At 51.6% G+C, this 112,575-nt stretch overlaps 4 protein-coding genes across 8 annotated transcripts; 3 read left to right on the forward strand and 1 right to left on the reverse strand.

The window, feature by feature from the left end:
• Positions 1-3,203: 3,203 nt before the first annotated feature.
• Positions 3,204-4,824, forward strand: LOC122365028 (the record flags this gene model as incomplete). The annotated part of the gene is made up of 3 exons (XM_043335911.1): positions 3,204-3,305; positions 3,654-3,755; positions 4,774-4,824. Coding segments are annotated over 3 exons (255 nt in total), but the record flags the coding sequence as incomplete, so codon positions are not given.
• Positions 4,825-69,713: 64,889 nt separating this feature from the next.
• Positions 69,714-95,994, reverse strand: LOC122365017 (protein tumorous imaginal discs, mitochondrial-like). Of its 3 annotated transcripts, none has more exons than XM_043335890.1 (11): positions 95,813-95,994; positions 93,262-93,479; positions 83,791-83,878; positions 83,096-83,271; positions 82,778-82,946; positions 82,319-82,450; positions 81,284-81,450; positions 80,388-80,522; positions 77,680-77,785; positions 71,261-71,367; positions 70,319-70,455 (listed from the first exon to the last, which is right to left on the reverse strand). In XM_043335890.1, the coding sequence occupies exons 1-10, from the start codon at positions 95,955-95,957 to the stop codon at positions 71,261-71,263; spliced, it is 1,443 nt and encodes a 480-aa protein (XP_043191825.1). In that variant the 5' UTR covers positions 95,958-95,994; the 3' UTR covers positions 70,319-70,455. The 3 variants fall into 3 exon arrangements, with proteins under 3 accessions (XP_043191824.1, XP_043191825.1, XP_043191826.1); XM_043335891.1 differs by lacking the exon at positions 70,319-70,455 and adding an exon at positions 70,563-70,607 and having other exon boundaries at positions 95,813-95,976; XM_043335889.1 differs by lacking the exon at positions 71,261-71,367 and having other exon boundaries at positions 69,714-70,455; positions 95,813-95,993.
• Positions 95,995-96,181: 187 nt separating this feature from the next.
• LOC122365021 (probable E3 ubiquitin-protein ligase XBOS34) lies at positions 96,182-103,931 on the forward strand. 3 transcript variants are annotated; one of them, XM_043335897.1, is made up of 6 exons: positions 96,182-96,206; positions 98,378-98,517; positions 98,777-98,927; positions 99,568-99,799; positions 102,184-102,291; positions 102,935-103,931. In XM_043335897.1, the coding sequence occupies exons 2-6, from the start codon at positions 98,388-98,390 to the stop codon at positions 103,238-103,240; spliced, it is 927 nt and encodes a 308-aa protein (XP_043191832.1). In that variant the 5' UTR covers positions 96,182-96,206; positions 98,378-98,387; the 3' UTR covers positions 103,241-103,931. The 3 variants fall into 3 exon arrangements, with proteins under 3 accessions (XP_043191832.1, XP_043191831.1, XP_043191833.1); XM_043335896.1 differs by lacking the exon at positions 96,182-96,206 and adding an exon at positions 96,212-96,536; XM_043335898.1 differs by lacking the exon at positions 96,182-96,206 and adding an exon at positions 97,507-97,563.
• Positions 103,932-104,443: 512 nt separating this feature from the next.
• On the forward strand, positions 104,444-112,319 carry LOC122365026 (allantoinase-like). The gene is made up of 8 exons (XM_043335909.1): positions 104,444-104,910; positions 106,004-106,155; positions 108,964-109,225; positions 109,682-109,818; positions 110,318-110,504; positions 110,769-110,907; positions 111,264-111,469; positions 111,697-112,319. The coding sequence occupies exons 1-8, from the start codon at positions 104,776-104,778 to the stop codon at positions 111,895-111,897; spliced, it is 1,419 nt and encodes a 472-aa protein (XP_043191844.1). The 5' UTR covers positions 104,444-104,775; the 3' UTR covers positions 111,898-112,319.
• The last annotated feature ends 256 nt before the right edge of the window (positions 112,320-112,575 follow it).

Consider the following 112,575-nt stretch of genomic DNA (forward strand, 5'->3'; position numbering starts at 1 on the left):
TGGATAACTGTGTTGTACAGTAGTCCTCCAATTTGGGGCATCGTCATTTGGTGCACTAATTGAGCCGTCCACGTGACGCGTTCACCCTTCGGCTCTGAAGTGGCCGACCGGCGCAGCTCCAGCTCGTGTATGGGTCGGCGGCCTCGTATGGGTCGGCCGCCCGCGTGCTCAGCCCCATGACCGCGCCCTGACCTATGGGTCGGCCGGCCGGGTACTCAGCTCTGACCGCACCCGAGCGCCCGATTCCACTCGGGGCCCGGCTTTGGCAGTCAGTCAGCCTGTCCGGCTAAAGCCAAAGTCCCTTCAACTGCGCCCCGGCAACAAACTACATAATCACCACGTGTTTCCTTCTTTCACTTGCGATTTGTGTTAAATTTAGTAACACATTTACCTTGTATTCTGCAAATATATTCACACAAGCCTTATGTGTTGAAGACACAATGATATTGTCTTTTAGGACACAACACGACTGGGTTAACACATTTGTAAATTGACACGTCTGCGACGGGTCAAAAAATGCATGATGCAGGGTACACAAGAAAGCCTAGATAACACGCTCTGCATGTGCGTTTTTAGTCGTTTTTTTTTGTGTCATTTTGTTTTCAGTGAATGACATTCAACTACTAACCTAATCCAGCACAAAGACAAAGTTTCGAGTCTGTTAGTGCGAGCTACTCATTAGCCAGGGACATTCAGAATGGGCTGTGCTAGAGTCAGATGCTCCATTACGAACTGCTTTCTTCGGACAAAAGTGGGAAAACACAGAATCACAGGAAGTGACGAAAGCCGTTTATTTCAGGTAGCAGCACTTTACTCGAGACAAAGTGGCCCGAGAGATGGGCGTCACGTATATGATGCAATGATGCATCACTGCATTACGCGTACTAGCCAATAGACCGACCGACTGGCCGAACTGACCGCTGGGCGCAGGTCAGACGGCTTGGCTCGGCCGGCCGCTCTCTCGGTGCGCGTGTGATGAGTCCGGTGAACAGACCGGAGGACGGCGGTGATGAATCGCCCGCGGACCTGTTGTGGTCACCCACCTATTCAGTGGCGAGGATCGGCGGTCAGCCGGCGCCGCTGGACGCCCAGACAATCATTGATTGTAGCGGCGGCGCTTATTGGAGCGGTGGGCGGTCCGCAGTCGTCAGCCGGCCGGCGGCACAGGCGACTCGCCGCCCCCGCCCCCGCCGACACGGGCTGGAGGCACCGGTGGCCGGCGGAGGAGTCGCCGCGGGGGCTCCCGGTCCGCCCCGGTCTGCCCGCTGGCCACCCGGCGGCGCCGCCCAGTCGCTCACTGCTCTTACAAAAACGGCCAAAAATCGCACACCAATTGAAAGATCACGAAATATGAGAGAGAAACGGAGAAAATGCGGCTGAATTGTAGGTAGGAAAGGGTGAGCGCCAGTCAAAAAACTGCTCCAGGAGCAGTGATGACAGAACCGGCGGAAACGGCGACGGGCCGCTCAAAAATAGAGGCGCCGACGCGACCCTGCCCGCACCAAGCTCCCCACACTGGCGCCGCCAACCCGGCCGCGGCGGGCCCCAGGTGGGTCGGCGAGAGCATCTCACTTGCAAACCACAATAATTAAATTGCCAACAGAGGCGGGCCACAGAACAATGGCACTTGAAAAGCAGGAAGCCGCATCGTGCCGAGAAACCCGAGACGGGAGGCGTGGCAATGGACCGCAATGGGCCGCGCGCGCGCCCGCCAGCAGCCCTTTATTAATAAGGACGAAATTGGATATGCTCTATAATGAAGCCCCATCGGCTGACAACGAGTGAGCATATCCGGCCAATTTTGCGCGGCGGGAGGGTCCGCTCCGGTTATATTACCTACTTATTACCCCCTTTCATAATCGAGTGTTGTATGAGAAGTGAACAAATGTGAGCGGGACGAGCCAGACTTCAGGGAAACGACCCTCAACCACAAACCACGAGAGCGACCCTGAACGGAAATCTAGGAGCAGACGCGTGGGGCGGGATAACTGTTGTCAGTGTCTCGGGCTCGGCTATACAGGATAAAATGCATACATGCTCAGCCTCTAGTCTGTCTGTCTAGCGGTTGATCTGGTCCTCCACTAGCTAACACCTTTAGACAAAACCCAAAACTGTCGTGACTGAGTACATGTCAGCGTGCTCGATATCGGTTCATACGGGAAGTAAGACAACCAGTCGCCGGTCATGTGACTTGAGAAGCGGAACACGTCATTTTGGCACGGCAGACTAGCCGTACCAGTCATGCATTATTGCATTATATTACTGGAACCATTCACATTGCGCACACGACATAAAAAGCTTCATGATATAAACAACATTAACAACGTCATTACTGCTACGTAACGTAGTTGCAAAATCATGCGTTAAAATTACAGGAAGGCGAGCACCGAAGTACCGTAAAATTACAGGAAGAGCGAAGCAGATGTTCGCATTCACTCTATTACCAAATGACAACGCCAGCAGTCGTCACCCGCGACATTTACGGCCATTCCGTGCGTAAAGGTATCACAATAAACGCACCATTCAGGGGATGGGAGTGTAAGTTCAGTGTTCGAGTCCAGGACATGTAGCTAAATTGGATAAAAACGAATTTATACATCCTTGTGGTTAAAATCTGTCCATTTCGTTGTCCCATCTGTCAACCGTTCGTTCGACCGGTTCCATCCATCTCTCCATCTATCCTATCCCGTCCCAGCCAGTCCATTCCGTCAGTCTGCCAGTCCATCTTTCCTATCCCGTCTGTCCCAACCAGTCCATTCCGTCAGTTCGTCTGTCCTATCCCGTCCGTCTATCCTATCCCGTCTGTTCCAGCCAGTCCATTCCGTCAGTTCGTCTGTCCTATCCCGTCCGTCCCAGCCAGTCCGTCTATCCTATCCCGTCTGTTCCAGCCAGTCCATTCCGTCAGTTCGTCTGTCCTATCCCGTCTGTTCCAGCCAGTCCATTCCGTCAGTTCGTCTGTCCTATCCCGTCCGTCCCCGCCAGTCTATTCCGTCAGTTCGTCTGTCCTATCCCGTCTGTTCCAGCCAGTCCATTCCGTCAGTTCGTCTGTCCTATCCCGTCCGTCCCAGCCAGTCCATTCCGTCAGTTCGTCTGTCCTATCCCGTCCGTCCCAGCCAGTCCATTCCGTCAGTTCGTCTGTCCTATCCCGTCTGTTCCAGCCAGTCGATTCCGTCAGTCCGTCTATCCTATCCCGTCTGTCCCAGCCAGTCCATTCCGTCAGTTCGTCTGTCCTATCCCGTCCGTCCCAATCAGTCCATTCCGTCAGTTCGTCTGTCCTATCCCGTCTGTTCCAGCCGGTCGATTCCGTCAGTTCGTCTGTCCTATCCCGTCTGTCCTAGCCAGTCGATTTCGTCAGTCCGTCTATCCTATCCCGTCTGTTCCAGCCAGTCCATTCCGTCAGTTCGTCTGTCCTATCCCGTCCGTCCCAATCAGTCCATTCCGTCAGTTCGTCTGTCCTATCCCGTCTGTTCCAGCCAGTCGATTCCGTCAGTTCGTCTGTCCTATCCCGTCTGTCCTAGCCAGTCGATTTCGTCAGTCCGTCTATCCTATCCCGTCTGTTCCAGCCAGTCCATTCCGTCAGTTCGTCTGTCCTATCCCGTCTGTCCCAGCCAGTCGATTCCGTCAGTCCGTCTATCCTATCCCGTCTGTTCCAGCCAGTCCATTCCGTCAGTTCGTCTGTCCTATCCCGTCTGTCCCAGCCAGTCGATTCCGTCAGTTCGTCTGTCCTATCCCGTCTGTTCCAGCCAGTCCATTCCGTCAGTTCGTCTGTCCTATCCCGTCCGTCCCAGCCAGTCCATTCCGTCAGTTCGTCTGTCCTATCCCGTCTGTTCCAGCCAGTCCATTCCGTCAGTTCGTCTGTCCTATCCCGTCCGTCCCAGCCAGTCCATTCCGTCAGTTCGTCTGTCCTATCCCGTCCGTCCCAGCCAGTCCATTCCGTCAGTTCGTCTGTCCTATCCCGTCTGTTCCAGGCAGTCGATTCCGTCAGTCCGTCTATCCTATCCCGTCTGTCCCAGCCAGTCCATTCCGTCAGTTCGTCTGTCCTATCCCGTCTGTCCCAATCAGTCCATTCCGTCAGTTCGTCTGTCCTATCCCGTCTGTTCCAGCCGGTCGATTCCGTCAGTTCGTCTGTCCTATCCCGTCTGTCCTAGCCAGTCGATTTCGTCAGTCCGTCTATCCTATCCCGTCTGTTCCAGCCAGTCCATGCCGTCAGTTCGTCTGTCCTATCCCGTCCGTCCCAATCAGTCCATTCCGTCAGTTCGTCTGTCCTATCCCGTCTGTTCCAGCCAGTCGATTCCGTCAGTTCGTCTGTCCTATCCCGTCTGTCCTAGCCAGTCGATGTCGTCAGTCCGTCTATCCTATCCCGTCTGTTCCAGCCAGTCCATTCCGTCAGTTCGTCTGTCCTATCCCGTCTGTCCCAGCCAGTCGATTCCGTCAGCCCGTCTATCCTATCCCGTCTGTTCCAGCCAGTCCATTCCGTCAGTTCGTCTGTTCCAGCCAGTCCATTCCGTCGGTTCGTCTGTCCTATCCCGTCTGTTCCAGCCAGTCCATTCCGTCAGTTCGTCTGTCCTATCCCGTCTGTCCCAGCCAGTCCATTTCGTCAGTCCATCTTTCCTACCCCGTCTGTCCCAGCCAGTCCATTCCGTCAGTTCGTCTGTCCTATCCCGTCCGTCCCAGCCAGTCCATTCCGTCAGTCTGTCAGTCCATCTTTCCTATCCCATCTGTCCCAGTCAGTCTATTCCGTCAGCCCGGCTGGGTCCATCTGTCTGTCAGCAGATTGTCTCGCCGTCCGGAGGCGACGTTCCATATATCGGAGGTCGCGGATGACGGACTACCTCCGACCGAGAGAGAGCGGACGATCGGCGACACCGACCCGCGGGACGGGACGGTGCCGTATTAATAACGGCGCCGTTCATCACACTTTTAATCTACGTGCTAATAAAGTGGGCTGACTTTGACGGCGGCGCAACCGATCGGTCAGCGGTCGGTCGGGAGAGAGGTGACTGATGGCCCGCCCACAGACTCACCATGAGAGCCCACACTGGGCGATAACCCACAGACACCTCAGCGAACCCCACATCCACCCACAGATTGGCCAGAGCCCACACTGGGCGGTATAACCCACCGACACCTCAGCGGCATCCCTTCTCCCGCCCACAGCTAACCAGGGCCCACACTAGACGACATAACCCACAGACACCTCAGCGAACCCCACCGGCGCCTCCACACCCACCCATGACAAACCAGAGCCCACACTGGGCGGTATAACCCACCGACACCTCAGCGGTATCCCTTCTCCCGCCCACAGCTAGCCAGGGCCCACACTAGGCGATATAACCCACCGACATCCTACCGGCGTCCCCATACCCACCGACAGTTTAACCAGGGGCCAGAGCCCCTACTAGGCGGCACAACTCACCGACACCTCAGCGAACCCCACCGGCGCCTCCACACCCACCCATGACAAACCAGAGCCCACACTGGGCGGTATAACCCACCGACACCTCACCAAGCCACGGACTCACCTGCAGGCTGCACCAATGCCCACTAACCTAACCACCGATCGCCTCACCGACCCACAGACATCCCAGCGGTGATGCAGACTCAACGGCGCCCACTCATCGACACGTAACGACCCACCGCAGACCCACCTACGTCCTACAATCCTCATCCCTCAGTCATCGACATCCTGCCAGCGTACCCACACACAGACACCCCAGTCAGTCCACAATCACCCCAATCCGCTGACATCTAAAGCACAGCACGACACTCGGCCATCAGCCAGTACTTCTTCATGCATCAGTGATCAGTCCTAGCAATATAAGCGAGCCATCGGTACCTGTAACGCGGCACATGCCGGTATCAGTGTATAACTCCAGTCCCGGGTGAGCTCTACTGTCTTACTGTCTTACTCCATCGTCTCACCATGAACACGGTGAGAGCGGTGAGAGCACACGGAGGCGGGCAGAGCCATGTAAGTGCCTCAGCGTGCCACCGCTGTGACCAGCCCATATCCATCATACCAGCGCGACTGCAGTAAATTGCGCTCGTGTTGAGACACTCGGCTAGTTGAATGAACTTCAACGAGCCGTCTGATGTCTTCCTGGCTTAGCGTAATCACCTCACCAGGGGCTTTGTAGATGTCGGAGAATTCTAAAACTCGCTGCGTGCCGCGACGAAGCTGAAAGTTGATGGTGATGATGTCCATCGTCAGTGCAAACTCGGCGCGGGGAGGGGGTGACCTTGGGGCGGGCGAGCACTCCCGGAGTTTGGACTTCCTGCCGTCTGGGGCGTCCTAATCTGGCGGTCACGTCGCCTATAACGCTGTGGCTTCGTAACCCGGTCGTTCGAAGGGGATCGCCAATCGGCGGACAGGCGCGTCGGTGGGACGGACGCCGCACGTCAGTCGTCAAACGTATGTAAGTACACACGGCGAAGGCCAAGGTCAGGTGGGCACATTGGGGACAGAAAGGGCTGTTGAGACCGTCTCCATTCGGTTAGGACTGTAGGAAATCACTGGCGACAGGCGAGCATGGAGGAAGCCAGGGCTGGGCGTCAGGGCTGGATGGATCCTAAAGATGGTCAGTGGAACCCCATCAAGACTGCCAGGAAGCCATTCACACACCAACACACCCCATTCCATTCCATTCCATTCCAACTGTTTATTGGTAATACAAATTAAACGCATAATATAGTGAAATAAGAGGAGGCACAAAAGCCAAAGGGCTTAAATCTCGGTGCCAACTCTTGTGATGCAGTGCACCGGAAATATGTATAATACAAGCGCAGACACACATACATGCATACTTACATACATACACATACATGCATGCATACACATACATACAAACATACTTACATACATACGTACACGCCTGAACACATTCATCATCTCTCATACTTCGAACATACGCTCAGTCAGAAGTTCGCCTGACCGCCGCCCCGTCGCCGGCCACCGCCCGCAGCCACCGCCCCCGCACGCCCCGCCAGGAGGCCGCGCCCGGCCAGGTCCCTGGATGAAGTTAGAAAACGCATGAGAATCTGTGAGTATCTTGTATAAATTTTTGGAAGTGGCGTGCCACCGCCCGACCGCCGACACCGTCGAGGCCTGAGCCGTGCAGGAGGATTTCCAGTTGGATGGTTTTAGGTTGAAGTGTAAAGTTGGATTGTAGGCTTCGGGATATATTTTGGTTCATTTCGTCTCTTTGTCGTGTGTATAATGGGCATGAGCAGATAAAGTGTGCTGTACTTTCTTGAGGGAAACCGCACAGACAAGCTGGAGAGTCGGTTTTTTGAATTTTGTATAAATGAGAATTTAACTGTGTCATGTTAGTCCTTAGTCTGGTGTGAAGAATGTTTAGATTTTTGCTTCCGTGTGAATAATATGTGGGTGGTTTGGATGCCGAATAATGTTTTTTGATCCACTTGTTGAAGTCTGAGAGGGGCAATTGCTTTGTGGTCTCTGGCAGTGTATTCCATTGTTTTCCTGTGAGAGTAAAGAAGGAGCGTTGATGTGTTGTTGTCCGGGTTCGAGCTAAAGTATGGTGTCTAGCGTTTCGAAGTGTCATGTTTATGTCATATTGTCGTGTACGTGGGATGATAGTTGTGATATAATTTGGAGTACTGTGGTTATCAGGTCTGCTTAATTTGTGATAGAGTGTCAATCGATGTGTTTGTCTTCTGGTTGTCAATTTGTCCCATCCTAATTCGGTGCGTAGTTTGTCAGATGGTGTTCTAAACAGGGTCCCAGTCGTCAGTCTCGCTATTCTGTTTTGTAACGTCTCCAGTCTAGAAATGTCTCTTAAAGTGATATGTCCGTCGTACACAGTGTCACAATAGTCAAAAATAGGTAAAATGTACGTTTTGTAAATTTGTTCTAGGATATGTCGAGGAAGATATTTTGCAATTGAATATAATGGGCTGGTATTTTTGTTTATTTTGCTTATAATTTCGTTTACATGTTCGTGGAATCGGAGATCGTGAGAAAACGTCAGTCCAAGATGTTTATGAGTCTCATCTTTCGGTATAGGAGTGTCAGCAAAATGAAGTGTCGGCTGTTGGTGTGACTTTATAAGTGAGAATGTTTGTTGACTAGTTTTTGCTGAATTGAATGAAATGGCCCAGTCTTGTCCGTATTTGTAAATTTCGTCTAAGTCTCTTTGTAAGGGTCGTTTGGGTGTTTTGTAGTGTGTCTGGTGAGTGGGAGGCATATAAAGAGGTGTCGTCTGCAAATAATAAAATGTCGTTGTTTGTGCGTTTTGATAGATCGTTTAGATAAATTAGTGCTAGAAGAGGTCCAAGTACCGATCCCTGGGGGCATCCTGCGTTAATTTTGCGTTGTTGAGAAAAGGAATTTCGAATTTGTACTCGTTGTAATCTGTTACTAAGGTAAGATTTTAGCCAGTGGAGAAGTGTTCCTGAAATTCCGAATTCATTTTCGCATTTATATAGTAATCCTTTATGCCAGATCTTGTCAAAATATTTCGAGATGTCTAGGTATATTGCCGTGAAGTCTTGTCCGGTATCTAAAGCCTTATATAGGTTGTGTGTTAAGTAATGAAGTTGAAGTTCGGTGCCATGTTTTTTGCGGTAGCCACTTTGTTTATCTGTCAAAAGGTCGTGTTCTGTAATGTGTCCGTAAATTTGCCTGTATACAATTTTTTTCGAAAATTTTAGAAATGGCCGATAATATGCTTATGGGCCGGTAGCAAGTTGGATCAGAAGGGGACCCTTTATTTTTGAAAATTGGTTTGATGTTCGCCTTTTTAGCTCGTCTGGATAAATGCCTATTGATAATGATTTGTTAAATAGTTGAGACAGTGGTTTTGCAATTAGGAGTGCTGTTAGTTTTAAGAACTTTACGGGAAGGCCGTCTGGTCCGGTAGATTTGTTGGTGTCTAGAGAGTTAAGTATTTGAAGTACTTCATGTTCGTCAGTCGTAATGTTGTCGAGGGCTGGTATCGGAGTCATGTTTGCGGTAGTTGTCGGTGGAAGTCGTGTGTCTGGTATGTCAAGTGTGGATTGTAGAGCAAAATGTTCGTTTAGTAATGTCGCCTTGTCTTGTTCGTCGTTTAGTATTGTGCCGTCACGTCCGAGGAGTGGTGGAATTGTATTATTTTGTTTTCTCCCTGTAATTGAGGCAAGTGTTTTATGATATTTGTGTAAGTTTTGTTTATCGTTCAATAACTTTTGCACCTCTCTTTGCATGTACTCGTTTTTTAACCGTCTGTTTATTGCTGTGACTAAGTTACGTTGACACCTCCATCTCGTCCAGTTACTTTCAGTTTGCGTATCCTTTGCTAGTTTAAACAGTCTATCCCTTTTACGTATGGTTCTTTTCAGCTCTGATGTTATCCAGTATTTGTCATTTTTCTTGCGTTTCAGTTTAATTTTTGGAATTGCTGCTGCCGCCGCGTTGTGTAAAGAAGTAATAAATTCTGATGTTGCGGTATTTATGTCCTTGTTCATGATGCTTTCCCAGTCAGTGTCAGTCAGTGTCCTAGTTAAAAGTGGTATGTCCATGTTTTGGTAGTCCCAAATAGTTACAACAGAATCGTCGTTGTCTAATGTCGGTCGTGCGAAGTCAAGTGTTACAAATGTTGGAAAATGATCTAGGTTTGCAAATGATGATAGTATTCCGCTTTGTTGAATTATTTCACTGTTGTTAGTAAATATAAGGTCTCTAAGGTTGTTTACGTTTGTCGTGATTCGGGTAGCCTGTTGAATAATTTGATAAAGGTTTAACGTCTGCGCAGTGTCTTTGAGTTTTTGGTCAAATAGAGTCGTTCCACTGTGCTGTGCGATAGGGTGGTCAAGATAAATGTTTCCCGCGTTAAAGTCTCCTAATGAAATTGTTGCCGTCGGTGTATGTGTTTGTGCCTTACATATAGTTTCAGAAAAATTGTCTAAGAAGGTTTGTAGTCGGTCGCTGGGAAGGTTAGGTGGGAGATAAATACTACTGACTATGAGTGTGAATTTGTGTGTTTTTATTTTGGCCCAGACCCATTCCTCATTCCCAGACTCGATATTTGACAATTTTTGAACCGGAAAAGATTTGTGTACATATAGTGCTACGCCTCCTCCATGTCGCGTTCTGTGTTTTGTAATGGGCGGGTGAAAGTCATCTAGTGTATGCTGGCTGTCAGCCACCGAATTGTCAAGTTTTGTCTCTGTTAGTGCTAGAATCTGTATGTCGTTTGTTTGTATGAATTGTTCAAGTTCAGCGATTTTGTTTTCTGAGGTAATGCTATTGATGTTGATATGCGCAATCGTGATCTGTTTCGTCTCTGTAGGGCCTGGATTGAGTTCAATGCCGTGCATGGTGAGCAACATTTGTATGTTCATGTAGGAGCCGAGTAGTGACCACTGTGAGTTAGTCAAAATAGGGCAAGGTAGGTCATGTCTGGTTGTGTGCACATTTGGTAAGGATAGGACTGGTCTTGGTCTGGTTGGGTACAAGTCGGTAGGTAATGCAGCAGCAGCAGTCCAAGACGGCGGCAGCGGCCGGTCGGCGGCCCGTAGCACACCGGCGGCCGAGAGAAGTCGCGGGCCCGGCCGGACGCGCCCCCCCAGCAGAACGACGGCGGCAGCAGCCGACAGGGTCGGACGAGCAACAGGCAGCGCCGGCGAGCGGACTGGGGACAATCGCGTGGGCTTGTTACGTACGGAACAGAAGTTACAGAAAATCAAGCAGAACACAAAGATTAAGCGTAACATAACAGCAGGCACACCTGAGGTGCAGTGTGCGGGAAGCACAAGTACTAAAAATAATCAAGTAAGGCAAATGAAGCGCGTAATGGTAAGTAAATACAGTGGTGCTACCTTAAAATATAATGTCTCGTCAACAAAAGAAACATACGTGCAATGGCAACTTAGTGACAAAAATAGCGCGTCAACAGAAGAAACGTACATAATATGGCAAATAAAGTAACAATATAATAGCGTCGACAGAGAGTCATACATTATGTGGCAAATAAAGTGGCTATACAAATATAATAGCGGTCAACAGACGAAACACATAATAAAGCAAACTCATCCCTTTAAACGACCACGCACACATGTTTACTACATACCCCACTGCGACCAAACCTCAGTTCCCCAACAGACCATCTATATCAGTGCCACCAAAGGTCAACTCACACCGGCCCACCGATGGCAGAGGTCACCCAGCTCCGACAGTTCCGCGAAGGCCGCCTCCCAGCGCGCCCCAGACACGATCGGCGCCCACTCCGCGCCGTCGGCAGGTAATGTGATATTTTCTTTATGTGCACGTCGCCGCTTGACAATGGCGGCGGCTATAGTTTGTGCTTAATCAGTCTGCGCATCTCTCATTAGGAAGTCACGGAGCGGCCATAGAGCGGCTGGAGGCCGGCTGCATTTCCATCTGGCCCTGTGGCCCTGGAGATCTCAGCAGTCAGCAGGGGAGGCAGGGACACTCCTTGGGGGAGAGTCCGAGTTCCATGTGACCATGGGGCTGTCAGCACTCAGCAGGGGAGGGATGACACTCCTAGAAGCTGTGCTTGAGTTCCATGTGACCGTGGGGCTGTCAACACTCCGCGGAGGAGGGCGGGGACACTCTTAGAGGATGCACGCTAGAGTTCCATGAGAGTGCCACCGTGAAGCTAACAGTACCTACTCAGCCAGAAAAGGGTTGGCCCTCCCCAGGTATGCTAATCGTGCAGATCTCAACAGTCCGCTGGAAAGGATACCCCATATTATGGTGCTGAGCATCCCTGTCCAACGCTCTTACAGTCCTTTACGGGAATATCTAGGTACATGTGCAACATTTCCCCTTTGCCCTAGCAGTAAACGTTACATTCGGTTTTTTAAACGTCTGTTGCTGCCGACACCACCTGAGCCAATGCTCAACACCGAGGGCTGATGCAGTAGGTTTCCAGATGATCCTTTGAGTGAAACCTGCAACTCGCAGATCAAGACGAGCCTGTGAGGTATCGCCCAGCTTTCACTGATGCAATGCTGCGCTAATGGCAGATGGAATAGATTGCCGTCATGGATGATCGGGTGCCTTCCTGGTAGGTAGCGGTCAGACAACAGAAAGAGACAGACAGACAGACAGAGCGCGAGAGAGAGAGAGAGAGAGAGAGAGAGAGAGAGAGAGAGAGAGAGAGAGAGACGCTGCTGTCGCCGATCTCGGCACCTCCATTCGGCCGCTCGTTTGGCGCTATCCCGCCGACTGTCACTGTTTATCTTGCTGAACTCTTTCAAAGCCCACTATCATCTGCCCGCTTTATACGGCCGATCTCTGCTAGTTAATAGGATTTTATGTGACCATTTGTCAGCGTCCAGTCGGGTACGGCTGTGACCTGCCTCCGGGGTCAGCCGCCGTGTCTCTGCAGTCGCAGCCGAGCGGACCGGCTAGTCGCAGAGTCGTCTGCAGTTGCAAACAGCAGTCGTATAGGGGCGCCTGCAGTACCAGTTACCGGGGCAGTTCGCAGTCAAAGTTGCAGTCGCATGGTAGCCCGCAGTCACAGTCGGCAGTCGCAGTCACGGGGTAGGTTTGCACTGCAGTTACAATCTTCGCGCAGTCCATGTGCATTGTGCACTGTGCAAGGCACTGGACAGTGGACACTGTTCTGCGCGGTCGGCTGCCTGGGCCAATGTGGCAACCTGCATATCCCTGGTGCGACCGTCGCAGGCAAGACTGAAAAACCGAGGGTACAACCCAAAAGGATCCAGGGTCGGAGCATGCCAGGGTCATCAACAAGACGCACCTGCCGACCTGAGCCCAGTCAGGTGACCTGTGCCATTCGTCCCATTGCAGGTCAGGCGACCCGCGCAGAAAGCTCGGCAGATGCCGGTGATATGCCGCACAGACATCAGCCGAGTAATTGCATCCTGCCAAAGTTATCCGCCGAGGCCGTCAGCTAATTATGGGCGCAGTGCGCTACAAGCTCGTATTAATTACATAAACGCTCTGTTTAGCCGCGCCAGCCGCCGGAGAGTTATTGTGGACCGGCCTCGAGCCGCGCCTGCAGCCGGCACCGTGTTATTAGTCTGCATAATATCGCGGTCGGCCGGCCGGAGCTCCGCACTCGGCGCTCCTCGTGACTACACACCGGCGCGGCGGCCGGCCCGGGCAGGACCTGACCTCGGCCCGGGTCAGCCGTGAGGTCAGACACAGGCCAGCCCTGCCAACGTCAGCCCTGGATCAGCCTGACGGTAAGGTCGGCTCTTCTGAACGGTGAGGTGAGCCGTCCGACGCGTCCTCAGTTACGAAATGACCGACAGAAGCTCGTTCGCTATCCTTGGCTTTGGACCTAAGTACCGAAAATGGCCCAGACACCGACCCTGACCACGTTCTAGGTGCCAGCGCCTTCTCATTTGGCTGATTTCTATCAGCCAGTCAATGGCAAATGTCTCACCTCTCACCATTGCAGTGTAGCGGGCCGTCAGCTGGCTCCTTCTAGCAGAACGATTGAGCCCTGCGCGGCCTCGATCAGACTTTTACTTCGCCGCAACCAATCACTCATCATTCCTTGGTCCCTCTCCATGGCTATTGCCAGTTATAATCCCGACCCTGAGCACTACGGTACCGGCCCCTGTCGCTACCCAGCCAGTCACTGGTTACTGGCGTTACCATCCCGTCTCTGACGGTCCGGCCGCCGTGACCAGCTCCGATCGGCGCGGACCACCGGCGGCCGGCCTCGATAGCCGGGTCGCCGCCGGGGCGGATACCGGCCGACCACGAACGCTGACGTCTCCATAATTCCTCGCCGCCCCGGGCGGACGTGCAACACGTCGTAAAGGCCGGCATCCGACAGTGCGTAATTAAATAACGCCGCAACTGTGATTAGCAAGTGTTAACCACACCTTGTCTATCATTATGTCTTCATTAGTTGCGCCGGTGCCAGTAAGGGCGAGTTTTGCAGCGTCGTTCCAGCGGACCGCGGCCATATTAGACGCCGATTTGCATGCTCTTTTCGTGACTGGCGGCGATTTTGCACGAGTTTTTGCACGGCCGGCGACCGGTGGTCCGTGCAGCCGCGGCGCCTCTTCCCGAGATCGCGTTCACCCCTGACGCCATTATGAATTATGAATATTACTTGGGCATCGGTTTAAAGGTGGCTCAATTTTTCGGCGGTTTGCCGGTCGGCGTTTATGACGAGTGTGCCGGGGGCGGCCGTCCGGCGCCGCCCACCGCGCTGCGCCCGCCGGCTCCCAGCCGGCTAACAGAGTCATCAGGGGAGCGACCGCCGCGCCGGCGATAAAACGCCGCCGCCGCGCCGCCAAGAAATTCCTAAATAAAACACTAAGTGGTGATGTTCCCACACTGCAAACGCAAACGAGGCCATTCGCAATTTGCAGCGGCATTCATCTTGGGTCGCGTTTACGGCTGTTAATTAGAGGGCACATCTCTCGGCTGAGCTCTGTTTCATTATTGAGAGACGGGTTCAGACGAGTGGATTAGAGCTTCAGAAGCAACAGCTGAGACACAGGGCTGTGTTGGGCAGGTCGCAATGTTTCCTGACGATGTTCCCAGTAGTTGGAGCAATCAGTGTTTGTTCACGCGCGGGTGAAATGTGAATAATAACAGTCACTGATGCTGAGGTCGATATCAAGCCCTGCGAGCTACTGCAGGGCAATGCTGACGGAGGGAGCTGACGACATTCCGACGGCGAGAAAAATGCGAAAGTGGCGCTCCGCTAACAAGGCAGGGCGCTCGCATAAGATCCTCTCTGATAGGGTAACTGCAGGTCGGTCCAATTTGCTCCCTCCGCTCCGCACCCATTTATCAAGGCCGGCTTTGAGCTGCTGACAGAGCCGGCCGATTTGCAGCCCCTTCCACCCGCACCAGTTCGCTGTAATTTACTCGTGACGCGCTCCCGGCACCCGTCGCGTCCCTACTTTGATCTGACAACATGCAGCGATTTCGAATTCCATAACGTCTTCAAATCGAGGTTGTGGTTCAGAGAAGATTTAATATGTTGAGCATTTGTCCCATTTCGCATGCATGGATGCGAGACCAAAGCTTTTTGGCGTGATTTTTCAGCTGTTTTATTGGATCTCGTAGTCCTGCCAGGAATCGTCTGGGACCTGCCACAACAAACCGACGCGGGCGGGAACCAGAGTGCGGAAACATCGTAATCCCGCAAATCTGTTTTGTCGGCTGAGCTAAGCTTCTCAGCGTTCGTCGGGCGGCGGCCAGTCAAAGGCCGGCTGTCTGGAGTCCCGCCGAGCCACTGAAGGAGCAGGCTTCAGAGGAGCGGACACCGACAGCGACAGGCCCGTGCAGAGCTGAGACAGCAGCGGGCCGCGGCTGTGAGAATGCAGGGAACAGGCACCGAACCCGGAACAAGGAACGAGCAGTAGCAGCAGTAGCATGGCCTTAGATAGACAACGAACGAAGAGCAGCAGCAGGCATCAGCGGCATGTAACAGAGAACAAGGAACGGATAGCAGTGGCAGACTTCGGGGGTAACGAACAGACAACAATAACAGCTGTAGTGGTCAACTATGCTGCAAAAGTTGGCGGCAAAGAGCCACTAAGCAGCAAGTCACACTGGAAAGACAAAGAGGGTTTTCTTAGGACGGCCCGAAAACAGAAGACTACCCCGGAGTGAATTCTGCGCATGTTCTCGAAGGGTTTGACGGCGTCTCCTTAGCATCTTCTGCCACCCTGAGGGCACTGCCGGAGTGTTCTGTGGCGCCCGCGGGTCGGCCGTGCCGCCGGGCGCGCGGCGCTGACCGGCAGGGCGGGCCTGCCCGGTCGCCGCCGCTCTAATGGCAGGGTGTCACGCGGCATATCGTCACCGGGGGCCGGGCCCGTGCCGGCGCCGCTCCGCCGGGGGTCACAAAAACGGCCCACCGACGGCACCGAGCAGCCGTTACACACGGCCCGCCCGCCGGCCGACCCTTGTGACCACGGACAAAATACACTCACCTCGAAAATACGGCCGGCGCTAAAAACGATAATTATATCAAACAAGGTAAACTAAAAACTCTGACATCGCTATTAGCATATATAATAAGAAAATCATACACATCTTCGCACATTGTAATGTCGCCTAATAAAATTTAAAGCTTTGGAGCATAAACAGTTTTATTAGGAAACCCAATACTTCAGTGAAGTAAAGATGGTCCTCAACATTCTGAAAGAAAAATACGGCTTCGTCAGCGCGCGACGGATTTCTAATTAATGTTCCACTAAAAGCATTACAAGACCAATGACCAGTCACTACACAGGTTTAGAATTGGCAAGATAAGGGAGATTGATATGTTTTCGTCCACAACAGCTATGCAAATGAGCGCGGCCGCGGATCGACAGCGGTAACTGGCGATCTGTCGGCCGACGTGTCGGTCTGTCACCGGCGTCACCGCCACGGCAGCGCCTATCTGATCCCGGCTCGGCGCTGATGAGCATAAAACCATCACAACATAGACAGCTGAGTGGTGAGCCTCCGCGACACGACACGGTGATAGCCGCCACACGGTGATAGCCTGCACGGCACGGCACACGCGGCGGAGAACGTGCGTGATCAGTACCGGGCCACTCGACAGTAAACAATGAACAAAGAGGATGCTGAGTTTGACCCCTATCATTCACTCCTTCCGGACATGGACACATTTATCCATTCCTCATCATTCTCTTCGGCACATACAACCATCCGTCGACTCTCCGCGCTCGGCAGTCTGGTTAGACCGAAGCTTCCCTCTAAGGACCTCGCCATCCTTCGGTCACTCCCCTCTTCAGGTCCCTACGGACCTCTCTTATGGACCCTTCGTCGGTCCAGGTCTCAGAATCCCTTCAGCTCGGCGCTCGCGGACACCTCGGCCACACGAGGCTGCCCTCCACTGACAGATAACGACTGAATAAGCTCGCCAAAAGCCCAGGGGCGACTTTTATCTTCGTTCCGCAACACTGTCGGAATGAAAATATTACTTAGCTGCTGAGGAGAAAACACGGTTAAGTTAAAGGCGCGCCGGCCGGCAGAAGGAGAAGAAACGACCCCCGGGGGACACCGGGCCGGCCAACTTGCACGCCGTGTTTTTTCCGCGATAGTTATTTTCTCTTTGATAATTAAGTTTATATTTATATCCGACTCCCTGTTGCCGCCGCCAATTTACCGCTAAAAGCGGCGGTCTGAGTTGGATGTCACCGCGCGAGCGGCGCCATTCTGCGGGACGGACGTCGCCTCAGCGGGCCTGCGGACCACCACAATGGAACTCCGGCGTACACTTCCGGCGACCGCTTCCGGTGGCGGTACAACTGGGACCGGGACGCGGCTCCGGATCAGATCGAAACGCAGACAGAGTTCAGACTATAAAACACTGACCCGAATCAGACCGAAACACAGTCACGGAGTATAGGGGTCAGTGTTCACTGTCCATATCACAACATAGTTAGCCCGGGATCAAGGCACAGCACTGTCCCAGATTAGAATGCTTGCAGCCGATCAGACCGAAACAGTCAATTAAAACACGATCCATATTCCATGTTGATTTTTCAAGCTGAACTCCAAAACTATCCGGACTAAACCACCGTTCTTTCCAGAAGAATACCTGACCCTGATTGGGACGAAACCTACATCAAAAAGGTCAATCAAGAAGAAAGGAGAACATCAGAAGAGGCCAATACAAAAAGTTCTTTTCGACCCCGAAAGAGGCTGAAACATGGCTTCCATTCAAACCACAATACCTAGGCTCAGTTCAGACCAAAGCGCAGCCAAGTTCCGGTCCAAACAACTCCAGCTCCGACCAGATTGCAACATTTTTCGGGCGAAATACCAGCCGTCTTCGCTGAAATGTACCGGAGCAGAGCAGCAAAGAGGTGGTAATCGTAGAAGGTCGAACGGCTTTACGGTAAGGTCGGCGAGCTACCACAGAGCCTTGGGCTGATGCCTGGGCGGCGGTGTGACCCGTTCGATGATTCTATGTTGCCGGGGGCCGGTCGGGGAGGGATCGGAGCTCGCGGTGGCTGTTTTTTGTGTCGCCACGACGACGGCCCGGCTGTGCCGTAACAGCACCCTGGGGAGACAGAGCAGCCATTACCGAGCGGCGGCCTCATCAGGGGCGCTGACACGGGCCGTGGAGAGTGGAGACGTCCGCACCAGGCCGTCCCACCATCACACTCACCTCCCTCCCCCCCCCCCCCGGCCAGCCACCCCCGCGCAGCGGCCGCCGGCGGTGGGGGCTGGGTGGCAATCATCGAATTGGCTGGAGTGTGCACGATGGCTAAGTGGATGCCTAACAAATGAATGCTACAATGCTGAGGAAAATAAACGATCCGGGATGTTTTGCGTTTGTTTCTGGACAAAGACAAAATGACAAAGGAAGTAAGGCCCATTGACATACGACTGCGAGAAAAGGATACTGCTTTTTAAGTAAAACGTTTTTTTTTTTACTTCGAGTTGAGCTCCAATCAGCATTCGCCATGAGTGATGAGTAGCCTCCCATTTGTAAGAGGATTGTTTGGGGTTTTCCAAATAAAACTTGCCGACAATACTTACTATTGCATAAATTTAATAAACAGATTACCAAAGGTTTTTCCTTTGTTTAAATTTCCAATGTTGAAATTTCAATCCACATTGGAAAAGACATGGAATTTAAAAAGGCCAAAAAGTCCTTCATACAAAATATTGGACGGACTTAAAAAGCATCTGAAAGGCATACATAGGTATTTGAAGGACAAGATACAGGGTCTGTTCCCGTGGCTAATCTAAAAAAGGAGAAAAATCAGAGGAGGTTGGATGAGCTTCGAGGAGAGCCATTTTAGAGCAGCCACGGGAACATTTCTGTGGGGAAATCAGCTGTTTGTGGGCTGGAACAATGGACGACTTCTGGCGCACGAACAGTGATTATGAGATAAACATTGCTTTCAAATAAATGCCGACGAATAAATATTGCAAATCACTATTCAAAAATGCCAATTATCCTCGTCAATCCCAGCAATTATTTCACGGCGATCAAATCTCATTTATGAACGTCATACGTTTGCATTACGTCATACGTGCGCCAATACCTATATGTCTACCAGGGCATTATCCAGAAATCCAACTCCCGTTTGGGATGAGGGAGGAGGACAACAGTGGTGGCGAGATGAGGAATCGGGGTGAGCTTAGAGGAGCTTGGAGGAGCGACGGAAACGATTTTTTTTTTAACGAGAGGTTAGAGGAGCTTAGAGGAAGTTGGAGCAACAACGGGAACAGACTCGCAGTGCCTATAATAATCATCAAATGTTATTCCTTTCCTCTCACTGTCACTATGCTGTAAAGCGAGCCCAGATTGCCTCAACAGACATGGTTCAGCAGCCCAGGAACACGAGACGTTCAGCGGCTCAACACCACTCGCCGTATGCCCCGTTCCTTTGACAGGGGGTTTCAGACCTAGACCTCTCTCCGAGAAAACCCCAGACTTAGCTCGGTATTGAGATGCATGTCGTCCCGTGGCATTTCCTCCTCAGATAATGCAATCAAAGAACACAGGAATGTATATCTTTGTGGTGCTCTTCATTGTTCAATAAAATATTGCATGTTTAAGTACCTAATATGTCATGCAAATTCACAGATGTCACTTAGAAAGTTCATTCATAAAAAAATAATGCTCCAGCAGAATTACCATACCTTCACGAAGTTAGTTTTGAGACCTTTTTAGTTTACCAACTTCTTGCACTAACAATGCAAATTCATCAGAGTTCGTGATAATCTTTCCGTCCTTCCTACACGAAGCGCTACTTTGCTATAGATAAGCTGATGGAAGGTGTGTTCCTACGACGCTACCTGCCTTTGATTGTATATTCCAGCGATACAGATCCTTCAGCAGGTACAGTTGTTGACGGCACTTCCCACGGAAAATAAAACACTCCTCGACAAAAATCGTCACGAAGCCTGCCAGTGACATCCAGCCAGGCATTTGTTGCAATCTGTGAGCGGCTTGAACATCAGCTATCTCGTATGCAAATGCCTGCGGCGCTGTCCAAATACTGTGACCGCCTGACGGGGAGTGGGGGACGTTTTCCTGTTTGGTGACACAGGGCCGAGGCATGCTGTCACCGTACGGTGCCCCACCTGGTGAGCGGCACATCCGACCGGGCAAATAACAGTACCTAGAGCAGCCCCGGCGCTTTATACACCCTACTGCCGCAGTCCTCAGATAACATCGAAATACAGCTCCTTTCATACATATTGCACAGTACACACGACACACCCAACCGACGCAATTCACAAAACAATTGATATCGAAACTCAAAACACTTCAGGAGATCGAAAACACACGCGGAACTATGATCAAGAAGGTACGCAATTATGCATGTCCTTGGTATGCAGCTGAACACTGCGTGTAATTATACATCCGACATGCCTCCTCCCATTACGAACTTCTCGCGCTTATACGGCTCGTTACCTTCATCAAAAGTTGGCAGTAAATACAGGGTCCAACACTTCCACAAATGTAGTGCGTTGCTCCAGCGTACGAACCCAGAAATAAAGACTTGTGAAGTGTTCATCGTCCACCGACCAGATACATACTAATCACTCAGAAGCAGCTGCTCCGTGCGGTTGTTCATGTTATGAAGGCATGGCTGCCCGGCCCGGAGACTGGAGCGCCGCGCTGCGCATAACACCAACCGTAGGTATATGTAATAACGCGAGTTCCTGTGGCGTTACACCCAGTGTAGTGCCACGTCAATGTAAGACCACATCCAGACCAGTCAGTCTCACCAGTCGTAAATGCAGTTGTGGCGATTAAAGCACCCCGCCCCAATCCATTGGACGGCCAAAATCGAGATACTAATCGCATCCAAATACTGGGCGCTGGAGCCCGTGTCTTGAGACCAAAAGTAACACAATAATAAGCTTTTATCAAACGGGACTTACAACTCAACAAAATGAAGCCAGGCACAGATGCGATGCATGATGTTTTTTTAAGCACTGCATGCCAATGTTAACAATCTTAAATCAATGTTAAAAAATCTTAACATTAATTCGAAGCGCACGATATGTTTTAACAAGTCATATTGAAATCAGTGTGTATAACTATATTATGTAACTACCTTACTGCAAAGCCAAACTTCTATAGGTGTGCTGCCATATTCACACCAGCTTGGTGTCATAACAGCTTCGACCCAATAAGCCTGTCTCGCGCGTATCTAAACTTCGTCAAACAAATATGCAAATGTATTTTGACGGTTAAATTCGCAATCAGCTTCCAAGCGACGCAGCAACACGCCGCGCCGCAGCACGTTTGAAACATGTTCTCACATTTACCAGTACCTTAAACTTTGACGTTTCCAATTTTCTTCTCTCGATGCAAGGCTGTGATCAGTTGCAGATGAACGACGCGAAGACGCCACAAGTTCTGCTCTTCACAGAGCTACACCGCTGAAGGCAATCTTCTCGAGGATTTCAACTTCGCGGCGCAAATACAAACACGACTGAGAAACTGATGCATGTAAAACGCGCCTACGGGATGTCATCATCAAACTGAACAGATGTCTATAAATAGATCTTTCGATACTGCCGGCACTGCGGTTGTCCTGTGCGTGTCGGTTCATCCGTACATCGAACCCGTACTTGTCTCTCCTCAATGTTACAGAACTGTCTTAGATCGTGCGAACGACTGTCCGTCCAACATTGGTCCCCAGCCGTGCTAGCATCGCCGAATACCTGCATGAGGTATGCAACGTCCAACTTTTTAATGAACGTTCCATAACTCCTAATGAAGGAAGGTCGGATTTTCGTCCGTGTTCTTTGTGAGTCATAACAATGCCACAAGTCGGCCGTGGGAACACAACACGTTTTTAAAGAACTTTGGCTTAGTTAGGAGGATGTGAGTTAAGCCAGCAAAAGACAGTAAACAGAGAGCCAGCAGTCGCATACATTTTCAGAAGAAAGACAGAGAGACAACAGGCGTCATCAAATGACCAAAATTATCAATAGTATTCAAATGGCCAGCAAAATGGTATACAATGCTGTACGAGGTAATCAACCACCAAAAGCAGCCAGATACCAGACGTGCGGAGGGAGGGGTAATACAGCGGTGACTCCTCCTTCCTCACTGTCATTACGAAGGTAATCGTACAGTGACCACGAGAGGGGTGCCAGGCGACAGACTGCACCTATGCCAGGCTATAGCGGGATATATGGCGCTATAGCTTGCCCCTACATCTTTCCCTGTCATTTCCCGACGCACGCTGTCAGGGAAATGGTCATTTTTCATTCAAATGGGCTAAATAAAGGCCGGCTTATTAACGGAAAATGTCCAACACGACTAAAACCTAATATAAGGTGATCATATTTTAGTACCAAAAGATAACGCAGCATTATATAGATGACCGTGTAACGCAACGACATCGACTGCAAATTACTGTCTAATTTGAGCCAGGGGAGGGAATTCAAGGTCTCACGAGGCCACATCCAATTAGTCAATGTAGTTTGTTTGGCCACATTCTGTCGTCTTTATCGACGCGGAGATAAATTAGTGATGGCTGCTGAGCTCGGCCGGATGGGCCAGTTTGACACCCTCTGATCTCAGCGGGCCTGTCAGCGCCCTGTTTGGGGTGGCACCGCTCCAGGCGGGGACGGCTGCCGGCCGGCTGAGCACGCAGACACGCAGCCCGGCGGCCGGTCATGCAGAGGGTGCCACATACCAAATGACATTCGAATTGTGACGGATGGAAATGTCTCGATTTGTACCCATAAGACGTCAAAAGACATCAGATTCCCAGGTACATTCCCGTAAGTCATCAGAAGCTTGCATCTTATTAGTTGCAGTCCAGTAAAATTGAAACAAAAACAGAATCTGAGCAGACAAATGAAAAGGCATAAGTCAAGTCGATAAGGCATGGGATAAACAATTATCCAAGGAACTCCACGACACATTACACTATTCAGGAGGCAATACAACTGGAACGTTCATGTTCTCTATGGCTTAAGATGCCTATTTTACCTAGCATGTTCGTCATTGCATACGCAGGGAGCTCCGTTTCATGAAGCTGGTCCGATTACTATGATGGCAGTCAACCGAATTAGGGACACGGACGGTTGAAATGCTGTTATCATGCTATACATCACATCCTTGAGCCTTTGGATCATCAGGCATATTCAGCTGCCATTGGGATTCTCCAGCTTATGTTCGCGAATAGCATTTCATTACGAATAATGTGTGTACCTGCATTGGGAAATAGGATTACATTGCAAAACTAATCTTACATGACAAGACCAAAGCTGTGATGTGATCGTATCTAAATTGCAATAAACCTGTCAATCCGCACCAAATCGTGGAGCAGAGCCGAGCTCGCTTCTGCTTAAACCATTCTATTGATGAGATCGACATACTTGGACGTGATTGTATCCTATTGCAAGGTCTTTCAGCACCTGGGATTGAGTTTCTAACGTTACCGACAAGTAGCGGCCGCTATCACGCCGCCTCTGAGACCGCCATTGAGTGTCGGTTTCTCATTAGAGTCAGATCCGTGTGCGGTAGTCCTGGTCGGTCCCTCGGGTCATCTCAGAGGTCACGCATCTTGTCGCGGTGACACGGCGAGTAACACAGCGCGGAGAACGGAAACAGCGGACCCTACATAACCGTACCCGTCGGCCGTCCTGGACTTTTGGAGTGTCAATTAACTATTGAGCTGAGCATCCTGTCTCGTTGAATGGAAATCGTGCCTCAACACCAGGAACTATACTATTGAAGCCATTCTATTTCAATACACTCCAGAAATAAAAACAAGAAAGACTAATTCATCAATCCTTACGAAACTACCACAAAATTTACCTAATTAACTTCACCAATGTCTTTTTGCAGTTAATCTAAAAAATGGATTTTGTAGCCGATTACTTTGCCAGCGTATTTTGATACTCCTCGGTTAATTGGACTCTACATCTTTTGGTAAATCACCAAGTCTGGATGTGAACTGTGAAAGCCTTTGCCGTTGTAGCGAGATTACGTGTTCGTTCTCACCAGAGAGGTTGAAACAGAAAGTTCTATCTAAATCACCACTCATCAGCCATCACACGGTCAACCGTTCAACCAGCGCTGACCCGGCGACCCGCCAGTTCAACCAGTCGGCTCAGCGGCAGAGCTGCGCGCAAGGCTCGGCACTGTCCGTCTGTTGATACGAGTGGCCGGCTTTTCGCAGGTCAACAACAGCTCAGTCGGCAGGCAGGGGCACTTGACGCACCCGTTCACAGCACCCGTCTAATGTCGACAGATGTCGGACGGTCGGACGGACGGACGGACGGTCGGACGAAGGGTTCGGCGGTCGGGTTCGCACTTTTTCCCCAACCCTTGGCGCCAGACAGGAAGGGTCCAAACACCTCGTGCGCCGCCTCCCCACGCAGAATAAACATTTTTTTATTTGACTTTTACGCCTAATTGGATTCCAGGCTCCATTTTATTGGAATGTGGCTCGGTCAATATGCGTTTTCACCTACGTGAGAAGAGTACCATGGCCGGCTCGGTGCTAGGGGAGCAGCGGGTAGAGGAACGGAAGAAGAGAGGGAGGGAGCCGCTGCCGATGGGAGCGGAGGGGGAAGGGTGTCCCGACAGATCAGTCTTGTCGCGATCGACGGGGATCAATCGAACACGGTGCTGGCAAACGCGGGGCTCGAGGAGCGGCGCGAGCGGGAACGAGCGGGGCGGTGCGGGCGGTGGGGAGGGGCGCAGCTGAGATAGGGAGAGCAGCATAGAAAACGAGAGGGTACAGCAACATGGCAATGAGGTAGGCAATAATAATGGGTAGGTGACATGTTTAATCTCTGCGCATGAACCAACCAAAGGTTTATAAAAATGTGATAGACAAGTTAGCACAACGCAACGCTCAACGTTAAAATTATTTTTTAACAAGCTCTTGTTAAAAAACATTTTAAAGGGACCCTCCCACCTTCAAAAAAGTTGATGAATTGGCATGAAAGTGATGTCGCTCGGTTCAGAAAGAGCGAAAACGAATATCTACCAAATTTCACCGAAAAATATTCACCGGTTTTCAAGATATTAGACTTTTACTTTTGTTTGCTTTTTTGGGATCTCCGCTGTTTCTAGGGTTTCTAGCAACTTTATTTTAGAAGTGCGGCGTTTGCGGCAGATGTTGCGCGCAAATAGCATATACCACCGCGTGCTACAAAACGTTTTAGTCAAACATTTAAAAATCGTTAGATATTTGCGCTGACGTCACACATTCAGAGGGGTATTCCTAAGCATTAGCCCCTCTGAATCAAAATGCTGCAATTTTAAAATTCAATATTTCCGATCTAAGGCATTTCTCGATGTTGTGAGTGCCGAAACCGGTAATTGTGAGCCAGGGACCCCATTTTGGCTATCTCAACTCAAATCTAATGTGAAGGTGGGAGGGTCCCTTTAATTTCACTTACATTTTAAAAAAAGGGGGCATGAAAAAGCTGTCAGTTTTATTAAGCATTCAAGCAATATGACGACTGCCACCTGTCTTATCCGGAGACTCGGCTGTTCCGATGCAGTGTCGTCCTTCAGTAACACGGCAATGCTCCTCAGATCGGCAGGCCGTCGACCTGTCATACCTGCCTCAGACGTCAGTACGAGTCGCGCAGCCGCGGCTGGCAGCGGCCCCGTCTGTCACATGTTACCTGTCAGCCGCTCTGTCACATATCACCTGTCATGTGAGCGGTCCGCCGCTGCCGCCGTCAGCGAGGCGCCCGGTACTGCCCACGCCGCCGGGCCCGCACACCAGTGTCAGAAGCGGCACGCTATCGGCCGTCAGGCGCCGCCGATCAGACGGGCCTTTTGTAAATTGAACACTGGCCAGTGTCCATGACCATACGAGGCAGCGCCGTCGGCACCGCTCGTACGATGAATAAACATGAACGCAAACATCAGCCACGTGCTGCCGCCAGCGGCCCCGTTTGAGTGGCTAAACCGGGCAGATACATCGTGCCAACCCTTTCACAGCTTATTGAAGGCATGTAAGTGCATTTATTGTAGTACCAATCTCAAACACAGCTGACTTGGACATGCTCTCAAATCAGGCCCCAAGTGAGCTCAAACTCTATCAAGGCTGCACGAAGTGATGGGCAGGGGAGCTCCCGATTTGCGTCTTAGGATTGAGCGGCACTGTGAGCACGAGTGTGCAAGCATTCCACCCCTAGTAACCCCGTATACTTACCAGACACAAGACGAGCACGGACCCCGTGCATCAGGAAGGAGCGCGGTGAACCGAGCCAAATCCACCGGCCGACCCGTGTCCCGCGAATTCCGACATCCCCTCAGTGCGGCCCGGTGCAGCCAGGAAAATAACAGTCGGCCGCACGCAAACACGGTCCAGGAGCCGGACGACAGCCGGTCGCTCTAATCCCGCCGCCAACGCCATCCGTGCCGCCGCCGACGTCATCCGTACCGTGAGGTCACCGGCTCGGCGGCTCACCAATGCTGTCCGCACCAGGAAATTAAACAGCGCTGGACAGCGGTGGGGCGAGGCAGCGTGGGGAATTTAGACGGGACGCGACGTGCATCGGGGACCACCAAAGACGGTGGGTGGGGCGCATACTGCATTCACTTTTGGGTGTACGGGACCCAGGACCGCCGGAACAGCGGATTACAAACAACCAATCCTGTGCCACATGTGGCTACCAGCGCGCTATTATCTCAGCAAGGTCTCTGCGAGTTAGGATGGTCCGGCACAGAATGCCGTCGTGCGAACCGCGCTGTCCACCGTCCGCCTCGCTGCACCGGGCGCTTCAAAACCGGTCCGTGGTCAGTTCACATTCCGACCACGAGGTGGCAGCACCGGACGACGGGACCGACCTCGCGTGCCGATCGTCGCCGATGTGCCAATATTTGGCCACTTTGTCTTCATCGGCGGCGCGCCGGGCGCCGGCAGCGACCTACCGTGTGTGTGTGACTGTCCGCCCCCGGCCGCACGCCAGCTCCTGGTGGGCCGCCGGCGACAGAGCGACTCGGCTCCTCTCGCATAAACACACACACTGAGTGAGCCTCCCCGTGCGGAGATCAGCTGGAGATGGAGCCAACAGTGCAGATGTTTGCTGCTCTTCCCGGCTCAACTGTTTAGATAATCGTCCTAGTTTCGCACTTTTTCTTAGTCGACGCAGTCAGAACGGCGGAGGGGTATGGATGGGGGTGGCGGTCCGCCCCTCCCCACCCCCAGCGTTTCCCATCCCTGGGCCGCACCCTTGGATAGCCACAGCATGGGCAGAGCCGGATAAGAGAAGTTCCTCTGATTGGCAGTCGACTCCTCCCCCGGCGAGTCATGCTTCCGTCACTCAGAGTCATGCCGCCATCACTCAGAGACCGCGCATGTGACGCACCCTCCATGAGTCACGGCCGCCCTCGGGGCTACGGCGGGGGCAGGGGCGGGGACGGCACTGACCAGTCGGCAGCCCCCGCCACCGCCGCCTCCGCCACAGCGAGCCGTGGGAGACAACAGTAGCGATATCTTCATTACGGACCAGTTATGACAATTACAAATGGCCGTGTCGGGTGATTTTTCTCCCGCTTTGATTGCTCTATTGACTGCGGTGCGACAGCGCCAGTAGACTCGATCGGAGCTCGGAAAAACGTCGGCCCGCCGTGCGCCGATCCGGTCCGGCGATAGGGGGTCTGCACGCCGCCTCTGCAGCGTCCAGATGGTGACGCAGACTGCCGCGATCCTGAGGTTTCCGCAGCGACCGCCGCTGCTGAGCGCGAGCGTGACAGGCCGGCAAAAATGGTCCCGATATTGACGACTCACTTAGCTATCGACAGGCCGGCGGCTTTTCCCGCACTGCCGGGATGTGAGAACTCGGCCGGTTCGAGTCTCCGGGCGGCGGAGACAATGCGGCCGGGCCCGGTCGGCCAGACTGCGGTCACATGCCGACGCAGGCCGGTCACAGGTGGGCCGGCGGCGGCTCTGCTGACCGTGGGAAGACTGACTGACGTGCCCCGAACGGCCGGCAATATCCGGGGTATGCTGACCGGTCCGTGCATCTGCATGGGCGTGAACACGACAGAAACGTCGGGTTCATTCTCTCGAGCCAGGTTTGTGCATTATGCAATTGCATATCCATATTGCCTTGGGTTCTTGCGGGGATTGACATGCTTCACGCTGTAAGAAAATGACTCGACCGCGAACAGGAAGGCTTTCTGGGTTCCTCAGGAGCCCACAGCAGCTGGCCCATCCCTCCAACAGACGGATATCGGAAGGGGAGGGGATTTTCTGTGATCACTGCCGGGACCGTGTAGGTCGGCCGTCTCGAGGGATCAGTGGGGGCGGACGACGGATGGGCTCAGCGATCCTCCGCAGGTGGAAAAATGACCGGAACCTCACTCTGTTGAACTGAAAGGTAAAAGTCCGCCAGACTGAGTGTGGGCCGAGATCAGCACTTATCACCGAACCACAAAAGACCGACGGAATTGTTGAAATAAGCCACTGCGAATCAATCGTTCGACATTTAAGCCTGGATAGAACCTGGCAACGTTATGAGCCAAGCACAACCGTCCAGTTATGTGTTTTAATCAATGCAGAGTGCTGAGAAGCGACCGCTCCACCCGCGGACCCGCTCCCACCGCCGTCCTGTTGTGTAGGTATCCCTCCCGTCTGTCGCCGGGTGGCGGTGGGCCGGCGCGGTGGAAACGGACGGGTACGACCGTCCTCTGCGCGGCGTCTCCGCGGCGGTAGGGCGACCGGAGCCGGTCCCTGGCCGCCGGCCGCGCGCCCCACACGCGCCGTGAATGCAGATCTCTTCATTACACCATGCAGGCCGGCCGGGCCGATCGGCGGCATATTTGGGCCGGTCGCGGTGGGGCGCGGGCGGCCGCCGGCGCGCGGTGTCATTAGGCCGCCGGTCGCCGGTGGTCTGCGCCGGTAACCGGCCTCAATAACAATGATTAGGTGGGTCGACAGCGCACGGCAGCCGGCCATTAGTGCCGACTTGGACCGGCCGCGGTCCCCGGTCCGCCGCGCCGCCGTGGTCCGGTCACGGCTCGGACCGGACCGGACCGGGGCGGACCGAGAGACTCCCCGCGGGGTGGAGGCACCCGGGTCACCCATTCCTTCCCCAATCCTCCGCCCTTTGGGCAGGCAATGGGTGGTCCTTAATGATCCTCACACAGACTATACTGTCACCAACAGCAGGGACAAAGCCACAACCTCATGATCTCTCTATATGTCACCATCCACCGAATGAGGTGCAATTTGATGCATACTGCACAGCCCACACTTTCACACGCTGCAGGCCCCACACAGCTCCACGCGGCCATCGAGCAGCACCACTCGCTTGCTCTCGGGACCGCTCCCATTAATTGGATAGTTTGGCCACGTCAGAGGCCACGGGACAATCTGATTACTGAGCTAATAAAGAGCGGCCCGGTCGGCGCGGGCGCGGCCGGCCGGCCAGGGAGGCGGTCGCTAACCACCAGACATACGAGACAGTAAGTGTTCTAATCGCGGCGCTATGAAAGCGGCCGATTGCAGGCGGTGCAATCGATGGCTCCGGTCGGACAGTTACCTTGGGGACGGACAGACCCGGCACATCGGGGCCCTTAGCAGTGGGGTGGGTGGCCGGTGGACCACGGGCCCTCGTAGTTGGGTTTGGATCTGGGTGACCAGACCTAGAAATCAGACTTCCCTCGCCGCTAAACTGGTAGCCGGCTGAACCCTTTATACCGTTGGGCTGTGTGAGCCTTCCCTCACCACCGGACTGGGCGGACCATGGTCCTTTCCCGCTGTGACGGGTGGCCGTTCCCCGCCGGGTTAGGTATCCGGTAGGACCGTGTAGCCGTCACCGGTGTCGGCCGTCGACAGCCGACACCGTCCTCCGAGGCCGCTGTCGTGTCGGCGGCATACCTTCAGTCGGTGGGCGGCCGGCGGGCACGGCCGGGCCGTCCATCTGCGACCGCCGCGGCCCGGCCGGCTGGCCATTCAGCGGTCACGGCCGTAAAGTGGCCGGTCGCTCCTCCTGGGAGACCGACGGGCGGCGACACGAGCGCGCCGCGCTGAGGAATCCGGCCCCGGAGACGGGACGATCGACCACCGCGAGACACGGTGGAGGCTCACACAGGAGATGGCAAAGTGGCTCATATGGGCTTACAGATCACAGCTGCCTTCATAACAGCTCATTCGGCAATTCATCAATCCCTTTCACTCTTCAGCAAACATTCCAGTCACAAAGTCACAAACCATCCACCACAATAACAGCACAGCCCTCCAAGGTTCAAATAACACCCTGTCGCAGCCTCCAGTCACAAAAAACAGCCAGTCACAGCTCTCTTGGCGTGGTCACAATTCCTCACAGTGCATATCCATAGTCACAACTCACAGATCTTATTGGTCACAATAACAGCCGGTCACAGCCCTCCTCGGTCACAGTAACAGCCGGTCACAGTCACAATAACCGGCGGCCACAGCTGCCCGCCTCAGCAATGACAGGTCGGTTACGGCCGCCTCCGCTGTGATAACGAGGCCCGCTGTCGTGCTCGCAGCCGGCTGAAATGCGAGCGACGTGCATTTAATTCGCGTGCCGTCTGCAATGGCTCGTCAGTGTCGGCGCAGCGGGCCGGGCGCGTCGCTCGGCCGTGCAGGCCATTGTCTGGCCACCGTGACCGGTATTGTATGCTAAGGCGGCCGTGTATCTCGGCGGTGTCCGGCCCCCGCGCGCCGGCTGCACGTGTGCGCCGCGGCCCCCGCACGGCGTCGTGTTGGTGAGACCCGGCGCGCACTACCCCGGTATGTCACAGAGCGAGCTGAGAGGTCTCAACCAACAGCTGCAGTAGCCAGTACCCAAACAGTTCCCACGTAACATTTGGCAAGCAGTGAGGAGACAGGAGCAGTTCAAACTCCAACTCCCACCAGGTATACTGGTCAGTCACCGCCCAAAAGTCACCTGACCTGACAACAGCATGTAACCGCAACAGTAACGTCCTGTTACATGGCAAAAGGGGACGAGATAGAGGGATGCCACACAATAGATTCAACGAGGGATCGAGGGAGGCGGCGCACTCCAGCTCCAGTTTTAACGAAACTTCCAGTCAAATTTCCAGACTCCAGTTCCAGTCACACCATCTCCTCCGGTGACCCTGACACATTACCAATCACCCAGAACACATCCTTCAACCAGATGCCCCGGAAAGACCCGTGAGCTGATGGCTCGTCAATTAGGTGTGTTCGACGGCGCCCGATAGCCTCAACGGACTCCGTACCACACACGGCGGAGGGTATCTGTCTGACCGCAGATTCATCAACTGCACGCAGCCACAGCAGCGCCGGCCGCGGCAGCGCGGATGGCAGCGATAGCTCTGCACGCGGACCCGGCCCTTTGTTACGTGCCTGTTGGGACGGGCAGTGCTCTGGCTGCAGTGATTGAAGACACGATACCTGCCTGCTGTTTTCCCGGCCGGTCAAAGCTCCAGCTAACAGGAGCAGGCGGAGGACAGTCTAACAACAGGAGCTGCACGGAGGCTCTCCCAGGTAAGGCAAGCTCCCTTGGCGCAAGTTGGCTTATGCTCAGAGCTGAGACTTCAAAGCATCTTTTGTCCGCCATCACCAATGAAGGTAGGTATACCATATAATCAGGCAGGAAAGTCAGCTGAAACCATGGATGATCACAAATATTAGCTCACAAATGCGTCAACAGCATTGCACTGGTGATTTGCACCCATTCAGGTGTACCCGTTCTCTAATTCCCCGTTCAGTTTGTTTCGTTACGGTACGGCCACCGTCGGCCTGCCGTCGACTTCAAAGGTGCTGGCTGTCGTGGCGGCCCGCCCCGGTCACAGTTGGCGTTTGTTGTTCGCTGGCAGCGGCGGCGACAATTAATGGCGCGGCGCGCGAGACGCGCGCTGTGTCGCCGCAATCACGGCGCACCCAAGCGACGCTTTTTGTGGCGCACGCGAGGCGAGAGCGGTGCTTTTTGCGGCGCGGAGACAGAATGGGAGCGTACGTGCGGAGAGAGGCCGAGCGACGTGTCCCGACACTGATGGGATACGTTAGGACTGCAGGGACACACGATATGTTGGGGACTGCGGGACACTGATGGGGTACGTTAGAACTGCGGGGACACACTGGTGGGATAGGTTCGGACTGCGGGGACACTGATGGGATACGCTAGGACTGCGGATATACTGATGGGATACGTTAGGACTGCGGGCCGTGGAGACACCATATGATGGGAACTGTGGGAACACTGATGGGATATGTTAGGACTGCGGGGTCATACGATAGGTATGTTGGGGACAGCGGGGACACTGGTAGTAGGTTAGGACTGTGGGGACACCGATGGGGTACGTTAGGACTGCGGGGACACCGATGGGGTACGTTAGGACTGCGGGGACACTGATGGGATGCGTTAGGACTGCGGAGACACACGATATGTTGGGGACTGCGGGGACACCGATGGGGTACGTTAGGACTACGGGGACACTGATGGGATTGTATTTGTATTGTATCTGTATTTACATTTAAGAGCGATCCACATACAAAGTGCGTGGCGATTACTGCTCGTTATCGCGTTAGGGATGCGTTAGGACTGCGGGGACACGCGATATGTTGGGGGCCGCGGGGATACCAATCAGGTATGTTAGGGACTGTAGTGATACGAATCCTGAAGGCATATGCTGAAGTCTGAGATGTTGAGGACACCGAGCTCCAGTGAATAACTTGGGGCGTGCGGCGTGCGGGAACACTGAAAGGGTCACTGTCTGTGTGAGAGTACTGTGTGGGACGTTGAGAGGAGGTGTTACGGGTTGCGTGGGCTGCTGAGAGGACGGGCCACAGACTGAGAGAGCGGGAGGTAACGCGGTACGACCCGGGTCATGCCTTACAACCTGCATGGTACGGCGAATATAACCCTCACCCAGCCATACAGCCGACATTTGACGGCCTCAACTCAAACGCTATGGGCGGCGGCTGTCCGATTACCCGTGTCGAATGGTCGGACACTAAACGGCCGGGCACTAAACAGCAACGACACTGCAGCGGTGCTATCCAGTCACCAGTGAAAGGCGCTGAGCTGAGCAGAGGAGGATGCGACGTTCGAGCCGCAGAGAAAGGACACGGATACAGCCGCCCGCCGACGCCGCTCACGGAGCACCGACATGACACGGGCCGCCCGTGAGGGCTCTCCGGCCGGGGACGGGCGGGGTAGGTCACCGGGCACGGTGCACCGGCCCGTGCGGCCACGGAGGACGGTGTCGTAAAGCGGCTGACGTGCAGTGAATCTGGCCGGGACGTGCGCCGGCGACTGGCCGCCCAGGCCCGTCCGCTCCGCCAATTATCACCGGTCGTAACGCTCGGCGCCGAATGGGCCAAAACTGAGGGCCGGAGATAATACCTTCAGCTATTTACCAACCATTCAACTACCTCTGATATACCTCAGTCCTCAAGTAATATCTAAGCACGGAACGCATTTTTATTTACAACAAAGGCTGTTTTGTGACGAAATAGCAATCCTGTTGATATAGGCAGGTCTTCCCTAGGGTGCTTTATGCCCTGACCTGTATGCATGCACCGTTTGTAGGTGGGTGCTTGATTCAACGATACAAAGAAGTGGCACGTAATGAGTTGCGGTGGGGCAAACAAAAGCGCAGTGGGTGCAAATGCTGCGTAACTGCGTACGAAGCAAGGGGCACCGCAACCGTATCCCGTTAGCATCCGGGTAGCCGCCTTTAGACGAGCCACTGCATCCTCCATTCATTCTCCGTGGGTTGCACCATCCCTTCGCTCTGCTCCCTCTCCATTCTGACCCGTCGCCGCTCCATCTTCCTTAGCGCTTTGTGACCTGCAGCCATCCTTCGCTCTTACTAGCTACATATCTCTCCTCTCGCCTCTCTCTCTCTCTCTCTCTCTCTCTCTCTCTCTCTCTCTCTCTCTCTCTCTCTCTCTCTCTCTCTCTCTTTCTCTCTCTCTCTCTCTCTCTCTCTCTCTCTCTCTCTCTCTCTCTCTCTCTCTTCCTCCCTCCCTGTCCTCTATTCGATCTGTCATCCTCCCTAGTCCCACCACTCCTCTTGGCCTACCCATTCTCTCCGTCCAGCTCTCTGACCAGTCGAGTGACCAGTCGCACCTACACAACCGTAACACGTCTCGTCCCTCCAACATGTAACCCGTCACATGCTGACCTGACCTGTCACTTCCCATGCCTTCATCTGACCTGCGACCTCCCAGCCCCCCTGACCTGTCGTCATCCTCTCTCCGTCCCTCTGACCCGTACCGTCACTGATCTCCGTACCCACCCCGCGCCCCGTTCCCAGCCCTCCACCGTCCGCAGCAGTGCCGTGGCGATGTCATCAGACGGTATATAACCGTGTGTGTCCGTACAGCGCCGTCCAGCGGCTCCGGTGACCGGCGCGGACAGCTCACGTTACACCGTGTCCGGGCCGGACAGTGTTCAACGACGACAGCCGGACACGGGTCGCCGACGGCGCCGCACGTTTTAGTGCTTCACGACCGGGCAGTGAAACAAACAACGATCAGGATCAGCCGGTCACAGACAGGCATTGGCTTTCATTGGCCAATTAAACGCTATCTGGTTTGATGCAGAGGACATCTGGTGACGTTGATATGAGAGGGGCCCGTTGGTGACGAAGTAACGAGGATCCCACTCTGATATGAAGGCTTATGTGCACGACGCTGGCCTCTATCTTATTGCAGTGACAGGTAGGTATGTAGGACAATTGTACTCTGAAGTTTGAACATTCGAATAAAATATTTTCAATATAGCATTGATCGTGAAAGATACAGCACATCTCCACTCTCTGTGGCCGCTGACCAGTCTTCAGGTCGTAGCTCTTCTGTGAGTTACCACTCAGCCCACTTGCCCTCTGCGCTGCGGCCCGAGCTGACCCCGGCTGCGTGTTGTCCCCCCCCCCCCCCTCCGCCCTCCCTCCGTCACCCGCTCCGGTCGCCGCCGCTCCGTCCGCGCGGATATATACCGCCCGTATAAACTGGACGATGAAGGCGTGCTGCAGATACCTATCCGGCGCCGCTCCTAAACCAGCCGCTTTACAGGGTGTCACCTTCCGCGCCGATGGCTCTCAGACCGTGTAACTAGTCACGTCATGCTGCGCAAGGGGCCGTCTCGAGGCTCTCCGACGTCCGACGCCAGCTCCGATGACCCGAACAAAGGCTGGTCGGGACTAAATGACGACCAATTTGAACACAAAGGGGTAGATATGATCCTTCATATGAGGTCGGTACGAGACATGCACACTGCACAACTTGCGGCCCTTCCCGATACAAATGAAATCCCGAATTCACCGTCTTTCAATCTGAGCCCGTTCGGAGCGCGGATGGTTCAAATCAGAGCTCCCTCGTCCCCGGTTAACTTAGTTAGCGAAATGTGTCCACTAGTTACGACTTCAGTTTGCATAGTTCGTGCCGCATTGCTATTCATGCCGTGTCGTCACGCAGGGACCCTTTAACATTCCTCGTCGACAAAGTAATTTCCAGCCTGGCGACACACGGCGAGGACAATTGGCACTTCATATTCCTTCACTTTTCTGCGGTGCGGACGTCGTTTTCCGGGTCGGCCGATTTAGCCGGAGCGCAGCCTTTCCGGGCCGGCGCCGCAAAAGTTCCGGCGGGGCCTTGTGAGTGACTGTGAGCAGGCTCACGCTATCCGCTGGGGACACTGTGACTGTGGACAGGCCTGGACGTCAGAGACGGTGGACAGTTGGGCAAGGGAACGGTGGATGGCGGCCAAGAGAACGGTGAAAGGTGGAAACAGAGGCGGTGGACGGTTAATGCACATAGATGGTGTAGACGTCAGAGGCGGTGGATAGGGCAGGTGGAAATAATGGGCAGCGGAAAAAGAGACGATGGACGCTGGCCAGACGACAGTTATACGGTCAAGGCTGGGAAGTCAAGGAGGTCAAGGATGTGTACGCGGTACGGCACCGGACATCGCTAAACAGTCGTGCGCTGTCCAGTGTGCGACTCGGGGCTGTGGACAATGGCAGACAGCCACGATCAGTTGAGGCGAAGCCGTCGAACATGGGCCTTCCACTGAAGACTGGACACCGCCAAGGCACCCCGACACGATATTGCCTCAGAACTGGGACTTACAGAGGCCTTGGGCTACAATCCGATTAAAACGAAAAATATGAAATAGGCCTTATTACCTGAGAAACAATAACTGGTCATGAGCTGACCCGCGCCTGTAATTTAATGTCGGTGGCTCGGCGGGCGATAAAAAGTTCTGGCAGTTGAATCACGAAGGAGGACACGGCGCGGCGGGAGCTCGCTGAGGTGGCTGACACGGGACCAACGGCAGCTGCGTCCCGGGGGTCTGCACCGGGCGCGGACGTAATATTGGGACAGGTGGGCTGCGGCACCCACCGCAACGAGCACGGTCTCCTTGGACATTCACACAAACGACCACGGTCACCTCGTCACATAAATGGTCACGGTCACCTTCAACATTCACACAAACGACCATGGTCACCTCGGAAATTCACACACATGGCCACGGTCACCTCGGAAATTCACAAAAATTGTCACGTTCACCTTCTACATTTACACAAACGACCATGGTGTCACCTCGGCTTCTTACAGAGACGACCACACGGTCACTTTCGCCATTCATAGTTCTCACTGACGCATTGAACAAGCAAAAGCACACGCATCTGCAAATGCATGAACATTGAACATATCCAACAAATTGATATGTTCATATCCATGAACATGACCAATTTTCAAGATCGCTCGGTCACTTCCATCGTTAATAGGTCCACTTCCAGTCTCCAGTCCAGAGTCTCCACCTCGTCACCCCCAATTCAGTCCGGTCGTGTCCAAAGTAACGGGCTGTCCATTGTCCAATGTCCAGTGTTCACCTCCGAAGCCCGGTCCTGGTCATACATGCATGCATTAATGCATATGTACATGCATACATACATATTACATAGCATGCAAGCATATGTTCCAAGTGCAGAGATGCGTAATAAGTGCAGAAATGCGTAATATTATGGTGTTAAAAATGACCTTATGCTCATGATACAATGAAATGAGAGTGAAACACCATACTTTTTTAACACCATAATATTAATAACAATGTTCAAACTAGCCATAGCTCACCTTCAACAAAATGCGTAATGCATAAATCGATAAACGTTACACACCAACATGCAGATCTGTTATACACAACCAACCCCAACACCACGCCACGTCGCGGGGTGGCAGCCGCCAAAGCTCCCAGTGCCTGGACCGGTTCGTTCCGGGGTCGGCCCGCCGACCCTATCGCCAAATTACACGTTTGAGACGATAATGGCGCACCTCGGAGGCGCGACTGAGCAGCGCCTCGTGAGAAGCAGCGGCAATAGCGGCGCATCTTCGAGAGCGGCCTGAAGCGCGAGCCTCGGCAGCCGGTGGCGGCCCGCGGCCTCGCCAAAACATAATGAAGCCGTCGAGCCGGGGCGTGCAGAGAGCGGGTGAGACTCATTTGTTGATTAAGACGTCCAATTTGAGAGCCATGTTAGGTGTCATGTCACATCATGTTGGGGGGCGAAATCGGAGTGGTATCGCGGCGCTCAGACGTGATCGGAAGGTCAGTGGGGCGGGCGGGAACCCGCCACCTGCCCGGCCGGTTCTCCACGCGCGCCGCCCGACGCCCACAGAGGAGGTAGAACCAGACAGCAGGTGGTGGAAATAATCAGGGCGGGTGAAGGTGGAGCCCGTGAAACGTCCCCCTGGATGCCGGGCCGTTGGTGTCCGTCTTGATTGCCCAGATATACATATGCAATGTGCGTATTCCTACAACCTACTTCCATAGTCCACAGAGCACCGAAGATGTTCTTTCTTTGGATTTGGACCCATTGGAAAAAGGACAGACGGTATCGAAGGTGGTAAGAACAACTGGGCATTCGACCAGCCAACAAAGAAACGTCGGGATGATAGTGGAACAAAACGAAACCAGTACCCAAGGGCGCCTGACAACTTGGTCACGTCACGAGTAACTCACGAAACCTCTCTGTTGAATCAGTGTCATCGGGCAAATGGAATGCATGCTGGAGAGATACATCCGGCTTCGACGGCTGTCGGCTGTCGAGTCTTATTCAAAACTCTGTGATACAGATGCATGAACATTGGATATATTATCAGTGGAAAACTTATCATGTCGCAGCGTATCACTAATGTGATCGTGCTTCTATAGTCGTGGGTAGCACGTGCACAGAAGTTATGCCAACGTATCTAAATAAAGATCAGTACCCAACGATATAAAGCAAGTTAATGCACATTTCATGCATGCATATTGCATAAACTCTAACTTTCCTCCGCGGCTAACACGGAAGCTGCGAGCTACTATGCCGTTCTAATTATGGCTGCCGTTTGCTGCGGCACCACATCAGAGCACACATAAAGCCACGTCTGAAAACCACTCCCCCATACCCGCGGGTACCGACACGTGTCTGAGCCGAGTGCCCCGTCCTCCCGACCCGCACAGACACCCTCACGCCGCTGCCCAGGCGACGCCGTTCCACCGCGCACATTAAAGGGACTGTCCCACCTTCAAAAAATTGCTTTGATATACTGTTCTTGTGTTGCAAGACATAGATTAGGGGCCCCTGTACACGAAATTGGCAAACATTCGGCCCATAGTTGGCTAATTGTTTAGAAATTCCAATTTAAAGCTTTTGGATCGATTACGTCATATGATTGTTTTTTTATCGGGCAAAGTTTTTTTCCTAGCTGCCAAATCGGTGGCACAAAGTTTTGTTACGCTTCTGCCGCGAATAGTACAAACATTGCGCATGAAAGCAAAACTCAGGAAATTGGTATTTTAGTAAGATGCAAAGTAACACAAACATGTTCAATGTTCATGGAAAGGATTGAAATGAAAATTGGAAAATTGAAGCTTGAACTTTGTTAAGAAGAAGGTCGCAAACTGCAAAGAATATCAACAAGGCCTTATTTATCATTTTTAAAAGATTATACAATGCTCCCTAATAAGCAAAAGCAAGATATTGATGTTTGATTATTGATGCTGCCCACAATGTCTTGGGCACATGGATGATGGAAGTGAGCTCAACTTCAATAATCAGACCTAAGAATCACAATGGATATAGCCATGAGCCAGACTGCAAAGTATGGCAATTTTGTCCAGATGTTGTCAGTGCAGACTCCTTCGTCTGGTGCGGATTTAAGTGTGGTGCGGTGTGGATTTGGTTTGGTGTGGTGCAGATTTAGTGTAGCGGGGTGCGAAGTGTTCTCTCAGCCCCCTTTGCAGCCCCCTTTGGTGTGAATTTTCTGGCTCAGTTTGCAGGGTTTGTGTAAATTTTGAACTTAGGCCAGTGCTCCTTGGCGACCTGCGAGCCATACTTTGCAGTACTGGCCTGGGCCCATGAGCAAAGTAATATAATATAGTCTGTTCAAGATTCAATATAATAAGTCTGCAAAACACATTCCAGCAATTGTAATTGAAGCAGAATGAATTGTAGTGACCTGCATTTGTATTTTTGTTGTGTCTGTGAAAAATAATAAATATACCTACTTATTGGAAAAATCGTGGCCTTTCAGCACATTTGGCAGAGTTGTGTGACTCTGATGTAGTGGCTCATGTGGAACGCAACGAGCTGTGGAACAAGCTTGAATAGCATTTTGCCTCAGGGCTATCTGCCAGAAACATTTCATCTGCATGAATTTATCTACAGGCAAGTCTGACAAATTTGTGGATTAACTGGGGACCTTGTAAGCCTGCATATTAAATTCTAGCCTACCAGCTCAGCCCTATCCTCAGTTTCAGCATTCAGCATGATAACAGTTCTAATCAAGTTCTGATTGTCACCACTGAGACACCAATGGAGTCCTCTGAAATTTTGCCTTTTAATTAAATTATTTGTAAGAGTTTCAAGCTATATTTAGACCAAACATTTCACTCTCAAAGATCTGCGACCTACCCCACTCGTCCAGTAGGATGCCTGGCGCGCAAACAGTCCAGCAGTGAGCTGCCAGCCGGCACGCAGAGCAGCAGCAGGCAGCGGCAGCAACGGCAACTGGTGAACACGTCTTGGACTGCAGCCACAACATAATCTAGGCTAGCGTCTATTCAATTTGTCCATGTACAAGTCCCACAGCTCCTGCCCGAGGTGCCCGAGGTTGCGCAAGTCAGGGAACTGACCACCTCCAGCCCAGGCGTGGTTCACTGACTCCAGATACTTCAACTGACCAGTCAGAGTTCATGTTTTGCAACTTTTATCCAAGTTATTTGTAATTGTAATATTCTTAACTGAATTTTAGGCATGACTTCATTTTTCAAGAGCTACAAAGAACACACCTTCCCTGTGCAGCACGTCTATTGTCCTAACATTAGTCATATAGTTGCAAGAAGCGACTTGAATGCGGAACCTGCCTGTTTTGAAGCCCTGTTGTCCGTTGGGTGACACTGCACAGAGGTAAGGATGGGGTGTGATTTTGCTGCTGTTTGTCAGGTTCAATATGTGTGTCAATGATCACAAAGTACTCTAAAGGTTTAAAAAATGCACAGCATGGCCTAACAAAGCACATTACCTAGGTTTTGACAAGCAGCGCAGCGACTGTGGTACAAAGGCCCAGTCCTGGTCCCATGCTCATGTTAGCAGCTGGATCTGCTCCCAGGAAACAAAGGTAAAACACTATTGACAGCTTTAAGATGAAATCTGCAGGAAAACTAAGCCATCTATAAAATCGAACATAAGCTTAAAAGCGCAACAGAGCATTTCTGATTCAACTTGCAGCACTTCCGCTTTCATCCGCCATCAGCAACTCAGTTCAAAGAATGATGCATTACATCACTAAAATTTATTTCAAAATACCTCTGCATGGTGTTTACACAAACAACAGTTCTTTACTAGACATGGTCGACCTCAGGCCACCCACACTTCAGCAAACAGGGTATTATCAATGTTTAACGGCTCAAGGTTAGTCGTCTTGGATGTTCAGAAATAAAAAGGTGAACATTCTCTTCCTTATTTGTCACCATCAATAGATTGTGGACTCCTCAGAGCATGGTCTTGATTATGGAGTTGAAACAGCAGTGAGCAAATCATTTATGATTTTGATACTATGATTAATTTCAGTGAGTTGCACACTTGAACTTGACACCTGCCATTGATAAGTTCATGGCTCTTGCATTCTTCAGTCACATGTAGGACGGCCTCTTAAATATTTAAATACAAAAATAAAAATACTGCTAGAATTAGAAGACTATTAGAATTAGTTTGGCATATCAATTTAATTCTCCACCTCGTGGCGCCGCCGGGCGCTGTTCCAAGAGGCGCTGTTATTTTTCAAGGTTTCAATAAAAACAAGTCGACAGATACAGAAACTTCGGAAAAGGCGGAAACGTCACAGGTTTTAAGTGCCAATACCAATACATTGTGGCACTTATTTGCACAGATGTCAAAATCAAACACGAATTTATTTGCGATGAAGTAATTGCTGGAGAAACGGTTTTCACGACTCTGATTTTCAAAGAACGCCCATCAAGATGGCTATCTCAACTCAATTCTAATGTTAAGGTGGGACAGTCCCTTTAATGAAACGCAGCCCGGAATAGGCGCCGTGCGCGGCCGCGCCGCTCATTACAATGATCAGCGTTCATAGCTCATCGTCGGGGACGGCGGCGTCGGCCGGACCGGCAGTTCAGCGCCGGCACAGCCCGGGCTTATCTCACAGTCGGGCGACTGTTCTGTTTGATGGGCCACAAGCTGAAAAACACGCCCCCTAATGTGGACGCCGGTGCTCGACAGACCAGACTAGCCTAAGCAGGCACCTGAGAGAACCTATGCATTAATGCATGTGATGGGCGAAATCATGAGCTCTAAAAGCTTCAGAGAGCGTCATTTTAAGATTAAACCATACGTTCCTCGCCATTTACGAGCATAAATGAATAATGGTCTGAGAAAATTTGATAGTTTGGCAACGAATAACGATGATCGATTAAAATTAGCACTTTGCAAAAGTGGTATCGTTCTTTGTGCACCATCCATCAATGGCACCGTGACACAAATCGTTCAATGAAAGTCATTAGCCGAATGCAGCCAATTGTCATATCATATGTATTGTTGGGCTTCATGCAGCGGCGTCAAATCACTAAAACAATACTGAATATCAATTATACCTTCGGACATAAAAATTGCGAACTGAACTTGTATGCCAGGTATAACAACTGCCTGATTGCCGCTAGCAACGTGTATCGATGTGCATAACATAAACGAGTTTCCAAGTAGCTATCTCAAAAACAGAAATAAGATCGCACCAAGGTAAATGTCAACCACAACATCTAGCACCCTGGTCCCTGGCCGTACCTACAATTCCTTGCCGATGCCTATCCAAACTACCTGGCCGACAGGAGCAGGCCTGGCCACGTCTCGCGGTGCAACGCCAAGTAACTCAAACCGCTGCCGGCTCAGCTATTCAAATGCAATCGCCTTCCGCTGACGTGCAGTGAATGCGAGATGCCATTCCCAGTCGCCAGCAACCCCACCCTCCCCAGGACGGCACGGGTTCGACAGATCAATTGGTACACGGGCAAACGTGCTCACAGCGAAAACAGCGCTGGTTGTGGGGTGAGCCAAAACGTACAGACTGGTCCAGATCACGAGTTTTGGGCAGACTCGAGGACCCATAGGAGATGTCGCCTCCTGAAGTCATGCATCGAACACCAGAGGGTAGACCCTGACGGAGACACACCGTTCCGTGCTTCTATCCTCAGGATACTGAAATCCTTCTCCTCCACGCCGCAACCCCCTCCGGGCTGGACAGGCAACTTTATCTCATGCGGGCTGTTCCCTTGGAGCGGCACCGCTGCTCCCGAGGGAGCGCACCCCGTAGCCGGGTGCAGTGAGTGCCTTGGGGCTGGGTGGCCTGTGGCCCTGTCCTCTGGACGGGCTCAGCCCCGGCGACTCACTAGGGTGCCTGCCCATACCAATGTCTCCCCCTATATCCTATCATCCTCCCGGCTCTGAAATGGTCTAATTGGACCGAAAGGGCCTAACCCAACAAAACAAACAAACAAACCTGACGGAGAAGTTCTCAGAGAAGAGAATCACCCACGCCCCACAGCGCAATTAAGTGCATGAATACATGATCATCGGAAGCAAAAGATCCTCGAGCAAGGGTATATACCATCGTCAATGCATGAGCGATGAAGGACGGCAAATTTGAAGCGTAGAAAGCCATCATGTTCAAGGCAAGTGAGGTACAACAGTCATACGATAGCTAGTAGCAGCCAAGATTCTTACAGATAGTAGCAGCGACCCCGTGCGCCGCGAGGGTCACTGGACGGTACCGGCTGCCGGCACGGGGCACAGGCACAAAGGTGCTCCCCGGGGTCACGGTAGCATCATCTGGGTCACTGAACGGTGCGGCGGCGGCGGCGCCGGCGCGGGGGACAGATACGGGGCACTCCCAGGGGTCACGGCAGCCCTGTCCGAATCATTAGCGGTGCGGCCGGCGGGGTAAACAGCGGATTACCGTCGCGCCGCGACCGGCACGCACGTCGGTACCCCGTGGAGGCGGCAGCTCCGACGGCGGCGACGGGAAATTGGCGGCGGCCGCCTCCGTCCGATTAATCCGCCCCCCGCCGGCGTCATTAGGGGCCGGGGACAGCGGGGGGTAGTAGGGGGTACCCGTACCGGTGGTGTCCACTGCAGGTACCGGGCCGGGCCTAACGGGTGGCGTACATAACTCGCTGCATTTGTGCGAGTATGCTGTTCGAGTTATACTCTTATGGAAACAGGCTTTCCATTGTATCCAGTGACTGTCTGAGACAGTGAAGCTGAAGGTCATTACTGGCCGAACCTCTCGGGCAGATGACGGGTCTCCGCGCTGTCGGAGGACTCCCAGACAGATGGCATTGGCCCTCGCTGGCCGTTCGCACTGTCCGAGGACTAACCACCACAGTCCCGTCCAGAACGGATCCGTAATCGGCACGTGTTTTTGTCGTTCCTGTGCTGGGTCGGCACGAGTCATTTGCGGTCTGCTAAACGCCCTGTTTTACCGGTAAAATAACAGTCATCGAGGGGGAACCAGTGGTCGATTTGGTGTGGTCTCATCCCTTCGATGTCCTTGAGTAGGTGACAGGGCAATTTCAGACATTCTAGGAGGCCGCTTCCTCAAGGGAGCTCATTACACTAACATATTGGACTTATCGACAGACTACTTAACAACCAGACATCCAATATTGATTTGTGACACTTCAGTTCATTAACTCATCGCTTTGCAGCTAGCTTGTTTTCGAACGGAGCGGAGCTGATTACTGGCACCTAATGTTTCTAGCCAATTTTCTTCAGGTCTCTACAACACACGCCAGCGGAAGAGTGAATGACAAGATGTCGAAGTTGTAACTACCGGACACTTTCTATAATCGCAGCCGTGCAGCTCTTGACATTTCAAGGAAATTTGACAACCCATTCAGTATTGAGGAAAATATTGTTCAAATATTCAGAAGCAGAGCTGAATAGCTAATGGATTTCTATATGGGGGAAAAGGGTTAATCCAAATATTTCGGCGACTTTTTGCAAATCATCTCACCGTGCGACTCATGTTAGCACAATTAAACACACTCTAAACAATTAAGCTATGCAAAAGAGAGCCCGCATGCAACCGCATGTTCTTTAGACATTCAGAACACCAGAATGGACCATTCGGGACATTCAGGGCACCATCAGACGCAGCAAATGTCATTAACCTCCATGCACTGTGAGGATTCTTCAATCTGTTCGCCGCGCTTTCACACTGCTCGCGGGTGATTGCCAGCGGTCTGACCTGAATTTAAAGCAGCCGTGGCCGTTCAGAGCCATCCTCACATCTGTCACAGATATATCAATCGGCCGGTCAATCGAGCACTCGGGCAGCACTGAGGTGTTTCCGCCAGCGGCGGCCAGTGCACCGGCCGGCGGACACCTCGTCTCGTGCGCACTGTTGTCTTGGTCCCCTGACGACCTCTCCTCGTGGCATCAGTATTCCGTCTGCCGCGGCCGGTGCTAACCCGGCCATCGCGGCGTCCCCAGCTGAGCTGCCCAGCTGCCCAGCTGCCGAACCGCCGGAGACCGGTGGCAGCGAGCCGACGACGGCCGCTGCCGCGCCGCACTGGATACAAATGGGGCGACAGCCGCCGCGGCCAGCTCCTCCGAGAAATGAAGCCAATCAAACAGCGGGGGGCTGACCGGCCGAGTGGCGATCTCCGTCGGGGCCCGGCGCTCCCACCTCGGGAGGCGGTAGCTCGCTTTGTTGGGTTCGGCGGGGGCGGGAAGGGAGGGGTGTTGACTGTTGATGGAGTTCGGAAAGCGCCACCGACTGGTGTGACCGGAAAATGACACGGAAGGCTGACCACAGAACGCTGCGACCGTCGGCCAGTCGGTGACAAAGTTTGGCGGAGCTTTCGGACTTCACCGAGATTGGCTAAAGAAGTCAGTTCGGAAAGCTAGCTGCCTTTCAAAACAGTAAGCTGTTAGCTGGGAGTAGCCAGATATAAAACAAACACACAACGAGGACAGCTGAATTCAGACGGCTGGACAAATGAACGAAATTCTACACAGGTAGCAACGAGCCGTCCCATTCCAAAGAATCCTTCATGCGTCTCACTGGAACGCTGAACCGCCACGCCACGGCTGAAACATTGCAGACAACGCAGCACACATTGCTCAGCCCGTGGCGCACCCGACTGCAGCTGTGGCGTCTCCTATTCCACCCAACATGACTGCCGTCTCGGTCTTCTCGGCATGGTATGGTCGCTGCCGTCTCGGCCGTCTCGGCGGCTACGGCTGTCCCCTGCGGCCGGCATGATGTTTGATTCCATACACGGCGCGGGGAGTGGGTCCGACCCGGCTCCCTCTCCCCATATCAGATGCCCGGCAGGAATGCGTGTCTCTGCGCCCGAGCGCAATAAATAGTGCCGTCGCCGCCGCCGCCGCCGCCTTGTGCATGCACTCATGTGCGGCTAACTGACACTGACCGAGACAAATGGGCCTTTTACGTGAGACGGATGAGCGCCGTGAGCGGTGACAGGACGAGCCGGCGATCGGAGACGATCGGGGCGCTATCAGGACGTCAGGAGACGCACAGGAGACGGGATATGACACTGTCAGGAGACGGACAGGAGACGGGATATGAGACTGATCGGAGACAGGGTATGGCGCTGTCAGGAGATGGGACAGGGCACCAACAGAAGACGAAGACCGGATATGACATTGCCCAGGAGACGAGGCAGAACACTGACAGGAGACGGGATATGACACTGTCAGGAGACGGGACGGGAGACGGGATTATACTGATCGGAGACAGGGTATGACAATGTCAGGAGACGGGACAGGAGACAGGATATGCCACGTCAGAAGACGGGATACGACACTGTCAGGAGACGGGACGGGAGACGGGATACGACACTGTCAGGAGACGGGACGGGAGATGGGATATGACACTGTCAGGAGACGGGGCGGAGCACTGACGGTAGTCGGGGGACGGGACAGGACAACAACAGGAGGCAGGATATGACAGAAGACGAACAGGACAATGGCAAGGCACTGTAAGGAGACGGGACAGGACACGAAGCATGGCGCCTTTAAGTCTGAAGTCAAGAGCTCTATCCCCAAAGGTGCGTCATGCCATTCCAGTCATGCGACGCCTCCTAATGCACATGCGATACCCGTTCAGCTCAGGAGCGCCGGCAGTCACACCATGCGCAGAGTCCGGGGGACGAGCGGCATGACCGTGCCGGTAGCCTATTCGTTATCACTGATTAGAACGGTCTGCACGGCTGGCGCTATTGATGAGATCATTTCATTGGACAACACCCGAGATGAAACCATTTGCGGGCACCGCGGGGGAGCCTCCGTTTCGCGCCGCCACCTGCCGCAGGACGAGTGGACGGACGGAGGCAATCGAGAAGACTATGAGAGGTGACATCGGTGCAGGAGGCATACAGTTAAGCTGTCTGCTGGTTAAGCATACACTCAGTACTGGAATCCACCTGTTGTCTGCCCACGGAGTCTGCCTGCACTCCGGTGTCTCCCTGCATTCGGTTCAGACTGCGGAGTTTATCCAAGCCGGTGGGTCTGCGACAGGCGGTCCGACTAACTGGAGCCGCGGCCTGCCAGCAGTAGCCGGTCAGCGGCTCTGCTCCCCAGTCCGCTCTCTCAGGGTCTCGCCGGAAACTAATAGCGATGTGAAACAAACGAGCACCGCATAGCGACACGCCGCGCGGCGGTCATTTATTAGGCGACGCTCCATTATTAGTGCAGACCACACCGGTCATTAATTGTCGGCAGCGATCGCGGCCGGCGGCGGAAGGGGAGGTGGCCCGTGGCCCTCCCGCCGCCGCCTGTTTACGTATACCGGCGCCGCGGTACCATCTAATGCCCGGGTACGTCACGGCACGGCTGTGACGGTCCGCGCCGTGATAAAGTGTGAAACGGTTTGCCCGTGTGACCCCACCCCGCTGCCGGCCCGCGCGGATCGGCCGGATGGTCAGCATCCCACGGGTCGAACGGAATAGATCAGGCAGTCCAGGGACGGACAGACAGCAGCGGTGCGCAATGATCGTCAGCTATGGAGACTGAAGATGACAAAGGAACTGAAAAAAAGACCTCGAGACCATAAGCGACAGAAATGAATTAAACAATAATTGAGCGTATAACATGTTTAAATGCAGCTTTTGGGTCCATCTGTTCTTCAGTTAACGTAACGCCAGGTCCCGGCATCGCTACTTGGACCATTTCCTTGCACAGGCACGGCAGAAGGACCACCTAGTGCAGCCGTCGACAAACGAACAGGTCCCTGACGCACCATTCGGCTCACCCCGTCCGCTGGGGGTCCACTCCTCTATACGTGCCTGAGCCTACTGTGCGCTGGCCGGTGACGACTGGGGTGACCCACGACCACCGCACGCCCCTCCATACTGAGTGCACTCCGCACTCGTTAAACTCACCGATGTCATTGTGCATGGAGCATTCCATGCATCGTTGCGGACGAATGCTAAGTGGCTGAATACATTGGCCGAAAGTAATGGACCGGATACCGATGGCTATAGCGCAGCATTCCATGGAAGCCGGCCCCGACATTCCCTGTCAGCACCGCGGGACCCGGGGCAAAAAAGATGTCTCAAAATCCTGAACAATCCGCGGCGAAAGTCCAGCGACGAAATGGGCCGTTCACCGTCGACGGATTGGGGACAGACAGGGTCAACCGTCTCAGACACGCATGGCGTACATGAATATTGCTTCAGTGATGTCTGGGCTATAGTCTCATGACTATGAACTGTACCGAGGAAAAACACATAACTGCTAACTTGAAGGGTGTCAATGGTTCAGCGACAGCCAACTACAAATTTTGACTGTAGGTGAAACGGTGTAATGACATCCCAACTAATACTTTTGAATGTACAAACTAACAGGAAAAAAACTATCATCAGGTAAAAAGAGACGAAGCTGAGATATCGAAATAGTTCACCAAACGGCAACGTTCGCACTCCATACTCCGTCCCAGCACGCCGTGCCTGACCGACTCAGCCGGCGTCGATTGGCGTCGACCGATGAAATCCGAGCGCAGCAATCAGTGTGTAATTACAGCCGGTCGTGGCGGCGGGATGGGGCCGACGGGACGGTCCGACAGCTCGGCTTTCCGCACCATTACGACGACGCACCAGGGCCGTCGCTCTGTCGCCACAGCCTCGGGTGTCGCGACATTCTATCCCGGTGAGCGTCGCCGCCGCCGCGCCCGGCGATTTCGTCTGTCCCCGAGATAGCTCCTATGGCGAAGGAAGAGGTTGATCAGTCCCGAGTCCGTCTGTAGCGCTTGGTGGTCGGCCAGCGGACATCCTTTGAACCGGCGGAGTCTCACCTTGGACGATGTTGATTAATGTGGATTGCACAGTTGCAACTGTTGGCCATCCGGTAGCCAGAAGTCCATCAGTCCTCAGTCCATCTGTCTGGAGCCATCCGTCTGTCTGGACTCTGTCAGCTCGACTTCCGTCGGCGGCGCGCGAGCCGTCCGCGGCGCGTCCCCCGATGATCTGCTGCCGGTCAGTTGGAGCCGCGATGGACGCGCCAGATGATTCGTGATGACCGGTCTTCGCCCGGGGGAAATTGAAATCCATCATGGAGTTGATTGGCGCGGGCTGGTGCGGACGGGCACCATTACGGTCGTAATGGTCAGCTCTTGACACAGAGCGGCTCGAGTCCACAGACGCTGGGCAATGGGCATACAGCGAACCAACGGCAGGCCAGAGGCAGGTCGTCGACAGCTCACGGGACAGGCAATAGAGACAGATAAGGGCAATTCATTGACACTCCGAGTAAGACGTGAAGTGGGGGTAAATAACAAAACACCATGCAGTCCGAAGTCACGTATAAAACGATGGATAATACAAAATATACAGGCAATTCATAGAGTTGAATGTTCATATAATAGCTTCTTCATACCGGAACGGTAAAGGGCAGTATAGTTTAACAAGGGACGACAGTGCAGCTACGCCACGCAGTCGAGCCAAATCCCAACCTGAATCGAGCTGCCGCTCACAAACAGTCCACAAATCTGCACGTCCACAGCCATTGGATCCTCAGTGCACTGCTGACAGTAATGCTCGTGTCAGATCAGAGTCAGACATCGCACAGAAATAGGCGCACGGCCGCCAGTCAGCCCTGCCGGCCGGGATCAATGGTGCATTTGCCCAAGTGGACATAACTTTCCAGCGGCCGGTTTATATATGACGACTGTAATCTGGAGCGAGGCGTGTTGACAAATTGAATTACGGCCTCTGGTGGATGTCTCCGGCTCAGCAGAGCCCAGAGCGGCCACTGACGTATGACGCCAGACAGACCGCGGCGGCATTGTCACAAATGCCAGCAAATTCAGGGACCGATTGGATTATTTGTAATTCACAAATGTCTTGTGTCGGATGTGTTATCGAATTTCTGAGAAGAGTTGTTTCTAAGTCGCCATCTTTTTAAATATATGGCTGCTGCAACATTCAAGACCCACTTAAAATACGCTGAAACAGCGGAATACAAGCGCGCTACTTCGATTTGACTGATTGAACACCAGGATACATAAGTTCAACGCTGCATAAAATATCAGGCTATTTGTATGACACCCTTTCCTGCCCAAATCTGGCACAAATATGCGAATTCATCCGCCATCAACACCATCTCCAGGTGATCGACATTCCTCTGCAGGTGTCAGCACTGACTGAATGATGCAGATCTGGAACTACCGCTGTGTCCATCGTGACACCTGGGAGCGAGGGGCGCGGTGCGCAGAGGTGTTAACTGCCACGGGAGCCGCGTGACAGCTCCCCGTGACAGGTCAGACACGGGGATCTGTCACAGAGCTGTGTCAGTCGTCAGTCAGCAGCCCGGCCCGCCGACCGCCCCCGGGGGGGGGGGGGGGGTCGATCCCGTCCACTGGACCGGGTAAGAGCGGGTGGCACTCGTGTCTTATTGCCGGACTTGTGCATACAATACCGGTAGCCAATCTCACACGCCTAGTTTCACAGCCAGAGCAGTGCAGTGTCTGACAGATCGAGCAGCTCAGACTGCGACACAGAGCAGTCTGCCCACACAGAGGAGCATGACATCCCACACAGCGTGGGGTCGGACAGCCCGAGCGGCGAGCAGCCCAGGCCCACGCCCCAGGCAATGACAGAGTAGACGACCCATTGGTATGGATGGGGCTTGTGAGTCTGAAAAGCAGAGTCTGACGAGTGACAGCCGGCATCGGTCATAGCCGCGTCTCAGATTGAGAATTTCCGAGGAACGGATGCCGCTCAAACATTTGCTAAAAGTCAACGATAATTTCCGATGTTGAGGCTTTTCTCTAACGCTCACATCTTCAAAACTCGGGCCAGTAGCTCAAACGTCTTTAGTCTTTAGACCATTGCACGTTCAACACAACCGTTGCCAGGTCCGCTGCTGGCGCCTACCCGTTTCCGGGGTCAGGTCGGGTCAGCGCCTCCCAGCCTCCGCCGGGGGTCGGCCTATCTCGCGCGCTCGCCGGTCGCGAAATGGCCCGTCCGCGCTGCCGGCCGATAATTGCCGCGCCAATGTGGCCGTCATGTTTATGCGGGGAGGCCAGCGCGGCGGCGCGGCGCCATTGTCCAGTCGGCCGCCCGTAAAGACGGCAACGTCAGGTGGACGGCCGTTAAATTAACACCGAATAAAAGGCAGCCAATCGTAAATCGCCGGCCGTACGCTGTCGCCGGACCGGTCCGGCCTCTGCCGGTGTGGCCGGCGCCCTGCAGCGGCCGCAGCGGCTGCAGCAAGGCCGCGCTGCTCGGCGCCGCCCGGGTCTCCGCTGCCCGGTCACCGCTCTGCAAGAACGCCGCGCTCTGCCGCTCCGCAGTCTGGGAGGGGAGGGACAGCAGCTTACCGAGGCCGCCGCCAGGTGGCACCACGTGCAGGGTCGACCCGCAGCAGACATGGTCGGCGGCCGGCGGGGGAGGCGGCGCCACCTGCCGCTCCGGCCGACCGCGCCGACCAGCCCCTGAGCCCCGGAGGCCGCCGCAGGGCAGGAAACGAGCGCGCTAAACGATCGCACCGGCCCGTCTCCGATTCACCCCACAGGATGTGCCCGCGTGGCGTCACAAAAACTCCCACGGCGTCGCTGACAGAGCACACACGGCGCGTGTACCCAGACAGACGCCGGGCCGGCAGGACATGCGGTCACCGGGCGGCTCCGGAAGGGCCACCGCAGCGCCCGCAGACAGCCCCTGGTGGCACTCACCTACCCTGTTTGCCTGTATCACATACCGAGACCCCTTGGAACATGGAGAGGTTCAACGTCTGGGCCGCCTGTCACCCAGGCTGATCATGGCAATTCATTTCCAGAGTGACCAGAATCTGTGCTGCCCCACTTGCCTCCATTTTCACCTGACCAAGTGATTTATTTAAGTTGTGCTCCAAAGTCCCAACCAAAGAGCTGAGCACGGTTGGTAACCGATAGGACGGAAGACGAAAAAAAACGTACTTTTATAGTTTGACTAAAAAAGGTCAAGCAATGCACCTAAACAGAGAAGAAAGGTTTGAAAGGGACAAAAGATAGAAGAGAGCAGAGAACAAGGAAAAAACAAATGAGAAGAGAGAAAAAGAAGAGACAAGAGAAAATAACGGGAAGGAGAGATAAAAGGATGATACTTATCTCTCCCTCGCCAGGGAGGGAGGGAGGAGAGATGGAAGGAGAGAGAGAGAGAGGGAGAGAGAGAGAGAGGGAAAGGGAGAGAGAGAGAGAGAGAGAGAGAGAGAGAGAGAGAGAGAGAGAGAGAGAGAGAGAGAGAGAGAGAGAGAGAGAGAGAGAGAGAGAGATCAGAGAGAGAGGGAAAGGGAGAGAGACTAGAGACGGGAGTAAGCCAGGTGGGAGGAAAATAGAGGAGAGAGGAGAGGAGGGGAGAAGAGCGGGAGAGAGGGTGAGGGAGAGAGAGTGAAGAAGAGAAGAGGGCTGAGGGACGGATGAACGGAGGGGAGGCTGGGTGCCCACCCGGCTGCATTAATGAGTTGGCTGAGCTGGCGGCAGGTATGACATTACAAGTCGGCGCCGGCTGCCGGGATGCGCCAATGTTGACACGGCCGTCGCGCGCAGTTGGCATGCCGCATATCGATTTCACAACACAGCAGGGTTCTCACCTGGCTCACGCGGACTCCAATAGCAAACAGCAATTAGTCGTGAGTGTGTGCGCACCGCCGTCATTCGATAATGTGTGCCCACCTCGGCACCCCCGCAGCATGCGGTGGTGCACGCTGTGACGCGTACGGGGCTGTGACCGGGCGAGTGGGGGGGGGGGGGGGGGGTAGTTCCTGCTGTAGTGTACAGCCACCGACTGCACCTACAGAACGTGGAGAGCTTGGTTACTGTGCAATGGGCAGTGGGCACGAGCCCATGATGCTAGTGGTCAGTGGACTAATGGAAAAAGTAAAATCCTTAGGTCACTGACGCCCACCCTTCCAATCCACGGCACACAGAACACTGATTTTGAAACTAATTGTGATAGTTGGTAGCCGGTAGGTACTCACCCAGCGCTGGATTGGGATGGTCTATGAGTCCACGGACATCGCAGTCGGAAGAGACGACCGCTGTCACCTGACGCCGTCAACAAACTGACTCGCCCTGCCTGAAGCTGACACCGAGACCAGAGCCGGCCGCCCCAGCCCGAGCCATCGCACTCTGACTCCTCACGTTTCACGCGACACTAACACTAGCCACGCAATTCACCCCCACTGCCGGGTCCAATGGCACGCTGCGACGCAAAGCGCACTGACACTCAAAGTTCACACTTAGGTGTGAAAAATGCAAATCGAATAAAAAGCACAAAAAAACACCGGGGCGCAAACGCACATTTCACCCACGTTCTATATGCCCATGTCCGTGAAGTTAGCGTCAGCAACAGCAACGAATACAGCGTCGGATTCAGAATCGCTTCAAAAACTGCCATCAGGTCAATTGGGGGACGGGGAACACGAATATGACATTTATTTTGCCCTAGCTCCCTTCCTTCATCCCTTAATCGTCCCTTAAAGGACGGGGCGCGTCAAAAGTGCCCCAAGGCTTCGTCTGATCGCCAAAATAATCATCGCAATCGATTCCTCGGGTCAATATCTAACCTCAGTCGAAGGTTCCAGACCTGTGGCTCCTATCCCTCATCCCTTAATCGTCCCTTAAAGGACGGGGCGCGTCAAAAGTGCCCCAAGGCTTCGTCTGATCGCCAAAATAATGGTCGCAATCGCTTCCTCGGGTCAATATCTAACCTCAGTCGAAGGTTCCAGACCTGTGGCTCCTATCCCTTATCCCTTAATCGTCCCTTAAAGGACGGGGCGCGTCAAAAGTGCCCCAAGGCTTCGTCTGATCGCCAAAATAATGGTCGCATTCGATTCCTCGGGTCAATATCTCACCTCAGTCGAAGGTTCCAGACCTGTGGCTCCTATCCCTCATCCCTTAATCGTCCCTTAAAGGACGGGGCGCGTCAAAAGTGCCCCAAGGCTTCGTCTGATCGCCAAAATAATGGTCGCAATCGATTCCTCGGGTCAATATCTAACCTCAGTCGAAGGTTCCAGACCTGTGGCTCCTATCCCTCATCCCTTAATCGTCCCTTAAAGGACGGGTGCCCCAAGGCTTCGTCTGATCGCCAAAATAATGGTCGCAATCGATTCCTCGGGTCAATATCTAACCTCAGTGGAAGGTTCCAGACCTGTGGCTCCTATCCCTCATCCCTTAATCGTCCCTTAAAGGACGGGGCGCGTCAAAAGTGCCCCAAGGCTTCGTCTGATCGCCAAAATAATGGTCGCAATCGATTCCACGGGTCAATATCTAACCTCAGTCGAAGGTTCCAGACCTGTGGCTCCTATCCCTCATCCCTTAATCGTCCCTTAAAGGACGGGGCGCGTCAAAAGTGCCCCAAGGCTTCGTCTGATCGCCAAAATAATGGTCGCATTATTTTGGCATTATAGGAGCCACAGGTCTGGAAGGTTCCAGACCTGTGGCTCCTATCCCTCATCCCTTAATCGTCCCTTAATCGACCATTATTCCCTTAACGCCCTTAGTCCCTTATTAGTCCCTTAACGCGATCGACCCGAGGAATCGATTGCGACCATTATTTTGGCGATCAGACGAAGCCTTGGGGCACTTTTGACGCGCCCCGTCCTTTAAGGGACGATTAAGGGATGAGGGATAGGAGCCACAGGTCTCGAACCTTCGACTGAGGTTAGATATTGACCCGAGGAATCGATTGCGACCATTATTTTGGCGATCAGACGAAGCCTTGGGGCACTTTTGACGCGCCCCTTCCTTTAAGGGACGATTAAGGGATGAGTGATAGGAGCCACAGGTCTGAAACCTTCGACTGAGGTTAGATATTGACCCGAGGAATCGATTGCGACCATTATTTTGGCGATCAGACGAAGCCTTGGGGCACTTTTGACGCGCCCCGTCCTTTAAGGGACGATTAAGGGATGAGGGATAGGAGCCACAGGTCTGGAACCTTCGACTGAGGTTAGATATTGACCCGAGGAATCGATTGCGACGATTATTTTGGCGATCAGACGAAGCCTTGGGGCACTTTTGACGCGCCCCGTCCTTTAAGGGACGATTAAGGGATAAGGGATAGGAGCCACAGGTCTGGAACCTTCGACTGAGGTTAGATATTGACCCGAGGTATCGATTGCGACCATTATTTTGGCGATCAGACGAAGCCTTGGGGCACTTTTGACGCGCCCCGTCCTTTAAGGGACGATTGAGGGATGAGGGATAGGAGCCACAGGTCTGGAACCTTCGACTGAGGTTAGATATTGACCCGAGGAATCGATTGCGACCATTATTTTGGCGATCAGACGAAGCCTTGGGGCACTTTTGACGCGCCCCGTCCTTTAAGGGACGATTAAGGGATGAGGGATAGGAGCCACAGGTCTGGAACCTTCGACTGAGGTTAGATATTGACCCGAGGAATCGATTGCGACCATTATTTTGGTGATCAGACGAAGCCTTGGGGCACTTTTGACGCGCCCCGTCCTTTAAGGGACGATTAAGGGATGAGGGATAGGAGCCACAGGTCTGGAACCTTCGACTGAGGTTAGATATTGACCCGAGGAATCGATTGCGACCATTATTTTGGCGATCAGACGAAGCCTTGGGGCACTTTTGACGCGCCCCGTCCTTTAAGGGACGATTAAGGGATAAGGGATAGGAGCCACAGGTCTGGAACCTTCCACTGAGGTTAGATATTGACCCGAGGAATCGATTGCGACCATTATTTTGGCGATCAGACGAAGCCTTGGGGCACTTTTGACGCGCCCCGTCCTTTAACCCGCGCCCTGGTGGGGGGGCTATTTTTTGCCCCCCCCTCCAGACTTTTCGATATATCTCCAGAACCACTGCGCCGATCGTCACCAAACTTTCAGTACCCTCCCGGACATCAATTTTACACATTGTGACCAAAAATTTTTCCAAAGGCTATGATAGGTTGGCCGGAAATGACGTCAGAGTGACGTCATGTTCTGCCGTTTTCGACTCAAAAAAGGGTTTCGCGGGAAGAGCTGCCAGGCCTATAGCTTTGCAAATACAGAAAAATGATACAAACATAAAAGCTGTAGAATGAACAGGGCTACAAAACTGCTATCTCGGATTTTTGAAATTTTTGGATTTTGACCCCCAAAAATCAAAAAAATAGATTTTTTGAATATAATAGCCAAAAAATCCAAAAAGTTTTTCGAATTTCGAAAAAAACCGGAATATATGTGATAGTCCTTACCGCCTTCTATCTACATACCAAATTTGAGATCGATACCTCTTTTTTGGCCAAGTTATAGCGAAAAAACTGTTCATAATTGATGACGTCAAATTTTCAAACTCAATTTTCAGCAATTCTAGACCTCGTAGCGCAAAACAAAGACCACCATTAGACTCCCCGTGACGAGCTGCATCGAATCAATACCCATTTTATGCAAAAATATCAACTTTAAAATTTGACCTTTTTTGACCTGACCTTGACCTGACCTCCACCAGAAAGTGACCTAAACCGTACCTGATGGTCTTATAACCAACACCATTGAGTTGGAAATGAGAAACTGGCCATAAAACATGCATCGCATAACCTTGTAAAGTTGGGTTCATGTGGTGACCCTTGGTGACCTTTGGTGACCTGACCTGTGACCTGACCTGGTATGACCAGTGACCTCTAACAGCAACATATCTACTAGGCAACTGACGCCCTATCGCTGATTCCCGACAAAATGCGTTTTTCTCGGTGTTATAGCGCATTCCCTAGAAGACCCGTGAACGGTGAAACATTTCATCTTTGACCTGACCTGTGACGTCATCGGTGACCCCGAGGTCAATAAAATTTGGTTTCCCTCGACAAATTTGACAGGCCTTTCGAACGCCGTTTGAATTTTTCGGATCCGTCCAGTAGTTTCGGAGATACGAGGGGGGGCAAAAAATAGCCCCCCCCCACCAGGTCGCGTTATAAACAGACCCCACCAGGGCGCGGGTTAAGGGACGATTAAGGGATGAGGGATAGGAGCCACAGGTCTGGAACCTTCGACTGAGGTTAGATATTGACCCGAGGAATCGATTGCGACCATTATTTTGGCGATCAGACGAAGCCTTGGGGCACTTTTGACGCGCCCCGTCCTTTAAGGGACGATTAAGGGATGAGGGATAGGAGCCACAGGTCTGGAACCTTCGACTGAGGTTAGATATTGACCCGAGGAATCGATTGCGACCATTATTTTGGCGATCAGACGAAGCCTTGGGGCACTTTTGACGCGCCCCGTCCTTTAAGGGACGATTAAGGGATGAGGGATAGGAGCCACAGGTCTGGAACCTTCGACTGAGGTTAGATATTGACCCGAGGAATCGATTGCGACCATTATCTTGGCGATCAGACGAAGCCTTGGGGCACTTTTGACGCGCCCCGTCCTTTAAGGGACGATTAAGGGATGAGGGATAGGAGCCACAGGTCTGGAACCTTCGACTGAGGTTAGATATTGACCCGAGGAATCGATTGCGACCATTATTTTGGCGATCAGACGAAGCCTTGGGGCACTTTTGACGCGCCCCGTCCTTTAAGGGACGATTAAGGGATAAGGGATAGGAGCCACAGGTCTGGAACCTTCGACTGAGGTTAGATATTGACCCGAGGAATCGATTGCGACCATTATTTTGGCGATCAGACGAAACCTTGGGGCACTTTTGACGCGCCCCGTCCTTTAAGGGACGATTAAGGGATGAGGGATAGGAGCCACAGGTCTAGAACCTTCGACTGAGGTTAGATATTGACCCGAGGAATCGATTGCGACCATTATTTTGGCGATCAGACGAAGCCTTGGGGCACTTTTGACGCGCCCCGTCCTTTAAGGGACGATTAAGGGATGAGGGATAGGAGCCACAGGTCTGGAACCTTCGACTGAGGTTAGATATTGACCCGAGGAATCGATTGCGATGATTATTTTGGCGATCAGACGAAGCCTTGGGGCACTTTTGACGCGCCCCGTCCTTTAAGGGACGATTAAGGGATAAGGGATAGGAGCCACAGGTCTGGAACCTTCGACTGAGGTTAGATATTGACCCGAGGAATCGATTGCGACCATTATTTTGGCGATCAGACGAAGCCTAGGGGCACTTTTGACGCGCCCCGTCCTTTAAAGGACGATTAAGGGATGAGGGATAGGAGCCACAGGTCTGGAACCTTCGACTGAGGTTAGATATTGACCCGAGGAATCGATTGCGACCATTATTTTGGCGATCAGACGAAGCCTTGGGGCACTTTTGACGCGCCCCGTCCTTTAAGGGACGATTAAGGGATGAGGGATAGGAGCCACAGGTCTAGAACCTTCGACTGAGGTTAGATATTGACCCGAGGAATCGATTGCGACCATTATTTTGGCGATCAGACGAAGCCTTTGGGCACTTTTGACGCGCCCCGTCCTTTAAGGGACGATTAAGGGATGAGGGATAGGAGCCACAGGTCTGGAACCTTCGACTGAGGTTAGATATTGACCCGAGGAATCGATTGCGACCATTATTTTGGCGATCAGACGAAGCCTTGGGGCACTTTTGACGCGCCCCGTCCTTTAAGGGACGATTAAGGGATAAGGGATAGGAGCCACAGGTCTGGAACCTTCGACTGAGGTTAGATATTGACCCGAGGAATCGATTGCGACCATTATTTTGGCGATCAGACGAAGCCTTGGGGCACTTTTGACGCGCCCCGTCCTTTAAGGGACGATTAAGGGATGAGGGATAGGAGCCACAGGTCTGGAACCTTCGACTGAGGTTAGATATTGACCCGAGGAATCGATTGCGACCATTATTTTGGCGATCAGACGAAGCCTTGGGGCACTTTTGACGCGCCCCGTCCTTTAAGGGACGATTAAGGGATAAGGGATAGGAGCCACAGGTCTAGAACCTTCGACTGAGGTTAGATATTGACCCGAGGAATCGATTGCGACCATTATTTTGGCGATCAGACGAAGCCTTGGGGCACTTTTGACGCGCCCCGTCCTTTAAGGGACGATTAAGGGATAAGGGATAGGAGCCACAGGTCTGGAACCTTCGACTGAGGTTAGATATTGACCCGAGGAATCGATTGCGACCATTATTTTGGCGATCAGACGAAGCCTTGGGGCACTTTTGACGCGCCCCGTCCTTTAAGGGACGATTAAGGGATAAGGGATATGAGCCACAGGTCTGGAACCTTCGACTGAGGTTAGATATTGACCCGAGGAATCGATTGCGACCATTATTTTGGCGATCAGACGAAGCCTTGGGGCACTTTTGACGCGCCCCGTCCTTTAAGGGACGATTAAGGGATAAGGGATAGGAGCCACAGGTCTGGAACCTTCGACTGAGGTTAGATATTGACCCGAGGAATCGATTGCGACCATTATTTTGGCGATCAGACGAAGCCTTGGGGCACTTTTGACGCGCCCCGTCCTTTAAGGGACGATTAAGGGATGAGGGATAGGAGCCACAGGTCTGGAACCTTCGACTGAGGTTAGATATTGACCCGAGGAATCGATTGCGACCATTATTTTGGCGATCAGACGAAGCCTTGGGGCACTTTTGACGCGCCCCGTCCTTTAAGGGACGATTAAGGGATGAGGGATAGGAGCCACAGGTCTGGAACCTTCGACTGAGGTTAGATATTGACCCGAGGAATCGATTGCGACCATTATCTTGGCGATCAGACGAAGCCTTGGGGCACTTTTGACGCGCCCCGTCCTTTAAGGGACGATTAAGGGATAAGGGATAGGAGCCACAGGTCTAGAACCTTCGACTGAGGTTAGATATTGACCCGAGGAATCGATTGCGACCATTATTTTGGCGATCAGACGAAGCCTTGGGGCACTTTTGACGCGCCCCGTCCTTTAAGGGACGATTAAGGGATAAGGGATAGGAGCCACAGGTCTGGAACCTTCGACTGAGGTTAGATATTGACCCGAGGAATCGATTGCGACCATTATTTTGGCGATCAGACGAAGCCTTTGGGCACTTTTGACGCGCCCCGTCCTTTAAGGGACGATTAAGGGATGAGGGATAGGAGCCACAGGTCTAGAACCTTCGACTGAGGTTAGATATTGACCCGAGGAATCGATTGCGACCATTATTTTGGCGATCAGACGAAGCCTTGGGGCACTTTTGACGCGCCCCGTCCTTTAAGGGACGATTAAGGGATGAGGGATAGGAGCCACAGGTCTGGAACCTTCGACTGAGGTTAGATATTGACCCGAGGAATCGATTGCGATGATTATTTTGGCGATCAGACGAAGCCTTGGGGCACTTTTGACGCGCCCCGTCCTTTAAGGGACGATTAAGGGATAAGGGATAGGAGCCACAGGTCTGGAACCTTCGACTGAGGTTAGATATTGACCCGAGGAATCGATTGCGACCATTATTTTGGCGATCAGACGAAGCCTAGGGGCACTTTTGACGCGCCCCGTCCTTTAAAGGACGATTAAGGGATGAGGGATAGGAGCCACAGGTCTGGAACCTTCGACTGAGGTTAGATATTGACCCGAGGAATCGATTGCGACCATTATTTTGGCGATCAGACGAAGCCTTGGGGCACTTTTGACGCGCCCCGTCCTTTAAGGGACGATTAAGGGATGAGGGATAGGAGCCACAGGTCTAGAACCTTCGACTGAGGTTAGATATTGACCCGAGGAATCGATTGCGACCATTATTTTGGCGATCAGACGAAGCCTTTGGGCACTTTTGACGCGCCCCGTCCTTTAAGGGACGATTAAGGGATGAGGGATAGGAGCCACAGGTCTGGAACCTTCGACTGAGGTTAGATATTGACCCGAGGAATCGATTGCGACCATTATTTTGGCGATCAGACGAAGCCTTGGGGCACTTTTGACGCGCCCCGTCCTTTAAGGGACGATTAAGGGATAAGGGATAGGAGCCACAGGTCTGGAACCTTCGACTGAGGTTAGATATTGACCCGAGGAATCGATTGCGACCATTATTTTGGCGATCAGACGAAGCCTTGGGGCACTTTTGACGCGCCCCGTCCTTTAAGGGACGATTAAGGGATGAGGGATAGGAGCCACAGGTCTGGAACCTTCGACTGAGGTTAGATATTGACCCGAGGAATCGATTGCGACCATTATTTTGGCGATCAGACGAAGCCTTGGGGCACTTTTGACGCGCCCCGTCCTTTAAGGGACGATTAAGGGATAAGGGATAGGAGCCACAGGTCTAGAACCTTCGACTGAGGTTAGATATTGACCCGAGGAATCGATTGCGACCATTATTTTGGCGATCAGACGAAGCCTTGGGGCACTTTTGACGCGCCCCGTCCTTTAAGGGACGATTAAGGGATGAGGGATAGGAGCCACAGGTCTGGAACCTTCGACTGAGGTTAGATATTGACCCGAGGAATCGATTGCGACCATTATTTTGGCGATCAGACGAAGCCTTGGGGCACTTTTGACGCGCCCCGTCCTTTAAGGGACGATTAAGGGATGAGGGATAGGAGCCACAGGTCTGGAACCTTCGACTGAGGTTAGATATTGACCCGAGGAATCGATTGCGACCATTATTTTGGCGATCAGACGAAGCCTTGGGGCACTTTTGACGCGCCCCGTCCTTTAAGGGACGATTAAGGGATAAGGGATAGGAGCCACAGGTCTGGAACCTTCGACTGAGGTTAGATATTGACCCGAGGAATCGATTGCGACCATTATTTTGGCGATCAGACGAAGCCTTGGGGCACTTTTGACGCGCCCCGTCCTTTAAGGGACGATTAAGGGATGAGGGATAGGAGCCACAGGTCTGGAACCTTCGACTGAGGTTAGATATTGACCCGAGGAATCGATTGCGACCATTATTTTGGCGATCAGACGAAGCCTTGGGGCACTTTTGACGCGCCCCGTCCTTTAAGGGACGATTAAGGGATGAGGGATAGGAGCCACAGGTCTGGAACCTTCGACTGAGGTTAGATATTGACCCGAGGAATCGATTGCGACCATTATTTTGGCGATCAGACGAAGCCTTGGGGCACTTTTGACGCGCCCCGTCCTTTAAGGGACGATTAAGGGATAAGGGATAGGAGCCACAGGTCTGGAACCTTCGACTGAGGTTAGATATTGACCCGAGGAATCGATTGCGACCATTATTTTGGCGATCAGACGAAGCCTTGGGGCACTTTTGACGCGCCCCGTCCTTTAAGGGACGATTAAGGGATAAGGGATATGAGCCACAGGTCTGGAACCTTCGACTGAGGTTAGATATTGACCCGAGGAATCGATTGCGACCATTATTTTGGCGATCAGACGAAGCCTTGGGGCACTTTTGACGCGCCCCGTCCTTTAAGGGACGATTAAGGGATGAAGGAAGGAAGCTAGGGCAAAATAAATGTCATATTCGTGTTCCCCGTCCCCCAATTGACCTGATGGCAGTTTTTGAAGCGATTCTGAATCCGACGCTGTATTCGTTGCTGTTGCTGACGCTAACTTCACGGACATCTATATGCCCGGCCTTGACTCACGTGCAAAGTCGCCCACGTGGTCTGTTTATTTGGTAGCGCTTGAAATGCTGCCAGCTTTCGAAATAGGTACCTATTTTTGCTTCGCTTTGAAGGAAAATGCACTAAATTTGAATGAGATTTATATGAATGAATATGTAGAAAAGCAGTATTACAGGCTTCCTTGTGAAATATCTTCAGTTATTATTTGTCGGTCATATTATTGAGTGCCTACAGCACAACCAGTCTGCGAATAGCGCCCTGTTACGGTGTTGCAGCGCGGCCGCGGGCTCAGCTGTGCGGCAGTGTTTGCCGACCCCGGCGCCGACGTCTCGCGGGTATCTCTGCCAGATCGGGGGCCGAGCTGAGCTGTTTGCCGGCGCTGTTTGCCGCTGGCACACACGGACCACCACAGCCGCTGGTGGCAGCGAGGGATCGCGGATCGGCCAGCCGTGGGCGGGAACGGAAACGGCGTCTTCAGGCGCCCTCACCTCTCCGGGATCCCCGGGGATACAGACCGGCTTCCGGTCTTCCCATCGGCAGAGCCGGGGGCGCATTGAGCCCCACTACTAAAAGGATCACATGCTGAGGCGGAACAGACCGGTACGTCTGGTGTGGTCTGAATGAGCCCAGGGGGAGGAGCCAATGACCGCATCTGTCTATTGTGCAGTACCGCATCCACAGTACCGAATTCAATGGCCCGACGCTCGGCATCTTCCACCGACCTCGCTCCCTGCGTGCCACTGTATTCAGGAATACGATAGGAATTCGAGTGGTCTGAAGACCGCGCCACTGCCCCCTCCCGGGCTCCCGCCCCCTCCCTGCATCCGTCATGCGCGTGGCCGTGCTGCTGAAAGCATTCATGGAGGTGCGAATTGCGAGAGCACATATTCACACATGCGAATGGAGACTTGAGAGACAATTATATTCGGGACGTCGTGCCTTGTGCGGGACCGCGGTTGAATTCACGATATCGAAGCATTCAGAGCGGCAAACACTATTTCCACTAACCACGTCTGTGAGCCGCTAATCTCCACGTTCGCTTGGGATACGATTAGAGACTATGGCATGCAAGGGGAAGACGTGCCGTTCTCCCTAGTCCCTGGATTTGGAAACGGGTCTTCAACAGTCTTGCAATGACAGGTCAGGAACATCAATGGTATTTGAGACTTGCGAGATGTCTATTCAGGCATTTCAATCAAAGCTTGCTTTGTTACATTTTTCATCATGAAGTAGGTAACAGATGAACTTCTCACAGCTGATAAAAAAATACGGGCAGTGAACAGATAAATCACCACGGCCGTCTAAATTCGCCCGTTTAAATGTGACCGGTCACTCAGCGTGGCGGGAGGCGGCGCATAAGGGATGCCATGGGGCACTTCCCGACCTCGGTCTGTCCTCCGGTCTGCCCATGAGTCCTCCTGGGAGTAATGAGGGACGCCAAGGAATGCTGCCCGATAAATCCCGACCTCAAGCCAAAGTTAAACAAAGCCAGAACACCGTGCCATTACGACCCTAATTACCGTTTTTCTGCTGCTTGGTGATGTATGGAGATGGCCCGGCCTGGACGGGGCGGGGGGGGGGGGGCTGTCGTCGCTCTACTGTCTTCCTCGGGTCGGGGCGGCAGTGTCTGTGTGCGGGGTGCCGATAAAAACCGCTCTATACACCGCACGTGACCGGCGCACTCTGCGGGCGGCGCTCCCCGGCCGGGGAGTGGAGCCCGGCTCCCGCGGCTCCCGGCCGACCCCTCTAGGACCACCGGGGACCGAACAATGTGCCAGGAATGCGGCCGACCCCTCCCCCCACTCACATACAGTCATCACCACACACACACACGTCCCGACATGCCTGTAGACATTCCCACAGTGCGAGAAATGGGGAGAGGCGGAACCCTTACCGGCATACGCATATTGTGGTGACACAACGTATTCCGATTCTATACGCTTTACAGTGCGCATAAATGTCTTTATTCCTGCATTATTCCTTACAGAAGAAGGAGAAACAAACCGCCTGTGCAGTGAGATTTGATTATGATGAAGCATTTCAGTTCGTACGTTCGTCGGCAGGTATAGGAAAAAAGGAATGTCGTTACTCGTTACCTACTCTCTTCAGGCAGCATCTGCTCGAACAGTCATTACTAGTCACGACTGTATATACCCGATCGGCCTTCAGCAGGACTGAGCCCGGTCGGAACGTCATCAGCTGACGACTAACCACTCGGACTAGTCTCCCGAGCCAAGCCCTCTGTCCCGACCGAGCTGACCCCGAGCCCGCATCTGGCGCACCGCCGGCGCCGCCTGCCACCGTCGCGACACAGATCGACTCATTGTGGCGCACCGCTGCGCCGACAGCCGCCGCCGAGCGACAATAGCGGCGCCAGGTGCGCGCCGACAATGCCGCGCCGCGCCGCCACCGCCGCAGCGCGACACAAGGAAGGCCGTGTAGGAAGCTAGGGGACCCCAGCCGTCCTAATAAAGTGTCCGATTCCTTCCCGGCCTTCAATGGCTGAGCGCCGGTCCAGAGCAGTTGTCCGCAGAAAGAAGATGGATTTCATGCCTGTTCAGGACAAAATGGGGCGGCACTGTGTCAGGGTGTTACGGGGGAGCAGTGTAGCGAAACCTTTACCCGAGGTCGGGCGCCGGACGTCTTCGCACCTGCTCCTCAGACATTGGGTAAATCCTGTGGAAACTGAATAGGGAAGTTAATCATACAACTATCTAAGCAAGGGAGAAACCACCGGCGAACCAGTTTTCAGCCAATAAAGAGCATACGAGGGCTGACTCGAGCCGTGTCGAACTGTGCAAATTTAGTGAGGGCGGCCGTCGACCGTCCCGTCGGGCAGCGGTATGGTAGGCGTGTACCATGGAACTTGACTTTCAGTCAATTACGAGCGATATTACAGCCAAAATGAGTCCGCTGCCGAGACAATAAACCGCCGGGCCCACCTCCAGCAGCTCGCAGTAGGCGGTCCGCGGGACAGCGGTCCCACGGACCACAGACCTCGGACCACCCCGGAGAAGCGGACCACGAGACTCCCTTCCCGCCGCGCCGGGAGCGCGGTCCTGAGCAATGGATGCCTGGGCGGGATCTGAAAAATGTCACAAATGTGTCAACAGTTAAAAATTAAGCGTCTTGGACCGAACCAAATGCTTCCTCATCCAGAATATGGCTAGTTGCTTCTCTTTATGCATAAAGGGTAGCCACTAGCCATATAGCCATATATGTATATAAGTACGCATGCGTACTTATTTAGGGGGTCAACGCCGGGTACCTACTTCAGTCACAACACAACGGAATAAGCACGGTTATCAGCCTATTACAAAATGTCCTGTGGTGAATGTGCCTAACCAGCTCCCAGCAGTGTTTGAAGCGTGTCAGCCAAATTTCGGTAACAGCCCAGACGACCGCTAGCTCCCAGAAGCCAGCTCACATGTCACACAGCTCAAAACCACTGGGGAACACCGTCTATCAACGTCGCAATTTGTGCCAAGGAGCGGATATCCGGCGTCGAAGGCGCCACCTCACCCAATCACCGTCAGCCAGACTCAGCCGGTGCTGTCGAAAACTGCCTCATAAAAACCGCTGGCCTCGATTGTGAGACAGCATCAACCACGCACAGCGTTTCTTGTGTTGCTCGGCCATCAGCGTATAGGACATTTTGCCTTTTGTAGCTACAATCTACAAAAGGCTCCACGGTTATCGGACTAGCAGGGCGAGGGCGACTCGCGTCTGTGCGATATCCTACCCTGTTCGGACCAGTGCAGAACGCAGCTGGAGGTGCCCCGTTCGACCCCTGCCCCTCGGTGGGGCGGCGGTCACGCACCCCGTAGCGGGCGACGCTCCCTCGCAGACAGCGCGGACACAAATTACCCGCCGACAGCACCCGATGAGAGCCGTGTTTCTCCGAGCAGTATTTCGGAGACGTTTTTCTGCCGGCGGGCGAGAGAGAACTCAGCTGTGTATGACGGCACCATGTCTCAAACGAGGGTTTTTATCGGCGACGGCAAACCAGGGGACACTGAGGAGTCTCGTCACGGGTTCTGGAGCCGTGGTTTGAACAGAGCTCCTGGGTGACAACTGACGATACGAACAACACTACGGGTCCAGGGAATGGTTGACAGCCTCTGCAGTTTGCATGAAGGGAAATGACCGTTTAATTAGCCCTGCCGCGCTAAAATCCTGACTGAGTTTATCTTTGCCAAATGGTGCCGCTGGCTTTACGATGGCTCTGTAATAGTGTAAGAGCCCAATGTGTGTGGAAAGTCACCTGATGTGCAATACAATGAGCCAATGGCATTTCGAACAGGAGTCATAATGAACCAATGACGATCCAGGCAGGAATCACATTTAAACGGTGTAAAGGACCGAACAGTGAGTTATGGCGGGGCTCTAACAGCTCTGATGAGTCACAGTGAGCCGTTAGATGTCTAAAACATGAGTCACGGTTAATGGACCAGTGAAAGTGACATGATTCCTAGTAGGTTTACAAGCATGTAACACCACTTAGCACTATCATTTGTGCGGGTGTATAATTTCCGGTTGGACCGATGCGTGCAACACTACGCATTCCGAGGTCAGCTAACATAAAACAGTCGACTCTGAGGGCGCCTTTCAAACCGGAATACAGCTGCTTTGATGTGGGAGGAGCGCGTATGCAGACGCACGGCGTGCCGCAATTGTGAGATACCATGGATCTCCTAAAAGCAAAATCATGTTCACATCTGACGATCAGCTGAAGGGAATCGCGTGGCTTGTCGAGAGCTGCAATATTATTTTTCTGGTAGGTATGATATGACCGACCCTGAGTCATTCCGCGAGCTCGTATTATTTAGCAGAAACAGGACATTGAATTCCAGACATCGAGTACCTACAACACTCCCACCTAACTGCACTGTGATTTGTCTCACCGTGAATCGTGACATTGGTCTTTGAGCTATGGATCGATTTCCCAGAATGAAACTGTTGGCAAAGACGATTATTGATGTCGACAACTCTCAGCGACCAGTAACTGGTGGGACGAACGGCTGGTATAAGGAGGCTATCGTTTCCACAACCACTAGTACGAGTCAATAATCAGTGGTATGTTATGTAAGGCCCATTGCCATTGTTTACCAGAAATAAGGAAATTTTCAGGAGGGACGAAAAACTAAAACCGCCACCGCATGATCCTTATGAGTTGTGATGAATCGAGAGGTTTAGTAAGGGAGAAACATTCTTAGAGCCCACGAGAGCGAACCAACCGCTTATCAGAGGACGCTTATCACCTTGCCAGAAACAGGGACAACTCTAGAATGTCGATAACCATATCATTCCGCGTCACAGGCTCCAATAAAGAATTACAAGAATTAACGTCCACACACAGACTGACATGGTCGTAATCCGCACGCAACACGCTTTTACGTACGGTGATATCGGCACAAATATAAACTCAAGTGGCCTATGTAATTCCTCATGCTCTATCCACGTTTTATATAACCTCAGCGTGATTGTCAGCACACACTGGCAGCATGCTCAAACACAACAATTTACGTCGGGGCCCCCGGGACCAGCAACCACCGCCTCCAACTATGTGGATGACAGGCACAAAACGCACCACCAGACGGTACTACTCCTGCCATCTGTCGGTCACGGAGCGCACTAAAGTCTAAGGAGGAGGCGGTCTTTCACCCTCGGGCAGCTCCCGAGTCCCATGCTGAGCCGCTCAGGGGACCATGGGTATGGGAGAGGGGAGAAATGATGATATAAGTTATGCGACCAAGATAACAGAGCACACTGTAATAGGAGTGGATGCTGGCTCTAACGTTAGGTCGCTCTCTTGTGAGGAGCAGGAAACTTCACTGCACTACCTACCGTAAGGTGGGGCTATTTGAGACAGTGGGGCTATTTGAGACAGTATTTAAAATTGCTATAAGATAAAAACAACTTAAAATTTATGCTTTTTTTTGATCAGGCGATTTACTGCCCGATTTCACACCTCCCTGGGCAAAAATATCACACAAAAATCAAACGATCTTCATCTTATAGCGATTTTAAATACTGTCTCAAATAGCCCCACTGTCTCAAATAGCCCCACTTTACGGTACTTACAGACTGCTGTAAGGAGTTCGAGCTATTCTCATGGCAGGCTTCTCCCTTGTAGCTGTGGTGAACGAAGGTCTTCCCTGCACGGCTGGGCCGCAGTAACTGGAAGCAGAGCTGTCTCATCAGGATGTTCCACTACGAGGAATGATGAGCTGCTCTCGAGGATCGGAGGACTATTGACTACCTTCCTGTCAGGCCGAGCTATTTCACTGTGGGTAAGGAAGGGTCGTCATACCAGGCTTTACTATTGAGAGGAGGGAGGATTGACCCATGGGTGGGCGCACTTCTCCTGGATCGAAGTCGTGGATGGCTGCTCTCCTGTGGTTGTGAGCGGGGAGCAGAAGGTCTCTAACCCGAGAGGAACGAAAGACTCATCCACACCGAGGAATGGAGGCTGCTCTGCTGCGCGCTGTGCAGCAGCTGCATTACTCTGCTGTAGAAACCGTTGCCCCACTCTCCCATGACTGCCGAGAGTAAAAGACCGCTCTCCTGTAAGAGACCCGGGCGGCTGGGATCGATGGATTAGCCGGCGACTGGTGGTCACAATGGAGCCCGTCGTCGATCCATCAGTAGCGCCGCGGCGCGTGCAGCGCCCCGGAGACGATAGTGACGCACCGGGCGCCACAAAGGCCGCCGGCCGGCCCGGAGAGACGGCGCCACATTCATCGTGCGCCGTTAATCGCCGCCGCCGGGCCGCTCACCAGCCAATATGTTTTAGTCATTTACCGCTGAGTAATTTTGTTTCCGTTGCACGTTTTCGGCCGGGGTTATTGATGGAGCCTTTCCGCCGGCGGAGCTAAGCGGGCCGCGCTGGGCGGAAATATGGCGGCGACGCTGGCAGAGACAGCGGGGAAAATTGGACGGCCCAGGCCGACCGGGCCGATTGATGAGCTACCGCTGCTCGGTCCGAGCCCGGCCGACCGCCGCATACACATACACACACCACGTGGCCGGGCGATTGATGAGCAGAGATCCAGGAAACGGGCAACGACAATCGTCGGCACCGATTGATAGAAATTAATGAATGTGTGCTGATATCGAACTGCCTATTTTCCAAGAAGAACATTTGGGCCACGTCACCTCATTTTGGTGACATAGTCGAAATCCCTAACTGGATAGGAATCGCGTACGAGCAATGGAAGACCCGACGAAACTTGTGTGCAAGCGTTGCTCGATGTGGTGCTTGTTCTCTTGTTTGTGCCAAATGTCCATTGCTATTATGTGAAAACTGGAAGATGACAAATACACCGAAGCAACTATCCGCCTAGTGTCGCAAATCCAGAGCAAAACGCACGGCAATCATTCGTACGTCATTATTGTGATGTCATCATTCCACTAACAAAATGCATATCATTCATTTCACAGATCACAATTGCCCCCGGACTGTCCGGGGCCGGGTCTCCGACGGCGGCAGAGCCAGGCATGGTGGCGAGTCTACGGCCGCGGGACGCCTCACCACCCGCCCCAGAGGCGAGCAGAGCGGCCAGCGGGGCACACGAGCGGCAGCGTCGGGTACTTCAGTGACGTGAGCGACACGGGACGCTCTCACCTTCCAGAGACGAGCAGGGCAGTCTGCGTGATACTTCAGTCAGGCCAGTCGCACGGCAGCTCCTGACTAAACGCACCACCTCCGGCAGCCCCAACCAGCACTGACAGCCCGACGGGCCGGGCCCACAGAATGTGGCAGTCCCGCCGCAGATTCCCATACCAGGCTATCGAACAGCACCCCTCTCTGCCTCACCCGTGCTCCCGCCGCTTGCGCTTTTCCTCCGAGTGTTCCGAGTCCCGTTCGGAGGCGGCACCGTCACCACTGGGCGCTGTAGTGTCCCCACTGCTGGACGCTGTGCTTTCCCCGCTGGTACTATTCTCACTACTAGCTGCGGCGCTACTCGACTCAGCTGCGCCACTGCCCGTGTCGGCTGCGCCACTGCTCGTCTCAGCTGCGTCACTCCCCGTCTCCTCTCCGGGCGCCGGCGGTGACAGAGCCGCCCGGATCCGCTCCAGCAGACCACCCAGCTCGTCCGTCGATACACGGGTACCTGTAACAGGCACAGACACAGTGAGTTGGGAGGGGCCCCAGCAGACCACCCAGCTCGTCCGTCGATACACGGGCTCCTGAAACACCACAGACACAGTAAATAAGGAGGGCAGCCCAGCAGACCGCCCAGCTCGTCCGTCGATACACGGGCTCCTGCAACAGGCACATACACAGTGAGGTAGGAGGAATCTCAGTCTCACAGACCCGGGCACTCGACGTCAGTCACCCCAACACAGGCATGTATCATTGAACGAGAGATATCCGCTCCGCTAAATGCATCCGGAAGCATGGTTTGGTAACTGGTAACGTTGTTTGTGACTATATTTTAAAACAGGTCAGCTTCGTGCTTTTCTCTGCGAATATTCTTTAAAAAATAACACGCACGCTGCTAAATATCAAATAGGTACGTTAAATACATATGATACAAAAACATCCGTGTAGACTAGATGTGATCAAAATGTGTCATCATTTTATCATCTGTACCAAATGTGTCTTACTCGTGTACAGATGATAAAATGAGAAACGTAGAGAAGATATGACGGAATCAATAGAGGTAAAAAATCCACCAATGCAGCACCATTTCAAGATCAAGCACCAAGACCTGCAACCTATGCAATAGATAGATTGCATGATTTTGAAAAGTTTGCGAAAGGTCAATGAAGTTTACAATGTGGGGTAAAGCAGGACCACAATGTTAGCAGTTTGCTATGTAACGGAGAGATAAGCACTCCAGCGTCATTTCAGTAAGCTGCGTTCCCGAACAGGGAAAGACGGCACGCCCACCCACCACACACAAGTAAACTCACTTAGCCGAATATTGCTTTCTTTATCCTAGAGAAGAGGCCCTCTTGGCTCTCTATTTCCTGTTTGGTCTGCTCCTCTGAACTTGCCAGCGGTTTGTCAGCCACATTGTCTGTGAACACGACGGGCAAAATGATCGCTCCGGTCCGTCCCACAAGGCGGTAAGAAGTGCACGAGTTGAGAACGATCGCGCCTGATGATGGACCAATGGATCTTGGAACGGAGGCGGGTAGACGGATGACGATTGACGATTTGGAGTTTTCACGGAGCCCGTGCTGCATTTGTGACAAAGGGCATAGACGGACAGACGTTTAAGCAGAGATGGACGCATGGGCGGGGAAACCGAAAAAAGACCGATCACGACAGCAAAAAAGAAAAAAAATGGCATGGTGAATTGTTTGGCGAAAAAGGTCGATCAAGCGCGGGAACCAAGCTACCAAAAACGCTCGGCTGAAAGGTGAAAACATATTGGCTCATCTATGTGTCATATATGAAGTGATGGTCCCATTGCGTACAGAGCACGCGACATAAGAAAATCTAAGTGTGTATTATTGGGCGATGTCGGGATAGATTGGTCAGAATACAGATATAGAGATCATGAATTGAGTACTTTGCTTACTTGAATATTAACTGAATAATATTACTTAGATAGTAATCACAGCTTTAACAGTAAACGTAACATGGTGTCAGAAGTTTATTGAACCTATTACTTTAGATGAATAAGTGAGTAGCTCTCAATAAGTTGATAAACATGGCGCAAGGATTTCCACTTCCACCACCACTCACACTGACACTGTCAAAGACCGATTCTCTGGCTGCACCGTGGAAGACATGGAAAAGACAGTGGGATAATTATTCGATCGCAACCGGCTTAAATGAAAGGCCGGAAAATGTTCAAGTGGCGACTCTACTGACATGTTTGGGGCCTGAAGCCTTGAACGTACTGGACGGATTGTGTCCAAATGAAGAAGATCAAAAGAAACTAGCGACTGTACTTGAGAAGTTCGAAGAGTTCTGCGGGGGATCTAAAAACGAGACATTTGAAAGATACAAATTTAACTCAAGAAACCAAGAAAACGAAGAGCCCGTTGAGTTGTATCTAGCCGAATTGAGAAAACTGGCCAAATCCTGCAACTACAGAGATCTAGAAGACAGTCTTATTAGAGACAGAATCGTTTTGGGAGTCCCTGACGTGTCTGTACGTAAGCGTCTCCTACAGGAGCCAGATTTGACTCTAGCCAAGGCTATTTCAGTTGTCAAAGCACACGAGGCGACACAAAAACAGATGAAGGACTTCGCCGGAGACACCAACGCCGAGGTGCACGCACTACAAAGGCGTCCCCCGGTACAACGCGGTCTTGCTGCGGCTAACAGACATGAAACGCCAAGGCCCCGCGAGTGCAAATTCTGTGGGAGAATGCACCCATTCAAAAAGGAGAGCTGCCCTGCGTGGGGAAAAGCATGTCAAGCATGTGGCCGACGGAACCACTTTGCAACGAAATGCCGGTACGCAGAAGTGCGTCTACTTCAGCCGGATGCAGTCCAGGACGGCTGTGTAGAAGACGGCGCGAGTCAGCACCAAACGGAGAACACTCTGACTCTGGAGATCGGTGCTCTGTCATCGCGAGACGCAGGCAAGCTGTTCGCAAACTTGCTGCTCGGCAGTGACCACTTACAGCGGTTCCAGCTGGATACGGGTGCGTCTGCCAACATAATACCGCAGCACGTCTACAAAAAAGCTTGTGTGGACAGCAGCATGAAGAAGCTTAAGCGGTGCGATATATCGCTCGTCATGTTCAACAAAAGCACAACCAAAGTCGTTGGCAAAGCCGAGATAGACGTTCTGAACCCGAAGAATGGGTCAAGATATGTGGTGGAATTTTTGGTGGTACGCGAAGACTTCACCCCACTGCTTGGGCTGAACACACTGCAGACAATGGAGTTGATCGAAGTAAGGTCGGAGAACATCGACTACGTGAATGATTTAGATGTAAATGAGAGCAAAGAGACTGGCTTCTACAAAAATGAAGCAAGAGGAAACAGGGCTGGTGAGAAGAGCAGAGCTGCAAAAGCAGACCTGAAGGTACACAAGCAAGCGCTACCGGAAAGAAGCACAAACAAAGAAGCAGAGAAAAGACTTCTCAACAAATGATTTACATGCGCAGTACCGAGATATCTTCACTGGGGTCGGAAAGCTACCCGGAAAGCTTCATATCCAAACTGATGAGTCAGTGAGACCAGTACAACTAGCTGCAAGATCGGTTCCAGAAGCAATGAAGCAGGACATCAAGGACGAGCTGGACCGTTTGGTGAAAGACGGCATCATTTCGACGGTGTCAGAACCGACTGACTGGGTCTCCGCCATGGTAGCCGTAAGCAAGCCCACAAAAGGAATTCGGATCTGTATCGATCCACAGCCATTAAACACGGCCATCAAACGAAACCACTATCCGCTGCCCACGATAGAAGACTTGACTCCCGCACTAGCAAACGCTAAAGTGTTCACTGTCTGCGACGCCAAAAGTGGGTACTGGCATGTCGAGCTGGACACGGCCAGTAGCTACCTCACGACGTTCGCTACACCGTGGGGTAGGTATCGCTGGCGACGCATGCCGTTTGGCCTGTGTCTAGCGTCCGAAGAATTCCAGCGAAGACTCCATCAAGCTCTCGAAGGCTTGGAAGGCGTGATGGCAATAGCAGACGACATACTCGTCTACGGGATCGGTGCCTCTCACTCAGAAGCCGTGGAAGATCATGATAGAAAACTGTTATGTCTGCTAGAAAGGTGCAGAAACGTAGGACTAAAACTGAACATGGAGAAAATGAAGCTCAGGCAGACTGAAGTGAAGTATATGGGCCACATCTTCACACCTAATGGCATGAAGGCAGATCCTGACAAGGTAAAGGCAGTCAAGAACATGCCTGCCCCAGAGGACCGCAAAGGTGTGCAAAGAGTGCTTGGCCTGGTGAACTATCTACAGCGGTTCGCCCCCAACCTCGCGGAAGCCTCTGCACCTCTCAGATCGCTTCTCAAGAAAGAAAATGCATTCATCTATGAGGAGGTACACAGGCGGTCATTGGAAAAAATCAAGGAGATCATAACTCAAGATCCCGTGTTGAAGTACTATGATGTCAAGAGAGAGGTTGTGGTACAGGTTGATGCATCCAGCCATGGGCTGGGAGCCTGTCTTATGCAAGACGGCCAGCCGGTAGCATATGCATCAAGAGCGCTCAATGAGACCGAAAAGAACTACGCTCAAATCGAAAAGGAGCTTTTGGCTATTGTGTATGGACTCAACAAGTTTGAACGCTTCACCCAAGGAAAGAAAACTAAGGTGGAGTCAGATCACAAACCTCTCGAGTCGATCATGAAAAAGCCGCTGGTGAGCGCACCAAAACGACTCCAAAGAATGATGCTCCAGCTGCAGAAGTATGATTTTGAAGTTGTCTACAAACGTGGCCAGGAGATGTACATAGCGGATGCTCTCAGCCGAGCACATGAGGCCGAGGCCACAGACGACAAACTCAGGGGTCATGTATGCCTCATAGAAGAAATTTCGTCAGACGAAGTGGAAATAAGAAACATGAATGCCTTGGAACACAGTCCGGTGTCAGACAGAACGACAAAGCTCATTCTACAAGCTACAGAAGAAGATCAAGAGATGCAAGAAATGATCAGAATGATCAAGAACGGTTGGCCCGGCAGCAAGAAGCAGCTATCTGACCAGCTGAGACCGTACTACAACGTCAAAGAAGAGCTTTCCACTAGGGATGGGCTTGTCCTGAGAGGCGAGCAGATCGTGATTCCAAGGTCCATCCGCCACATCTTGAAAGAGCGAGTGCATTCGGCACACATCGGACTGCAGGGATGCCTCAGAAGAGCTCGTGAGGCGATATACTGGCCAGGTATGACGGAGGAACTGAAGGAGCTGGTCACCAGGTGCAGTGTATGTCTGGAGTACGGTAGAAAACAACAACGGGAGACACTGAGCTCGCAAGATATACCACAGCGACCATGGCAGTACATAGCTTGCGACATGATGGAGTTCAAGAACCACTCGTATCTGGTGACAGTTGATACATTCTCGGATTTCATTGAATGTGATAGGCTTAGTGACAAGAGAGGAAGTGAAGTGATAAGGATCTTAAAGTCCCAGATGGCAAGACACGGATTGCCCGAAAAAATGATGACGGACAACGGGCCGCCCTTCAATTCAGCTGAGTTCAGACAATTCGCTGAGAAGTTCGACTTCAGACATCAGACGAGCTCGCCAGGATATCCCCAGTCAAATGGCAAGGCGGAAAGTGCTGTGAAGATCCTCAAGAATCTCATGATAAAGGCAGAAGCGGACGGCCGAGATGCCTACTTGGCGCTGCTCGACTGGCGCAACACACCGACCGAAAGCATCGGTAGCTCACCGGCACAAAGATTGTTCGGTCGCCGCACACGCACACTGCTCCCAACTACAAAGTCACTTCTCAAACCCAAGACAGTGCGCGACGTCCCCAGCCGATTAGCTGATCGCCAGCAGAAGCAGGCCGTCTATTACAACAGAGGTGCAAAGGATCTTCCGATGCTCAGCGAAGGGGAGCATGTCTACATGGCCCCTGCACCAGGACGTAACCAGTGGAGGGCGGCTACCGTCAGCAAGTATCTGGGGAACAGATCATATCTCGTGAAGACTGACGATGACGGTGGCGTGTATCGCCGGAATAGACGTCACCTCCGCCGTGACCCGGGTCAGGACAAGCCTCCGTATCAAGAGGCCGGGTCACGACCGACCTTCGAAAGGGCTCGACCGGCACCGGACAGACCAGGAAGGGGTGCAGCGACACGCCAGTCATCTGATGATGAGTATATGTATATACCCGTCCCCAGTGTACCAAGACAAGTGGCTGCGACGCCACAACAGGCTCAACACAGAGAACAGGCGCAAGTGACTCGATCTCCATACCTACTCAGAAGCAGGAGGAGAGTCAACTGAGCATGTTCAGAAAAGGGAGGATGTGTCATATATGAAGTGATGGTCCCATTGCGTACAGAGCACGCGACATAAGAAAATCTAAGTGTGTATTATTGGGCGATGTCGGGATAGATTGGTCAGAATACAGATATAGAGATCATGAATTGAGTACTTTGCTTACTTGAATATTAACTGAATAATATTACTTAGATAGTAATCACAGCTTTAACAGTAAACGTAACAATCTACTTGGACGCCGGAAAGCCGATAAGCAGGAAAGCCGGAAAGCCGGAAGGTGGAAGGGGGTGGGAGATGAGAATAATGTAGAACTGAACGATGGAAAGTGGCTGACAAACACACCTGACAGCGGCCACAGACTATGGAGCTGCGTTTCTGACGAGGGCTTGTAAATAAATATTCAAGGCTGAAACAAATTGTAATCGATAGTCGTTACCGTAACTACGGTCAACGAAACTGTCTGACCGTCTTCTACGCCTCTGGAGAAGATCAAGACGAATTGTTACCGTAGCCGCTGTAGCTGGTTTTTGATGGCCTTTTTATTTGTTATAATTACCAAGCCAATCTAGGATCGGCTTCTTGCAAATTATGGAATCTAATAAGCAAGTAAAATATTGATGTTTCAGTACAAGATTCTGGCCCTCGATGACGCCACGCCACCGGTCACCCCCAATGACTCGCCTCACCCTCCCCCACCCCCGGCCAGTTGCAGTGGCACGTCAAGTCACTGCCATCTGTGCTGCTGCTTAACTTATCGTATTCGCCTCTTCTTACTGTTCCTCCGACTCACATTCCAATGCAACTGCACGTTCACGGTGACTGGTCTCCCTCCCCCCTCCCCGCCTAGTAGAGGCGGTACGTACCGTCCAGGTCCATTCCCCCATCCAAGGTCCATAAAGAAGTGCGTACTGCGTTAAGTCTTTGGTACCCGAAACCGGCCGTCCGGCGTCCACAGTACCGTTGCCCTCTCTCCTTGACGTACGAGAGTACTCCCCTCGTACACAGCGGTCCCTACCATCCTTGGTGCCCGTGACGCCGCCCATAGTACCCATTCCCTTCTCCAGGACCTCGTTTCATAAAGCGAGTTCGTAACTTACGGCAGTTTTTGGTCTTGTATTGCAAGTGCATGTGAAGCGATGACGTTAGTTTGAATCATTGAATTTATTTATCTTGCAAGCAGGAACAGAAGGGAGAAGGGGAAATAAATCTATCGCTTCACATGCACTTGCAATACAAGACCAAACACCGGCGTAAGTTACGGACTCGCTTTATGAAACGAGGCCCAGGTCAGTACCAGTCGTACATAGACATAGCCTCCATTCTCTCTTTCCCCACAGCTCAGCACTACCGTTACGTACCGTCCTTGGTATCCCTTGGTCCTAGGTACCCCATCTATCACTCCCACCCGAGTACAAAGGTACGTTTTCCCGGCCAGTACGTACCATCCTTGGTGCCCGTGACGCCGTCGACTGTACCCGCTCCTCCCGACTCCATTTCGGCCAGCGCCTGGAACAGCGCCTTTCGACGATCGTCTAGCTTATCGGGCACCTGGAAACACAAAACAGGGGTCAGATGGGAATAAGGCCCAACTTCTTACGGAAAGATCGGTTTATACGCGTCGGGGTGGGTAGTGGCAGCAGGGGATGGCCAAATAGGCCCAGTCAGTGCAACCAGAAGCGGTTCAGATAAAGTGGTCCGACAATTCGACGCCTTTTTTTAAACCCCACATTTGTTCTCCCGTGAAGTTCAGACAAGTTGTTTAGAAACCTTCAAAAAAGGTACAGTCACTCGATTTTTCTCAAGTTTGTCTGTCTTGGCAGATCAAGCAATGCCAGAGCAAGTTTACGAACACACAAATTTGATTAGGATCGGACAATTGGATACTTCTAAAAAGAGATCTTTCGTGCTTCCCGGAAATTCACCGGAGAGCAGATGTGGGGTTTAAAAAAAGGTGTCGAATTCATCATACCAAATAAAAATATAGGCATCTTTATCCATATGATCAAAATATACCACGAACAAATGAGAAACGCCAACGCAACACAAACACGATCCTGCCCGTCCAACCCGTCGCCGTTTTGACGTCTCAAACGACACCCAACAGATCACAACATTAAAGAATCGTTCAGACAAAAACGAGCAGACTTCAAGAGACTTTCAGACGGTAGGTATACCGAGTATCTCAAGGGCTTAGTAGGCGAGTTTCGCACAAATCCGAAGCGTTTCTGGACGTTTGTGAAGTGTTTTAAGCACTCTAAAGGTCTTCCTGTTTTAATGAGCAGCGGCAAGCGAGTCTTGGATGACATTGGAAAGGCAAATCTGCTAAACCGCACATTTGCGTCGAAATTTTCCGACCCCACCGTCGCCGTATTCCCCAACGTACCTTCTTGTGCTGACCACCGTCTGTCGGAATTCAATGTGTCGGAGGAGGCTGTGCGTGGTTTACTCCGGGAGCTCTCCGTCAGCAAGGCGTGTGGTCCTGACGGATTGAGCGCCCGCATTCTCCGTGAGTGTGCAAATGAATTGGCCGCCCCTCTGTGTAAACTTTTCCGCATATCCCTTTCATCCGGTATCTTTCCTGAAAAATGGTCTGAAGCCAACATAGTTCCCATTTTCAAAAAAGGATCGCGGAACGATCCAGCTAACTACCGCTCTGTATCGCTTCTTCCCCTATGTGCAAAAGTCTTTGAAAAGATTGTACGCGAGCAACTCTTCCAACATGTCCAGCCTCACCTTTCTCCGTTCCAACACGGATTCGTCCCAAACCGGTCATGCGCCACGAACCTCGCGTCCTTCCTGTCGCACGGATGGGCGGCCATCTCAAACAAATCCCAGCTGGATACCGTGTACACAGATTTTAGCAGCGCGTTTCAGAGTGTCAATCATTGTTTGCTACTGCATAAGCTCGAAAGGATGTACGGCGTTGACGGCAACGCTCTGCAGTGGTTGAGGTCCTACTTGGAGAGGCGCAAACAACGCGTTGTGTTGAACGGGAAAGTGTCCGAGTGGGTTCCGGTTGTGTCTGGAACACCGGAAGGGGGTCACATCTCTCCGTTGCTGTTCTCTCTCTATGTGAATGACCTGCCAACTGTTATTTCCACCAACTGTTTGCTGTTTGCTGACGATCTGAAGTTGTTTCACGAGGTTAGGTCCGATGATGATGTTAAGACGCTCCAGCGTGACTTGAACGCAGTGACTCGCTGGGCGGCCGACTGGAAATTGAAGCTAAATGCCTCCAAATGCAAGTCATTTAAAATCACACTTAAACGTAGCCCCATTGACTCGACATATTCGATCAATGGCACTATTTTGGAAAATGTCACATCGATCCGAGATTTAGGCATCATTCTTGATCAAAAGCTAGATTTCGCCGATCACGTGCATTCAGTGGTCACAAGGGCTAATAGAGCGCTCGGGCTCCTCATTCGAACGTTCCAGTCGGCTTCCCCCAAGTGTAAGCTGGACAGGCAGGCCGTGTTGGCGGCTTATTACGCCAATGTTCGATCTGTGGTCGAGTACTGTTCAGTGATATGGGGCGGAGTGGCCAAATCTCATCTCGTTCGTGTGGAGAGGGTGCAACACAAGTTTTTGATGTGGCTGGCTTGTCGCACCACGAATTGTAATTCGTCGCTCAAGTACTCGGACCTATTGTCATCATTTCGTGTGCCACACTTAGGAGCACGACGCGCAAAGTGTGATGTTCTGTTTTTATGCAAGGTTTTTAAAGGCTTCATCTCATCATCATATTTACTTGGGTCTTTTAAGCTCCATATATCCGCGAGGCCGACCAGAAACACACCATTAATTGATGTGCCGTTCGCCAGGGTGAACACCATATCAGGAGGGCTTTTTGTGCGCATCCCTCGCTGCGTCAATCAGTTTCTTGAGTTCTCGCCTAGGTCAGATATTTTCTTTGACTCGATCGGGCGGCTCAAGCGAGAGGCATCGGCGTATGCGTCAACACTGGCGTGCGTTATGTGACAGTCGGCCTCTGTCGGATGCAAAGAAGTGGTTTGTGTGTGTGTGTGGGGGGGGGGGGGGTATTTATGCATGTTGATGTATGCGTGTGCGTGTGACTTCACCTGTCATTGGGCGTAAGCCTGTTGGTGATTTATGAAAATACAAGATACAAGATACAAGATGTTCTCACCTTGATCTTGATGTGCACGTAGTGGTCGCCGTAGCCGTGCGCGTTGACCCGGCGGATTCCCTTGCCGTTGAGCCGAATACGCGTGTGGGACGACGTGCCCGGCGGTATCCGAACAGTCAGGTCCTCGTAGATGCCCTATGGGACAAACCGTCACCGGTCACATGCTGAACTTAAAGGGACTATCCCACCTTCTAAAATGTTGTTAAAACCAGTTAAATTGTGCCCGACTTTATAGATTGGATGACCAGGAACACGGTTCTGGCATTTATTTTTCATTAAACATCTTAGGCTTCCCATATTCCAAACACAAACTTTCAAATATGTGACGTCACAGCCCAAAATTACCTCCTTCCCCAGGCCACATTACTGTCATAAAGCTGATTCTTATTACTCTGTAGGCACCACAACAAAGTTCAGACCAAGTTTTAAGCGATTTTTCAACGAACAACCCCATTTAAATCAGAATGACTAAACGAGGTGACGTCACACTAACGGTCGCTCCATGTTGAAGATAGGGCCTTGTACAAGGCCCATTTTCAAATGAAGGGAACGAATTTCTTCAAACACCAAGAGGCCGCGGGGGTTGCAACCTAGATAGATAGTGGTTTCTGAACCTCGCCGCAAACTTGGCTATCTCAACTCAAACCCCATGTTAAAGGTGGGATAGTCCCTTTAATAATCCATAGGTGGAGAGCTACGAAAGGACGGTGTGGTATCGCACTGCATATTCGCCCTTACATCGGTAGTGACAGCGTCAGCGCCAAACGAAAGACTCATTACTTAGCCCTGCAGAGACTTGGCTATCAGAGGTCACTTATCGACTATCGTTAACACATTTGGGTCAGGACCCGTCAGACACGCCCGGATCAGGTCACATTAGGTATGTGTGTACTGACCTGCACCCTGAGAGCGCCGCCGAGCACGGCCTGCGTGAGGCCCACCCAGCAGTCTGTGTGGACGTCGGCGCCGTCCCGTCGGAAGTAGTCCGAGCGGGACACGCGGAACGTGATGAACAGCTCCCGGCCGCCGACCTGCATCCGCACCGTCTGGCCGTCCTCCACGCCTGGGGATAGGAAAGAAACAAAATCAGTCTCCAGACAAACAGGTACCACCTGTTTACCCGTACTCCGTTGTCTATCGACCATCCGTCAGTCTCCGATCTACGCATCCCTCTCAAAACACCAGCAAGATGCAGCTGTGTAAACGCCAATAACCACTAGCAGCCAATCATACAGAAACACTTCACACCATTCATTAATTTGGTCACATTCATTAAAGGGACTATCCCACCTTTAACATGGGGTTTGAGTTGAGATAGCCAAGTTTGCGGCGAGGTTCAGAAACCACTATCTATCTAGGTTGCAACCACCGCGGCCTCTTGGTGTTGAAGAAATTCGTTCCCTTCTTTTGAAAATGGGCCTTGTACAAGGCCCTATCTTCAACATGGAGCGACCGTTAGTGTGACGTCACCCCGTTTAGTCATTCTGATTTAAATGGGTTTGTTCGTTGAAAAATCGCTTAAAACTTGGTCTGAACTTTGTTGTGGTGCCTACAGAGTAAAAAGAATCAGCTTTATGACAGTAATGTGGCCTGGGGAAGGAAGTAATTTTGGGCTGTGACGTCACATATTTGAAAGTTTGTGTTTGGAATATGGGAAGCCTAAGATGTTTAATGAAAAATAAATGCCAGAACCGTGTTCCTGGTCATCCAATGTATAAAATCGGGCACAATTTAACTGGTTTTAACATCATTTTAGAAGGTGGGATAGTCCCTTTAATTTGGTCAGACACAAGGGTGTATGGTCAGACAGACTTGGCCAATCCCAACAGTGATCTCGCTCCTGCCGCCCAGACACATTCCATGCAAACCAGTCGCCCTCATTCAGTCACACCATTCCAGCCAGTCCCGACTTCGTCATTCGTCTCACCCACCTGCCGGCACCGGGACGCTGATGGTCTTGCGCTGCACGGTGCTGCCCTTGCCGTTACACTCGACACACTTGTGCGGGATGTACATCCGCGTGCCCTGGCACTGGCGACATGTGGAACGCATCACGAATGGACCTGAAAATGGAGCAAGAAATGTTAGCGATAAATCTGTGCAGAGGACGTCGTAGTGAGATACGGTAATTGACGCGTCTCCATTACATAAGGAGAACTAGAATTCATCTTAGTACCCAGACTAAAAGCTTGTCATAATTATTGTGTCAACATACCACCTTTAAGCCTAAAGGTCATTTAGCCGTTCTGAAATGCTGACTGATGTTAATTTATTTGGATCTGAAAGCCCGATTTCATCATTCATGACTCAGCAGATGTTCTTATCTTTGCTACTGGCACCACTTCATCACAACAGAACTGATCATTACAAAACTCTGCGGCCATTCTAACCTGTGCTGATGGTTTCCATGCCCGTGCCGTGGCACTGCGGACAGCGCACGGCCTTGGTACCGGGAGCGGCGCGCGCTCCACCACACACCGGACACGTATCCACCGTGTTGATGGTGATCTCCTTGTTGACGCCACGCGCCGCCTGCTGGAACGTCAGGTTCATGGCCACCTGCCGGCGACAGGACGTACGTCTAACGTCAGCGGGGCGGCGGCAGAACGTACGGTATTTGGTCATTGCGATTAACTGTAATCACTGATGGAGATGTTGAGCAGTGAGCATCGCGTTGCTGGCTTAGACTAGTCTTGCAATACACCTACCTCTTGCGAGGCTCCGAAGCCAAAGCGCGACTCCTCGAAGTTCTGGCCAAAGTCCCCGCCGAAGCCACCGCCGCCGCCGCCGCGCTGGCCGAAGTCGCCGAAAATCTTCCTGAAGAGCTCCTCGGGATCGACCTGGGAGTGGAAGTCCCACTGCTGACCACCGAAGCCGCCGGCGCCTGGCAAATACAGACCAAAAATGGGTAAGTAAAGGTTGGCATTCATAAGCATGAGCAGTGTCCCAAAATTGAGTTTTGTCTTGGGTGTCAGAGAGGAAAATTACCCACCAAAAAGAGGGGAGGGAGTGGGAAACTGCTGATTCGATTAGATCCAAAATTAGTGAGAAACGACAAAAAACATGCATTTTATTCTAGGGTGTAGAATGTTTGATGCTAAACCCGGCATCCACACAACTGCTCTTGGTAAAAAAATCTAGGTTTTCTTGGTTGGGAGTGGAAAATTCTTAAACATTGGTGAAAAGAGTGGAAAATGAATTTCATTTGGATGTTGTTTCCCACCCTAATCGACACATTTTGGGACATTGAGCATGAATGTGTCACGGACATCGACCAGAAACTGCCAACTAGCGATCTCTACTACATATACCGCAAAACAACAGATCATTTTCATTATCGGTAAATCGGGAGCTACGCTCCAGAATTGCATGCGAGACCATTGCTGCCCACTCGAGGCCTCACCGGGTTGTCCGCGGCCGGCGTTGCCCATCTGCTCCCGTGTGGCGCCCCAAGCATCGTACTCGCGCTTCTTGGTGTCATCGCTGAGCACCTGCAAACAAGAGAGGTCGAAATTCGACGGTATTTCTGGAAAATGTAACAGGAAACAGTCTACAGCCCTACACTAGCCTCTCTACTCTAGTCTGAATCTCTACACTCCATGGATCACCAAGTAGGAAGCAATCAAGTCACAAGTGCACAGTGACTGTATGTACAACTTTAAAGGAAAAGGGCCACCTTTAACATGGGGATTGAAACTGAGATAGCCATCTTGTAGCCCGTGTCCGAAAACCTCTCTGTCTACCTCCTTACGGCCGATTTCGGCCTCCATTCGTAGTTATCGGCAACTTTAAAAGAAAATACGCCAGGAATGCGTCCTTATCCCAGGAATGTGTTCTTATCCGACAATACAGCCACCAGGGGTGTAACTTTTGCTTTTGAGATGGGGGTGCACTTGGTGATGGGGGCGACCTTCAGTGAGGATAGGGGCGCTTCCAAGGAGCATACATGGTGCATATCTCTCAACAGGCGCGCACACATGGGATTTTTTAACGGGGGGGGGGGGGGGCACAACCTGCAAACTGGGGCCCTCCATGCCGAAGGACCACAGACCCCAGCCAAAAAAGTTCCCCAACGTGATTATATTTCGGTCGACTTGAAACTTAGCATCTGTCGATACATGATAAAACAATTACTTCAGTTCCCGTTCAATTTTCAAAGCATTAAATGCTCCATTTTTGTTTACGCAGCATGTTTCATTCAAAATTTCAAATACGATCCAGTGAGTCGTTATCACCATTTTAATGTCTCTCAATTTCGGTAAAATGCTTCGGTAAATGCTAAAATAAAATGTTTGTTGGTATATTTCGAAATTCAGACTTAAGAGTGATCACCATTTTGTGTTCCTCCAATTTAGTTTGAACACAGTCTGATGCTGCAAATGGGATTGCAGTTCATTTATATTAACCCAAGGCCCTCTATCCGGCGCACCGATAAACGGGTGTCAAGGCTTCTACTTATAGGTACAAGAACTTTTCAAATAAAATGAATATTTTTTCTCTTTTCATGTGCAATTTTAATTGTAAGAGCACTAAACACCCCAATGTTAGAGTCCAATGGTACAAAATTGGGTATTACAAAATGACATTAAATTCGTTTGCACGAATATCAATCAATCAAATTTATAACGAAATTGCATTTAGCTTTTTCATTCCGAAATTTTATAGAATCGGGGTGCCCTTTTTACGCTCGGCGACTGGTGACACCCACTTTTGCTGGAATCACCTTTTTTATTGGGCGCCTTTCTTCTGCTGGGGTCGCCTCTCTCTTGCTGAGGTCACCCCTCTTCTGCTCGGCGGGACTTGCTTCTGATGGGCGCTCCTCCTCTGCTGGGGTCTCACACTTTTCTGCTGGAGACTGACACTTCCCTTCGCGGGTATGCCCTATTTTTCTAGAGGCGTCCCTCTTCTGCCGGGCGAGCCCAACTTCTGCTTAAGTCGCTCGACCTTTTCTACTGAGGGCGCCCTTCTTACTCGGCGAGCCCAACTGCCGCTTGAGGTGTCCCATTGTTATTGTATGCGCCCCCTTCTGCGGGCAGCGCCCCTCTTTTGCGGGGCTGCCCCTCTTCTGCTGGAGGCGCCCTCGCCCATCTTCTGGTGGCGGCGCCCCTCTTCTGTTGAAACCGCCCCTCTTCTGCGGGTGCGTACTCTTCTGCTGAAGGTGCTCGGCAATGTCTGTTGGGGGCATTGCTCTTTTGCTGGGGAGCCCCTGTTCTGCTGGGGATGCCCCACTTCCGTCGGGGCCGCTGGGGACGCCCCGCCTCTGCTGGGGGCGCCCCCGGCCCCACTGCTGCTGGACGAACCCAACTTTTGCTCCAGGTGCCCCTTTTGTACTGGGGCGCCTCTATTCTTTAGGCATCCCTCTCCTGGTAGGGCGCCCCTTTCTGCTGGGGCGGCCCTATGCTGGGGGTACTCTTCTGCTGGGGGCGCCCCACTACTACTGGATGAGCCCAACTTTTGCTTGAGTAGCCCCATTTATATTGGAGTGCCTCTCTTCTTCTGGAAGCATCCCTCTTCTGATGGGGCGCCCCCTTTCTGCTGGGTGGCCATTCCTGTGTTGAGGGCGCTCCTTTTCTGCTGGAGGCATCTCTCTTCTGGTTGGGCGCCCCCTTTCTGCTGGGGTGCCCTTCTTCTGGTAGGGCGCCCCTCTGCTGGTGAGGCGCCTTTTTTCTAAGCCGCCGCCCATGAATAGACGACCAGGAGTGTCCACCCACTGACCCGCGCGACACATAGAACCTTACGTTAACACCACCCCGAAACATAATACATCAAGTCGCGACACTCCCTGCTAGGAGAATGAAGAAAACAAAATCAAAGCTGGAATAAGCGTGGTAAGGCCCTTGTTAGTATGGTATATGGCTTAACCCATTTACGCCCTTCGTTGCGTTTTCGCAACGCAAGCAAGCGTCGACGTGATCGAAGCTTGAGAAGTGTGTAAAAGAGACTAACCGATGAGACAAGTTTCAGCGTGTGTAGCATGGTTGTGCGCATGATACTACGCAGTTACAAGTCTGTGCGGCCGGTAAGTTACTGCCTAGAGCTCCCAGAGGGAAGTCGAAGGTTTTGTGAGTGATGACGTCACGAAAACCAAGATAAGTAGGCTAAGTGCTTAATAATATCGTAATGAAAATTGTGTAAACATATTCTGTAGAGTCCCTACAATAGCGTAGATATGCATTTTGTTAAGAAATAATGCTACAAAAAGGGTTTGTGACTATTTTCAAATATGACTACGGTCGCGTTGCGGGAACGCAACGAAGGGCACATCGGAAAGACAGCGGTGTTGCGAAAACGCAACGATGGGCACATTGGCAGGGTAGCGGAAGTATGAATATCAACAGTAGACTTCACTCGTGATACGCTGTGGGTTCTCTCTTTCTCTCCCCCATCTTCCTCCCTCTCCTCCTCGTTCCTCAACTCTCTCCCCTCTCTCTCTCTCTTTCTTTCTCTCTCTCTCATTTTGTAGCCATGAGGCTGTAGCGGCGGGAACATCTTCAATTAAGGGGGGGGGGGGAGCACTGCTGACTTTTGGTCTCATTCTTTCCATTTCCATTTCCATGCAACGCCTATCGGGATAATGTTAAAATGGCAAAATCAAGGGGGGCACGGTGCCCCGGTGCCCCCTCCCCCCGCTCCGCCGCCTATGCCATGAGGGACGTATATAGGCATGTTTAGTGCAAGGTGCGTTCGCACGTAAAATGTTGCGACACATTTCATATTTGCTGGCTCAAATAGCCACAAACACTCCTTTCTTTTTCTCTCGCAGATTTTCGGCCTCGGGCTGTTCGTTCACTAAGCAATGTGTTCCCATGCATCTGAAAATTGCATGGTAGGAAAAGGACCCATGCATCAAACGGTCTGCGATGCTTACGGAGCTGAGAGATAATTAGGTCCTTTGGAAATTGGATCTACTATGTAGGTACATTGTGCATAAATAATGAATAACGGGGATGTATTCTGGTATCAGGCGACAGATAGGCATCGCCATTCTCTGGATAGAATCTGCTGACTACCAGCATTTACGTTAGAAAAGATAACTGAGGGTCGGCAAATAGTGGGATAGGCCCCCTCTGAGGGTAGCTGAGCCCTTCGGCAGGGGTAATGAGGGCGGACCCATGGGAAAATAATAATTTTTAGGATTCATAACTAACTCGCATAGATTCATAAGCTGCTTGATGTGGAGTATACGCCTGTTTTCTTACTTTGATAGGCTTTTTATCTAATCAGACCATTTTTAGAGCTAGCAGGATTATTGGAATTAGGGGAGACATTTGTCTGATCGGACACGGTCAATCGTAGACTGGAGACTGAGCCCAGCCAATGGGCAGCCGTCACCCATGACCCACCCCCTTCCCCCCTCCCAAGCACTCACTGCACCCGGCTACAGGCGCGCTCCTATGTGAGCTGCCCGATTGCGATATACGTTGCCGGTCCAGCCCGGAACAGGGGGATGAGGCGTGGAGGAGGATTCAACTATCCTGAAGATGGAAAGGACGGATTGACGTCGAATCACCATTCTGTCCTGGCATTGTCTCGAGAAAGAGGTTACACGTGAAGGTCGCTGAGAGTGGGGCCATGAAAATTTTGGATTAGGTGTAAACATGATAAACTGGGAGTCGATTTGTTGTGATGCGCTACGCCGTACGCGGGTAATTTGTTAGAGCCGGATCGGTCCTTTTTTTCTCTTTGCTGAGAGTGGGTACGACTAACCTGCAATGGAATTTAACTTTACTCCTAAGAGGGTGGTTAAAAATGATTGCGGATATACGCGCATACGAGAGGCACTGGTTTACTCCCAATCCTCCGTTTAATTGTATTCAGTGTGCACTGTGCAGGGTCTGATAGGTGGAGGTAATGGATCTGTCTAGCTTCCAAAAAGAAAGCATCACCCTGGATACGTGTCGACCACAACTTTAAATGAACAGCAATGGACAACGTAAATGGTTGATAATGACCGTGTTGCCATCTCCCCGTTCGCGAATCATGAAGTTATGCTTCCTCACTGAGGCTCTTAGGCGGGTTATAGAGCATGACGGATGTGGGTTCCGCATTTTCAAGCAATAGTTGTCAACAAATGATTGATGTTTTGTCAAAATATATTAGCATATACGGCAGTTCAGTGTACTTTATGTCCGTCTGATGTGCCCGTCGTTGCGTTTTCGCAACGCTGATGGCGCCCGGTGTGCCCTTCGTTGCGATTTCGCAACGCATGTTTTTTACGTTTTTCTCGAGAAACTTTTGCTGCAGGCAAAAATTATTTTCGATTCCATACAAGGCCCTGGTAGGAGCATAACATATTTTGATTTCGTCGATTTTCATGATGGTCAATATTCCTGGGCATAAATGGGTTAAAAGAGAAGCAAAGAAGTCAAGGCTAAATGTAGCTTGACTGGCCACTACACCTTCCCTTTTAAGAATAAGCCAAAGGATCAGTCATTCCATCGGTTAGTTAGGTTAACCCGCGCCCTGATGGGGGGGGGGCCATTTTGGCCCCCCTGTGGTTTTTCTTAAATAGCGAGAAAACGGCGGCGCGCAGCGCCGCCAAATTTTGGGTACCTTACCGGGCATCAATTTGACACCTTCACACAAAATTTCAAGTCACAGGTCACCTCAGGTCAGGAGTTATTGAGGTCAAACTGAGGTCATGTTCGAGCAAAAATGAGCAAAAAACATGACATCTTGAAACGCTCACCAATTCTACAGTTAACAAGCAATTTTAAAGTTCTTTATGTGGTTGTGTAGAGAAAAGACGGCGCTACAAAACTGCTATCTCGGATTTTCGAAATTTAGGGATTTTGACCCCCAAAAATAAAAAAATTGATTTTTTTAGAAAAACTCAAAAAATTTCCAAAAAATTTCGAATTTCGAAAAAACCGGAATATATGTGATAGTCCCTGCGCTCTTCGATATACATACCAAATTTTAGATCGATACCTCTTTTTTTGGCCAAGTTATAGCGAAAAAACTGTTAAAAATTGATGACGTCAAATTTTTAAACTCAATTTTTAGCAATTCTAGACCTCGTAGCGCAAAACGGAGACCACCATTGAACTCCCCGTGACGAGCTGCATCGAATCGATACCCATTTTATGCAAAAATATCAACTTTGAAATTTGACCTAATTTGACCTGACCTTGACCTGACCTTGACCTGACCTTGACCAAAACGTGACCTAAGCTGGCCCTAAGGTCTGTCTGACCCACATAATCGCATTTGTCATGTAAAATGAACCATAAAACATGTATCACACGACACTTTCATATTGTGACCCCCCCCCCCCCCCCAGTGACCTGACCTCTGTGACCTGACCTGGTATCAGTGACCTCAAATAGCAAAATATGTGTTTGAAGAACATTTCTCCATCGATGATTTTCAATGAAATGCATTTTACTCGATTTTACAACGCATTTCTTGAAATGCCTGTAAACGGTGAAAATTCAACCTTTGACCTGACCTGTGACGTCATCGGTTTGACCGAGGTCAATGAAATTGGGTCAAAAGGTAGTTCCTCGCTGGGGCTATCCAACACCGTTTACCGCTTGTCGCTATGTTGCGTGGTTCTCGAGATCTGAGGGGGGGGGGGCCAAAATGGCCCCCCCCCCCATCAGACCGCGTTGCTCGGCAGACCCCATCTGGGCGCGGGTTAATCGTACAGCGCATTCACACATTTTTGCGGGGTGGGGGGGACAGTATCTGGTCTGGGTTCGGCAGAGTCAAATGCCCACTGAAAAGAGCCGCCGAGCTAAGCAAGCTTGTTGCTCAGCGAAGTCAAATCAGCGGGCAAACGTCAGGGCGTTATTTGAAGTGTTACGTATTGTTACGTAGTTTATAAGCGGGGGGGGGGGGGGGGGGTCGCCCTTTTCTGCTGGGGTCGCCCGTGTTCTACTGAGGGCGCTCTTCTACTGGGCGAATCCAAATTCTGCTTGTGGGCCTCATTCATTCCTACTAGGGGCGCCTCTCCTCCGCTGGGGCGCCAGTCTTATGCTTGACGATCCCAACCTACGTTGGAGGTGCCCCACTTCTGCCTCGGGCGCTCCACTTTTGCTGAGAAAGTCCCGTTCTTGCCGGGGTGCCCCTTTCACCCATTTTTGGGGAACGATACCAATCGGTCCCCATCTGAACTACAACAGAGCCAACTACAATCTACTGAGGAGTGTGCTCCAAGATGTGGACTGGACTGTGATGCATGATAGCAACGTGCATCGCGCCTACCACTATTTTGTGAGCTCCCTCAGAGAGGCAGTTGCTCGCACAGTGCCGGTGACGCACCACAGACCTAACAAGAACCTGTACATTGATAACCGAGCGCAGAGGCTCAGGCGAGAGAAAAGCCTGCTTTGGAATATGTATGCTCACACCAGGGACCCTGTGGACTACGCCAGGTACTGCCGATGCAGGAACAGACTGAGAAAGCTTACCAGAGAGCTGAGACGTACCTTTGAGTTCAGACTGTCAAAAGAGCTAAAGGACAACCCAAAGGCCTTCTGGAAATACTCCAACTCGAGACTCAAAACCAAGGTTGGCATTGACGCCTTGAGAGATGAGAACGGATTGGTAATCAGAGATGACGTCACAAAGGCTAGCATCCTGAACAAGTACTTTTCTTCGGTATTCACCAACGAGGATGCCTCGGTTATACCATCTCTTGCTCCACCTGGCCAGTCACTGAACCTTCGCGACCTGACGGTCACGGCCGACATGGTTAAACACAAGTTGATGCGACTCAAGAGCTCTAGCTCCCCAGGGCCAGACAGAATCCACCCTAGGGTCTTGATCGAGGCGGCTGCTCAGCTGGCGGTCCCACTATCCATCATCTACAACAAGTCCATTCAGTCTGGCTGTCTTCCAGACGACTGGAAGCTTGGCACCGTAGTACCTATTCTGAAGAAGGGGGACAGGCTGGACCCAGGCAATTATCGCCCAGTGAGCTTGACTGCAATTCCTTGCAAGGTACTTGAATCCCTGATCCGAGATCATCTCATGACTCACCTGGAAGAAGCCAACCTCCTATCGAACCACCAGCACGGCTTCAGACCACAGCGATCCTGCATGACCCAGCTTCTTGAAGTGCTGGATGAGTGGACCAAGTGCATAGAGAATGGCGAACCAGTTGATGCGGTGTATCTCGACTTCAGAAAGGCTTTTGACTCTGTGCCACACCTGAGACTCCTGAATAAACTCGAGGGATACGGTATCACAGGAAGGTTAAAGGGCTGGATTGCCTCCTTCCTATCGGACCGGCGTCAACAGGTGGTGATCAGAGGACACTGCTCGCCTTGGGTGCCTGTGACCAGTGGGGTTCCTCAAGGGTCAGTCCTCGGGCCAATGCTGTTCATCATATTTATCAATGACTTACCCGAATCCGTGCAGAGCTCCATCAAGGTCTTTGCAGATGATACCAAAATCTTCGGAACATCATCGTCCACTGGAACAAGCTCAATCCAGCGAGACATTGAAGAAGTGGCCAAGTGGTCGGAGAAGTGGCAACTGCCGTTCAATGAATCAAAGTGCAAGGTCCTTCATCTCGGCCCTAGGAATCCTGGGCACTCATACACCATGAATGGTCTCCAGCTGAATACGGTTGAAGTAGAGAAGGACCTGGGGGTTCAGCTGGATTCTGACCTGAAGTTTCGTAAGCAGGCCGCGTCTGCAGCTGCAAAGGGCAACCAAATGCTCGCACTGATAAAAAGATCGTTCATTTGCATTGATGCGACTACCCTGCCGATTCTCTTCAAAACGCTGGTACGACCCCATCTAGAATATGGGAACCTCATCTGGGGGCCCTTCAACCGAGCTGATCAGAGGCTGATTGAACGAGTGCAGCGGAGAGCAACCAAACTGGTCCGTGAACTAAGACACTTGCCCTACCAGGAACGCCTCCGGCGACTCAAGCTCCCATCACTATATCACCGAAGACGGAGAGGAGACGTAATCGCCATCTTCCAGATTTTGACGGGAGGAGTCAACGTTCGGCCGGACCAGTTTTTCGAGCAGGCAGTCTCATCTGTCACCAGAGGACATGCTCTGAAGCTGCTGAAGCCTCAAGCTGCTTCAAGACCCAGGAGACACACTCTGTCGGTCCGCGCCATCAACGACTGGAATGCGCTTCCTGCCTCTGTGGTCCTCTCTACGTCTGTCAATATCTTCAAAGCCCGTCTCGACTCTCACTGGGGTGATGCATCCTTTGACATCCCAGCCCAAGATTCATGACTGTTTCTAGTAAGGAGCTCGATGAGATCAGATCCCTACAGGCCTTATAGGCCTCAAAATTCTGTATTGGTAAGGTAAGGTAAGGTAAGATACGACTGGACGCTTTCCAAGCCCGCAGGCAGCACGACGCCGGTCACGAGACGGAATGTAGCCGGGATATCACCCTCACCATCTGCTGCTCAAGAGCTTATCGGTGTCGGGCAGCGTGTGGGGCGCCGCTTAGCCTATGGGGGTGCACTTTGACGTGATGAGGGTGCACTTTCAGGGGATGGGGGTGCACCTGCACCCCCATACATATAGAAAGTTACACCGCTGACAGCCACCCGCGGCGAGGCTTTGATTTTTTACCAATCAGCTCCAACCAGCTCAGCTTTAACCAATCAGCTTATCTGACACAATCCGACGAGTCTGTCTTCTGAACGCTGATTGGCTTGAGTGTGACGTCATCGCTATGCCATCATACAGTAGGTGCCGTAGAGAGTATCAACATAGTACCAATATGTTAAATAGTTTTAAATACTTTTTCGCGAATTGTGCACTTCTGGCACCAGTTTTAAAAAGAAAATGAAAAATAATAATGTCAAAATGAAAAACAACGATATCTTCATATTTCACGAAGGTGGCCCTTTTCCTTTAATAAGCTTTCTCAATAAAGTTAAAAACCCACCTCATACGCTTCAGAGAGCTCCTGGAATTTCTGGCTGGCTTTTGGGTCATCCTTGTTGGTGTCAGGGTGATATTTCTTGGCAAGCTGATAGTATGCTTTCTTGATATCCTTGGCAGATGCATTTTTGGATACTCCTAGTGTTTCATAGTAATCCTTTTTCAGGTTTGACCATGATGGATGAAAGAGGCGAGCCTGTTGGAGGTGAGCACTGGGGAGACCTGTAATCAAATCGAACACTGTAGGATTACAGACACAATGGGGGTTGCAAGGGTGATCTTGTACTACACAAACTGATCAATCAAAGCATTATCGCCTTATCCTATTCCTAATGCAACAACAGGGTCATCATATGACATATTCTACATCAATTCTAGATCACTAGGATGATTGGATCTATGTAAACTTTATCGGATGGTAATTTTCTCAGCACTAAAAACCGGTCATTTTGTGGTATTTTCGGCAAAACTAGGCATTTTCAGTTAATTTGAGGTATAACAGGGTCATTTAGCACCTAACCAGTTATGACACCTATTTAAGGGACTTTAGCACTACTTTCAGTCTAATTCGCAGTACTTTTAGTTCGAATGGCACCTAATGGTAGTCATTTCGCACTATTTTTGGTAGATGTTTAGGCATCCCTACTAAATCTAGAAGGATTTTAGAATATTATGGAGAAATAAACTACAATACTAGTCTGTACTAGCTACAGATTGTTTGTTGCCAGGTCGATTAGCGTCTGTTTCGGCGCATGCGTTTTGAGAGGACCGATAGGACGCAAGGCGCGCTTCTTGGACGGATTTGGCAAGGAATTTGGATAGATTAAACTCATTGATTTACGTACAGCCTCAGGCGTGTGCCGATCATCCTGCCTTTTCTTGTCCAAGAGTGAACTGAGCGAGGTTCTTAGCATGGAGATTGGAGAGTGATGACGATTTCGCGAGGATGTTGGGTCCTACCGTCCGCCCAGCCCAAGCGTACTGGTCCGCCAGTGCTGCTGATTCTGTCAGATTATCTAACGGCGCTATGGGCATGTAGGCACAGCATTGCAGTAGCAAATGCTTAATCTAAATGTGCGGTGGCATTTTCCCATGCTTAGTAGGAAGCGCTCGACGTCGCTTCCGTACGTGTCGTGGAAGGGACGTGTCTGTCATTGACGCACATCAACTAGACGGATCTTGATTGTAGCATTTCGCAGCAGCGTTTCATCGTTCAGCGGCCTAACGCCTAGCCAGCTCTCATTTCGAGGGGGTGGTACTTTGCTGAGGAGCATGAGTGGTCACGCTGCATCGTGAGCCACATGAAGCCGGTGGGCAGACCGTGTACCGTACATTTGCGTACATGATTTTGTCCCACGAACCTAAGCGATGCGCATTTTTGTCCACAAATTTACCTAATATATACCCAGCATGCCTATTAGTCGTTAGGGGGCAGCACCGGGCGTGGTGTATTGCGTAGAGGGCAGGACCTATGCAACAAAACTTGCTCCAATTCCGTTTTCATCGTGGAAGTAATACGCTGAATGGAGGATCATACTTTGATGTCCAACTTACGTACAACATAAAAAATAAATACCTCAAGGCTCAAGAATACTGTGATCATAGCAGTAGCTCGTGCTCGGCAGTGAAATCATGAATAGTGCTCATATACCGGATTTAGTGCAAAATGAGCTACCACACACCCATTTATTATGCCAGATCTGGCATCGCCTCTATACTAACTAAAATAGTGCGGAATGACCGGATATACCTGTGTTTGACAGGAATTGCCTGCGAAAAGACGATAGTGCAAACTGAGCTTATGATAGTGCAAAATAACTGAAATTTAGGTACTGAAAAAATTATCCCCCAACTTTATCACCTACTGCATAGCCAACATGGCATCTTAGGTCAATAGGTTATGTCTTTCTTAAGCCAAATTGACTTATTTCAAAAGATAAATAGGTATGTTCTATTCCAAGTAAAGTGAAATGATCTGCTAAGAATCTCATATTGACTTTCATACTAATGATCACACAAAATTTAATTCAGCAAAGTTATTCAACTAAATCTATTTATATTTTAATGGTATGAAATATGAAATTTGGTGACAAATTGAACAGCAGAAATTCCAAATGTGAAAACAATGAAATTCAAAACAGTTACATGTCAAAGCACAGTAGGTATTAGGTAAATTCAATTGCAGATATTTTGAAGCACCTTTACACAAGAATATATACCAAATTGTAATATCTAAACACAGGCACATAACAATTTTATGGCAAATGTCAAAAGGACCATAACTAGCATAGCATTTAATGGAGCCTATTGCTTTTGGGCACATCAATTGAAATATGCATTAAAAGCCAATTAACAATAATCACCACGTCATGGGCATGAAACTGAACGTAAAATTCAAGCATACAACTCCACAGTTCCATTGAATTTGCAGTTACACTTCATTTCTATTCATCAATTAACAAATTGTGGTTGATAACAAAGAATATTGATCAAAATCAACAAGAAAAACACGTTCAGGGCAAATATTGCGCAGCAAAGACATTTAACATACTAACATTTTTCGACGACGCCCGCTAGCTGGAGCAACTTAGGTCGATGTGCTGTTTGCAAGATGTGTATACTTCTCCCAGCATTCAGTAAAGACTGAATAACCGGTCGCTGGCAGGCCCTTCCGCCGCCCAAACGGCCGGCAACCGCCATGCCTGGAGCTCAAGCACGAAATGGGTAGTTTTCAAGGAGTACCGAAACAATGCGTTCTTAACAAAATCATGAAAGATTCGAAAATAAAATGACGTCATAGGATCCCCGATTTTAGAACAAAGGTCGCTAGATTGCTCTTACGATCCCCACTATTATTGGCTTAACTTTAAATGACGTCATAAATGCTTATCATATATTTTCGTCAATTGGTCACAAAAATGGCATGTGGTTAAAATTGGAATATTGAAAGTTAGTGATTGAAATAAAAAAAGCAAAAGGTCTCAGATGAAGCTGCTGCATCTTGGATTCAGCAATGAATTAGATAATTTTTTATTATTATTTTTAGAATGCAGTGACGGTAGCTTCGACCTTTAGAGTTTAGACTATATCACAGATAATCGCTGAGAAGAACAATTTTGATTTGAATTGTTTGGATGCCAGGTCCTGCCTGGCGCCTGATTATTCCTTTTATTGCAGTACAATGAATATTTTAATATTTTCATTGGTGGAAACACCACATTTTATCATTGTACTGGCGGTTATGATTGGTTTAACTTTGCTAAGTATGTATCTGTTCAGGTATGTAAGTTAAGTTGTTTTTCAAGGGTATGGTCCAATATGATTGAGGTTTAAAAGTTGACCTGACTTCAGAGCGCTGTTCGGCGGCCGACTAGCATGCTAGCCCGCGCACACATACGTGCATGTTGCCCTGGCAACGAGCTATTGACCCATGAGAAACGAGCTGCGGGGGGCACAGGTATATGAAAAATCGCAGTGACGCTGCACCTGCCTCGCTTCTCATTGGTCAATAGCCTGTTGCCGGGGCAACCAGCACGTATGTGAGCGCCGGCAAGAGCACTAGCCGACCGCCGATCAGGGCCCTGGTCACAGATTAAACAATCTGAGATGCCTATACAACTTTTGACCACTGATGCCCTAATGCAATACACTGCGTTTCCAGCTTGTAAGATTGAGATGTCAATTTTTTTATGGCATGGCTAATTAATTGAGCCTGGTCACCTGACCTTCAATGACCTGGGGCCAATGTTTTTACTCAATGCAATATTTATGCATGATAAGCTATGCAAAGTGTCATGGTGATGCACTCCACTGTTTTATGTACTTCATGAAAAACTGAGCCCTGATCGGCGGCCGGCTAGTACTCTTGCCGGCGCTCACATACGTGCACGTTACCCCGGCAACGGGCTATTGACCAATGAGAAGCGAGAAAAGTGTTACGTCACTGCGATTTTTCATATACCTGTGCCCCCTGGACGTGACGTAGTGTGCTCGCGCGCGTGCAGGGTCTCTGCAGTCTGCGATCGAAAAAGAGCGCTAGCAGTGCGCCACTCGACGCTGCAATTGTCAAAAGCGGCGTGTTAGTATGCTTTATTATGAATGATGTGTGTAAAAGTGGGTTATTATGTTGTTTATTTGGAGGAAATGGTTAGAATAAATTAAGTTATTTTTATTTCTATTGGTTGGAGTTTTTATTCAAAAGATTTCGGTCTATAGCATTGATATTTACTGAAAATACCTTCGTTTGAATAAGTTGCAGATATTTGGCAACTGAAGTGTTAGGTAAGCCTAAATGATATGTAAAAAGGTAAGAGACACCCTGATTATCATTCGGGAAACGAAAATATATGAATTTCCCTTATAAGACTCGCTCAATATGCTACGCCGCGGTTTATGCCCCGAGGGTGTCCGAGGGTTCCCGTTAGTTAGTCGTTGGCGCTCGGCTCGCGCGCGAGCCGACGTCATCGCCTGTGACGTCGGCTCGCGGAATGCGTCATACCCTGCACACAAAATAGCCGGCTGCCGAACAGCGCTCTGGAGTGTGGTGAGATAGGTACTCTCATGTGCTGTGCAATCTATTCTCAGCTGGCCATTCAGGTTTGCCCTATGCCCCTGCTGAATCATGTTTGGAAATACATCCCAGCATGTGCCCTGTCCACTGTCTGAGGCTGTCAATTGTAATGTGTCCTGCTAGATACACATTCTAACTGTTGCCATTGTCCATTCTTACAATGTCTGCACCCAATGTCCTGGCCATTCTGACTAGTGACATATATCTTATTCTTGTCCATTCTGACCAGTGACCTGTGTCCTATTAATTCTGACTAGTGAGTCAGTGACCAGTGTCCTGTCATTTCTGACCAGCAACCTGCCTGTTCTGACCTGTGTCCTGTCCATTCTGACCAGTCAGCTTTATCCTGTCAGTGCTGACCAGCAACCTGGTCAGTGCCCATTCTCACCTGTGTCTGGTCTATTCTGACCTATGTGCATTCTAGTCTGCCCTGTGTCCTGCCCATTCTGACCAGTGACCTGTGCCCTACGTCCTATTCTGGCCTGGTTTCCTTCCATTCTGATCTTTGTCATCCTGTTGTCCACCCTGACACCCACCGCTCTCCCTGCAGGGGTCAGACCATGTTCTCTCAGTCGGTGGTGTGGTGGGGCACGCAGGACGCCGTCAGACTCCACCTCGAGCCGCTACACGTGCCCTTCTCACTGGACGTCCTCAGTGACGGTCCTACGACGCAGCCAGCGGACGGCACCGGTACGCGGGCTGGGACTTAGCCGGTTTGTGGTTTGTAGTGGGACTTGGATTCCCCTGCCGGATGCTCGGTTAGGGAATGTGAATTGTGAAGGATGGTTGAAAATGGGACCGGTTGAATTGTCCTCCCATGTCAAGGAAATGTGTTCTCCATGATGCAAGCAATGAGTGCCTTTTTATAAGCTTTGCTTGAATGAAGTTTTTCCTACTCTGTCCTTATTATGGTCCCTACCCGACCTTTATGCGATGTGTGTCCCGGCAGCGTCACGCCCACCCGCGGTTCGCTGCCTGCTGAAGACTGAGAAGCCATGTCGGCTCCGACTGCTGTGGCGGGTGCCGTTCTCGGCCCTCAGTCACCTGCTGAACAGGATCACCGCCGGGGACGCCCTGCTGTACGGCTGCCAGACGACCAGGTACGATATATTCGTAGGACTGTTCACGGGAAACGCAAACTGCTGAGTGTGGTGTTCGCAGGCCGCAGCAGGCGTAGGGGTGGGGGATGGGTATAAGTCGGTATGACGTTACACGGCTGTGTGCGGTTGACGGTCCCTGTGGCCGGTCCCGACCGACCACAGCAGTCGCTGTGTGCGGTGGCTGAAGGCTCACATAGGGCGGCAGTGAGCGGAGTTTAGAGCCTGTGTGTGGTCCTATCGCACACAAGAGTCCGACGTGAACAGCCCTCTGGTAACTTCCCTATTTCACGGCGGCTGGGCACCCAGGCGTAGCGCCGTCCTTTCACATAGCCCGCTAGACTCTAATGAAGACTGTAATACACAAGATAAACTCAGTCATATTTCCCCATTACACGGCCCAGCTGGTCTTTTAACTAAGCATCACGCTATTGCATGCTATGATAAACGTAAGAAGTGAACAGTAGTCGGCTGAACCAGAAGTGAATATTTCCCCATTACACGGCCCAGCTGGTCTTTTAACTAAGCATCACGCTATTGCATGCTATGATAAACGTAAGAAGTGAACAGTAGTCTGCCGAGCCAGAACTCCCCCGTGAGATGACGAGATATTGACACACAACGTCTGTCCGCTCTGCCGCAGCTATGAGGCTGGGGAGCATACTGTAGAGGCCGCTGGCGGTGGAACGGAAACATCTGAGCCCCCACAGACTGAACCAAGAGTGGCCGAATCGGTGACTCGGGAAGATCCCCAGAAGGACGGGGCTGCACCACGGAGCAGCGGTAGCAGGGCGGCGTCCGCTCCACAAAGAAGTCATTACCCTCTGGTGTCGGTGATAGAAACTACAGCTGTGCCAGAGAGCCCCAGTTCTGTGGTAAGTACGTTAACATTCCGGTCATTGAATCAGTTTAACCCGCGCCCTGCTGGGGGGGGGGGGGGGGGTTGAACACCCCCCCCCCCTTGTGGTTTTTCGCGAATATTTCAAAAACGTTTTTGGTACACCTTATCATACATCAATTCTACACATGTTGTGAAAATTTCAGACCAAGGTCATTCAAGGTCAGGTCACCAGGTCCAGGTCACTTGAAGTGACCTCACCTCATAAAAAGTTTCAATGTCTGTCATAGCTACACCGAGTGACCGATCGCTTTGAAACTTTCAGCGATTGCTAAGAGCAATAGCACGTACAAAATGTATATCTCAGAATTTTGATATCGATGACCTAAGGTCAGGTCAATTTTGCGACCTCCCCATTATAAGTCAATGGGAGGAAATTGAAATGCGCCGCTTTTGGACGAAAGACATTATAAACACTCCCAAACACTGAATTACAAGTAGTTTAGACACACTGAACATGAAAATGGTGTCCGTGACCCCTGTTTATGCCCTGAGGTCATCTTAGGTCACGAATGGTATCTAACAGTTTTTCGCAAATAACTTTTGATTGAGGCATGCTAGAGCGATGAAAACGCATTAGATGTGTTCAGCTCGACGATACGGATCGACTGATATGCAACATGACCCTTTCAGGTCAGGTCATGACCTTGACCTGAGGTCAAATTTTCAAGTTGACCTTTCAAGGTCAAATTATAGTTCATTCGATGCGTCTTGACGAGAGGAACACGATGCCGGTAAAAGTAAGCTCGTGCAAGGCTTGTGTCAAAAGTTATTGCAGAAAAAACTGTTTCCGAAAAAATCGGCTATTTTTGCAGTTTTTGCCCCCTGCAGGCAAAACCGTTGACGTTAGGTCAAATCTGAGAGAATTACTCAGAAAGGACGTTAATAGGGCTATCGAATGCGCTTTTCCGCGGCGCTGTAGCTCTATTGGTTCCCGAGTTATGCGTTGGCATCTTGGAAATTGTCGACATTCGACCTGGAAATCGGCGAAATTTTGCCTTCAATGACCTCTGGTGACCTGACCTTTGACCTGACCAAAAAATTGACCGAAGTGATTTCGTCATTATTTTTTACGCTCTTTCGAACGCCGCCTTCCGCGTGTCGCTACGTGGCCCAGGAGCCGAGTTAGAGGGGGGGGGGGGGGTATTCAGACACCCCCCCCCCCCAGCAGGGCGTGGAAATCCAGGACCCCCAGTCGGGCGCGGGTTAAACACGGCGTCCAGCTGGTCAATAATACTTGTTTGGCCACGGACCGAAATAATACGACACGAACCTGCCACGGTTTAGCCATTTTGGTAGGTGGCCGATGAAAGACAGGAGCTATTTAGTTAGTCATGATCTTTTCATTTAAAGGTAGTGTGCCAGCTTTCTTGGACCGTATGGAGTTAATGGCCCAGATAAGGAGAACCGGATTTTTAGAACTTATCCATACCTTCAAAACTCATGGAAACGTCTTAAATTCTTCAATTTTTGAGTACCCCAGTGCGAAATTCGCCCCGACGGGTTGTCGGTCGTACCCCAACCACATTTCACACCACTATGAACAATAAATGCACATACTGAAATCGCTATTACCGATATGCTCATCCAATCAAGTTTCGATAAACCCGTTCATCATCATCTCCTGCGGTTTCGAACACGCCTGTTAGGTGGCTTCTGATGCTCGTCGAGGTCGGAATTTCCAAATACGCGTGGTGCGTCGGGCCGCGCGCTCTGACTTCGGCCAAGAAAAATGCGTCAGCTGATCATTGTCATTTCTGCCACTTGCGTGTGGTGAAATGGGGTCATAACTTATAAGACGGCTTTTTCATATCAATTATTTTACATAAAATCATATTTCAAACCATAAATAATGTTCGACAGCCAAATAAAAGAAACAATACCAATACGGGCTTACAGTTTAAGGCTCGACATTGTGTTGTCTACGATTAGACAGCTGATAACTCATTCCCGTACGTCGTATGGTCGTAACACTATAATGACCTTTGCTTATTGTCACAAGTGCGCCGCATTCGCGATTGTTGCCCGACGCCTGTTTGCAGGTGAGCCCACTACAGTTGTTATACATATCTAAAAACCGATAAACTTTTAGGCGAAAAAGGCACTATTCCAGGCCCATTTTTGATTTTTTTTTTGCGATATTAGGTAAAAACAGAAGCTTCTTATCCTAGGAAAAATAAAATGGGAAATCTTTCAAAGGTGGCACACTACCTTTAAAGGAAACATCACAGCTGATAAACACCTCAGCTGATGCATGCTCGTTTGCCTGTTATCATGAGCGCATGCCGGCTCCCTCGTTCGGTGCGCCGCTGCTCTGCCACTCGGCGTTCTGTGAAGCTCTGTTTCCCTGGTGACCGACAGGTGGCCCTGGTGGCCGTAATTCACATAAGGGACCGTGTCGTCTCGATGGGGACCTCTGTACTCCACCGGTATGTCCGGCAGGCAGACGGACGCGTTACTCTGCTTCAGGTGAGCGCGTTGCTTAAACAGAAGTGGATGACGTATGTGTGGTATTTGGTAACAATTTATGGAGTGATGACTTCTAAGCAGGCCTGTGGAGTGTGGAGTCGGATTAATTTTCGGTGACTCCGATTCCGACCCCGGTTTTTTAAAACCAACTCCGACTCCGGGCAGAATCATCGACTCCGACCGACTCCGACCAATTCGGACTCCGACTCCGCAGACCTGGCAGGGCTACGGAGTGGATGGATTTTCGTTGACTCCGACTCCGAATCCGGCTTCGGTTTCCAAAATCGACTCCGACTCAAACTCCGGTCACAGCTGTTTACTCCTACCGACTCCGACTCCCACTCCCACTCCGCAGCCATGCTTCTAACTTCTCAGGCCTGCTAGATGCCTTGAAACTTGTAATCGGTGGCTGCTGAGCACCCTGTGATTACTTTTCAGACACCCGTTTAATTTCGTATCAATTATAATCTGCCACTTTTGCTGGTGGTTTTTGTTTTCTCTAGTGTCAAGGCAAAGCGAGTTAATTAAGTCACAAGTGAGTTTATCGGGTCATCGGCCTGGTGCGAATGCAACGTGCGTCATTACCTGGTTGCATTCTCATTTCTCTGCCATCTCTCACCTCTTGTTTTTACCCGTCCGGCAGCCTCTGTACTCGTCTGGCGTCGAGGATCCCCCGGAGGACCTCGGCCCCGCTCCACCGTCCGGCCGACCGCAGAGCCCGCCCGGCTCGCTGGGTGTCTGCTGCGTGTGTCGCTGCGAGCCGGCTGAGGTGGTACTCCTGCCCTGCCGACACGGCTGTGTGTGCAGCGATTGTTTCCGACGGACAGAGACCTGCCCGCTGTGCCGGGGACGGGTGGCGCAGTACTTCACCGTACCACCGGCTGGCCAGGAGGGAGAGAGGGGACGTCTGGTAGAGGAGAGAGGAGGCCCGGTGGAGGAGCGAGGATGATCAGCGGACCCAGTGGACGCGCAATGAGTGCCCACGCTCAGAGTGAATATGCTCGGAGGGATTGAGTAGCTGAGCCGTGCTAAGAAGCTTTACAATGATGCTATGAGTGTTTAGGACCCATAGGACGGTAACGAGTTCAACATCCGTTCTGCCTTACCCCTCGGAGGTTGATCATTACTGGTTATAGGCACTAAAAAGTCCTGGTGGTTGCTCTAGCTGTAGGGCGATAGCCGAGCCTGGGGCCATCGATACCCCCGGTATACGGGTGTATTTCCTGTGATGATATCGTCTGTTGTGATGCTGGTAGCCAGTTCGTATGGTGATTGCATTCCTCGCCGCTGGCTTCACATTTAGTGATCGGTTTTGTCATGTCCCGTGGTCATTTTGTGGCTTTATGATGAGTACCTGACAGACCTCAATTGGTCTTTGGCTTCGAGCTTGTGATGATGTGAATCGATCGCTAACGCTGCTCATATTTGAGTCTTGCTTTGCATCCTGTTACAGGATATGGATATCTTTTCACGGATAGTGACTGATAAGTGATAATGTCTGTCGACGATCGGCTAACAGACATGTTGATGTGTAAATTGTTAGACATGTTGGGGCATCAATGGATAGCATGCGTAAACTTACTAAAAGCGTTTATGAATTGTTATGTGATTCGTCGCAATATAATGGTGCATTTCCGTGACCTTTAGTTTTTCATGCTACCCAGTCTGTCTAATGTTTCGCGAGCGAGAGATACCTAAGAAGCGCGCATGTTATGGCCCGGCTCGCTCGTGGCAGTAGCTTGAGAAAGTGTTTGACCTTTTTATCGTGACTGATACGTGATACGTCGTAATTGGGGAGCGGGTCCGTCTGTATTTGATCTGTTATCGTGTTCATCTCTTTCCGAATATTCGAACGTTTTTTCAACTACTGAATTGAGACCTTCACACTGTTACGGCTTAGTTAGCTCTGTAAATAAATATAATAATAAATAATAAGTAAATAAATAAATAAATAATAAATAAATTAGCTCTGTCATGGGCGTCATGAGAGACGGACGATTTAGCGGAAACAGGTTTGTAACAAACACATGCTACCATGACCCGACTGCGACACTACACACACACTGTGTGCGCGCCTGCACATGTTTAAGTGTTTACGCTGCGAGCAGTCAGCTGACAGGTGACGAGCCCCTCCGAGCCAGCTGACTGCCGTGGCGGGCCCTCCGCTGCCGGGCCAGCTCACCCGCCCCACCTCCGGACGCCGGCTGTTGTAGTGACCTTGAGCGAGACATGAACCACGCTGGGCGACGCGGCGGGGCCCACACTAGCGTGCCGAGCTCCGCTGGTGTGCCGCGTGCGTCCGTCCCCGTCCGTCTCGCCGCCGCACCGACGTAGCTCGTGCGTCCTCCGGCCATCTTCACTGTCGTGTTGTCTCCCGTCTCCGCTCTATCGGTCTTTTACTTTCCTGTACCGAGTAAAGCTCACCCTTATAACGTTTAGCGAGCTCTACCCTCCACTCACGAGTGTTCCCGTCTTCCTAACACCATGGAGCAGTGTTTCCTAGGAGACCGAGTGCTACTGGAGGACAACTACCTCGGACCGGCTACCCTGTGTGTAAACGGAGACGGTGTCATCACCAGCGTGACCCGGGGTCGGGTCACACCGCCCGAGGGTGCGAAGGTGAGTTACTTGGGGGAGGTCACCGCTGGCGTGACCCGGGGGTCGGGTCACGGCTTCGGAGGGTGTTAAGGTGAGCTAGTAAAAGGAGAGGTTATCCCTGGTGTGACCGGAGGTCGGGTCTCACCAGGCGGGTGCTAATGATCAGTTGGGAAGCGAGGATCGAGGGACTTATGCTAACGAGCGCACTATGCGCAATGGTGTTGCCTGTTTGACTGCTTGAGAATTACTACTTAGGGTTTGTTTGTTTTGTTTGTTTTGTTGGGTTAGGCCCTTTCGGTCTGACAAGACCATTTCAGAGCCGGAAGGATGATAGGAATTAGGGGGAGACATTGGTCTGGGCAGGCACCCTAGAGAGTCGCCGGGGCTGAGCCCGTCCAAATGGACAGGCCGACCAGCCCCCCAAGCACTCTCTGCACCCGGCTACGGGGTGCGCTCCCTCGGGAGCAGCGGTGCCGCTCCAAGGGAGCAGCCCGCATGAGATAAAGTTGCCTGTCCAGGCCGGAGGGGAGTTGCGGCGTTGGGGAGAAGGATTTCAGTATCCTGAGGATAGAAGCACGGAACGGTGATGACTACTTAGGGTTGTCAAGCGATGCTTATGATTTGCGAGAGTAGACACATGCTTTTGAGTGTGGTGCCTCTCAGGTAACGTATTACGCACGAATGTAATGTGAACTGAGAAGGTTATTATGTTGAGCGTTCTTTTCATCTTCCTGTGCGATGCGTGATAAGGTGTGTGTGTTTAGGTGTGTCCGCCGTCGGTGACAGATCCCAGACAGATCCCGTGGACCGATGAGGTCAGAGACCGCCGGGCCATCTGTGACTTAGTTTCACCCACCAGCCGCCCATCCAGGCCGGCTGTGATCGGGGTTCAGTCATAACGACTCTAGTCAATACAGCACCGATGTTCTGCGTGCTCCCTTAGATACCTGTTCTTACTCTTACACAGCCCATCCCTGACTACGTGGTTCCTTGTCATTAAATCCATGCTACCTGGTCAGTCTCATAAAGCTCGAATTACAACCTCTGAAGTCCGAACTAACCTGTATTGCCTCCCTCCCACCTCCCCCCCCCCCCCCCACACCACCGTTCCCAGGTGACCGACTTCGGCCCCCTGCTGGTGATGCCCGGCCTGGTCGACAGCCACGTGCACGTCAATGAGCCCGGACGGACCGCCTGGGAGGGCTTCGACAGCGCCACGCGCGCCGCCGCCGCCGGAGGAATCACCACCATCGTCGACATGCCGCTGTGAGATGACGTCGACGACGTGACGATCGCACCCTCCCGACGACATAAATTTATCGTATTACGATTTTACCGTAAAAATGTGCGGTCAAAGTAAAATGATCGGTGCTTTATAATCGAGTAGAATAGAATCGAATAGAATCGAGTAGAATAGAATAATAGAGAATCAGTAGAATGAACGCAAGTCGTTTCAGGAAAACCGAACGTTGTATTTTTATTTTTGCTTGGAAGCTGTCATCACCATTTCATAGGCCCGGGCAGCGCTTGTCGAACAGCACTGCGGATCCGAAGGTTGGGACTTTAATTGTGAAAAACCGCCCGCCCGCCGCCAAACGCAAACACCGCAAAACGCGCAAAACGCACTCCTAAAACGCCAACGCAAACTTCGCAAAAAAACAATCGCCCGCCCGCCGAAAACCGCAAAAAAAAACGCACAAAATGCCGCAAGAAACGCGCGTCCGCCGCAAAACGCAAACACCGCAAAAACGCAAACACCGCCGCCGCAAAAAAAAAAACGCCCGCATCGCCCGCCGACAACCGCGAAACGCCGCAAAAAAACGGCCGCACGCCGCGAACCGCAAAACGCCGCAAAAACGGCCGCCCGCCGCAAACCGCTAAACGCCGCAAAAAAAAAAACGACCGCCCGCTGCCCGCCGCTAACCGCAAATAACGGCCGACCGCCGGCAACCACAAAACGCCGTAAAAAACGGCCGCCCGCCGCAAACCACAAAACACCGCAAAAACGGCCGCCCGCCGCAAACCGCAAAACGCCGCAAAAAACGGCCGCCCGCTGCAAACCGCCGCTAAAACGGCCGCCCGCCGCCAAACGCAAACAGCAAAAACACCCGCATCGCCCGCCCGCCCGCCGCCAAACACAAAAACCGCAAAAAAACGCTAACACCGCCGCAAAAACGCCCGCAACGCACGCCCGCCCGCCGCCAACCGCAAAACGCCTTAAAAAACAGCCGCCTGCCGCCAAACGCAAACACCGCATAAAACGCAAAAATAGCCGCCCGCCGCCAAACGCAAACACCGAAAAAACGCAAACACCGCCGCAAAAACGCCCGCCGTAGGCAAAACGCCAACACTGACGCATTAAGACAAATATGGCGCCCTGCGGCAAATGTGGTGCATTCATATCTGCCGTTTAAGCAGCCATCCCTTAATTACAGCGCACACTAATCGTCCAATGTTCGACAAAGTTAGGCATATTCTGCGATTTGCGGCAAAAATGGCGCTTTGAGACAAACGTGGCGCACTGCAACAAACGTGGCGCACTCGTTCCTGTCGCTTAACAATTCATCCACCCACCAAATTCTAGCCCAATCGGACTTACACTTACAAAGTAATGTACATTTGAATATTTCACTATAAAATATCTCCGCAACGGAGGTGCCCAGATTTGCACGTGTGCCACGTGACCACCGGTGGTGCAAGCAGGACTTGTCCCCTCACTGATTGCACCATTTCAGTGTTCCTGGCTTGTGCTGTTTTCGTGCTATAAGGCCACAAGTCGGCAAACACACGATAATCTGGGAGGTACGCGACTCAAACACGTGGCCACGTGGCACGTGCCGGACCTTTGATAGCTTCAGCGTTCACGCCACGTGCTGACCCATCGACGTGGCCATCAGCATGTAAAAGATGACCCCGGCCGGTGTCAACGTCCCTGAACAGTGGACGGCTTAACTCGAAAAACGGGAAAATTTAGGGAAATTTCACCTTTCGAATATATAATTTCCCCAGAATTTTGAATTTTTCATTTTACAAAAAATCCGAGATAGCAGTTTTTTAGCCCCCTTCATTCTGTGCCTACACCCGTTTTCAGATCGACCCTATCATAAAAACTGACGGCCTGACGGCTATTTCCCCCATTCCTTGCATTTCACAATGCTAGTATATTTAAGCACCAAAAGTGACCCCGTGCCACGGCACGTGCAATAGCACGTGCGCCACGTGACCACTAGTGCCACAAGCTGGACTCATCTGCTCACCGGCTGCGTTGATTTGGTGTCGCTAGGTGGAGTGGTTTCCACGCCATAGGACCCCCAGTTGGCCAATGTCGGATTTTCCCGGAGGTTACCCCATCAAACACGTTTGCACGTGGCACGTGCTTTTCAATCGCCCCATATCTGACCCATACCATGTGGTAGCCGACACCCCGGTGCACAACATATTGGAACATTTTCCAAATCTAACGTGGAAATTTTTGGCAAAATCGATTTGAAAATAATTTTTCGAAATCGTCATAGGCTCAGCATGGGGTAACTGTCCTTAACGATTACCCGAAATTTTGTCATTTATATTTTAAATAATTACCACCATGAGGTGGGGTCCCGACCCTAGATTCGACCCTAAAAATATAATTCATTTCTAACGTGGAGTTTTTGCGCAAATCGAATTTTAAATTTTCCCCCATGTTAACCCTATGGGAAAATGCACGTGCCGATTACCCCAAAACGTGTCAATTATATTTTTTGCAACTTTGCCAGAAGGTAGTTCCCCGATACGGGACCAAACGCTGAAAATGGCAACAAATTCTACCGTGCCGTTTCGGCGGCGATCAAAATGACCCAATTTCCGACAGAAACGCAAATGTCCCCCTAGAGAGGTAGCTCAGGTTGGGATTTTCAATAGAAAATCACAATTCTAAAGAATAGTGATTGTCTAATTGAAAAGTCCCAACCTTCGGATATAAGAAATTTGTTTCCTATGCTGATTTTTATGCGTCTCTCAACATATTCGTAGATTATGTGTAGGTAATACCTGGTTCAACAGTATCATGCAGCCGACCCCCTTCTTCTCCGACAGCAACTCCATCCCGCCGACCACCACGCCGGCCAACCTGGAGGCCAAGCTGGCGGCCGCCGCCGGCCAGTGTCACGTGGACGTGGCTTTCTGGGGCGGCGTGGTGCCCGACAACTCGACCTTTCTGCGGCCGCTGCTGGCCGCCGGCCTGCCCGGCTTCAAGTGTTTCCTGATCCACAGCGGTGTGGACGAGTTCCCGCACGTGACGGCCGACCAGGTGGAGACGGCGCTACAGCAGCTACAGGGCACCGGAGCCGTCTTGCTGGTGAGTAGGAGCTGACCGAGCGGTCCTGTTGGCTGGCCGAGCGGTCCTGTTGGGGAGCGGGGAGCTGACAGAGCTATCCTGCTGGTGAGGGGGAGGGGTGGGGTTGTCTGCTGGTGGGTAGGAGCTAACGGAAACGTGAGGGAGGAGGAGGGGCTGACAAAGCAGTTCTGCGGGTAGGTGGGGAGGAGTGCTGGTAACAGACCTAGTAGTAGTAAATACGTGCTTTTGGTGGTTAGGCCTTAGTGGAGCCGTTTTATCGTTAGAATAGGACAATTGATTACACCTATTGTTCTGGTAGGCTTGGTGAGTCGATGCTCTCATCTTCGGTTGAAGTCTCCTGTCTTTTACGCTAGTTAATGTAACACGCTTCTATCGTTGGACCGGGAGACGTGTCCACTGCCCAGCGCAACATCGTACTTACTGAGTCGCTGGTCGTCTATGCTTTCTGTGCGCCAGTTCCACGCGGAGGTGGACGTCGGAGCCAGTCCCCCTGGCGGTGACCCGCGGCACTACTCCACCTTCCTGGCGTCACGGCCCAGGAAAATGGAAAACGAGGCCATCAAAATCGTCATCGAGAAATGCCAAAAATACGGGTCAGTAGACATGACCCATCGTAAAGGCGACACACCAGGGGGCCTGGGATATCTATGGATCGAATTAATATTTTCATCTGACTATTGACTATATGATTGAGATCTTAGAAGCTCATGCTCACCACTAATCTGACAATTTGAGGATAGATTTCCACTTTCCAGCCAAAAGTCGATAAAAATACCTAATGTCGGCTTAACCGAATAAAAGTGTCAATCCCTAACTGTCGCAGGATGGTGCATATGTATTTCAGAATGTATGTGCATTTTTCTCATTATTGCTTTGAACAGCTTTCCATGTTAGAAAATTGCAGGCAATCCGTTTGATATCCTTTATCTTTCGTGAATCACGATTATACCTGGACGGGTTCGACTCGCACTTCCCAAATTCCGCTAGCCTGGAACCTTGGTTTATGTAATTGAAGAAACTAATGCAGCTTACCAAGCCCAAGAAAGAAACCATTGCACTGTAATGACCCGAATAACCTCTGTCTGGCCACAGGGTGCGATGTCACATCGTCCATCTCTCATCGTCGGACGCTCTCGACATGATCCGCGAGTGTAAGGCGACCGGAGCGCCCCTGACGGTGGAGACGTGCAACCACTACCTCACGTTCCAGTCGTCAGAGGTCCCTGACTGCGCCACCCAGTACAAGTGCTGTCCGCCCATCAGAGAAACCGAGAATAGGGTGAGCCTGCGGAGAGGATGCTGCGACTGGCGAGAGAGGTGAATGAGATGTATTAGGATGTGATGAGATGTGGTTGGTTTTGTTACTTACATTTTTTTGTATTGCATCCTCTATCATTGAGTTTCCGTTTAAGCCAATGACCCTAACCTGGTAACCATTAAATTATCTCCATCATCGTATTTCCTGTGCAAGCTGACAAACCGAACGAATGCCGGTTAGGTCTCCCGTAATATCTAAACTATGCATGTGTGTTCATCTGTACAGGAGGCGCTGTGGGCAGCTGTGCAGAGTGGCCTGGTGGATATGGTGGTGTCCGACCACTCGCCCTGTACGCTGGATCTCAAACAGCCCGGAGTCATGGATTTCATGGAGGCCTGGGGAGGCATCGCTTCGGTACAGTTTGGTAAGTACTGGTACCATGACTTGGACAGAGTACGATGTCGTATTGTTTCGTGTGTTTTTTCGCGTATGTAGCTGCTGTAGTAGTCCATAGTCTCATATCAGCTGTAGAGTTATAATTACGTAGTTCGCTAACGAGGTTCGGTTTTCAGCTATTTGATCTAACCTTATCAATATAACTGAAAAAGTTAGTTAAGTATCCCCCAACTACATTGCATCATTCTGCATCTGACGTCCCCACACAGACCTGCCATTGTTCTGGACGGGCAATTATATTTTCCCGTATATGGTATATCCGCACAGACCTACCAGTGTTCTGGACGGAGTATTGTGTCATCCTTCGCCTGTTGTCTCCCCCAGACCTGCCCGTGTTCTGGACGGAGGCCAGCCGGCGCGGACTCTCGCTGCACAACGTCAGCCGACTGATGTCGGCCTCCACTGCTCGGCTGGCCGGGCTGGGCCGTCGGAAGGGCGCCCTGCGCGTCGGCCTCGACGCCGACATGGTGGTCTGGGACCCGGAGGAGGAGTGGACCATCGCTGAGGGCGACATAATCTTCAAAAACAAGGCAGGTGGCAGACATTACACTGATGACATTCAGTAGCAATTTCGAGTTTCTCATAGCATCGCGCGTCAAAGTCGCAAGGGAAAATTGGCTCTCTATGAGATATGACGTCAACACCAGGCAAACACAATAGCTAATATAAGTCTTACCCCGTAGTGGCTGGTTTGAATCGTCAAATACTTATCTCACAGGATGTCCCTGCATCTGACCTATGTTTGTTGTGTTTTCAGATATCGCCGTATCTGGGTCGCCAGGTGCGTGGCCGGGTGCACCGTACCATCCTCAGGGGCTGTGAGATTTTCGGGTCAGGTCAGCTTACCACACCCCCTGCCGGACAGAAGTTATTGCTAGGACCGAGGCAGAACCAGACTTCGGACGAAGCCGGAGAGGACACCAGCTCTACTCGGACCGAGCAGCAGTCCAGCCAGTAAACAGATGACAGCCGAGTGTCATGGAACCCGGCATTTATTTACTTTCTAGCCAGTCTATGGGCTGCAAATAGATTGAACCGGGGGCAGTTGCTTTGGGAAGGCCAGTCCCAGTCAGCTTTGCTTTGGTGTTCCGGCTATCCGACTGGTATGAGTTGTGAGCTGGCTAGGCATCGTTGTTGGCACTACAAATATCCCAGCGAAAACAGATGCAGCATTTCAGCTGTCGGTTTCGAATATGTATGTTTGCATATACGCCAGGCATAATTAAATGACGCTTGTTTTATGCATTTTCACAATGCTTTTTTTATCCACGCTTTTCAAGGGTGTCATTCATCGTAAAAGTTGGGCGTATTTTCTAGTGCTTAGTTTATGACGTTGTTTTGCAATATGAATAACCGTGGCCCAATGCCTAAAATATACTGGAAGCATTAAAATCACGCTTTAAGCGCAGAATCCGTGCTAGAGTTGGAGATACTAACCGTTAGAGCTCTACAAAAATGAATGAACGAACAGCAGTACCTAATGTCCTTGCTGGCAATTCATTCGAGAGGACTTAACCTCGCGTGCAGTCGTTGCACGACGAAGGGCGAAGCGAACGGCTTCAGCAGTACAGTGGAGTGGCCGTTATTAGTGAGAGACTTACGAGCTGAGCAATTCAGCAGTCGAATTCTCATGTTT

Source organism: Amphibalanus amphitrite, unplaced genomic scaffold, assembly GCF_019059575.1.
Source record: "Amphibalanus amphitrite isolate SeventyFive unplaced genomic scaffold, NRLGWU_Aamphi_draft 000711F_arrow, whole genome shotgun sequence".
Classification (NCBI taxonomy): Eukaryota; Metazoa; Arthropoda; class Thecostraca; order Balanomorpha; family Balanidae; genus Amphibalanus; species Amphibalanus amphitrite.

Bases quoted from the DNA above. Each gene is read 5' to 3' on its own strand.
- LOC122365017 (XM_043335889.1), bottom strand. From the start codon at position 95,957: ATGGCGGTTGCCGGCCGTTTGGGCGGCGGAAGGGCCTGCCAGCGACCG. The intron at 77,786-80,387 runs GTGAGAACATCT...TTGTGTTTCCAG, and splicing joins ACGTGCACATCAAGATCAAG to GTGCCCGATAAGCTAGACGA. The intron at 70,456-77,679 runs GTACGTACTGGC...TGCCTGTTACAG, and splicing joins CGTCACGGGCACCAAGGATG to GTACCCGTGTATCGACGGAC.
- LOC122365021 (XM_043335896.1), top strand. From the start codon at position 96,439: ATGAATATTTTAATATTTTCATTGGTGGAAACACCACATTTTATCATT. The intron at 96,537-98,377 runs GTATGTAAGTTA...CTCTCCCTGCAG, and splicing joins CTAAGTATGTATCTGTTCAG to GGGTCAGACCATGTTCTCTC. The intron at 99,800-102,183 runs GTAAGTACGTTA...GGTGACCGACAG, and splicing joins CAGAGAGCCCCAGTTCTGTG to GTGGCCCTGGTGGCCGTAAT.
- LOC122365026 (XM_043335909.1), top strand. From the start codon at position 104,776: ATGGAGCAGTGTTTCCTAGGAGACCGAGTGCTACTGGAGGACAACTAC. The intron at 109,226-109,681 runs GTGAGTAGGAGC...TCTGTGCGCCAG, and splicing joins GCACCGGAGCCGTCTTGCTG to TTCCACGCGGAGGTGGACGT. The intron at 109,819-110,317 runs GTCAGTAGACAT...GTCTGGCCACAG, and splicing joins GAGAAATGCCAAAAATACGG to GGTGCGATGTCACATCGTCC.